This window comes from Arachis hypogaea, chromosome 8 (genome assembly GCF_003086295.3).
Source record: "Arachis hypogaea cultivar Tifrunner chromosome 8, arahy.Tifrunner.gnm2.J5K5, whole genome shotgun sequence".
Classification (NCBI taxonomy): Eukaryota; Viridiplantae; Streptophyta; class Magnoliopsida; order Fabales; family Fabaceae; genus Arachis; species Arachis hypogaea.
In genome coordinates, this window is record NC_092043.1 from 16,504,028 (window position 1) to 16,648,206 (window position 144,179).

General features: G+C 33.8%; 10 protein-coding genes and 1 long non-coding RNA gene across 20 annotated transcripts; 5 read left to right on the top strand and 6 right to left on the bottom strand.

The window, feature by feature from the left end:
- Positions 1–5,717: 5,717 nt before the first annotated feature.
- LOC112705072 (histidine-containing phosphotransfer protein 4-like) lies at positions 5,718–8,923 on the bottom strand. Of its 3 annotated transcripts, XM_072200785.1 has the most exons (7): positions 8,875–8,923; positions 8,564–8,629; positions 7,449–7,579; positions 7,276–7,344; positions 6,767–6,838; positions 6,516–6,588; positions 6,027–6,101 (listed from the first exon to the last, which is right to left on the bottom strand). In XM_072200785.1, the coding sequence occupies exons 2-7, from the start codon at positions 8,621–8,623 to the stop codon at positions 6,042–6,044; spliced, it is 465 nt and encodes a 154-aa protein (XP_072056886.1). In that variant the 5' UTR covers positions 8,624–8,629; positions 8,875–8,923; the 3' UTR covers positions 6,027–6,041. The 3 variants fall into 3 exon arrangements, with proteins under 3 accessions (XP_025611717.1, XP_072056886.1, XP_072056885.1); XM_025755932.3 differs by lacking the exons at positions 6,027–6,101; positions 8,875–8,923 and adding an exon at positions 5,718–5,942 and having other exon boundaries at positions 8,564–8,728; XM_072200784.1 differs by lacking the exon at positions 8,875–8,923 and having other exon boundaries at positions 8,564–8,730.
- A 6,780-nt stretch (positions 8,924–15,703) lies between these two features.
- On the bottom strand, positions 15,704–20,963 carry LOC112706331 (tryptophan--tRNA ligase, chloroplastic/mitochondrial). 2 transcript variants are annotated; one of them, XM_025757589.3, is made up of 15 exons: positions 20,798–20,963; positions 20,576–20,701; positions 20,362–20,449; positions 20,234–20,275; positions 19,764–19,853; positions 19,544–19,666; positions 18,996–19,067; positions 18,649–18,761; positions 18,496–18,517; positions 18,337–18,402; positions 17,735–17,791; positions 17,431–17,477; positions 17,205–17,286; positions 16,672–16,761; positions 15,704–16,163 (listed from the first exon to the last, which is right to left on the bottom strand). In XM_025757589.3, the coding sequence occupies exons 1-15, from the start codon at positions 20,884–20,886 to the stop codon at positions 16,026–16,028; spliced, it is 1,245 nt and encodes a 414-aa protein (XP_025613374.1). In that variant the 5' UTR covers positions 20,887–20,963; the 3' UTR covers positions 15,704–16,025. The 2 variants fall into 2 exon arrangements, with proteins under 2 accessions (XP_025613374.1, XP_025613375.1); XM_025757590.3 differs by having other exon boundaries at positions 20,858–20,953.
- A 19,337-nt stretch (positions 20,964–40,300) lies between these two features.
- Positions 40,301–42,070, top strand: LOC112705073 (uncharacterized). Its single transcript, XM_025755933.1, has one exon. The coding sequence runs from the start codon at positions 40,301–40,303 to the stop codon at positions 42,068–42,070; it is 1,770 nt and encodes a 589-aa protein (XP_025611718.1).
- A 26,026-nt stretch (positions 42,071–68,096) lies between these two features.
- Positions 68,097–71,448, top strand: LOC112706334 (uncharacterized). The gene is made up of 9 exons (XM_025757592.3): positions 68,097–68,505; positions 68,600–68,677; positions 68,989–69,101; positions 69,194–69,259; positions 69,430–69,531; positions 69,656–69,992; positions 70,399–70,604; positions 70,710–70,873; positions 71,081–71,448. Exons 1-9 carry the CDS (start codon positions 68,343–68,345, stop codon positions 71,202–71,204), a joined length of 1,353 nt encoding a protein of 450 aa, XP_025613377.1. The 5' UTR covers positions 68,097–68,342; the 3' UTR covers positions 71,205–71,448.
- Positions 71,449–71,480: 32 nt separating this feature from the next.
- On the bottom strand, positions 71,481–76,190 carry LOC112706333 (NADP-dependent malic enzyme). The gene is made up of 20 exons (XM_025757591.3): positions 75,963–76,190; positions 75,515–75,660; positions 75,080–75,200; positions 74,931–75,005; positions 74,699–74,850; positions 74,490–74,595; positions 74,331–74,396; positions 74,153–74,248; positions 73,982–74,053; positions 73,818–73,901; positions 73,633–73,731; positions 73,336–73,383; positions 73,198–73,251; positions 72,988–73,086; positions 72,784–72,873; positions 72,624–72,701; positions 72,455–72,529; positions 72,245–72,335; positions 72,009–72,137; positions 71,481–71,910 (listed from the first exon to the last, which is right to left on the bottom strand). The coding sequence occupies exons 1-20, from the start codon at positions 76,005–76,007 to the stop codon at positions 71,822–71,824; spliced, it is 1,815 nt and encodes a 604-aa protein (XP_025613376.1). The 5' UTR covers positions 76,008–76,190; the 3' UTR covers positions 71,481–71,821.
- A 21,821-nt stretch (positions 76,191–98,011) lies between these two features.
- LOC112706335 (protein NPGR2-like) lies at positions 98,012–99,124 on the top strand. The gene is made up of 2 exons (XM_029288360.2): positions 98,012–98,884; positions 98,976–99,124. The coding sequence occupies exons 1-2, from the start codon at positions 98,018–98,020 to the stop codon at positions 99,054–99,056; spliced, it is 948 nt and encodes a 315-aa protein (XP_029144193.2). The 5' UTR covers positions 98,012–98,017; the 3' UTR covers positions 99,057–99,124.
- Positions 99,125–106,071: 6,947 nt separating this feature from the next.
- Positions 106,072–113,282, bottom strand: LOC112706336 (protein FAR1-RELATED SEQUENCE 5). 6 transcript variants are annotated; one of them, XM_072200788.1, is made up of 7 exons: positions 112,394–112,922; positions 107,822–110,206; positions 107,686–107,734; positions 107,540–107,579; positions 106,856–106,916; positions 106,731–106,772; positions 106,072–106,474 (listed from the first exon to the last, which is right to left on the bottom strand). In XM_072200788.1, exon 2 carries the CDS (start codon positions 109,723–109,725, stop codon positions 107,842–107,844), a length of 1,884 nt encoding a protein of 627 aa, XP_072056889.1. In that variant the 5' UTR covers positions 109,726–110,206; positions 112,394–112,922; the 3' UTR covers positions 106,072–106,474; positions 106,731–106,772; positions 106,856–106,916; positions 107,540–107,579; positions 107,686–107,734; positions 107,822–107,841. The 6 variants fall into 6 exon arrangements, 5 of the variants coding, with proteins under 5 accessions (XP_072056889.1, XP_029144194.1, XP_025613379.2 ...); XM_029288361.2 differs by having other exon boundaries at positions 107,534–107,579; XR_011864600.1 differs by lacking the exon at positions 107,822–110,206 and having other exon boundaries at positions 107,534–107,579; positions 112,394–112,957.
- Positions 113,283–113,364: 82 nt separating this feature from the next.
- LOC112706337 (protein SAWADEE HOMEODOMAIN HOMOLOG 1) lies at positions 113,365–116,477 on the top strand. Of its 2 annotated transcripts, XM_025757596.2 has the most exons (9): positions 113,365–113,795; positions 113,995–114,080; positions 114,165–114,210; positions 114,297–114,390; positions 114,969–115,032; positions 115,392–115,443; positions 115,561–115,704; positions 115,797–115,916; positions 116,003–116,477. In XM_025757596.2, the coding sequence occupies exons 1-9, from the start codon at positions 113,739–113,741 to the stop codon at positions 116,045–116,047; spliced, it is 708 nt and encodes a 235-aa protein (XP_025613381.1). In that variant the 5' UTR covers positions 113,365–113,738; the 3' UTR covers positions 116,048–116,477. The 2 variants fall into 2 exon arrangements, with proteins under 2 accessions (XP_025613381.1, XP_072056890.1); XM_072200789.1 differs by having other exon boundaries at positions 113,404–113,795; positions 115,797–116,160.
- Positions 116,478–118,973: 2,496 nt separating this feature from the next.
- LOC112706339 (uncharacterized) lies at positions 118,974–120,922 on the bottom strand. Its single transcript, XM_025757599.3, has one exon. It carries the CDS (start codon positions 120,179–120,181, stop codon positions 119,138–119,140), a length of 1,044 nt encoding a protein of 347 aa, XP_025613384.1. The 5' UTR covers positions 120,182–120,922; the 3' UTR covers positions 118,974–119,137.
- Positions 120,923–128,711: 7,789 nt separating this feature from the next.
- LOC112706340 (17.7 kDa class II heat shock protein) lies at positions 128,712–129,592 on the top strand. The gene has a single exon (XM_025757600.3). The coding sequence runs from the start codon at positions 128,788–128,790 to the stop codon at positions 129,277–129,279; it is 492 nt and encodes a 163-aa protein (XP_025613385.1). The 5' UTR covers positions 128,712–128,787; the 3' UTR covers positions 129,280–129,592.
- A 10,564-nt stretch (positions 129,593–140,156) lies between these two features.
- LOC140174807 (uncharacterized) lies at positions 140,157–144,109 on the bottom strand. Its single transcript, XR_011864602.1, has 4 exons — positions 143,299–144,109; positions 143,146–143,227; positions 142,920–143,033; positions 140,157–140,430 (listed from the first exon to the last, which is right to left on the bottom strand). It is a non-coding gene; the product is annotated as an uncharacterized lncRNA (long non-coding RNA).
- Positions 144,110–144,179: the final 70 nt, after the last annotated feature.

A 144,179-nucleotide genomic window follows, 5' to 3' on the forward strand; every position in this document is an offset into this window, starting at 1 on the left:
CCCACGTACCAGATCAATTAAGGAAGAAGTTAGATGACAAAGGCGAGAAGTGTATCTTTATTGGCTATAGCACAGACTCAAAAGCATACAAGTTGTACAATCCAGAAACAAAGAAAGTAATCATCAGCAGAGACGTGATGTTCGACGAGAAAGACATGTGGAACTGGGACACAAAGACAGAAAAACATCCGATTGTAATTTCAAATACATGTGATGATGAAGAAGAAAGACAACCAGATGCAACCGAACAACCTGAATCATCTAGAAGACCTCAAAGAGAGCGGAGACTACCTGCTAGATTAGCAGATTATGAAGTTGGCAATGACAACGATCTGTCTGATGAAGAAATCATAAATTTTGCTCTATTTTCAGATTGTGAGCCGTTGAACTTTGAAGAAGCCTTTAAAGACAACAATTGGAAGAAAGCAATGGATGAGGAGATTCATGCCATTGAAAAGAATGACACATGGGAGCTGACAGATTTACCAGCAGATAAGAAGCCGATTGGAGTAAAGTGGGTTTACAAGACTAAGTACAAACCTAGTGGTGAAGTTGATCGTTTCAAAGCAAGATTAGTTGCAAAAGGATATAAACAAAAACTAGTGATAGAGTATTGTCCAACTGAAGAACAAATTGCTGATATATTTACAAAGCCATTGAAGACTGAATTATTTTACAAATTGAAGAAGATACTTGGAATGATTAATTCTACAAGTTTGATTTAAGGGAGGCAATGTTGATTAAAAATTTTAAATCAACTTGCATAGATTAAAATTTTCATGAAGCATGGTTAAAGAATTGAAGAAGCAAAGTTTGAATTGAAAACAATAATCATTAATTTACTAGAAGATGTTGGAAATTTAGAGAATAACCAAGAACATTCAAGAGAGTAGTATAACTACAACATTCTACAACAATGAAGAAGTTCAAAATCAAATTGAATTGGAATTGAAAGGAAGTTGCACTCATCACCTCCATACTAGAAGAATCATGAAGTGCATTGAAAGGTTTAAGATTGATGACTAAGCTTAATGAAGAATTTTCAAGATGTGCTAGAAATTACTTATTTGAATAGTCAAAGGAAGAAGCAAAGTTGGATAAGTATGTGTATTAAGAAGTTAGTAGAATCATGAACTTTTAGTATGAAACTTTGCCTATATAAAGGCATATATGCCTTATGTATTTTGTGTGTTCAATAATGAAATGTGTATGTTTTGAAATGTGAAAATTCTCTCCCTTGTTTTATGAGTGTTAGTGAGTTTGAGAGATGAAAAATATGATAGTGTCATTTATATGAGAGAGTGATCCTATGGCCAATTAGTTGTGGGTATTATACTTTCATAAACTGTCAGTAAATTTGCCGATAAAATTAACGTTAATGTGTAACACTAAATCCGACAATATTAAACATTTTTCTTGTAGTGTCGACTATTTTCTTATCGTGATATCAATAAGTGTGATGATTATTATTATTGAGCCAACGAGCGACTAAGAATTTTCTCACTCCACAATCCACATATATAACCTAAGATCGTAATATAAGTACGATAGACAGATAAGAATTTTCACTTCATATATAACGTAAGACTATAATATAAGTACGATATATATTCTATAGATAATGCTTCTTTCCACTGGTATTGTAGAAGAGATGAAGCTATATTATTATTAAATTGTGCATGGTAATGAATTTATTGTTATTTTTTGATTCGACCATGATATTTTTTGGCCTGTTACATAAAGAACTAATTTGTCATGAAACGAAATTTTATTTAAGAATTTATTGTTGACTAATAAGATATTGTAAGATAGAATTTAAATTTTTGACACTTACTTAAACGGATGAACGAGCTAACCACTTGATCAACTCAAGTAATTTATTATTGCATTTTTATCAAAATCTAAAGATTATTGAGTAGGATTGAGGTTGTAACTAAGGAATGGAATGCTGGGGTAGGGGTTTAGAAATTAGAATGCAATGATGATAGTTACATGCTAAGTGGTGGGGTTGGGGGGTGGCAGTGTGTGATAACCACAGGCACAATAGAAAGAACATTATTATTATTCTTATGACAAGCATAGTTTGACAAAAATTAAATAAATAAATAGATAAAGAACATATATAAAAATAAAAAGGGACCAAAAGCAAAGGAGAGTGCTATGTTAGTGGTGCAAATTTAATGGTTATTATGTGAAACTTTTGCTCTTTGTGGTGGTTGGAATATAAAGGGCAATGTAACTTGATTTAATTTGTTACACAAAGGTGCAAAGATATACTATTATAATTATGATGGAATTGAGCTTCAAATTCCAAAACATATATATTAAAATGCAACTTGGCACAAATTATTTTTTTTTTTTTTACCGAATATATAGACACTCGACTTCGCGATTTCTTAGATGAATATGGAGAGATTATGTTATTTGAGTTATATAACTAGAAGAAACTGATAAGTAGCAAAAAACCCTAGTTTTGTTAACTCTGCTTTAAAATGATTGCTAATTTGAATAGAATAATAAACTAAAGGACCAATGTATCTAAACCCTAAAATTAAGATCCTATATATTAGGATTTATAGCTTTCAAGTCAAACAATTAAAGACCACGAATTTATTTGTGTCATTGCTCCAAAATACAGTGAGTAGCATTGATATGTTAATGTCAAAGAGAAGCCACAAACTAGAAAAGCTGCAACAAAGAAAAGATCAAATTAGGTCCCCTCCCAATACTTGTGTTATGTGTGGAATATAATTTTAATTAATTCATTTTTTTATTTCTAAAATATGAAAATGTCTCCTTTATTCGAACCCTACATAGACAACCAAAAATAGAAAATGAAAATGGCAAATTGCTACTACTTTTGTTTGAAAATATTTTTTATTAGATAAAGGGCTATGACTGCTGTTCTATTGGAATGAATTTTGATCATGTCCTCGTAACTTGGTATCAGTTTGTTATAACTCACAGAACTAGCCAAACAAAAGATAAGTTGGTGTGCTAATCGATATACTAGTTAGAATTTCGATTTAACTCTTAAAATTTTGGGGGTTCAAATTCTGTCTTGTGCATTTAATAATCTATTCGCCAGCGACAAACCCTTAAATAAAGTTCAAATTTACGACAGATTAGTTTTTGACTTGTCGAATTAGAAGATACCGTAAAAAACAAAAAAAAATTTAAATCTGATAATTTTACAATTTAAATCTTATTATAATTTTATATTTTACATACTTAATTTACCGTTCCAATTTCACATAAAATCTCAATTTCTTTTTACCTTGCTTCTTATAGTAACCCTCACTGTCAACAGAAACTATTTGAATTCGTCAAATAATAAGTAAGTTTACACAAAAAATCAATTACCAAATCAGTTATTATACATATGTATATTTAATTATATTAGATGTATACTAAAATCAGCACTAATATAAAATATATATTAAAAATAAATTAAATAATACATAAATATACACAAATATATAATAATTTATTTTAATAATTGATTTTAATATACCCATAATATTTTTGGTGTATATTAATTCATACTTATTCATATATTTTTCTAACAAAATAATCAATTATGTCACAATAGAATAATCAAATCAATCATAATAGAATAATAAAACATGTTTATAATATTATAATAAAAATTTGTATAAAATGCCAAATATATATTTTTATACGTAATAATTGATTATTAGTAATTATTTTTTATATACATTTTTGGTTTTTGGTTTTTGGTGAGATTCAACTTTAGGTCATTAATTTTGGAAATTCTCTATTATGGTTACTCACGTAGGCCCATTGTTTGATTCACATAGTTAGACCCAACAAACCAATCCATGAAACTTGACCCAAAAAATAAGACAACGCACACACCAACTCGAATCCTATTGTGACGAAAACAAAATTTGAATCCTATTTGTGGCTAACCAAGTCATCCAGATTTTGTGTTTTGGATCTTTACAATACCAAAAAAAAAAAAGAAAGCATAAAAAAAACATTTAAAAAGATACGATAAATATATAAAAAATCCGTTACTAAAATATTTATTATTTATTTGTATATATTTATATGTATTATTTTAAATATTTTTAATATATTTTATATTCTAATATATATTTTATATAAATTATTAATTTTTATATATGCTTAACATAACTTTTTTTTTGTGGAGTAATTTTTTTGTGCTTCAGGAGAAACTTCGTTCGTTATTTTCAATAAATTTTTATAAACTAAAAAAGAACAAATATAAAGAGAAAATAATAAATAATAAAAAGAATAAATACCGTAAAAGAAATAGTTAACGTTTTAGGGTGTGTTTAGTTTAATGTTTGAGTTATAAGATCGCACCTTTTGAAAAGTCTCAATTTTTTTTCTTTCTAAACGCAAATGTGATTTTATATTTCAATTCTCGTTTACTTGAAGCAACAAAAGATAGTTAAAGTTGGAAAAATGATTGAAGAAATATATATATTTTTTTAACTTTATCCTTCATTGTTATATGATGTATATATTGTTGTATGTCTTTTTTTATGTGATGTATATTGTTGCCTTTTTTAATAAAATTTTTAGTGTTTATTATTCATATAAAATTTTTAATATTTTTACTAATACAATTTTTTATGGAACTTTTCTTTGTTATTTTTTGTTTGGTTCGTATAATTTTTCAGGGTTCTTGAATTAAGTATATTTTGTTTATCATTTTTAATTTTTTATAATATGAATTGTGGGATTTCATTAGAAAAGTCAAATTAAATAAAAAATAATATTAAAAATACTAAAAAAATTATGAATGAGTATTAAATTTTAACATATAAATTTAAGTTTTTTAAAAAAATTATAACCAAAAGAGTGTTAAAAAAATATGATTTTAAATAATATAAATTTATATCTTTTTTAATAATTTTTATCTAAACCTAATTTTGAATAATAAAATCCAAACAACATTCACTTTATTATAATCTATTTTCATATAAAAATTACTAAATATAAATCACGTTAGCATTAATTTATGGAAAAGTTTAGGGGGCCAGCAATTTTATTGCATTTTGGCCAGCATGTAACCAGCAGAGAAAGGTGAGCCATTGGATGAAATCTCACATCAATCTCACACTATCAAATCATCATTGATGGCTAGTTAATGGCTATCAATCACAAATGTTGCTGGCCCCCTAACATTGCTCCTAATTTATTTTTCATCAAAATAAAATTTAAAAAATTAATTTGATACACATTTTTTAATAAATGTATAATAAATATATCGGATACTTAATTTTGTATTTTTTTAAATAATGCTTTTTAATTGATAACTTTAATTTATGTCTTTAGAACACATATTAATTAAATCTTTTAATTTATTAAAAAATATATCAGCATTTGATTTCATTAAGTGTACGTATATATATGAAAATGGATCTCTTCATTTTTTTTACCGAAAAAAATAAAGTGTGATATCTTATTTTTAATTCATATATGAGACCAAAAATTAATAAAAAAGGAAACAATAAATAATAAAATCAAACACTAAACACTCTCCACTGTGCTGTTGGCGGTGGTTGAATGAAATTTAAGTTAAATTATGAATTATGAATTATCTCTAACCATTTATTTGTTGTGCATAATTATGTCATCACTTACTTGTCAATGACTCATTAGATTCTGCGTAATTTCATGTACAAAATTATTTGTAAAATTAAACTACACCATAAAAAGCATTTATATGACAATGGTTACTTCCAATTAATTAGGCGCTTTAGGTACATAAAATCAGATAATATTGTAATAATAACGACCTTAACTCATGCCTCTCTTACATTTGAAAACTTTTATTCTCTCTCTCTAGACACACACACTATTGGTGGATAAAAAAAGCTTCAATAAAGGGTAAGGGTTTGGGCACCCACATTATTTCATTTGATTTAAGCAGCTTCCTTCAATAACTGAAATAAAGAAAATAGTAATTAATATTAAATATTAACAGATCATGAAGAATATATAAGACATCTAACTTATTAAAAGCGTTACTTATCGTTGGTTGCTCACCTCATCAAATCGTATGGTGAAATTAAATAATAAGCATATATATGATCATAAGATGGCTGCAAATTAAAATTAATATAGTGAAAAAACTTTTCATTAGCCAATATAAATTTAATTTTAATGTACTAATAGTATAAATTATTTTACATAGTTGTTCAATTATATATGTTTCTTTTTGAGTTATCACAATTTATGTAGTTAATACAGAAAATAATTATTTTTGTTGATTTGGTATTACATACTTAAAAATACGTGTAAAATTGTTTTATAACGACAATGTATCAAAATTAAATTTAAGTTAATATTAATCATTTTTAACCTTTTTTTATTTATTATTTTTAAAAAAAAATTAGAATTAAGACTTTAAAATTTAACATTTAAAATTAAAAAATAGTTAATATTAACCAAAAAAATTTTGATTTATTAGTTGAGCTCATAATATAATATAATATATAGTATCTAAAAAGTGATACCTGAAAATAAGTCTCAAGCTTCTTCTTCAAATTTATATACTCTTGCTTGATTTGTTGGAAAGTCCTGAAGCATCTGAAAAAGACAAAATGTGTATAATCGCATTACAAATAACACATATATCAATAATACAATATTGTTAATAGAAATTATACATATTTTTTAATTATTTTTCAAACATTTTGTTATACCAATATGGAATAACAATAATCTTTACTCTTTAGTGTATATAAAAAGTATTTTTTCTATTTACCCGTCATAGTTTTGTGCCTCACAATATTCACCAAATCCGTTGCATTCATTCTTCACCTTCTTTGCTCCGATGCTGTACGTATGCATGTCAAAGGAATTGAAAACTTATTATTATTATTATTGACTTTTGGTTTGCGGACATTTAAATCCTTAAAGATTTAAAAATACATTTAAATTCTTGATTTTTTCAAAATCTCGACATATTGATTCTTGAGTCTAATTTGTCTCATTTTAAAATTTCTCTCACATGTGTATCTGTATCAACTAGGTCAATACAATGGAAGTCACATTTAATTTTCAATTAGGTCAATACAATGGGAGTCACATTTGATTTTTTATTAGGTCTGACAGACCCAAGTTAACATGAAGGATCGATATATCCAAATTTTAAAAATATCAAAAATTTAAATATATTTTTAAATTTCTAAAAACTTAAATGTCCGGATATCAAAAGCTCGATGACTTTTTTATTATTTATTATTATTATTATTATTAGGTTTGAGTAGGTACCTTGAGCAACTTCCCTTGAATTGATGCATGTAATCGTCCAATTTTGTGAAGTCAGTTGGGTTACTCAAACTGAGTAGGAATATATATATATATATAGATATATCAAAATTGTTACATTTATCATATAATATAATAAAGATACATTATTAAATTCTACATTATTGGTGGCTTACAGTGCTTGATCAATGTTGTAGATCAATCTTGCAGAGTCAGTGTAGAAAAGGGTCACAACTTCTTCCACAAAATTGGGATTATCATTGTCTTGCAACTCTTCCAGCTGAATGAATTGCTCATCCAAATATCCCTATATATTAAAATCAATATCAAATCATGATGATTATTAGTTAACTTTGTAGTAAGTTTTTATTTATTTAGGTGAAAATTTAGGTACAGTTAATTTTATGTGAAATTGATAGTTGAGAGCGTAGCGATTAAATAATTTGATTGATTTGACTAAATTTTCATCTAACAATTTTCAATTATCAATTTTATGTGAAGTTAACTGGACGTAAGTTTTCACGATTTATTTAATGTATGTTTCTTTTAGTAGAAGCTATTACAATTCATCTACATTTCGACCAAGCGCATTTTAAGGGACATAAACTTGAATTATATATATTAACATAAAATAATTTTGTAGTACTATGATTTAGTCATATACATATTTTTATATGAATTATATGATACAATAAGTGGTTATAACTTGTATGTATCATACATTTTTACTAATGTGATAATATTACCCTATTGGATGTTTATGTCTAAATAAAAAAGATATTTAGAAAAAGTCCATGCTTTAATATCCAATGCAAATTAATTTAATACGAGAGATACATTAGTGTAATATGTTAATTTTTTATTTTTTTTCATTCAGATAAAAAATTATTAAATTTCAGTTAATTGAAATTGTTACTAACAATTTTTTTTAATTAAAAGCGTTACTGATGATTTTTCTTTTTTCAGTAACTATTTCATATTAACGAAATTTATCAACAAATCCTAATATTTTAATAAACCTCAAATGATAACTCAATATTAAAAAAAAAAAATCAAGTCTTAATAATCCAAGCCATTTAACTTTATTTTGTGGTAAAATTTTCCGCTGAAAAGTTTCTGGAAACTAATTAAAGGACATATATAGCTTTACGAAAAAAGATCGCAGCCGCTAACTTTATTGATGTAGACAATTTTTTATAAAAAGAAATAAAAATAGAAAAGAAAAAAATATAAAAAATAGAAATAACAAACATAATTAACACAAAAAAAAAAGAAGATGCAAATTAAATACCTGATCAAGAAGTGAGCTTCGTATGAAGGCAGCTTCTCTTTGCAACCGAACCTTGTCCATCTCAGCCTTTGATAAAACAAAAAATTTAATAAATAAATAAATAAGATGATTAATTGATATGAGTATTAGTTTTTCACTTGTTCTAGATCGATGGCTAACTACGTTGTGCATCAATCAATATTTATAGCATTGCATTGAGGGATATAGTATCAATACACTACACCCTTTTTTAAAAATAAAAAAAATTGTTCGTTTTCTTGGTATAGTGATATCAAAAAACAAAATAACAATTAAAATAAATAACAGAATACCACTAAGTAACTATCATTCACTCATTCATTCTTTTTTCTTCTTCTATCGAAAGCAACCCTAGCTTTATATATATTAGTCTATTAATATTTAATAGACATTAATGTGTTTATTAATTTATTTGTATTTATTATATATATATATATATATATAAATATTAAAATATCTTATGTTTAGTAAATTTTTTTATGAATGATATATATTTTAAAAAAATTGGTTTAATTACTCTGTTGCTCCCTATAGTTTCGCAAAATTTTCAATTAGGTCCTTATACTTTTTTTCCTTTTAGTTGAGTCCTTACACCAAATTTTTTTTAATTGGGTCCCTACACTTTTTTTTCCTTTTATTTAGGTCCTTATACCAATTCTTTTTTTTTAGTTGGGTCCCTATAAAATTAAGCCAATTACTACTAATAAAAAGGACTTAGTTGAAAAAAATTAGTGTAGGGACTCAATTAAAAAAAAAGTATATGAACCTAATTGAAAATTTTACGAAACTATAGAGACCAACAGAGTAATTGAACCAAAAAAATTAGACACTAACTTTTAATATTTTCATTATATATAATATAAAAGATAGATATATATGAATTTAATTTTAATATATTAATAGTATAAGTATATAACTACTCGCCAATAATTATTATTATTTACGTTGACATATATAAAAAATAATTATTTAATTAATATAACGATACATAACTAAATTTATATAAAAAAAAATTTTAATATTATTTATACATCAAAATTAATATGCTCTTATAAATTGATTGCTCTAAAGTAGAAGATGCACCAAAAAGGCAAATTGCTGAACGAACATATTATTATCATTATCATTAGGAGTTTCTATAACAGTAGCGCTTTTCATCATATCATAAAATTTCTGCATTTCAGAAAAAAAAAATAATTGAATATATATTTTTCAAGGCATATATTTCTTTTTCGGATAGTTCAAGAATCAAAAGCAAAAGCAATCTACCAGGGATAGAGCCAACTGGTGCATTTCATTCTGGGACAGCTATAACTTGTTTGATATGATATCATGAGTGCAAATGTTAAAAAGTTTTATGTAGATAGATATGCATTTTTTAAATTAATTAATTAATTAATTGGTTGTGGCTTAATATTATTAGGAGATGGAACAAAAAGAACTTCAAATAGATTATGAGAACACAATAATGCTAAACACACATTTTATTATTGTTTCAATGAAAATATGCTGGACTCAATTTTATTTACTATTTCAAAAGTAGTAATAATATAGAATTTACAAAATAAATATAAAATTTACGAAAATACATAAATCGGGATACTAAGTCATCAATTTATGCGTTGTGCATATCTCGAGTATTGAGTTCATATTTTATTTTTTCATGTATTTCGGATACTAAGACTTTATACACAGACTAGATTCTCATTATCCGAGATGTGTTCAATTTTTTGTTGTGTATTTATGTAATTATGCTATATTTTATGTATTTTCGTAAATTTTATATTTATTTAATTTAAATAAAAAATCTAAAAATATATAATAAAATAATTTTATAAAACTCTTTTATAACAATAGTCCATTAAATTTAAACAAATATATAAAAGAAATAAAAAAATAAAATTTTAAATGTGTGATTAATATTTATTTTAAAGTGATTAATATTAACCAATTTTAAAGTGATTAATATTTTCTTTTATATTTATTTTATATTTGAATCTAAATTAATCAATCTTTTATTTTTCATTAAAAATGTTTGTCTCTTAATATTTTTCATATATATATATTTGATTAATAAAAGATAATTAAAGAATATATTGAACTGGCATGCAGTGATGATTATTTCATATAATTATATATGAAAATTGAAATACAAGAAAGTGGATAAGGGATACGAGCCTGAGGATGAGTAAAAGAATATCTTCATTGTGTTTTTTCTTTTTTTTTTTTTCCTTTTTGCGTTGTTAAAAGAATATCTTCAATTATGCTTACATAAAATTTCATCGCAGTTCACACTAGTCACTAGGTGTGAAAAAGAATAATATATATTCAACTATTCTTATCATCGAAACATGAATTTGTCATTTTAAGACAAGTCGTCACTACATCCATTTTGTAAGCCTCCATTATTGCTATGTTTTATTTTCGTTTGGAATTGCTAAACTACATAGAAACCCAAGCTGAATAAAAATTCAAGATCAAATAAATAAATCTAGAATAAATATAAAGAACTTATTTTTTTAATTAGTTAATATTAATCAATATTTTTTACTATAAAATTATTTTTTTAAAATTTTTGGGAGTTTTAAAAAATCTTTAAAATTTAAATTTAAATATTTATAATAACTTAAAAAATAATATTTAAATTCAGATAAACTAATAATTTAACAAATTAATTGATATTAATTAAAAAATAGTTAAATTTTTAGTTGAATTCATAAATATAATCCCCATTATATATTCATAGGATGACATAAAAACAATAATGTAATTAGGGATGAAAATAAGTATCTATAAGGACAGATATTTTTTTTCATCCCATCCCAATTTATGAAAATGTTTTTTTTTTCTATCTCGCTTTTGTCATGAATCTCTGTTTAATTGTCTCAGAAAAAAAAATGAGTATAATCTAAATACCATTTAATATAATCATTAACATAATAAACATTAAATATCTAATATACACATTAGAAAAAATAAAAAATAAAAATAACTTTCAGCATATAAGGACATTTTCAATATTTAATTTTAGTTTAATTTTGTTTTAGTCCCACAAAATATCATATAAGTATTTGTGGGGCCATATATCATAAAAATTAATTTAAAACTCAATGTGAAATTTGTCACTTCAATGTTTAGTCTCAATTCAATTTAAATTTTATATTATTTTTAATTATTTTATTTAGTATATTATACAAGTGATAGTATTTAATTGGTCATTTTTTTAAATGATACAGTCTTTATTGATGCCAATCTCATTTTAAATGTTTTATTCAATACAAATTTTAATTTTAAATAAATTCAATTACTATAAATGTCAAAAATAATATTCAAAAAATATTTCATTAAAATTACTCTAAATATCATAATTCATTTTTGTCAAATGAGAATATTTAAGTAAATTTATTTTTGTACAAATTTAACGAGTCTCTATGAGATAAGTACCTCTATCCCTGTTTATTCACATAATAAATCCCTATTTTCATTAAAATTTTGTGAGTTCCCATTTACTTTTATGTTGAGATAATCTCTGCAAGTACGTGTTTTTGTAATTTTTTTGTCATTCCTGTATGAAACTTGAAGTCCTTTATCATATGAAAAATGTCAAGTAAAAAGTATATAATACAAAAAATTTTGAAAAAAATATTACAAAAGATCATTAAAAAAATTTAATTATTAAAAAAGATTTTTAGTATTAAAATTATTTAAAAGTGTTAAATTTTATAATAATTAGAGAAAAGACCAAATTCTTTTATAAAAAAATAAATATATTTTTAAATTATTTTTTTATTTATTTCTTTTTTATAAACATATCTTATCTCTAATTATTTATCATAATCAAATTTTTATTGATACACCTTTATCTTATTGACGCACTTTAATTTATAACTCATAAGTCATAATAGAGATTTGTTCTGCTGTGAATCAAATAAAAAGCTGGAAGACTAATAAATGTGCCCTAATTTTGTTATGCTTTGACAATTTATATGAATACTGTAGCGGTGAGTTTTATTTGAATACTGTAACTTTGACTAATAAATGAAAGAATTTTATATGAATATTATAGCCTTGAAGTTTGAGAAGAACTAGTTTGTGAAACCAAAAAAGGAGTTATACTCCCCATATCTTACGTTATTATTAGTAACCTTATTAGCTCTTTCAAAAAAAATTTTAAAATTAATACTTTTAAATAAGATATATTTATTTACAAGAAAATATATATTTACAAAAAATAATAATCTAAAAATATATTTATCTCTTTATAAAAATAATTTGATAATTCTCTCTAACTATTATAAAAATTAATACTTTTAAATAATTTTAATATTAATTTTTTTTAATAATTAAATCTTTTTAACGATCCTTTAATAATAATTTTTCTAAAAATTTATAAACATGACTTCACATATAATTCATCTGGCTATTTTACTTTTTGTTCACAATATATATATGTCAAACACGATGCCATTAATTCTTCATTAGTTTCTATGCAAGAAATAGGACTTAATACTTATATTTGTTCGTGAAATTATATTATTTACATTTTAATTTAATTTTTAAAATTTTTATTTATTCAATTTAATTTTTTAATATAATATTTGTGCTTTATATTAGTCTCTATTTTTGTTTTTATCATAAAATTGTTAATAACATACTGAAAAAGATTTAGGACTATCTATTATACTTTTTAATAGCTATTTAAAGTGACAATTAAAATTTTAATCCTGATTTCACTTAAGAATTTTAAAATATTTTCAAAAAAAAAAATTGAAGTAAAAAATTTTAATGACCACGTGAAATAATAGTTAAGAAGTTCAGCCTGTCAGTTATTAGTCTTTCTTAGTATGTCATTAATGATTTTGTGACGAAAACATAATTAAAAATTAATAAATTACTGATGTCAAATTAAAAACTAAATTGAGTACTTTGAAAATCAAATTGAGATGGAAGTGTAATTTTAAAGACCAATTTGAATATTAAATTCAAAAAATAGTGTCAAAATTTAAAAACTTTTTCGATATTAATTGAACCACCAAACCATGGATAAAGAAAGATGAATCTCTAACAACGATAATGATGAAAAGGACTTTGATAGGTAAACAATAGTTTTTGTGAATAATATAAATAATGAGTTTTAAAATTGGCCCAATAAAGTAAAAACATATTATATTCTCAAATTATTTACTTAAATTTTAATATTAGAATAACAATTTTCACACTTAATAAATTGAATATCTAATATATCCATTATTTACATTATTTAGTATTTTCACTGTCTACCTATACTTTTTCTTCTGATAAATGTTAAGTATGGATTCTTGCTTAGGTTTTACTAATGGTTTGATTATACAAATGTTCAATAAAGTTCCTTAGATTAGAGGGAGAATAATCAATCACATGCATGTTGTTGAATAGCCATAAGACATGAAACCAACGTGTGAGAATCTCAACAATAAATGGTGGACCCTGACATGTCTTTTCCAATTAAAGACATTAGGACATTAAACTGTTTAAAGAAGTAACTTACAAATTAAAATAGACACATGTTTATTCTATGAAGGTCCATCACAAAAAAGAAAATCACACAAGTTTTATATTTGCAATGCAATTTGATGTTTGTGTGTTCTTTGGTTTAAGCAGATGCTCCATCACATTCACATCTATTTGTGTGGAACCAATTCTTAATGTGTGTGTGTCAAAGCACTATGTGGATGAGAATATACATTTTAACGAAAAAATTTCAAGTGTACTAGAATATCAGTGTTTCAGTTATTTTAATCATTGATTTTAATTAATATATATTATATATATTTTTTATAATTTAAATTAACGGTCAAAATAATTAAAATATCAGTATTTTTGATATACTTGAAACTCTTTCCATTTTATATGCTTTGCATTTGGGATTGGATTGGAAGGCATAAATATCAAATAATATTCTCTGCCTTATAAGAGTAAGTATTCCAAATTGATAAGAATACTACCAACATGGCGTCATCAAATGTTACTTCCAGCATCTTCCATTGTTCTACTCTGGTGATTGGTGATGGGTATCATGTCGTCATTCTTTAATGACATCATTTAACAACAGGTTTTGTTAACTAAAGCACTTAAAACTTCATAACAATATGCTCTTCTGCTTAATTAATTGTCACATCTCTATAGTTAGTATCATATTTTATGCATATACTTTAACAAATGAAAATATAAATTTAATTTTGAATATACTAACAATATAAAGTAATTTTATATGTATATCAAATTATGAATTATCATCTCATAAAAAAATATTTTTTGTTTGTTTGTGAATATTTATCAAAAAAAATAAACATAATTGAACAACTATGTAAAATAATTTATATTATTAGCATATTAAAATTAAACTCATAAAAATATATATAATATTAGTGTAATATACTCAAGTTTTTAAAACTCATTTTTAATCTTGAGTAAAATCATAATTAGATTTTCGAAAATTTTGATTTTGAACTAATTAATTCTTGAAGGAAAAAAAAAATACCAATTAAGTCCTCTACGATAACGAATAGTGGATATGTATGTCCTTCCAGATAGTGCAATAGTGCCAAATAAAACAGAATTATTCATGTATTTCGTTATCTACAATTGTGCGTATTCCGTTACTGCCACATGAGCATCGAAACAATATAGTTTTAAACCGTAAAACATTTATTATCTTTTGAATTTTCATATAACATATCAATTGCTCTCTATTTATCACGAATCATGTTTCGCCAGTACATATAAACATCACATATTCACCGTTTACTGTCATAAAAGACCAAATTAATACATCTTTTCTTTAGGGACTAACTAGTCCAAGATAAAAAATTTCAGAGACATAATTGTCACTTTACTCAAAAACTTTAAGCAGTTATAGTAAACCCTTTTAAATATATAATTGATCCTATCCCGGGAGAAGATTTGGTTGCTATGATCATTGTAAGCCAAAATTGAATTGCAAAACAAGAGATTTGGAAGAGAATGGGAGAAAAATTCATGAATCAAAATGTGGCAGAATATTGAAAAACTAAATGGGGTGTGTGTCACCATCATCAGACTACAGTGGAGACGGAATTAAGGTGACTAAGCCAAAAGTCTCCATCCAATACAATAGCAAAACCATTTATTAATTTCTGAAATGATTACACAATACAAATAAATAATGGAAGGGATTGGAAGAAAATGAAATAGTAATGCAATGAATGTAACAACAGAAGTCACTGAGAATGCAAAGAATACGAGGATCTTTAAGGCTTTGCATCCAGTCATCTTTTTTCCAATTCTAGTAGTCAGGTATATATTCTCATAACATTACTCCAAAATTTTGAAGCCAATCGTGGATCATCAAAAAGTAAGCTATTTAAGTTGCTGTCATGCCAGTCTCTCTGTTATTTTTTTTTATGTTTTTGCTGAGCATCAATTATCACCTTCTCCCCAAAAATCCCATTGCTTGGTAAACATTATTGACAGTGGCATCTGCTATTTCTGATGCATTTCTAGCACCTTCTGCTAAAACATCATCTAAGTAACCCGAATCGGACATGATTTCGTCATAGCGAACCTGCAAAAGATGGGAAACCAAATGCCAACGAGTAAAAATTCTGGTTAACATGAACATATATCACTAGAAGACGAAGATCTAGGATTACCCCTCATAGGAACACCTCAATAAACAACTCCTACTTTAAAAATAAAGTTATTCATTTAAAACCTTTATATGATGTTATCCAGACAACTTATTCTCGTGGAGTCACATTGAAATCCAACTTGGAGATTAGAAGTCAACTAATAAAAGTGAGGAAACCAGTGGCTTCCAGTGGTAAACCAGTACAGACTTAACAATCATTGTGGAAGCCATAATAGAATATTAGAAAAGGCAACTTTTAATGGATTTGGATCTTCTAAATTTTGAATTTCATTTTAAAGGGGAAAGTGTGATCTCTCACCGTTTATTTCATAGGTGGGACCAAGAGAAAATATGAGAGCGAAACGAGGAGAGATCACACTTTACTCTCTAAATTAAAAATTCAAAATTTAGAGGATCAAAATTCACTTTTAATAGGTTAAACCTGAATTGGACGCAAATGATCAATCAAGGCATCTGTTAAGAGAGTTTTGAAGGCGCCCCAGTTCATGTTTTGGCACTCCTGAACAACTTCCTGCATATAATCGCAACAAGTTTTGAAAGTCACTAATTACTACACCGTTAGAAAACATTTGTAATAAATACAACACTTTACACGGAAAAAGTAAAATATAACTTCAATTTCTCATCTCATAATCTGGTTTATAGCTTAACTGCATAATACAAGGAATTCTGTTACAAACTAATTCCGAGGAATTCTTTATATATATATATATAGGAACAAAAACAACAGAATATGCACTTCATCTGAGCTTTCTTTTCTAATTGAGCCAAACTCTTCTGCTAATAGAAGATCACAAGCACAAACTTGATTGCATTACCAGACCAAGTTATAGCCATGTGGAAAGATTACGGAGTCTTAATTAAAATAGGCAGATACCAGAACCACTAAGAAGATATTAACAACTGAAATCATTAAAAATGCAATAAAAATATAGTGCATTTCTAACTTCTGACCTCTTTTGTCTTTCCCGAAATGAGCTGGTATATGGAAAGAAGATTGTTACATTCTGGCCTCTCAGGATTATCAAACTCCAATCTAAAAGATTTGCACATGTTTCACAAGGTGTAGCAGATCAGATTATAGAAGATGTACAACCAAGGATGAAAAAAGAAAGCATTGACAGACAACATCAAGGGGGAAGATTATCATATCATGAAACAGGATATTAACAATACTAACCCTGGAAATGCATCAGTTTTGCAACGTTTGATCTTGTTTGCTATAAGCTACATAAGAAAATAAGCAAACTCAGGAAACAAAGATCTTGAACGATACAGCCTATTAGAACATGCTTATATAGATATAACATCTGATCATATTTAATTTGCAATATACAAGTCATGCTCATCAATTCCACACATGAAATTCCCTCATATATTAATGCAAGCAGGTGAGAAAGAATCGTACATATAGCAGTATGAAGATAAGCATAGAAAAAAACAACAGAACAAGTGAAATTTGTCTTAGGAATATGGCAACTTACATCTTTAGGATCAAGCAAATTGATTCTCGATTGATCAGAAGGTGCGGACTTTGACATCTATAAAATTGAACCCACCGGAAAAATCAGAACAAGCTTGTAAATCCAAATCAATAAATAATTTCGTTTGCTACTTGTTAGAACTAGATAAAAATAAAAATAAAAACCCTAAACTCAAGAAACGTGTTTATCAAGAGAAGCTTCTTTACTATCCAAAACAACACTCAATCTCTAACAATCTCCTTAATTCTCTCCTCTCCCTATTTTTATTTAGCTAAATCTTCACATCTAACTAAAGAGTACTTTAAAATGGATCCAAGTAAGTTTTCTTGTTGACTAAAGTTTGAGAGTGAATGAATAACAAAAAGTAAGGCCTGGTAAAAAAAACAGGAGTCAATCAAACAAAGTTATCAAATTTGCATACTCATCTAGATAACAAATAAACATTGTTCCACAGTTCAATTGATATTGAAAGTAGGCTACCAACCTCCTTTAACTAATATCATCTAAGATTATGCTTTCTTTCAAAGCTGACTAAAACAAGTATAACTGAATACCAGCATGATGTACATACAAAGACAAGAGAAAAGGTCGAAATAGAAAACCTTAGAAAGGCCATCCGTTAGGGACATAATTCGGGCTCCAGCTGGAGGTATAAGGGGCTCCGGAACCTACATCCAGGAAAGTGCAGCTAATAAGAAAATTGCATTTTTAAATGTTGATTCATTGTCCCTTTTGATTCGGGGGGGTAAAGAACAACTTACTTTAAATATTGCACCACCTCGACTGTCAAATACATAAAAAATAAAAGGGTTAAATCAAATGTGAATTTGTTATTTTTTAATAAAAAAGAGTTAAATAATTCAGCAACCTTTGTATAGATGGTTCTTATATCCAATTTTAAAATAGTTCCCTACCCTCCTAATTTTTTCCACTTTCTTCCTCCATATAAGTAATTAACCCGTTCTGCTAAGTCACGAGTCAACTCCAAGTGCTGCTTTTGATCTTCACCAACAGGGACAAAATCAGACTGCAGAAGCATGCTGCAATTATAAGAATCATTCATATTCAATGTAAAATTAATCTAACACCACATATTCAAATAAAATTTTGCAATGATAATAGTGATTGCAGAAATTAACATTAACATGTTTACCAAGTATTATAAGTTTTAACTTCATGACTACAATGAACTAGATAATAAATTGGGCTGGGGAAAGAGTGACATCATAGAATTTCCAAATGGCAGTGTGTCAAAAACCACCTGATATAGAAGTATATCAGAAGCCATCAGAACAGGATAAGTCAAAAGGGCAACTCCAACTTCTTCATCACCCTACAAATCCAATTCCAAAAGAATCACTGTTAATTGCGTCAATGAAAACATACCAGCCTGCAATAGGAGAACCAATAAGAAAACCATGATCTGCTTTAGTAGATACATTTGCAAAAGACAAGGTATATGATACTTCCATTGTTTAGAGATCATTGACCAAAAGATCAAATAGTTGGCGGCAACAAAAACTGTAGCAATGTCAAGACTAAAAAAGGCTGTAGTTTGCACAGTAGAGATATGACAAATTTGTTATTCATGACTGTAAGCTGCCATCTCCTAATTGGAAAACAAAATGGTATATGACAATTTTTTTATTTTTTATTTCTTTCCCTAATAGTCACTAAAATTACATGCTTGGGTGACAACAAAAGTAATCGAATTAAACTATCTTACTTTTAGAAGATTAGATACATAGAACAGGAAAAATTGAGAAGTATTCAAAATGGAACCTAGGAATTCATACAGCTAAAACGCACCGCCTTGCGAGACTTCTCTTTGAACTGTATCATTTTGTTCAGCCAACCAATTGGTGTTGCAGAACTTAGCAACCACATTAATTCTACATGTGCCCGAACATGAGACTGTACAAAAACAGAAGCCTGTATTCACGAATAAATGCCATTCATTCACAACTGGACAGAAATTTCCAGCAAAATATTGATTACCAAAAAGCAGCAAATAAGAGTTGCAATTTACCTTAGAAGGATCCACTCCACATGCCAGATAAATAGCTGCAGTTGACCTTGAAGCCTTAGATAATTGTTGTGCTTCATAAGGTAATGTAATCTGTAGGATTAGATCTGAAACAATGAGAAATGGGGAAGATAACACTCCAAATCCTAAAAAACAGAACACCGGAGTGTTATTGATGGCACTTGATTACAAATGTTATTATCTCCGTAGGAAGTTGCCTTAAACTAATTGATCTATTTATGAAGCCAATGCTAAACTCACTAAGCCTCAGAAGCAACACAGATAACAGTGGGAAAAAAAAAAAATAGAAAATTCACTAATTACACTGTCCATTCTTTTTCGATAAAAATAATTATTATACACCAACAATGTAGCACTATAAGGCCAGGGTTTAGCTCTAATAATAACAAAAAAGGCACAATAACAGCTCCATTAGGAAGCTTAGCAAGTTAACTTAGCAGCAGATTACATACCGCGTGGAGGTCTACAATGAAGAAAAGTGTATCATATGTATTCTGCAAAAAACAAATAAACAGAATGTCATAAAAACCAATGCAAATCTATGAATAACTACACAACAACCGAATGGAACATATATAACCTGAAGTGCAACCCAATTCTTGATGGCTCCAAAATAGTTTCCAAGGTGAATTGACCCAGTTGGCTGCACTCCCGAGACTACCCGTTTCCTGTTAGAGAGAAACAAGAAAACCACATTTTGACATAACCCAATTAAAGAGGAAAAAAAAGATATTTGAACTCAATTGAGCATTAAAATAATGAAACTAAAAAGAACAAAAAAAAGTGATTTTTACTTGAGAGGGGTTGGAGGAGTGATCGTGTCTGAAGAAGTAGAAGGTGTGGCGGTGGCAGAGGAAGTGCAAGAGCGGATAGAAGGGAGTGAGAAGCGAGAATGAAGGAGGGTTGAAGCAGCACACGACCTGTTTGTTGAAATGAAAATGAGAATAAACTGAGACACAGAAATATATAAATTTAAAAAAAGGAAGAAAAGAGAGTGTGTGTGTGTTTGTTTGTACAGTGAAGGAGCAAGGAAGCGTGGAGAATAAGAAGAAGAAGATGATGATAGATTGAGGAACTGAGAAACAACGGTGCCAGTGCCACCCATGTTTGATTTTTCGCTCACAACGCCTATCTCCTACTGTAATAGTAGAGTGCTACCCACCACACTCGCGCTTTTGAATTTTGATCCCATTAATATTTTTCAATCTTTTATGGTTTAGAATTAACTATTAAGAACTAATTATTTAGTTAATAAACTACTAAAAATACACTCGAATAATTTTGGCGCTGATAAAAATACATTTAAATTTTGTTATGGACAAAAATATTTTTAAATACTTTTAAAATATAACAAAAATATTTAACATTAAATATGTATTTCTCAAAAAATATTTTAGAGATTAAATTTTAATTTAATTTTTTTAAGCATGATTAAAAAATAAAATATTATTATTTTTAAAATTTGGTGATTTTTTTACTAAATATATATATTTTTTAAAAGTATTATTGGTTGTTGACAAAAAAATGTATACTTAGCGAAAAATTACTAAATTTTAAGAATAAAAAATATCTTTTTTTAAAATTATGCTTGTAAAAAATTGCATCAAAATTCAATTTTTAAAATATTTTTTAAAAATAAATATTTAATGTTAGATATTTTTATCGCATTTTAAAATTATTTGAGAATATTTTTGTTGATAGAAAAATTTTTGTATATTTTTGTCAACACTAATATTATTCGAGTACATTTTTTGTGGTTTGTCTTATTTAAGATTATGATTTATGATAAGGATTTAAAATTTAAATTAAATTAAATCATTTTAAAAAAATTAATTGACAATGATTAGAAAAAGTTGACTTGCTAGTATTCTTTTTATGAAAAATAATTTAAGTTTTATATGTTTAATTTTAATATTGTAAAATATTTTATATTGTAATTTTTATTTTTTTATTTTTTTGTGATGATGATTAAAGATGATAAAAAATTTGTGTAGAAGTAAATACTAAATACAAATGAAAATTATCCGCAATAGAAAAATAAATAGGAATTTATGAAATTTTTAAAAATCAACTTGTCTACGCAAATAAATGGAATGGAAAAGGGTAGATATATCTGTTTTATAGGAATTCGTTAAATTTTTGCAAAAACTAATTTATTAGAATACCATTACTTATTCTGTGTGGCACCACACAGTCACTTCGCCGTCACACCCCATTAATATATTGAGTCATATACTTCAATCCAGTCTCAACTTGAAGATGTATGACCAATGGAATTGTTATCTTTGTGAAAATTATATTGCACAGTTAAAACTTTTTCTTAAAGCTTAATAATGCATGGCAATAGCGTGTGTGATTCTTCACTTTTGTTGAATCAACAAAAATTATTCTGTTTGTTCATAAAGATTTCTTCTTATGATAATGTTATATATTTATGGTCCATACGAGAGACAAGATACTTAATTTAGGTTAAACATTGTACAATCATTTTTTTCACTCTAAGGCATTACATGAGCGCACTATGGCAATAGTTAATAGCACCATGAGAGGCGGAGCTTAGTTCAGATAAGGGGAGTCATAGTCTCCCAAATTTTTTATAAAAAAATTAGTAATATTTTTTTAAAAGATAAAAAATAGTTTAATTGATTAAATATTTTATTATGATTTAAAGTACTCAATAAGTTTAATAAGTAACACTGCCTCTATCTTGAAATTTAAATATAAAAAATTAGATATTTTTTATTTATTTAATTTAATATTATTTTATATTTTATTGTTTATTTAATTTAATTTTTTATATGATAAAAAATAATAGAATATTCAATAAGTATTAATATTATTGTATTTGTATAAATTAATAAAAAAAATTCAATAAATATTATAAATTTTAATATTTGTTCTTCTAACTTCTTCTTTATATATTTTACGAGAGATATATTCAAATTTTTATATAAAATAATAATAAAAAAATCAAAGAATTGATGCATTTTTTAAGATGAATGATAATATTTAAGAAGGAGAATATATAACTTTTACAATATCAAAACTTGTAGATAGTTCTTCTACTTTAATGAATCATGAAGAAAGTAAGATACAACCTTCAAAAGTTAAAAAAGTTATATCTTACGAGTTTGACCTTAATTTTTTGGAACGAGACCCTGAAAAATGGCTTTAAATTTAGCAATATCACCCAAACCAGAGAGATGAGGTTAAACGAACTTATCTTAAATGGGGTCCATATTAAAAACATCTTGACAATTATTCTCTATTTGGCCCCCCAAAATTTTGTTTCAAGTTCCGCCACTAAGCACCATGATAAGAACTTGCTTGATAAATACACAATGATGTGTTAAACATTGTTGCATTCCTTTTTAGCTTCAAAAACAAAACCGAAAGGGACAAATTCAGCTTGAAAAAAGATTGACATCAAAATAATAATACCGCAATGTAAAATTTTGACAAATATACTTACATTCTCATCAAGTTGCAATTGCCACAAAAGCTGCCTAATGCGCATTTTAATGGTTGAAACCAAAAAGAAAGCAAATCCTCCAGCACAGTAGTTATCTATCCCTTGATGCCCCTGGAAAATCTATTTGAGATGGTATCCATAAGAAATGATATGAGATAGAGGAACTTCAAAGGTCAATACCTCTAGATCCATCAAGTTTATGTTACCTTCATGAGAGTTTAGCTGCAACTCTTCTTCTTGTAGCATTTGCCGGGAAAAGGACAGTGTTGAATTTGAAATAGTAACAGAGAGAAAGGAAGCTTTTCTCTTGCCATATTCTCCAACCTGAAGTAAATTGCAAAGAGGAATAGAGTAACTATACCAACCCGAAGCTAAAATAGAAATCACCTCTTTTGATTGAATGAAGGTAATGTGAATATGGTTTGAATATATATAAAGATTATGTGCTGAAAGGGACAACTTAATCATACTCAATCAAGCCTCTTCATATATTTTTACTATATAATTAATAATTAGCATTTAAAATGACAAGGAACAAGGTAGCCTATTGGTAAATAGAGCATGCAGATACAAAAAAAGACATAAATTTGAACCACATTTTCATCAATTTTAAAATTTTCTCTCGATTAGTTTAGTTGAACCAGTTTTTGTCGGTTTTGAACGATTTTCACCGACTTTGACCGATTCTATTCCTTAAGCAGTTCAAATACTGGACTGGACTGGACTGGTTGAGAGCCCGGTTCACCAGATTTTTGGTTGAACTGGCCAGTCCAGTCCGGTTCTTACAACTATGGTCTGATGGCTTCATCGCAACTTGACCTTCTAATGACATTAGCTATATTGAGTTTACCTTGGGAAAACTGTTTATTGATAGCGTGTTCAAAAGAAATTATACAAGGCATTAGATGAGTGTACAATAATATGAATAACTCTCCATCTATTCAACTTAAGAGTTACAAATCCAGCAAGCAGTTGAAGGCATATATCCCAACTTACTCTTCTAGTTCTTGCTGATCATAAGTCTCCATATGGTATGTTGCGTTACCAATCATTTCAGATAGCACGTTGGAGATTGTATCTCTGTATACAAACAAGACAAGGAAGAAATAGTTACTGTTAGAAAACATTATACAGCAATAATTTGATCCTTTTATTTTGAAAGCTTATACACCTCATGCTTATTCTTTTTGCCTTGAATCTTCTAGCACTATAGGTAACTCTTTGATAAAAAAAAAATTAGAAACAAGTACATTTTCAATCTGGGAAACGATTTTAATAGCCCTATTTAATTTGATATCGATGATTATTAGTGACTAAGAGAATGGGGGTTGAATTTTAGTCCCTATTTTGCTTATTAACACTTGCTGCCTTTTGAACTAGCTTCAGGAGATATTTCTTGTTTTTGTCTCGTGCCTAGTCAAGAGACTTTTTCTTTTTGTCTCGTAACCAGCCAAGAGATATTTTTCAATTTTGTCTCCTTCCAATAGAATCAGAAATAGAGTTGAAGAGAGAGAGAGAATCACACCAAGAAATATCCTGGTTCAGCTGCTAAGTACAATGCAGCCTACATCCAGTCTCCATCACAACAATGATGGAATTTCACTATAATCATCTTGATTACAAACACCAATTCTCCCTAGGAACTACCCTTCCTATCCGGGACAAGTCCAGAATCTAACCCCAATCCTGAACTTGACTTGGTCACCTACCAAGCTTTCAACTGCTAAGTGCTAACCCAACTTGCAAGGGGATTCCTACAGAATCATGAAACACAACACAGATGTACAAAAGACCTCTAAGGACATCTATGGCTTTTTCTTTTAATTTTGTATACTCTGCCCTTTTCCGCTCTATGACTTTTTTCATACAAACCTCACTATTTGCCTTTTTTTATGAGACTCAAGACAGACAAAACTAATCAGAAAAATACAACATGAAACACATTGAAGGAGAAGAACTTCTGTTAGCTTGGGTAGATATGAGAACTATTGTGCTTTTACTCTTTTTTCCTTGCCTCAAGCCCTGGCTGTTCTCCCTTATTTATAGAAGGGGAAGCCTCCAAGGTTGAAACTGTTGAACTGAGCTAATCTTATTCTTCTTCAAACCAAACCCGGTTCGGCCAGAGAGAGAAGAAAGGAAAATGAATGCTATAACCAACATGCAATTACCTCTGTATCATCCCTTCTCACCAAGCTCCATCAATCCGGGCCTTCCATCTTGACTTGCTCCCCAAGAAGGATTCCTAGCCCTTGATGAGTCCTTGATGCTTGACAGCTCCATCTGCTCTATCTTCTGCCTCTTCCTCCACGTAGCTACAGTAGCTACCTCCTGTGGTGGCTGATCAAAAGTAGAGAAGAGCCATGCTTCCAAGGGATCTTCTTCCTCTAACCGAGTTGGATATCTTTCATTTTTGGGTATGGAGAGTTTGAGATTACTTCACCACATCTTACCTTTAGTGGCAAAGATCTCAACCACACCATACTGTAGATTTTCTTTTTCTTAATGCCATCATCACAATGGCTTCTAGCATGCACATAGCTCTCTACTTCTGCCTCTGATGGCTTGCTTCTTCATCCTTCTTCCTGACAAAGAAGTGACCGAAACTTGAGAGAAAAGAGAGAAAAAATTGAAAAACTTTCAATGGAACTGAGAAAGAGAATTAAAATGAATTATGTTTCTCACTTCCCTTTGCTTAGTAACGTGTGATAGCAATGATGGCTATTAAATCAATCCCCACTTTCTCTTTCATGTTTCCAATGCTATTAATGCAAGTTAATTGAATTTGAAATCCATCAAAGAGTGAAAGTGGTATCCGTTGAAAGCATGCAACCTTTGCTTTCTCTCTTTTTTTCAATTTCGGACCGAGCTAGTTGGTTTCTTACCAAAAAATGATTTGGGCTTGCACAATTAAATATGGCCCAACTAAAACAAAAACAATTCAGCCATATATTCTTAAATATATTTTCACAAGGCTGAATATTTTTCAACATATTGGGCTTGCCATATTTTTTCTTTTCGGCCCAAAACAAAATCTGCACAACAAAATTATTAATTAACTAATGTGAATTGAAGATCAAATTAATAATTTTGTAAGTAATTATTTTAATAATGTTTGATTATCATCAAATTAATTTGGAGTTTTCCAAACTCATCAATCTCCCCCTTAATGACAAACATTATTAAAAATTGAAATGAAAAGAGTTAGAGTTTAGAGTACTCCCTTTGAATGTTTAGAATCCTCCCCCTTTTCATCTGTTACATTGCTCCCCCTTAATATGTGCCATTTTATCAAAGGAAGCATTACATGTAACATTTTTATCAACCTGAAAGCCACAATGTATTCAACATATGGAATATTAAATTATGTTGAACAACTTGATTTATGAGCAGAAGTGAAGTGATAAGCAAAACTGATTTGTTATCATATAAATAATTTTCTGCTCAATATAAACAACAATAAAGCATGCTTGAGTACTTTCAGAGTACATTTCAACATATGGCCAAGACTCAGCATACTTTCAAATTAACATGTACAAACAAATCCTGATGATGATATGGTTTCCTGCTAAACTATTCAATCAAGCAACAATTCAACAAATCACAGTAAATATTGGCAAAATATCATAGCAGAGTCAGATATATCAGAGCAAAATGCACACAACCAAAATGTCACTGCCACATTCAGAGCATGACCTAAACCAGAGCATATATAATAAAATATGACAAATAAATTGGAACATATGTACATGGGTGATCATAAATCAAATTGATTTCAGCCACTATTTTTCAATTTTTCTCAACTTTTTCTCCTCCTTTTGTCATCAATGGAGAACCTGCAAAACAAGTAAAAAATAACATACCAACAGCAAAATATTTATTTTTTTAATAAATACAATGGTCCAGAGTATCCAAATATCAGTTACAAGAAAAAAACTAATATAAACCAAGTTCAAAGAGCAGGAAATAGTATATCAATCATCAGAAAGATTAAACTCAGAGCCGAGGGATTCAGCATCCTCATCTGCAGCAGCCATTTCCTTTTCAAAACTCTTAAGTATCAGATTCACTCTTTTTTTGCATTTGGTCCACTTTTTCATTCTCATACACCTGCTTGCGAGCAACTTTGTAGGATTGTACCATCAAATTGACATATTTGAGAATTCATTGAGAACTTCTTTGATGGATTCGGCAATCTTTGCTTGCTCATTAGGATGACTCTCAAGATCACTTTCTGATGGTTTATAGGGCATGAAGCATTTTCCTTTGGTACTCTTTGCGGATCCAGTGACCCCTCCTCCTTTGATGATGGAGACCTTGTTTTCTACATGCTCATTAGTTAAATCAACATGAAAATATTCAAAGATGCATGTAACAAAAATTCCATAAGGAAGATTAGCCTTTTTGTCACTGCGAACACACTCCCACATGTGTCGCACCATTAGATATGCAAAAGAGATAGGAGAAGAAGTAAGGATTGCAAAAAGTACTAAAGTATCATAAACAGTTACTCTTTGATAGGAACTACTCTGAGACATCAAAATATGATTAATGATTATGTGAAGTAGCGCTCTTTCAGGACCAAGAGCCTTGTGCGTCAAAATCGTGCCATCCAGTGCAGAGAAATTTTCACAGGTCTGATTCAGAGCAATCTGATATGAGATCCCAACCTGTGAATCCCACTTTCCGGTCATGTAGCCTGTTGCTCCTTCATCAACATATCCCAATGTAGCACTAATTGTGTCTCTGTTCAGGGACAAGTGAACCCGTTTGACATATGAATGGATTGCACCATCAAGATACCTCATATTCGCATAGAACTCACGAACCAAGGATGGGTACACAGGCTTTTGAATGTTGAACAGAGGAGTCCATTTCAGATTATCAAAGAGAGTGATAAAGTTAATGCCTTTTGTAGCTAGAGACTCCAAGTTCACTATGTGAGAGGCACACAAGTGACGCTTCTTCAGAATTTCATCATGAAACTCATAGGAAGCACATGAGTTGAATATGCCCGGATCAAAATGTGAGTGGCCCTTGTTGTATTTATTTTTGAAATCAAGTGATTCCAAATTTGGTGGTTCCCTGGTGTTACGAAGAACGTAATCTTTGGCACGTTGAAAACTGCGGCCAGAAGCATGTGGAGTTGATTTCCTTGGAGGTAAATGAAGTAGGGAAGATTGAGACTCCTCTTTTTCTTCGATCACTGGTTCCTTTTCCTTTCCAGATTTCTTTTGAGATGACTGCCTAGGATGAATAACATTTTTCCTCATGGTTTTGGTTGAGTGGGAGGAAGGGGATAAAGGTGAAGTAGAATGTATGTGAATGTGAGTATGTGTTTAAGGAGTAGAAGAAAATGGAGAATTTTTGGAGAGTGGAGTTCGGCTACTTCTCTTGGGAGTCACCTTTTTTTCATGTTATGAAAATGAAGAAGGGAGAGGGAAGGTGAAAGAGTGGCCGAAGAGATTGAAGAGAGATGAGAGGTTACAAGAGCATTTAATGCTGAGTGGAGAGAGAGGGTTAAGTGAGTAATGGACCATTAAGTGGTGCGGTTATCAACAAGGAAATATTTTTTAAAATTAAAATTGAGAGGTTAGCTCCTAGAATCAAAGGAAAAGGTGGAAGAAAATATTATGATTTGACAACAACTCCTTCCTACAAGATATGATATGACAACTTCCCAAAAGAATTATTATTAAAAATATAAGGAACTCAAAATGGGCCAGGGTCAAGGATAGGGCCAAAGAAGATTTGGTGGGGCCCATGACCATTAATATCAGAATCATTCTTCCCCTGTATATGGCCAGTTTATCACGTCCTCAATTTTGTCTCCTGTTTTCCTATGAGACAAAACCAACAGATTCATCAAAAATCACAATTTATCAACAGAATTCAAATCCAACATAAACAGCTGTTCCTTAATGAACAGAATCTATCCTCACACAAAGGTTTAGTGAAAATATCAACAAGTTGTTCTTCGAATTTCACAAATTGAATATCAATAGTACATTTTTGCACATGTTCTCTAATAAAATGATATCTAATTTCAATGTACTTAGTTCTAGAGTACAACACAGGATTTTTAGAGATGTTTATTGCACTCATATTATCATAAAACAAAGAAATACTATTAATTTTCAATTTATAATCCTCCAACTGAGTTTTTAACCAAATTAATTGTGAACAACAAGCAGAGGCAGATATATATTTAGCTTCGGCTGTGGATAGAGCTATTATGGCTTGTTTCTTGCTTGATCACATATTTAGTGAGCTTCCAAGGAAGCAACACATTTCGGATGTGCTTCTTCTATCCACTCGATCTCCCGCATAATCTGCATCACAAAAACATCATCAGATTTGGGATACCATAAGCCATAATCACATGTTCCCTTAATATATCTAATCACTCTTTTGACGGCTGAAAGGTGTGATTCTTTTGGGTGAGATTGAAATCTTGAACATACACCCACACTTTAGACAATGTCCGGTCTAGAGGAGGTAAGATACATGAGTGAACCTATCATTCCTCTATACCGTGTTTCATCCATATCTTTGCCATCATCATCTTTTTCAAGCTTAGTGTTTGGATGCATTGGTGTTCCCATAGGTTTGGAATTTTCTAGGCCCAATTTCTTAATTAATTCTTTAGCATATTTTTCTTGGTGAATAAAAGTGCCACTAGGAGTTTGTTTAATTTGGAGACCAAGAAAGAATGTTAGTTCTCCCATTAAACTCATGTCAAACTCACTAGTCATGAGTTTTCCAAACTCTTCACATAAGGATTCATTGGCTGATCCAAACACTATATCATCCACATAAACTTGAACAAGAAGAATATCATCATTAGATACTTTAATAAATAAAGTAGTATTGGTGGTACCCCTTTGAAAGTGATTTTCCAATAAGAACGCACTAAGCCTTTCATACCAAGCTCTTGGAGCTTGCCTAAGGCCATAAAGAGCCTTTGAAAGTTTGAAAACTCGATTTGGAAATTCTTTATTTTCAAAATCGGGGGGTTGTGCCACAAACACTTCTCTATCTATAAAGCTATTAAGGAAAGCACATTTAACATCCATTTGGAATATTCTAAAACCCTTATGGGCAGCATAGGCAAGAAGCAACCTAATTGCTTCCATTCTTGCTACCGGAGCAAAAGACTCATCAAAATCAATATCCTCTTCTTGATCGTAACCTTGGACCACTAATCTAGCCTTGTTACGAACAACCTTACCATCCTCACCTAATTTATTTTTGAAAACCCACTTAGTACCCGTTACCTTCTTACCATTCGGATGAGGTACTAGTGTCCAAACCTCATTCTTGTCAAATTGAGCTAGCTCTTCTTGCATGACTTTGACCCAAGAGGGGTATTCAAGAGCTTGCTTCACATTATTAGGCTCCATTTGAGACAAGAAAGCAAAATTGCTTTGTTCGGATTGCTTCTTGGTTGAGGATCTTGTTGTAACACCTTGGGAGGGATCACCAATGATAAACTCATGAGGATAACCCTTTATGGACTTCCATTCTCTTGGTTTTCGGAGTAAGGTTGAGCTTTGATGAGCTTCAGCTGACTGGTCTATTCCGAAATCTCTGACTGGTTCAGGAGACAAAACTGAAATGTCTCCTCCATCCTAATGAGACAAAACTGAACGGACAGGTTCTTTACTTGGGACAGCATTGGGACTTTCTTGACTTGGTTGATGGTTCATTTTTGCTTCACTACCTGTATCATCATCTAAAAGGGCACTGGAAATTGAATTAGTATCGCAAAAAGACACATGTATGGATTCCTCTATGATTCTATGTTCTTTGAGGTAAATTCTAAATGATTTGCTAGTGGTAGAGTATCCAACAAACATTCTTCATAGGATTTTGGATCAAATTTACCAAGATTCTCTTTATTGATAAGTACAAAGCATTTGCATCCAAAAATGTGGAAATACTTAAGATTTGGTGGGGTTCCTTTCCATAGCTCATAAGGAGTTTTCTTTAAACCCTTTCTAATGATGGTCCTATTCAAAATATAACATGTTGTATTTACAGGTTCAGCCCACAAAATTTTAGAACATCATTTCACAAAGCATAGCCCTAGTCATCTCTTGAAGGCTTCTATTCCTTCTTTTAACTACCCCATTTTGTTGAGGAGTTCTAGGGCAAGAAAAGTTATGTCCAATTCCAAAATCATCACAAAATTTTTTAAAATCTTGATTTTCAAATTCTTTTCCATTATCACTTCTCAAGTGGGCAATTTTCAAATCTTTTTCATTTTGAATTCTTTTACAAAGGGTTGAAAAAGCATGGAAAGCATCATTCTTATGAGCAAGGAAGAGTATCCAACCGAATCTAAAGTAATCATCTACCACAACCAAACCATAGTGATTACCTCCTAAACTTTGATTTCTTGTGGAACCAAAAAGATCAATGTGTAACATTTCTAATGGCCTCTTGGTAGAAATTCCATCTTTTGGTTTAAAAGAGGATTTTACTTGTTTGCCTAATTGACAAGCATCACAAGTAATATCCTTATCAAATTTAATATTTGGAATTCCTCTTACCAAGTTTTTCTTAACAAGCTTAGAAATTTGGTACATGCTTGCATGACCCAATTTCTTATGCCATAGCCATTTTTTAGATTCAAGTGATGTAAAACATGTCACCTTTTGATCTTTTAAATCCTCAAGAGTCAATTCATACACATTGTTATACTTTTTAGCTTCAAACAAAATATCCCCAGATTTTTCACAAATAACTAAACAATCCAATTTCCTAAAAATAACTTCATATCCAAGATCACATAATTGGCTAATGCTTAGTAAATTGTGTTTCAGTCGCCCATCAACAAGTAGAACATCATTTATGAAAGAAGAAAAGCTTTTACCAACTTTACCTATTGCCATTATCTTTCCTTTGCCATTGTCACCAAAAGTGACAAACCCTCCATCATATTCATCAAGCTTAATGAAGAAGGTTGCCTTTCCGGTTATATGCCTAGAGCATCCACTATCTATGTACCACATATTATCCTTCCACTTGGATGCTAGGCACACCTACAAAATAAGCTCAAGTGACCTTAGGTATCCAAATCTTTTTGGATCCTTGAACGTTAAACCATCTCCTTTGTCCCAAGCCATTGTAATCACAAACAACTTTACAAACTTTGTTTCCAATCACTCTTTCAATAAAAAACATTGAATGAAAAAATGACCATTCTGATTGCACAATCTACAAAACCTTGGAGTTGCTGTTTTTGCTAAAGCTTGTTGGTTTTTAAAACCTTACATCATTAGAAGATGATGCCATGTTTGCAAAAGAAGTTTTCTTAATAAAATTTTCAGATTTATGAAATTCCAACCCAGCTTTATCATAAAGAGGTTTTTGACTAGCCAATAGTTGATTTAAATTTTCTGAACTTTGAGCAAAGGTGGCTACGTCCTCTTTGAGCAACTTCTCATTTTCTTCAAAATAATTTAGATATGCAACCACAGAATGTTGTTTTTCACAACCTTTTATTTCATCTTTCAACCGCTTATTTTCCTCAACAAGATCAACAGTGGTTTCAGCTTCTCTCAGTTTTTCTTTTAGAAAACCATTTTCAGCTTTAAGAATGGTGATTTGTGATTCAAGATCTTGGTTTTCACTTAGGAAGCATCTAATCTTTTTAGAAAGATGATCTATCATGAGATGAAGATCTTCAGTGTCAGGGTTATGAAATACTACCTGTTCAACGTGATCTGGCATGAGACATGGTTGGGACTTGGTTTTTTATTCTTCATCTTCTTCTGAGTCGTTTTCCAAGTCTTCCCAAGAAGCCATCAGTCCTTTTTTCTTTCCCTTCTTTGGCTTCTCCTCCTTCTTCAATTTAAGACAATCAGATTTGAAATGCACAGTCTCTTTGCAGCTGTAGCATATCACCTTCCTGAAGTCTTTCTTTTGTTTCCTTGAGCTGCTTCCCTTGATTCTTTCCTTCAGTTTCACCATTTTCCTAAATTTTTTTGGCAAACAAAACAAATTCATTTTCATAAGAATTATCACTGGATTCATCATCCAGGGGGTTAGAAACAGATGTAAGAGCTATTCCTTTTCTTTTTTAATCTTTTTTCAAATATGTGTTTTCAAAAGCAAGTAAATTTCCTCTGAAGTCATCAAATGTCATGGAATCAAGACCACTACTCTCAGATATAATTAATGTCGTAGTTTTCCACTCTTTTGTAAGACTTCTCAAAACTCTCCTCACAAGCACAGATTCAGGATACATGATCCTCATAGCATCCAAGCCAACAATGATGATGTTGAATCTTTCAAACATTTCATCTATTGATTCTCCTTCCTTCATTGAGAATATTTCATATTCTCTGTTCAGCATGTCTATCCTGGTCTTCTTTACTATAGTTGTTCCCTCATGAGTGATTTGAAGTTTGTCCCAGATTTTCTTTGCCATTGTGCATCGTGATACTCATCGGAATTTCTCGAAGCTGATTGCATAGTTGAGCAAATTGATAGCCTTGGCATTGAGCTCCACCTTTTTTCTGTCTTTTTCAGTCCAACTGGCTTCGGGCTTGAGAGAGACTATTCCTTCAGCACTTGTAGTGATTGGAAATTGAGGACCTTCTAGGATTATCTTCCAGAGTCTGTAGTCTACTGTTTGCACAAAAATCTTCATTCTTTCCTTCCAATAAGTGTAGTTCTTTCCATTAAAGAGAGGAGATTTATTGCTTGACTGTCCTTCTGTTAGATTGTAAGACACCAGGTTTGAGCCACTGTTCTCTGCCATCTGGATCTTTTCTCCAAGCTGCAAAGCTTGATCTCTTTGAGACCAAGCTCTGATACCAATTGATTGTTATCAGTGGCTAAGAGAAGGGGGGTTGAATCTTAGCCCCTTTTTTGCTTAGTAACACTTGCTGCCTTTTGAACTAGCTTCAGGAGATATTTCTTGTTTTTGTCTTGTGTCTAGTCAAGAGACTTTTTCTTTTTGTCTCGTAACCAGCCAAGAGATATTTTTCAATTTTGTCTCCTTCGAACAGAATCAGAAATGGAGTAGAAGAGAGAGAGAGAATCACACCAAGAAATATCCTGGTTCAGCTGCCAAGTGCAATGCAGCCTACATCCAGTCTCCATCACAACAATGATGGAATTTCACTATAATAATCTTGATTACAAATACCAATTCTTCCTAGGAACTACCCTTCCTATCCAGGACAAGTCCAGAATCTAACCCCAATCCTGAACTTGACTTGGTCACCTACCAAGCTTTCAACTGTTAAGTGCTAACCCAACTTGCAAGGGGATTCCCACAGAATCATAAAACACAACACAGATGTACAAAGGACCTCTAAGGACATCTATGGCTTTTTCTTTTAATTTTGTATACTTTGCCTTTTTTCCGTTATATGACTTTTTTCATATTCATTGTTTGCCTTTTTCCATGAGACTCAAGACAAACAAAACTAATAAGAAAAATACAACATGAAACGTATTGAAGGAGAAGAACTTATGTTAGTTTGGGTAGATATGAGAACTCTGTGCTTTCACTCTTTTCTCCTTGCCTCAAACCCTGGCTGTTCTCCCTTATTTATAGAAGGGGAAGCCTCCAAGGTTAAAACTGTTGAACCGAGCTAATCTTCTTCTTCTTCTTCAAACCAAAACTGGTTCAGCCAGAGAGAGAGGAGAGAAAACCGAATGCTATAACCAACATGCAATTACCTCTGTGTCATCCCTTCTCACCAAGCTCTATCAATCCGAGCCTTCCATCTTGACTTGCTCCTCAAGAAGGATTTCTAGCCCTTGATGAGTCCTTGATGCTTGACAGCTCCATCTGCTCTATCTTCTGCCTCTTCCTCCACGTAGCTACAGTAGCTACCTCTTGTGGTGGTTGATCAAAAGTAGAGACGAGCCATGCTTCCAAGTGATCTTCTTCCTCTGACCGAGTTGGATATCTTTCATTTTTGGGTACGGAGAGCTTGAGATTACTTCACTCTTACCTTTAGTGGCAAAGATCTCAGCCACACCATACTGTAGATTTTCTTTTTCTTAATGCCATCATCATAATGGCTTCTAGCATGCACATAGCTCCTCTACTTCTGCCTCTGATGGCTTGCTTCTTCATTCTTCTTCCTGACAAAGAAGTGACCGAAACTTGAGAGAAAATAGAGAGAAAATTGAAAAACTTTCAATGGAACTAAGAAAGAGAATTAAAATGAATTATGTTTCCCATTTCCCTTTGCTTGGTAACGTGTGATAACAATGATGGCTATCAAATCAATTTCACTTTCTCTTTCATGTTTCCAATATTATTAATGCAAGTTAATTGAATTTGAAATTCATCAAAAAGTGAAAGTGGTATCCGTTAAAAGCATGCAACCTTTGCTTTCTCTCTTTTTTTCAATTTCGGACCGAGCTAGTTGGTTTCTCATTAAAAAATGATTTGGGGTTGCACAATTAAATTTGGCCCAACTAACACAAAAACAATTCAGCCACATATTCTTAAATACATTTGCACAAGGCTGAATATTTTTCAACATATTGGGCTTGCCATATTTTTTTCCTTTCGGCCCAAAACAAAATATGCACAACAAAATTATTAATTAACCAATGTGAATTAAAGATCAACTTAATAATTTTGTAAATAATTATTTTTATAACGTTTGATCATGATCAAATTAATTTGGAGTTTCCAAACTCATCATATATGTACAATGAATTTGGTTAAGCATAAACATAAAGATTAGGCAAAGAAAAAAACACCATTTTTTTTAACTCTTTTCTTTCCACAAATCAAGCTATCATTTTTTTCCCTTTGTGCAAAACAGCATGTTGTTGTTTTTAAAACAAAGGAAATGACAAACATTAGAGATTAGAAAATTACCTACTCAGAATCTGTATCGGAAAATTTTGGGCCAGATTAGTTGATGCTTGTTCTTGCAGTGTTCTCCCAGCAAAGGACACTCTTCAATTCTGAGTAGGAAGAGAGAGGGAGGCAGCTTCTCGCAGTACTCAATGCGCAATTGTTGAAGGGAGGTGAGGCGGAGAAGCTCGTTGCACTCCAATATCTCCAGATTTGGAAAATGATAGAGGTTCAGAGTGGTAAGGGAGGGAAAGTGAGGCAGCGAACCCACCTCTGGGTATGACTTTATGTTCAATGGTAAGATGAGTGAGGCCATGATAGATCCCTCATTTGTTGCTCGCCAATTCCCATATATAAGGAGAGACTGTAAACTATTCATGTCACGTGGTAATGACTTCCATCTTTGAGCAGAAGCTGACATCAAGATGAGTCAAGTTGGGTGGTGCCTCTGACAGTGAGACTGATTTCAGGTTCCTACACCCTTCTATCTCAAGATTCTTGAGATTGGGAAAGGCATCCAATGACAACGAGGTCAGTGAATCACAGCTGTCTTGTATTTGTAGCTCTACCAAATCATACTTGTGCTGCTGTAGATGTGTATTTCTTGGAGGCAACGTAGATGGTTAATGCTGATCATTGCCTTTAATGCAGACTCCATCACAGATTCACTTCCCTCAAAGAAGAAACTATTCTGAAGAATACCTGATTAAGCATCTCTTCCTTCAACATTCCACAATTTGTTCCACATCAACAATATTCTCCAACTTCTTAATCTCAAGGCGTCCCCCTAACTCCTGCTTGCCGACAACAAAGGAACTTAAAATGTGCAACTCTTTCAATTTCTTCCAAAGCAGTTTCTCTAATATCGAGATTATGCAAACCACTAGGCAGCGTAGTTAGATTAGAACAATGATACAACTTCAAGGTTTGCAAATTAGACAAGTTGCACAAAGACTCTGACAATGTCTTAATATTCATCCAAGACAGATCCAAGTAGCGCAGATGGAATAATTCTTTAATTGAATCAGGCACCACGTTTACAGAAGGATAAAGCTCTCAAGTATTTAAACTTTGATAATATGCCCCATGTTGCAGTTGGAACATGAGGAATCGCTAAACAATGGTAATGAAGGAACCATTGTGTGATTGATCTCAACAAGTGATCAGAAATTCAGATATGAAGGTGAGTAGAAAATGCAACGCTTGCAGGCTTTGTAACCGCACTGTGTGTTGGTATATCAAAGCTTACAGTGAAGATGAAGAAGCAGTTCTCAATAATTTGTTGGCAATAAGTCAAAGACTAAATATTGGTGTAATTTGATTGTTACTTCCATTTCCAAAACTTTGAAACAGGCCATGTGATTGCAAGACGCGGATGTGATGTGATGAGGAGCTGCTCCTTCCAATAATTCAGCTTCAGCCTAGACGGCATTGACTTCAACTCATTCCAGCTGGCTCACGCTTAGTTTAGTCCTTCATTCTACTTTATTTGATGCATGCAGCATAAATGCATCTTCTGTTATGTTATGGGGCCAGGTTCAATACTACTACCATACTGGTCTCTCTCAGAAGTAGTTATGCTATATAACAAATCAGTTACTAATCACTACTCAGTATTATATTAATGGATTTAGTATCGGGTAGCAGAGTTTTTCTCTCTTTTTTTTTATTTTTTTATCAGTAAAAGAAAATCTCAACAAATAGTAGTGAACGGCAATGAAGTCTAGAAAAAGTTAATAATGGATGCTATGAAATGAATTTGTAGTGAACGGCAAGGTAGTTGAGATTGAAATTGAAGAATAAATTAAACATGTAAAATGTAATATTGGCTCATAAGTTATAATTGTGTTTTTAATTCATGAAAGATGCAACCGAATTGCAAGTTGAGGAAGGTTTCAACTTTGTACGAGCAAGGCAATAGTACTGTTTTTTTTTCTGCAACTTTTATCAGTGATTGAGAGTTTGAGACACTCGTGATTATTTTTTTTACTTGTTATTTCTTTCTACACAAAAAAGGGATCTCTGAGAGATAAACTACACTTTAAATTGTTCAATAAGAATGTAAAATTTTAAAGCTATATAGTCCTCCCTAATGTAAAATTTTGAAAAAGTTAAGTTTTCAAGAGTTGTACGAACAAAATTTAGAGAAATACATTATATCTTGAAACTATATGGAATTTTAAAACCAAGAGCACTTTCCAAAGAAATTAAAGTGGTATATGCATGCAACATTGTTAAGTAACTAACAGTTAGTCTTCTTCTAAAGGTGTCACTGATTCTTTCCTCTTAACTTTTCGTTCTTTCTTGCAAGTCGTGTTGTCTCCAGTGTCAGCGATGGACACTATATAAAACTAGGAATATTTTGGTACCACATCTTTAAGATTTTTCCTGCTTGTCTGCACATCTGAAAACATTTAAGTTTTTTTTTTTGTTAATTTTGGAAACATTAAACTACTAGTTATACAGCATCCACCTTAATATCATTTCTCCTAGCCTCTCTATTCTCTCTCCTTCTCTTCCTTCTTTTCTTCTGTCATGAAAATTCTTCTCTGATTTCCCTTTTCCCAAATTCTGCACAGGTCATTGGATGAGGATCGTGGAATTGTACTCTTGTGACGTTCCACCATAATTTTTCTTCTCTTCCTTATTATATTGGTCCTGTTCTTTTTATACTGTTACATTGAGGCTTTGAGTATAGTGTGATATACTTGCTACTGTTATTCCATTCAATAAAATTCATATTACACCCTTCCATACACATTACTTTCTTCCTTCTACATATCAAGTTATCATTTAAAATTTTCTGATCCAGCAGGTAAAATGGAACTCCAGATAAAAGGATATATAAAATAATTACCAACCTAAAGCTAACATCAGAAAGCACCTCTTCTGGTTCCAACGTATAAATCCGATTTGCCAACCCAAATGAACCTTGCCACTGCATGAGAATATTCACAAGTACAGTGAAATCTCAACCATCTCTATATTCATTAAGTCTAAATATAATATCTTCATTTTTAAAGTTTCACTAAAAATGTTTTTTTTTTGTGAAATTACATCTTTTGATACTTAAGTAACCAAATTTATCTAAAATAGTCTTTATCCGAGCTTGTGTGAGTTTGCTAAATTTACCCTGAGTTTACTCACATCCAAGTTACTAGTCTAAGACTCGCGCGGCTTAAATGTTGATTCATTATAAAAATTTATTAGTACTTATTCATTGAAATTAATAGTTGTTATTTTTAATTTTAATTTTAATATATATATATATATTGTTACGGTCTGGCCCAAGCAACGTACGGGTTGGCCAGACCCATCGAGAACCTGACCGGAGCGGTCGAGTTCTCAGCACTCGCCACGATGCCTGGACATGCGTCTTCGTTATTCCCCCAATACAGTTATGAGGAAGCTTTGAGGAAAATGGGCCCGTCCCCACAGGGCCCACCTCTGACACGGTATAAATGGGGAAGGACCTGCCCTTCCCCCAAGGTACGTCACATATTCTACCTAACCCATTTCTCGCCTGCACACTGACTGACTAGAGCGTCGGAGTGTCTTTGCAGGTGACGCCCCCCTCTCCGTCTTTCCACAACGAGAGTTCGGCTACTCGGAAGATCCGGACCCGGCACACCCGCTCGAGACGAGGCAATCCTGTCACTTCACACCTCTACCCGAACCGTCCGGTAACCGTAGTTCCGAACATTGGCGCTGTCTGTGGGGATCGCTGTTATGGAAGTTGTGCCGGGCCTTGGAGACCAAGGCTGAGCATCCGGCGCAGAGGCGGCAGCCTCTGTCGCTTCACCGGGAGGACGACGAAGGTCCCCTCGACAACGCATCGAACCACGCACAAGGACGCGAGAGACGCGACCTTTTGGAGGAACTGGTGGTGACAGCGCCCGAATAATGCAGGAGCTATGCCACAGAGTCCAGAATCTGGAGCGACAACTAGCCGATCAGGAGCACGATCGACGGACCACCGATCCTACTTACTCCTCGTCCCCAGAGAGCCGGGAGAGAGATTCCCACCGGAGTCACCCCTGGCACGCCTCCGCTTCCAGAACGGAAGCGGAAAGCACCCGAGAAGACTCTCCCATCCCGAGAAGACGAAACGGCACAATCATCTACTCCCGAGGCAAGGAAATGCGCCACACGGGACGAGATCGCGAAGGCGGAGAAGGAAGGCTTGTGAGGACGCGGTAACCCGTGATAATGGGCGCCACCCCGTTCCATCGGTCCATCCTTGAGGTCCGGTTGCCGAAGCACTTCGACAAACCAACGGACATGAGGTACGATGGAACCCAAGACCCTCTGGAACACCTCACGGCTTTCGAGGCTAGAATGAATCTGGAGGGAGTAGGGGACGAGGTGAGGTGCCGGGCCTTCCCGGTCGCCCTAGCCGGACCTGCGATCCGATGGTTCAACGGCCTCCCGCAAGGGTCCATCTATGAGTTTTCGGACATCAGTCGTGCTTTCTTAGCTCAATTCACAACACGAATAGCGAAGGCAAAATACCCGATCAACCTGCTCGGGATAACCCAAAGGCCCGGGGAGCCGACCAGGAAATACCTGGACCGCTTCAACGACGAATACTTAGAAATTGACGGCCTAACCGACTCGGTGGCCAACCTCTGTCTGACAAACGGCCTCCTGAACGAGGACTTTCGAAAACACCTCACCACGAAACCAGTTTGGACGATGCACGAAATCCAAACGGTGGCTAAGGAATACATAAATGACGAGGAAGTCAGCCAGGTCGTGGCTGCCAATAAACGGCACTACGGCTACAATCAACCGAGGCAACAGGGTAACGGAGAGAGGCAGAAAGAACAAGCCAAAGAGGGAGGGCCGAGCAAGGCACCCAGACCGTTTTCCCGAGTCGAGAAGTTCACAAACTACACTCCACTCACTCTCCCTATCATGGAAGTTTACCAGCAAATAGCCGAGAAAGGGATCTTGTCGAAGCCCCGACCACTCAAGGACCGTACGGGGGGAAACAAGAGCCTCTACTGTGACTACCACAAGGGCTATGGACACCAAACACAGGACTGCTTTGACTTGAGGGATGCATTAGAGCAAGCCATAAGGGACGGTAAACTCTCAGAATTCTCCCATCTTATAAGGGAGCCGAGGAGGCGACATCGAGACCAGGACGATGAAGGAAAGACCCGGTCGACAAAGCGACGACAAGAGCCAGAAGACAAAGACCATGGTCTCACCGTGATAAACGTAGTAACCGCCAAAAACGCGGCACCAAGGTCGAGATCGGCACACAAGAAAGACACCAAGATCCTGGTGGTCTCCTCCGCGTCGATGCGAAGCTCCAAGAAGCCCCCATCTATCTCCTTCGGCCTGGAAGATCAGTGGTTCGACGAGGCCCCTGAAAATCCACCCATGGTCATCACGGCCAGGGTGGGAACAGGCCTCGTAAAACGGATCCTTGTTGACACGGGGGCAGACTCGAACATTATGTTCCGCAACGTGTTCGACGCACTGGGATTAAAGGACGCCGACCTATCGACTCATCAGCACGGGGTCATCGGACTAGGCGACTACTTCATCAAGCCAGATGGAATAATATCCCTGCCGATTTCCGTGGGACACGTTCAAGGCCGAAGATCGGCAATGGCTGAATTCGTGGTTCTCCGAGATTCTACGGCCTACAACATCATTTTGGGGAGGAAGACGATTAACGATATTGAGGCAATAATCAACACAAAGCTACTAGTCATGAAGTTTGTTGCCAACGACGGATCTATAGGGTCCATAAGGGGAGACCTAGAAACGGCGGTCGCTTGCGACAATGCTAGCCTTTCCCTAAGGAAGAAATCCAAAGAGGCGTCAGGGTGTTCCTGGCTGACTTGGACGCCAGGGTTGACGACAAGCCCAGACCGGAACCGGAGGGGGACTTGGAGAAGTTTAGGGTCGGTGACACGGAGGACAAGTTCACGTTTGTCAATAGAAATCTTCCACAAGAACTGAAGGAACCCTTGGTAGAAATGATCAGGGCCAATGGGGACTTGTTCGCCTGGACACCGGCCGACATGCCGGGCATAGACCCCAAAGTCATGTCACATCACCTGGCCGTCAAAGCGGAAGCTCGCCCGGTGGCTCAGAGGAGGAGAAAGATGTCGCGCGAAAGGGCGGAGGAGGTGGCCAGGCAGACGGCCAGCCTCCTTGAAGCGGGCTTCATACGGGAGATAGACTACTCAACCTGGCTCTCGAACGTAGTGTTAGTAAAGAAGCACAACGGTAAATGGAGAATGTGCGTAGACTACTCCGACCTCAACAAGGCATGCCCCAAGGACTGTTTCCCCCTCCCCAACATAGATGCCCTCGTCGACGCGGTGGCGGGCTACTGATATCTGAGCTTTATGGATGCCTACTCCGGCTACAATCAGATACCGATGCACCGACCCGACGAGGCTAAAACAGCATTTATAACGCCAGGAGGAACCTTCTACTACAGGGTAATGCCGTTCGGCCTAAAAAACGCGAGAGCGACATACCAAAGACTGATGAACAAAATATTTGGTGACCTCATGGGCAAGACGGTGGAGGTGTATGTGGATGACATCCTCGCAAAGACTGCGCGGCCCGATGACCTTCTGAATGACCTGAGAAGTGTATTCGCGTCTCTCCGACAACACGGCATGAGGCTTAATCCCCTCAAATGTGCCTTCGCCATGGAAGCTGGAAAGTTCCTAGGATTCATGATAACCCAAAGAAGGGTAGAAGCTAACCCGGAGAAATGCCAAGCGGTACTCCAGATAAAGAGCCCGGGTTGTAACAAAGACGTCCAAAGACTGGCAGGGCGACTGACCTCGCTATCCCGTTTTCTCGGAGCTTCGGCAACAAAGGCACTACCTTTCTTTAACCTCATGAAGAAAGGGATAACATTCGAATGGACACCCGCGTGCGAAGAAGCCTTTAGACACTTCAGGGAAATCCTAGCGGCACCCCCCGTACTCGGAAAGCCAAAGGCCGGAGAGCCGCTATACCTATACCTCGCCATAACAGGAGAAGCCCTGGCCGCGGTTCTAGTACGAGAGGAAGGAAGGGCTCAACAGCCGGTCTATTTCGTGAGCAGAGCCCTACAAGGGGCAGAACTAAGGTACAGCAAACTGGAAAAGCTAGCTCTGGCACTCTTGACCACTTTGAGGAGGTTAAAACAATACTTCCAAGGCCACCAGATCATCGTAAGGACGGACCAAGGAATCCGGCAAGTACTCCAGAAACCCGATTTGGCGAGAAGAATGATGACATGGTCCATCGAACTCTCCCAATACGACATACGGTACGAGCCTCGACAAGCGATCAAGGCGCAAGCGATGGCGGATTTCCTGGTGGAAGTGATGGGAGAACCAACCGAAGAAACGGGCACACGCTGGAGGCTCCATGTGGACGGGGCCTCCAATCAGACGTCCGGGGGCGCCGGGATCATCCTAGAGAGCCCGGCCGGGGTCGTGTACGAGCAGTCGATCAAGTTTGAATTCCCCGTTTCGAACAACCAAGCGGAGTACGAAGCCCTTATAGGAGGCTTAACCCTAGCGACGGAGGTCGGGGCGACAAGGTTGGAAGTATGCAGCGATTTGCAAGTCGTCACCTCCCAAGTAGACGGGAGCTACCAAGCCAGGGACTCGCTACTACAAAAGTACTTGGAGAAAGTCAAGGATTTGAGCCGAAAGTTTGAGGAAGTCACGATCCATCACGTTCTGAGAGAAAGGAACACACGGGCAGATCTCCTATCAAAGTTGGCTAGCACAAAACCGGGAGAAGGCAACCGATCTCTAATCCAAGGAATGATGAAGGAGCCGGCAGTCACCTTGCACCTCTCGAAGCTAAGCCCCTCATGGTTGGACCCCATCACCGACTTCTTAGAAAACGACAGACTTCCCGACAACGATAAAGATGCTAAGAAACTGAGAAGGGAAGCAGCCAGGTATGCGATCATCCAGGGTCAATTGTTCAGGAAAGGATTTAACCAGCCCCTGCTGAAATGCCTGCACCCCGACCAAACGGACTACGTCCTCAAGGAAGTCCATGAAGGGTGCTGCAGCCATCACATAGGAGACAAAGCCCTGGCAAGAAAATTAATCCGAGCTGGATACTATTGGCCGTCAATGATGGCTGACTCCAAAGAATTCGTTAGGAAGTGTGTCAGATGCCAACAAAATGCCAATTTCCACAAGGCACCGGCTTCCGAGCTAAGCTTGTTAACGTCTTCCCGGCCATTTTCACAATGGGGAGTCGATCTCTTGGGCCCCTTTCCGGTTGGTCCCGGACAAGTCAAGTACCTCATAGTCGCCATTGACTACTACACCAAATGGATAGAAGTCGAGCCGCTGGCCAGTATATCCTCGTCCAACTGCAGGAAGTTCATATGGAGGCAAGTGATAACGCGGTTCGGTATCCCGGAGGTCGTTATCTCGGACAACGGAACACAGTTCACCGACATGAAATTCACAGAGTTCCTCACCGGCCTGGGCATAAGACAGAGGTTCTCCTCAGTGGAACACCCCCAGACAAATGGACAGGTTGAGTCCGCAAACAAGATCATACTGCTAGGGCTTAAGAAGCGGCTGGATAATAAAAAAGGCACTTGGGCCGACGAGCTCGCCTCGGTCCTCTGGTCCTACCGTACAACCGAGCAGTCTTCCACTAGGGAGACTCCCTTTCGACTAACGTACGGGCTAGATGCGGTAATACCTGTGGAAATTGGGGAACCAAGCCCACGACTACTTTTGAAAGGAGTAGAGGAAGCTGTGGAGAAGGATCTAATAGACGAAACCAGGGAGACGGCCCACTTGACGGAAACAGCACTAAAACAAAGAATGGCCCTACGCTACAATGGCAAAGCACTCAAAAGGAAGTTTGAAGCAAATGACCTCGTCCTAAGGCGCAACAACATCGGCTTACCGACCCCTGACAAACCCCAATTTGACGGTTTATCTTGTATTGATTTTAGGGGATTTTATAACCTTTTACCCACATTTATTCAATGAAATAGCATGGTTTTGTATATTCTCCTTTAATTGTGCTTAAGAGTGAAAACATGCTTTTTAGGTCTTAAAATAGCTAAATCTAATTCACCTTGATTCCATTAGATGCCTTGATATGTTTGTTAAGTGATTTAAGGTTTAGGAGGCAAAGAGTGGATCAAGGGAATGAAGAAAGAAGCATGAAAAGTTGGAGAACTCATGAAGAAATGAAAGAACCGGAAAGCTGTCAAGCCGACCTCTTCGCACTTAAACGACCATAACTTGAGCTACAGAGGTCCAAATGATGCGGTTCCAGTTGGGTTGGAAAGCTAACATCCGGGGCTTCGAAATGATATAAATTTTACCATATGTTGCTTCGCGTTCAGGGGCGCGCACACGCACTTTGCGCGCGCACGCCGATTCTGTCCGTGGCCACTTTAATGAAATCGTCCCCAGCGGTTTTAGGAGCCTTGTGGGCCCAATCCAACTCATTTTTGATGCTATTTAAGTCAAGGATTGAAGGGGGATGAAAAATCTAGTTACCATTAGTTTAGTTTAGCTTATTTTTGAAGGGAAAATTAGTTTTAGAGAGAGAAGCTCACACTTCTCTCTAGGATTAGGATTAGGATTAGTTCTTAGATCTAGATTTTATTCATCTTCTTCTACTTCTATCTTCTCAATTCTTTGTTGCTACATTCATCTTCTTCTACTCTTTTGTTGTAATTCCCTTTATGTTGTTCTTATATTTTGTTGTAGATCTAGTATTGTTCCTTCTACATTCTTCCAATTCAATAAGAGGTAATTCATACTAAATGTGTCTTCTTTGCTTTTCTATTGTTGATCTCTTGTTTTTGTAGTTGTAGATTCCTTTAATTCTTGCATTTAATAATGATTACTTCTATTGCACTCCAAGTGTTTGATGAAATGCTTGGTTGGATTTTAGAGTAGAATTTTATACTCTTGGCTTGGAAAGGTAACTTAGGAACTCTTGAGTTACTAATGTCCAAGTAATTGATGATTGGGAGCCATTTACTCTAGTTCTCACTAATTGAATTAGTGGAGAGTTAGGACTTATGGACTAGGATTGATATAGCTCATTTGACTTTCCTTTGCTATTAGTTAGAGGATGATTTAATGAGATTAATCCTTGCCAATTCTCATATTGTGGTTAGTGATTAGGATAGAGATCCTTGACCACCAACCCTTGCCAAGATCTTTTTAGGCCTTAGTTTACTTTCTTGTCATTTATCTTTCATGCTTCTTATCAAAACCCCAAAATAACTCACAACCAATAACAAGACACTTCATTACAATTCCTAGGGAGAACGACCCGAGGTTCAATACTTCGGTTTATAAATTTAGGGGTTTGTACTAGTGACAAACAACTTTTTGCATGAAAGGATTATTGTTTGGTTTAGAAACTATACTTTACAACGAGATTTCATTAGTGAAATTCTAAACCGTCAAAAATCCAATCATCAACCCCAAGAGAAGGCAAATTGGCAGCAAACTGGGAAGGGCCCTACAGAATTAAGGAGGTGATCGGAAAGGGCACATACAAATTGGAAAAGCTCAATGACAAGGAGATCCCGAGGACATGGAATGCCGATAACTTAAGAAGGTTTTACTCCTAAATCGTTTGCTTTGTAACAACACTTCAATACCTTTGCTACAATGATAAGATTTACTTAATTACTAATTGTTACGTTTGCCATATTTTTCTATCTTGTGTTTACTTTCCTTTTTTTTTATCAACCGCCGTGCTAACGAGGATACACGGTCCCGGGACTGATCACCCCGGGACCCCCTAGGCCAAGGACCTAACAAACGGCTATTACAAAAAAATAACACGACCTCAAAGAAGTGCCGACGTAACGGTAAAGGCGAGTAAACCAGCAAACATTGAAACGAGACCAACATAGTAAGCAAGCGTACGTACATACAAAACAACAAACCCGCTAACGGTTTTAATACAAACACAGTTCTACGAAAATTCAAAAGTTACAAAAATCACTTCTTCGGCATGTCGACGACCTTCCCATCCTTGATGGTTTTGAAGACTCCAATTGCCAACACATCGAAATCAGGAGCAATAATCTTCACTTGAGCTTTGAGAGCCTCTTCGGTCATGAAAATCGCATTCTTGCCTTGCTCCTTAACCTCCTTATGTTTTTTCTTGAATGCATCGGCCTCATCCCGAGCGGTCTTAGTGGCCGCAACTGCGTCGTCACGCTCTTTCTCTAATGTGGCCGCCCAATTTTGTGCGGCGCTCAACTGGCTCTTCAAGGTCATCTCTTGCTCCGTCAGACGGAACACAGACGCATCGGCAGTTTTTAACTTCTCTTCGGCCGACGCAGTCTTCTTCTCGGCGGCCTCGAGCTTATTCCCCGCCTCCGCCAGCTGTCCTTGGAGTGTTTCAACTTGAGTTTTAAGCTTGTTGTTGGCCGCGGCCGTGGTCTCGAGCTTCCGACGAAGCGAGGCCATACCCGAAAGCTCGAACTCAGCCTTCCGGGCTATGGCCGCGCTGCAAAGAAGGGTACGATACATCCATCGTGCTTGCCCAGAGAGGTCGGTACCATGGAAATGTTCCTCCGTGCCAGGAAGCAACTGAGCATCTATGAACGACCCGGCATCAAAGTTCCTTTTCATGATGGTAAAGACCCCTTCGGGACTAGACTGCGACCTTTGTCTCTTGGGGTGGGGATGACAGACAACTCCTCGTCCTCTTCCCGACGAGCCGAAGATGAGTGCCCATGAACGGCCACTTCCTTGAGAATAGGGGACGCAGATGTTGGAGTGGCAACCTTCGTGGGCGTGGCAACGTCGGGAGGCGTGGGTTCCGCCTGGGCCGCCTCGCCCTCAGGAACCGTCACCGACTGTCCCCCAGCCTCTTCGCCATCATCCTCCTGGAGGAAGGTATGGAACAAATTCTCCATGCCGGTCACTTCGGCAGACAATCCCACTACAAACAAGAAATGAACAAATTAGCAAATTGGCAATCAACAAGGGAAAGCAAAAATAAACAATCATGCAAACGACTACACGACAAGGGCAACTCACGAATATAATCTCGAGCAGCCTCTCGGTTACCCATTAGGAGATGAGGATTCACATTATTTCTCCCAAGAACTGCCCACAATATGTCGGCTATCCTCCGATCCACAGCCGACATACCTTTGTAAGTAACCTTGATAAAAGGATTAGACCCCGCCCCGAAGCTCCAGTACGTCGGGATGATGCGCTCTTTTTCCAATGACAACCAAAAAGGGTGATGACCCTTAACCGGTCGAACTTTGAAATACTTGTCCTTGAACCCATGATAAGAGTCCTCGAACAAGCCGAAAATCCTCCGGCCTTGGGCAGACCGGAAGGACATGAACCCTTTTTTATGTTTCCCTTCCTTCGAAGGGTTCGTAAGATTAAAAAAGTAGAGGAAGACGTCGACGGAGATCGGTAGCTCCAAGTATTCGCACACCATCTCGAAGCAGCGGATGGAAGCCCAACTGTTCGGATGCAGCTGGGATGGCGCCACCGAGATCCAGTTAAGAAGGCCCATCTGGAAGGGAGAAAAAGGGATGCGCACCCCCACTTGGGTGAACATGGCCTTATAAAACCAGATCCAGTCGGTAACCCGGGGGGCGTTGAAGTTAATCTCATGCAGCCGCTCATGAGGAGCAGGGACATAAACGTCGTAATTAGCCTCCTCATCGGTACCCCCACACAGGTACTCGGCTTGACGGAATTCCGTGAGCTCCTCCTCACCCATCTGGTTGGGGGAGTCCCTGAGGTCGGAAACAACCCAGGCATATGGGTCGTAACCCGCGGCGGAAGTTGAAGCCCGGCCAACGACACGAGGCATACCTACAGTGGGGGCACCGCTCGGTTAGTCCATGAGGTCGGAAGCCCGAAAAAACCCGAAAACCCACACATCACCTACCCCACAACCCAAACTAAGTATAGCTAAAGGGGAGACCAAATAATACCAAGTCCATAATGGTAACCCCCCGTGGCACACCATATCCGATAGAAAGAAAATACATCTATTCACAGAGATAAAACAACAAAAGATACCTACAATGAACATGCAGAAAACCATTGAGGCAGAAGGAAAATGGTGATTACCTGGATTGTTAGGAAAATTCGGAAAGGAACGAAACACACTAGAACGCTGGAAAGAACTTCTGGACGATGGGGAATGCAGGAAGAAGGAAGAATAAAAACGATCAGGAGAAACAAGAATGGGAGAGAAAAATGCGAAACTGTTTAAAACTGCCTTAGGGAGAGCGCGAAAGGCCTGGGGGCAGAATAGTCTTTACACACGAGGTTTTTTCAACCCATTATGAGCATTCAATGCCCCGCGCGAGAAACAAGGCGACGAATGAACGCCTCGAATTACAAACGGGCACGCATGCGAGTGGCGCGTCTCCCACGCGAACGACCGACCTAGCGACTATGAAGAAAGAGACAACCCGCCACCAACGGCCCATGCGACTGATTGCCGGCGCGTGGGGGCACTGTTACGGTCTGGCCCAAGCCACGTACGGGTCGGCCCGACCCATCGAGAACCCGATCCGAGCGGTCGAGTTCTCAGCACTCGCCACGATGCCTGGACACGCGTCCTCGCTATTCCCCCAATACAGTTATGAGGAAGTTTCGAGGAAAATGGGCCCGTCCCCACAGGGCCCACCTCTGACACGGTATAAATGGGGAAGGACCTGCCCTTCCCCCAAGGTACGTCACATATTCTACCTAACCCATTTCTCGCCTGCATACTGACTGACTAGAGCGTCGGAGTGTCTTTGCAGGTGACGCCCCTCTCCGTCTTTCCACAACGAGAGTTCGGCTACTCGAAAGATTCGGACCCGGCACACCCGCTCGAGACGAGGCAATCCTGTCACTTCACACCTCTACCCGAACCGTCCGGTAACCGTAGTTCCGAACATATATATATATATTATACATTATATAAGATTATTGCATTATATGTTTTTCAGAGGCAGAATAATCTTATAATTTTTCCAATCCATATTAGCATATATCACTTAAATGTGAAAGTTATTATATTTGTATATTTAAATAAATGTTAGGTTTTGTTACTGATATACATACCAAAAAATTAAAATTTTAATAAAAATAATTTATATTGTAATTACACAAACAACATAACGAATACAAGCTAAGTGACATTTAGTTATACTATTAGACTCCTAGTGTATGGTCTACACTACACACAAGTCATGTACTTAATCTATTTTATTATTTTTTTGTATATTTTATTTACAAAAAGATTAATATATATTTATTAAAAGAATTAATTTATATTGTATACAAAAAGATTAAATGATTAATTTAGTTAGTATACAGAAAAATTAATGTAGGTAATATTCTTTAATATTTTAGTTTATATTAACTTATATCTTTTTAATATATTTTTTTCAAATGGTAACCTTTAAAACAATCACATTTTAATTAAATTAAAAAAATTAACTATTTTAGATTTATGAAATTAATTATTCAAAATATTTCATTAGTATGTTTTTCATTTTTCGGACATGTTGTTTCATAGATCTATTTAATTTTATTTTAATCTCTATGCAAAGGAGTTCATATCTATTAATATATAACAATTTTTCACACGTTGCATGAATTGAGTGATTAAAAATATTAATGTTTAAACCAATTACAAAACATAAATATATAAAATTTAGAGTTGTTAAAATTTATTTGCATATTCTTAATTTTTTTATTTAAATGAAATTTTTTTAGCATATTTTAACAAATTTTAAAAAATAAATAAGTAGGAAAGAAAAAAAACAGATTAATGGTATGCACCATTAATTCAACATCAATTTCTGGTATCCATAAAGAAGGAAAGAAAATTAATGGTCCAAAATGAGACATTGCTGTTAATTCCTCCTCAAAATTCACATAAACAGATACACAAACTTCTTATGAGTAAATAAATGATCACAAAATAATCACGTATAGTTATAAAATTATTGCACACATATACTGTTAAAGAAAGTCAAAGCAACAGCTAAACCTTTTTTTAAAGAAAAGAAAACCAAAGCACAACCAAACCTTTATGAGGAGGATTGTGTATTTTTCCTAATATAATGTTAATAAATCAATAAAAATATTTGCTAACTCTGAGTTGTGAGGAAGATTGCGATTATACTGTTTAGATTTACTTCTACTATAACACCAACTATGAGGAAAAGCCTTCCATCAATGCTTAAGCTGTCTAGGTTTCACTAAAGGTACAATCCCACAATTTGATCCATAATGACATCAACACTTGCAGCAATATAGGCAGTGACAACGGAAATAGATGCTTCTATTGTTGTACAAATTAATTACAAAATTTAGAAAATAATATACCTTTTGCTCCTGTTTCTTCTTTTAATCGTGCAACAGAGTCTTCTATCTTATAATTGATGACAACATCAACTCCAAGATTCTTACAGGCATATAGTCTTTCTTTCTTGCCTGAAATTCAACACTTGATTTAGACAAATCTGTTCAAGCTAACTATATTATTTCTTCTAATATGGTCAATATTGTCCTCTTGAAATGCAAAGCAATTAGAATTTGTAAACAGACTACTGCCCAAAAGAAAAGGTATTATTATGTTCACTTAACAATTTTGCATTATAGTGATAAAGGTAGCTTCACAAAAGAAAACTCATGCATTTATAAATATGAAAAAAAGAAAGCTATTAGATCACAATTTCTGATTGAGCAATAACGTATTTTCTTTCGTTATCCTTTTTCAATTTTAATTTCAGAATTATACACATGTTTAAGTTAGAACTGAGTATAGGACTTAATTACATTGGAACAATATCATTAATCAGAACAACATAAAATGCTTTACTTACAATATACTCGTTTAAAAATGTTTATTAAAGCAAATCAATCGAAGACCTTAAAAAATACCAATATTGTTGCCTATTGCAATGCTTTACTTACAATGATAACTATGCAGAAATGGAATAAATTAAGATACTTCTATTTAAACTCACACATGCGTTTAGCTATTAACTTGTTAGTTACAAAGCTTCTATTTTATTCGAACACTACAAAATGGACAACTAAGATCGCATTTTGCCATCATCTATGTATATATCTTAAGAGAAATTAAACCAATTTTTCTATCATCATCAGTCACTACTATTTAAAATGATGGATAATTTTAAAAAATGAAACATAGAAGAATTGAAAATCGATAAAAAGAGTTTGTATGTATTCTATCAATTAATCCTCTAAAATCAGCATTAATTCATGTAATGATTAAAATGTTATACCATGTCAAATCATAATACAATGTTTCTGTAGCTAATAATGTCTTTGAAACTACCATAATAAAAGCAATTCACTATTAATTACTATTTTTGTATATTTTTTTTTTAATGCAAGAAATTATGTAAGAAAAATTATGTCTACAATCATATAAGAACTTATGACATTTCTAACAAATATATTCTAGAACAAAAATGTTAAATTGATGATGCAAATGTTTCTCCTATACTGAAGAAAATTCTTAGCTTTTATAGTAGTATTATACCGTGTGATGTTTAAAACCAAAATCATGAGTAAACTCAGGTAATATATCTATATGAATTTTTGGAAGGCATATCTCAAGCCCAACCTGACGGAATCAGTAGTAGTATTACACGAGTTAACTCGTTTTGATAATTAAAATTGAAAACTCAAAAGAGTATCAGAGTCAAACTCAGAGTTTTAAAACCATGATTTTATCCATCCGCTAAAATTATTAATGGTCAATGTTTAATGGCATTGTAACAAAAAGTACATTAGAGATTTCGAAATCAGTTAAAGAACCAAATTTAAGTTGCTATATGGCACTTAGTTTAGCATAAAAATCAAATAGTGGAAAAGGCAGAAACACCATTTGGCATGAAGTGCATATAACTAATTCCCTCTCAAATCAAGCTTTCATAACTTTTTCTTTTTTCCAAATAAAACAGAAAAATAAAATTCTAAAGTAGAATGGAGTAATCATACCAATCTGCAGCTAAAATTAGAAACCATCTAATAAAAATATATCTCGTTTGAGAATTATCAAGTGATATTGATTTTTTTGTTCAATTATTTTTAATTTTTTAACATAGTAGAGTAATTCTATCAATACAGCAAAAAAGAAAAACACTTCTATAGTGCTAGATTTTTGGTAATTTTGTAATGTTACTGTTAAATTAAAAAGATCTTTTTTTTAAGCTAGAGAGAGTATTTGACTAGCTCTATTGAATATTGACATTTTTTTAATCAATTGTGGAACTTCCGAAGACTAACTATTCAGTATTCTCCATTTATTTGTCCTATTTTGGTCTTTCTTTCTTGCTTTGTCATTTTTAGTACATATCAAGCAAAAGTAACAAAAATGATCCCAAGCTTTATGAAAATTGAAAAGTATTTACACCAACAAATGAAGAAAGCGCAGTGTTGAAATTGAAACTCTTCTTGTAGTGTTTGCCAAGCAAAGGACAGTGTTGAATTTGAAATAGTAACAGAGAGAAAGGAAGCTTTTCTCCTGCCATATTCTCCAACCTGAAGTAAATTGCAGAGAGGAACAGAGTAACTATACCTACCTAAAGCTAAAACAGAAATAACTTCTTTTGATTGAATGAAGGTAATGTAAATATGGTTAAAATTTGCATAGAGATTATGTGCTGCAAGGGACAACTTAATAATACTCAATCAAGCCTCTTCATATATGCATTGTATTTACCATTACAGCTAACTATCCACAACCTTTTAGCTTTCAAGTTTCCTGTATTCCTCAATGTATCTCATGCACTACTCAAAGACTTTCTCCAGACACACTAATACACAAATTAATAACATTTCAAGACTAAGAGTTTGTCGTCAGAAAAACCAAACATCTTTTTATTTTCTACACTTTTTTGTGAAATGCATAGTACTGCAGTAATGTCGGATCATTGTTTTGATTTTAGGATCAGCAGTGAAATGATATTTAACAAACATAAATGAGACCAGCAGGTGAAATTGCAAAGTGGAAGCTAAATGCAGTTCGATAAAAAATGAAGTGATCACGCATAATTTAATTGCCATAATATTAAAAGTTATCAAGGAAAGACTTTCAATATAGACATTTTAGAACAGAGTACCAGTAGCCATCCGCTTTAAGTCCCAAAAAAAATCAAATATTCTAAGACAAGATTTCTTCTTGAATATTTTACTCCTGCATATTATAATGATATATTTTTCTTGATCTTATGTAGCTTAGTATATGTAAAACCTGTTTGATAACGTGTCCAAAAGAAATTATACAAGGCACTAGATGAGTGTATAATAATATAACTCTTCATCTATTTAAAAGAGTTACAAATCTACCAAGCAGTTGCAAGCATAAATCCCAACTTACCCTTCTAGTTCTTGCTGATGATAAGGATAGATATGGTGCAATATGTTACCAAATGCTGGGCACTGATATATCACTGTATACAAACAAGACAAGGAAGAAATAGTTACTGTTAGAAAAGATTATACAACAATAATTTGATCCTTTTATTTTGAAAGCTTATACACCTCATGCTGATTCCTTTTACCTTGAATCTTCTAGCACGATAGGTAACTCTTTGATAAAAGAAAAGGATTAGAAACAAGTACATCTTCAACCTCGGAAACCATTTTAATAGCCCTAATTAATTTGATATGTACGATGAATTTGGTTAAGCATTAACATTTAACATAAAGATTAGGCAAAGAAAAAAACACCATTTTTTTTACTGTATTCTTTCTTGGCACAGGATTTGACGGTTACAGAATGTTTGGACTATTAAATGGTACAATAACAAAACATATTTTTTTTAAATTTTTTAATTGTGAAAACTCAAGTCAAATTGAACTTTAGTTGACAGCTACTAAATAAAAATTTAGTCAAATTAGTCAAACTTAACTTTTGTTCAACACCAGATCAACCCCTTCTTTCTGTTTATCCCCGTATTTTCAAGTCTCCGTTTTTTTAGAAATTGCTTCGTTACTGATTGTTTGAAATCCCATAGATTCCACACTTACCATAAATGCCGGATACACCAAAAAATTATCGGTTCGTGTTTTCAAAAAACCCGCATGCCACTCATCCAAATTCTTAACAGCAAATACATTTCTTTCCTTGTCATGCTCTGCCTCCCGTAGCCCCTATGGCATCATTACCACCACATCTCATCCCAATTCCAACGGTTCTTTCTGAATTTCTAGTTCTTCACTTCTATGGTGTTCCAAGACAACTCTCTCTTTCTCGTTCACCTCAATATCCTTTTCTTTTATTTTTTCTTGTTTTCCATCAGGAGACTCCTTGACATCTTCATTGTGCGTAGTGGTTTTTTTTCGGACATCAATCCTCCTCTTGTACTTAGCTTCACCCACAAAGATCTATTTGCTCCTTAATCGCATTTCATTCATCTCCTTGATGGCCTTTAATGCCCCTCCTTTTGTAGTATACCTGATGAAAGCAAACAGATGGATCGTCATTTATCCTTCCTGTCCACTTGAACATATGAAACAATTCATTCTTCGAAACATTGCCAGGTAAATTATCCACAAAAATTGTGAATGATTCACTCTCTAATCGGAGATACGCTCCCTGATTCCAAATCCGTGGATCTTTCCCAACATGGGGATGTCTAACTTTATCCCGCCTTACATTAGACATAGATATCCATATTGGTAAGGTAAATTATCCACAAAAAACCATAAACACATTTTGGTTAACCAGTTTAATAAAAAAAAATTTAAAAATCATATCCATATCTTTTAAAATTGGTTAACCAACACCAAATTAAAAAAAATCGGTTTTTAACCGGTTAACCAAAACCAAAACCAAATTAAAATCAAAACCTAATTTCAAAACCAAATTACATACTCTTTCTCTCTCTCCTCTTTCTCTCTCCCCCTTTCCCCCTTCCTCTCTCTTTCTCTCTCCCTCCATTCTTTCTCTTCCCGCTCTTTCTCTCCCTTTTCTCTCTCCTTCTATCTCTCTTTTTCTCTTCTCTCCCTCCTCTCTCTCTCTCATTTTCCTCTTTCTCCTCCTCCTCTTTGTCCTCTCCTTTTCTCTCTCTCCCTCCTCTCTCTTTCTCTCTCTCTCTCTCCCTCTCCTCCTTCCTCTCTCTTTCTCTCTCCCTCCCTTCTTTCTCTTCTCTCTCTCTCTCCTCTCTCTCTCTTTTCTCTCTCTCTTTTCTCTCTCTCCTCTTTCTCTCCCTTCTCTCTCTCCTTCTATCTCTCTTTTTTCCTTATCTCCCTCCTCTCTCTTTCTCTCATTTTTCTCTTTCTCCTCCTACTCTTTGTCCTCTTCTTTTTTCTCTCCCCCTCTCTCTTTCTCTCTCTCTCTCTCTATTCTGTCCCTTTTTTCCCCTATTTCTCTCCCCCTTCCTTCCCCCATCTCTCTCTTGTCTCTCTCACTCATTTTTCTCTTTATTTTCTATCCCATTCTTTCTCTCCTTTCCCTCTCTCTCCACTTCTCTCTCTCCCTCTTTCTCCCCCCCTCTCTCTCTCTCTTCTATCATCTCTTCCTCCTCTCTTTCTCTCTCTCCTTTTTCCTTCTTTCTCTCCTCCTCTCTCTCCCCTATCTCTCTATTTCCCTTTCTTCCTCTCTTTCTCTCTCTCTCCCCTCTCCCTCTCTCCTTTATCTCATCATCTCTCTCCCTTCCCCTTCTCTCTTTCTCTCTCTCTCTCCCTCTCTCTCTTTCTCCACCTCATCTTCCTTGTCTCTCTATCCTTCTCTCTCACTCTCTCCCCTTCCCTCTTTCTCTCTCTCCTTCTCTCTCTTTCTCTCCTTCTCTCCGCTCTCTTACTTTCTCTCTCTCTCTCTCTCTCTCTCTCTCTCTCTCTCTCCTTTTCCTCTTCCTCCCATTCCTTTCTCTCTCTTCCTCTCTCTTCTCCCCTTCTTCTCTCTAATCATCTCTCCCCTTTTTCTATCTATCCTTCTTCTCTCTCTCCCCTCCTATCTCTCTCCCATCTCCTCTCCTTTTCTCTCCCATATCTCTCTCATTTCTTCTTTCTTTTCCCTTCTCTTTCTTTCTCTCTCTTCCCTCTCCTTTCTCTCACTCACTCTCTCTCTCTCTCTCCTTTCCCTCCCTTCTCTTTCTCTCTCTTCTTTTTTTCTTTTCTCTCTTTCTCTCTCTCTCTCGCTCCTCTCTCTTTCCTTTTCTTCTTTCTCTCTCTCTCTCCCATTTTTCTCTCTCCTCATCTTCCTCTCTTCCTCTCTTCCTTTTCTTCCCTTCTCCTCTTTCTTTTCTTACTCTCTCTTTTCTCTTTCTCTCTCAACCTTCTCTCAATCTCTATCCCTCTTCTATCTCTTTTCTCATATTCTCTATAAAGCGAGAGAGAAGATAGAGAGGAGGAGAAAGAAAATAAAGAAGAGAGATAAAAAGAGAGAAGAAGGATAGGAGAGAGAGAAAAGAGAGGAGGGGAGAGAGAGAGAGAGAGAAAGAGGGAAGGAGAGAGAGAGAAAGAGAAAAGGGGAGAGAGAGAGCATTGGGAGAGAGAGGGAGAGAGAAAGAAAGGGGAGGGAGAGAAAGAGGAGAAGGGGGAGAGAGAGAGATAGAGATGAGGGGGAGAGAGAGAAAAGAAAGAGAGGATGAGAGAGAAAAAAGGGGGAGAGAGAGAGAGATAGAGAGAGAGAGAGAAAAGGAAGAGAAGAGGAGAGAGAGATGAGGGAGGGGAGAGGGGAGAGGGAGAGGAAGAGAAAGAGAGGGGAGGGAGAGAAAGAGGGGAAGGGGAGAAAGAGAGAGAAGGAAGATAAAAGAGGAGGGGGAGAGATGGAGAGGAGATAAGAAAAAGTTACTCGTATCATTTAGAAAAAAAATTATTTATATTAGAAAAAATTATTTATAAAAAATACTAAAAAGAGATAAGAAAGAAAAATGAACGAAAGTAATGGAAGGAATTTCATTAGTTACAAATGTTACTCGTATTATTTAGAAAGAAAAAAATTAGATTAAAAAAATTCAATTAAAAAAAGGTTTAAAATTTTGGATTTTTGTATGTAAAAATATTAATTTTTGTGTAAAAATCTATTTTTGTTGTAAAATAAATAAATAAGAAAGATAAATAGATATAAAATAAAGAAATATAAATAGATAGCTTTAGTATTAATATTATATTCACCAATATAATTACTCAATATAATAGAGATAATTCATATATTATAATATATGTAGCAACGTAAAAGAGAGGGAAAGAAATATTAACAATGAATAGAAAAGGAAGAATATCATTGCTATGTATAAAGAGAGAGAGAAAGTGATTTTATTGCTTGTGTATATGGTTCAGATATGTGCCCCTATTTATACATGTATGAGGGGTTTATTTTCAACATTCATTTATGTTCATTCTCTCTTGAGAATGTGAGCTCTACGTAGGAATGGGCATCCACGTCCCATTCTTATCACAACACTCTCCCTTGGATGCCCATTTAGCAATATGCCTCATTAAAATCTTACTAAAGAAAAATCCAGTGGAAAAAAAAATTTTAGTGAATGAAAAAGAGTACAATATCCTTTGTGACGGGGACTGCCTCATTAAAAACCTTGTCAAGAAAAATTCAATGGGAAAAAAACCTGACCAAGAAAAAAAGAGTACAGTCTCCCCCTCTTGTCGACATCATTTAATATCTCGAAATCGGCACATCCTAATCTCATGTACCATTATTTCAAAGGAGGATTTTGGGAGTGATTTTGTGAATAAATCTGCCAGATTGTCACTTAAACGGATTTGTTGGACATCAATTGTCCCTTGATTTTGAAGATCATGAGTGAAGAAGAATTTGGGAGAAATATGCTTTGTTCTATCACCTTTGATGTATCCGCCTTTAAGTTGAGCAATGCATGCTGTATTATCTTCAAACAGGATAGTTGGAGCTATCTTCTGATCAACCAGTCCACATGATGACAGAATATATTGGATCACACTCCTCAGCCAAAAATACTCGCGACTAGCTTCATGTATCGCTAGTATTTCAGCATGATTAGAGGATGTTGCTACAATTGTCTGTTTCGTGGACCTCCATGATATAGCTGTACCACCATATGTGAATAGGTATCCTGTTTGAAATCTCCCTTTGTGTGGATCAGACAAGTATCCAGCATCTGCATAGCCAACTAATTGTGACTTGGATCCATCGGGATAAAATAATCCCATATCAACTGTCCCATGAAGATATTGAAAGATTTGTTTGATTCCATTCCAATATCTTCTGGTTGGAGAGGAACTATATCTTGCTAGTAAATTCACAGCAAATGATATATCGGATCTTGTATTATTAGCAAGATACATTAGTGCTCCAATGGCATTAAGATATGGTACTTCAGGACCAAGGATATCTTCATTTTCTTTTTTAGGACGAAATTGATCCTTTTCCACATCCAAAGATCTTACGATCATTGGGGTACTCAAAGGATGTGACTTATCCATATAAAATCTTTTCAAGATCTTCTCTGTGTATGTTGTTTGTGAATAAAGATCCCATTTTTTATATGCTCGATCTGCAGGCCGAGACAAAATTTAGTCTTTCCAAGATCTTTCATCTCAAACTCTTCTTTTAGAGTTTTTATAATTGTTGGACAAAGCAATTATAAATTATCAACGTACAAAGCAATTATAATGAATCCAGATGCAGATTTCTTTATGAAAACACATGGACATATATCATCATTCTTGAATCCATTTTTGGCCAGATACTCAGTAAGACGATTATATCACATTCGTCCAAATTGCTTTAGACCGTATAAAGATCTTTGCAATTTAATTAAGTATAACCCTTGCGAATATTCACTGGATGGTTTATATATCTTTAGTCCTTCAGGGACTTTCATATAGATATCACGATCTAATGAGCCGTACAAATAGGCTATTACCACATCCATTAAATGCATATGCAGTTTATAATATGCAGATAAACTGACCAAATAACGCAATGTTATCGCATCCACTACAGGGGAATACGTTTCTTCATAATCTATACCGAGCCTTTGTGAAAAACCTTATGCCACAAGTCGGGCTTTATACCGCACAACTTTATTTTTCTCATTTCGTTTTCTCATAAATACCCATCGGTATCCAACAGGTTTTACAATTTCATGTGTACGGACTACAGGTCCAAAGACTTCACGTTTTGCAAGTGAGTCTAATTCAGCCTTCATGGCTTCTTTCTATTTTGGCCAATCATTCCTTTGTCGACATTCTTCGACTGATCTTGGCTCAAGATCCTTACTTTCATGCATGATATTTAATGCCACATTATATGCAAATATTTCATTGACAATTGTCTTATTTTGGTCCCATTTCTCTCCTGTAAAGACATAATTTATCAAGATCTCGTCATTTTCACAATTTTCAGGTACCTGAACGTCTTCTGGCGTTAAAACTATATCAGAATTTTGGACAACTGCAGGTGTCTTTACTATGTCTTTTCCAACAGGAATCGTATTTACCTCTTTTCTCTTTCGATGATTTTTATCTTTGGAACCGACAGTCCTGCCACGCTTCTGGCGTGTATTTGCTTCAGTGGCTATTTGTCCTTCTGGGACATCAATTCGAATTGGGGCATTTTCCGCCCTTCCACGCTTCTAACGTGAATTTGCTTCAGTGACTACTTGTCCTAGTAGGACATCAATTCGAATTGGGGCATTTTTCGCTGGTATATAAGATTTGGTTATCCTCTTTGTATCAAAAAATGCATCAGGCAATTCATTTGCTATTCTTTGCAAATGTATAATCTTTTGAACTTCTAGTTCACATTGCCCTGATCGAGGATCTAAATGCATCAAGTGCATTCCAATTAAGTTCCTTTTTAGGAAGCTTATTCTCTCCCTCTAATGTTGGAAATTTTGATTCATCAAAATGACAATCCACAAACCGGGCTTTAAATACATCTCCAGTTTGTATCTCAAGATACCTCACTATAGAGGGAGAATCATATCTAACATATATCCCCAATTTTTTGGAGTCCCATTTTGGTGCGATAAGGTGGTACAATGGGAACATATATCGCACACCCAAATATTCTTAAATGGAAAACATTTGGCTGCTGGCCAAAAGCTAATTACATAGGAGAGAACTTATGGTAACTCGTTGGCCTCAAACGAATAAGTGCTGCGGCATGTAAAATAGCATGCCCCCAAACCGAGGTTGGGAGATTTGTTCTCATAAGCAAGGGTCTAGCAATCAATTGGAGGTGTTTAATAAGTGATTCTGCTAACCCATTTTGTGTGTGAACATAAGCTACTAGATGTTCAACACTTATTCCATTAGCCATACAATAAGCATCAAAGGCTTGGGAAGTAAATTCACCAACATTATCAAGACGAATTACTTTGATTGGATTTTCTGGAAATTGTGATTTTAATCGAATAATTTGAGCCAGTAATCTCGCAAACGCCAGGTTGCGAGAAGATAATAAGCACACATGTGACCATCTCGAAGATGCGTCTATTAGGACCATAAAATATCTAAAAGATCCACATGGTGGATGAATAGGTCCACATATATCACCTTGAATCCTTTCTAGGAATTCAGGGGACTCAAATCCAATCTTTACTGGTGATGGCCTTAAAATTAACTTTCCTTGAGAACATGCAGCACAACAAAATTCACTAGATTTAAGAATCTTCTAGTTCTTTAGTGAATGTCCATGGGAGTTTTCAATAATTCTCCTCATCATGGTTGTTCCTGAATGACCCAATCAGTTGTGCCAAGTTATGAATTCATTTGGGCTAATAAACTTTTGGTTTACAATGGCATGTGATTCAATTGCACCTTTGTATAATATAACCCAGATGAAAGTGAGGGTAACTTTTCTAATATAACATTTTTATTTAAATCATAAGTTGTGATACATAAATACTCATGATTTTCCTCATTCATTGTTTTAATATGATATCCATTTCGGCGAATATCTTTGGAACTCAACAAGTTCCTCAGAGACTTGGTAGATAATAGTGCATTATTTATTACAAATTTTGTTCCTCCAGGAAACAAAATTATAGCTCTTCTAGAGCCTTCTATCACATTGCCTGAGCCAATAATAGTATTAACATACTCTTTTTTTGGTACAAGATGGGTAAAATATATATCACTTTTAAGAATAGTGGGCGAACTTGCACTATCCGCAAGGCAAATATCTTTAGAATATGTCCTTGCCATTTTTCTTCAAAAACAAATGATAATAATAATAAAATGAGTAAAAATACATGCACAGTAAAATTATTCATATGAATACTTAACAAACACACGTATTAAACTATTTCATCATTGATCAAATAGCCAATATTTCCTTCAGAATTTTTAAACAAATTAGATACATCATAATGAGTGGTGGAATTTTCATCATTTGAAACAAAATTTGTTTCCTTTCCTTTGTCATCCTTTTTCAAGAATGCTTGATAAAGATCAACTAGGTGCCTTGGGGTACGACAGGTACGTGACCAATGGCCCTTTCCACCACAACGTAAACATTTATCATCTATTGATTTACTTTGCCCAATTTCTTTCTTTATCCCACTTCTGGTGAGATCCTTTCTTTTGAACATAATTCATTTTTCTTCTATAATTTTTCTTGTTATCAAAATCTTGCAATTTTCCTCTTCTTGGGTTATAATTTGCCGCATTTGCTTCAGGAAATGGAGCGGCGCCAACTGGGCGCGCTTCATGATTTCTTAGCAACTCATTGTTCCGTTCAGCAACAAGAAAGCAAGAAATTAGCTCAGAATATTTTTTAAATCCTTTTTCTCGATTGCTACTACAGGAGCACATTCGAGGCATGGAAGGTCGAGAAAGTTTTCTCTAACATATTGGGCTTAAGGATGTATTTGATGATTGTACCTTTCTTCAAGATCTTTCCACATATCTGCAGGATCTTTTAATGTGGGATATTCATTTTTCAATCATACGTCAAGATGACGACGAAGGAAAATTATGGCTTTGGCTATATCCTTTTGGGATGTATTATTTTCAGCCTCAATGGTATCTTCAAGATCCATTGGATCAAGATGAATTTTAGCATCTAGTATCCATGGTAAATAATTGTTTCCAAATATATCAAAAGCATTATATTCAATATGAAAGAGTTTCAACGTAATAAAAATTTGTTACCTGAAGTCTTTCTAAAATTTCGTTAGAGTTTCGTACTGATAACGTGTTGTAAAATAAATAAATAAGGAAGATAAATAGATATAAAATAAAGAACTATAAATAGATAACTTTAGTATTAATATTATATTCACCAATATAATTATTCAATATAATAGAGATAATTCATATATTAAAATATATGTAGCAACGTAAAAGAGAGAAAAAGAAATATTAACAATGAATAGAAAAGGAAGAGCATCATTGTTATGTATAAAGAGAGAGAAAAAGTGATTTTATTGCTTGTGTATATGGTTTAGATATGTGCCCCTATTTATACATGTATGAGGGGTTTATTTTTAACATTCATTTATGTTCATTCTCTCTTGAGAATGTGAGCTCTACATAGGAATGGACATCCACGTCCCATTCTTATCAAAACAATTTTTTCATGTAAAAATCAAATTTATGGTATAAAAAATAATTTTTTTAGTATAAAAACTGATTTTTTATGTAAAAATTGGTTTTTAGTGTAAAACCGGTTATTTTTTAAAAACCAATTTTTGCTTTAATAACCGGTTAAAAATCGGTTTTGAATTTTACAAACCAGTTAATAACCGATTTCATCATGTAAAATGAATTTGGTTAATTAATCAATACTATATTTTTGGTTAACCAAAAAACTAGTTTGGTTTTTAGATTAACCAAACCATGAACACCCCTAAATTATAGAGTACAAGGAGTACTTACTCTAGTATTTTTATTGAAACACCATTCTACCACTCTTTTTCTCTGATTGTATCGCGGACGGACGTTGTGCAGCACAAATGTAATGACTCTCGGTGGCTGGGATAACTTGGCTAGAGAGAGAAAAATAAGGATTTTTGCATAGTTTTGACTTTGCAATTATATTTCTAAACTTAAATTGATTTATCTTATCTGATTTGCATATTAAAAAATTTTTTAACACTCAACCACAAAGTTAAAGGTCAGATTTTTATATTTAAAAATTTTAAAATAAAAATAAAAAATAAACTAACCCTTAAATTTGCAGGTTTAAAAAAATTAAAAACCACAAACCTAAACATAAAAAAATATACCAAATTTTTAAATAATAAAAAACACCACTGAAACTACAATACTAAAATTAAAAAGAGCACTTATTATGGAGACTTGTGTTATTTTATATATTGGAAATTATTTTATTTTATTTTTTTTTTAAATGTGTATGCTAGAGTAGAAATACTACACAATCAATCTTTCTTTTTAACTAAGTTGAACCAAGTCAAATTTAGGTACACACATTTTCGTTTTTATTTTTATTCTCGTTTTTTTTCTTTTTTTTTTTCGTTTTATTTTTTCTTTTTTTAGCTTCTTTTTCCTTCATCTTTATCATCACCATCATTATCATCCCCTTCTTCTTAATTTGATATCACACAATTAGTTTAACGATAACAAAAGTAACACATAAATTTATGTTAATGACACAATCTGTTAAAAACAACACATAAACTTTTTATAAATGACATAAGAAATTTTTAAAAAATTTCGGTGTCAAAATTAAGAAACTTTATATATCATGGTTAAAAAGTTTGATATTATTTTTTTCATAAATTTTACACAATTCAAAATTCTCCTTCTTCATTTTCTTCCTCCTCCTCTTCTTCTTATTCTTTCACATTATTATAATTCTTCTTATTTCACTCTTAACAAAAACGTGTGCTATAGTTAAAAAAATTTCAGTGTGAAAATTAAGAAATTTTTTGTGTCACGATTAAAAATTTTTGATGCTATTTTTTAATAAATTCTGAGAAACTATTTTTCCTCCTCCTTTTCTTTTTCTTATTCTTCTTCTTGTTTTAAATTTTCATAATTTTTCTTATTTCACTCTCTTAACAAAAATTTGTATTACGATAGAAATTTCGGTTTTAAAACTAATAAAATCTCTGTGTTACAAATAAAAAATTTTGGTACTATTTCTGTGATAAATTTTACACAATTCAAAACTCTCCTCATCTTTTTTTTTTCTTCTTCATCACCATTTTCTCTTTATTTTTCTTTTTCTTCTTTATATTTTTCTTCTTGTTTTACATTCTCATCATTCTTTTTATTTTATCTTCTTAACAAGAATAAAAAAAAGTCAAACAAAAAAATAATGAAAAATTGCAATAACCACTAGCAAGAGGAGAATGAAGAGAAATAAAAAAAAAGCAACAACAACAATAAAAGAACGATAATAAGAAGAAAATGCGCAAAGAAGAATCAAGAATGCGAAGAAGAAGAACTATGTGATTCACGTTTGTATGAATGGTTTTTGTTGTGCCAACTTAATTGGACTTGGTTGATAAAAATGTTTGAATATATAAAGAGACCAATTTAGATTATGTTAAATTGTGTTATATTGTGTTGATTTTTATTCAATTATACGAGATTAAATTATGATTTGTGTTAATATTTTTTATTATTTTTTTAAAATATCTATAAATACTCCCACGTATTCGCCTTTTTCGCAAATACAATTACGTGAAGACTTGTGACATAAATAAGACGAGGACACTGGCATTTTTTTAAATAGAAATGGGGTGCGATCCGCCTACGGTATCTGTTGTCATCCCTAAATAATCCATATGATAAATATAAAAGAGAATTAATTTTATTAATGTAGTATTACATAATTTGATATATAGGTAAAACTGCTTTAATGATGTATGAGCTAACTATTAGATCAATCCAATTTGATTTTGCATGAAATTAAGTTGAGTTGATCTAGTGGTTAGCTTACTAATCCACTTAAACAAGTGTCGAGATTTAAATTCCACTTTATGCATGCAAGAATCCATTGACTAGATACAAATTCTTAACCAAAATTTTGATCTGCAATGAATTGATCCTTAGTTTGCCAAATTAAAAATAGAGTAAAGTATATTTTTTGTCCTTGAAATTTGGCAAAAATTTCAAAAATATTCCTAAATTTTATTTTGTTTCAATTTTGTTTCAAAAGTTTTCGATTTGTATCAAATATATCCTCGATGGCTAAATTTTTAAAAAATTAAAGACCAATCTAACAATATTGCATAAAAATTATGCTTAATTTGCTTGTGTTTAGGGTTGTTCTTATAAAATTGTTGTTGAATTGGTCTTAATTTTTTTGAAAAATTAGTCGTCAGAAGTATATTTGATATAAATTGAAAACTTTTGAAACAAAATTAAAACAAAATAAAATTTAGAGATATTTTAAAAAATTTTGTTAAATTTTAGAAACAAAAAATATATTTTATTTTTAAAATATTATAAAAAACCTAAAAATTAAATTCTATTTAAATTTATCTTTAATACACTAGCCATCTAAAATTATTTTACAAATATATTTAATTATGTATCTTTATATTAATAAAAATAACTATATTTTATAATAAATTCGTAAATAGTTTAAAAAAAAAAACAAACATGATCAAACAACCGTGTCAAATAACTACTAGGATACCAAAATAAAACTCTTCTTATTTTATTATTTTTTAAAAAAGTAAACGATTTTAAGAAGTAGAAAGTTTACACTTTTTCAAGTATACATCAAACTCTGCACGGCGTAGCAATTACTAGTGAGCTCCGATTCCAAAGCACACAGAAATTTAGGCTCAATTACTCTTCCACAAAATCATAAATCCTAGCACAATAGCGTTGATTAAATGGGATGTGATTTAGACTCCAAAAAGTTAAGTGGATTAAGAGTGGTGATGCTGTATGTAATTAGAAATACAATATTTTTATTCAAATGGTGATGATATTAAAAAAAAAAGTAGTGTCTATTATGAAAGAAAATAATATGTTTTTGTAATAGTTTGAATTTTAATATTATGTTGTCAATTTAAATATTATGAGAGAGTTTATAGAAAGATTATTTGTCAGTTACAGTTTAAAGATTAAAATATGAGATATAAGATGATTGTTGAGTTGTCTACAGAAGTAGATGATGAAAAAAAACTCGCATTTGAAAAAATGTGTGATTACAAGTAATTCGTTAAAAAATAGTTTTTCGAGATTCTTTTCTATTTTAAATTAAAGAGGATCTGTCATAGAAAATTGTAAATTTTGGGATAGATTAGAGTAGATTTAGAATTTTTCAATAAAAACGAAAGCTATACTAATGAGATTAATTAGTGGATGAGTCATCAGTTACATGATACTTTAAGACTTATAAACTAGAAAACGATAGATAGGATAGAATTGTGTGAAAATTTGATAGGAAATGAATTTTTTCTATTAATTCTTTTGTGCAGGTGTTGTAGTTGGAGACGCTTTAAAAGGATGTCACAAGTTATAGCTTCACCAAAATTATATGGAAATGATTGATTTCGCCAAAAATTGAGTTATTTATTTGGTTTATTTTAATAGAAAGAGTGAATATTTAAAAAAGATTGTTTAAGTTGAGAATTATTTATCAAGGTGATAACATATGTATATTATATAAAAAAAATGTTAAATATATTCATAATTTATTTGTTGGTTGTGATTTTACTTTAACAAATTTGGTGTGCATAGTTATCTAATTTTGAAAAATTGTGGCCTATTTTAACCTTTTGAGTTTGCTAAAAAAAATATTTTAAAAATTGAACATGTGTCTTTAATAGAAAAAAAGAACATAACAAATAATTTATATATTCTTTTCAATTATTTAAAATATTGACTAAAAAATAATGAGCAGATCTTTGACAACAAAAAACTATATGTAACAGAAATTTTTCATACTTTATCGATCAATTAAAAAGCTTGGAACAATGTGAATTCTTTTGTTATTCATAGCAATACCAGAGATAATATTAAAGATAATTTATAATTTATTTTATATTTGTATTAGTTTTTTGTGATTTTGTTCTTTTTCCTTCTATTTTATTGTGTTTAAAAAAACAACCGTGTAAAATGAATACTCTGGCACAAAAATAAAACTCTTCTTATTTTATTATTTTTTTAAAAAAGTAAACGATTTTAAGAAGAAGAAGAAAGATGGTGTTAGAAGATTCACAAGTTTACACTTTTCTAAGTGTACAATAAACTCTGCACGGCGTAGCAGTTACCCCGTACCAGTGAGCTCCAATTCCAAACTATACCCAGAAATTTATGCTCGATTACCCTCCCATAAAATCCTAAACCCTAGCACAATAGCCATGGATCTGGAGGATCAGGACCTTTTGTTGGAAGATGATGAGGTGGAACAAGACTACACCTACTTTCTTCGTCAATATTTGGAAGAGGAAGACCGCCTCGAAGATGACGATGGTGATGGTGTTGTTCACTTAGCTGAACCATCTTTGCACACATATCTCGGTGGTACGGGTTTTTTTTTTTTTTTTATATACGTTAGTTTTCTATGAAGAGAAATGCATTTCTGTTTAACCTAAATAATAATACTTGCATGCCACAGAAATTGAAGACACTCGCCACAGAACTGCTTTCTTGGATGGTGATTCTGTTGTCAACCTTCCCCTGTTTCGCCTTCAAGGTATATCATTATTATCTGTGTTTATGCTGCTTCTGCTCTTCATTGTTGTACACAATCAAGGGAATAGTGGGAATTATTGTGGAATTAGAGTTTTGTACTTTCAGGGTTATCGTCATGTTTGCATAATGTTGCATTGTCACTCTGTTATGGGATATTTTAAAGTTTCCACAGGTTTTGGATTCTGTTGGCTTGTTCATCTTTTCCTTTGATCCTATGAAAGTTTTATTGATTATGTTCTTGAAATAACTTTGTGCCCTTATGCAAGTTTTAACTTTATGTGAATAACTTTGACTGATTCTGGCAATGTTCAGGAGTTGTACTCTTTCCCGGGGCTACTCTTCCCCTAAGAGTTATTGAACCTCATATGGTGGCTGCTGTTGAGAGAGCTTTAAGTCAGGTCGATGTTCCTTACACCATCGGCGTGGTACGTTAACACCATAGGGTGGCTTCTCATGTTTGATTTGTGTTCGTGATTGTGTTTTAGTCTTTTTCAATGCATGTGTGTTTTCCTTTTAGATTCGAATTCACAGGGATACTGCAAATTGGAGGATGAAATCAGCTAGCATTGGGACAACTGCAGAGGTATTATTACCTGTCAACTGATGTGCTATTTATAATATTTTCTAACAAATAATACATGCTATATATGTGTTTTTGCCACATATAACCCTTCAGATATAAATTACAGTTCTTGCTAGAGTTGGATATCACTGTCAACATGTATTACTTGCTTAACTCTTTCTTATCTACAGATTCGACAATATGGACGTCTACAGGATGGTTCGTTGAATGTGGTGACTCGCGGACAACAACGATTTCGCCTAAGAAGGTGTTGGAATGATGCAGATGGAGTGGTTAGAAAGATATTAATACTTTTACTGCTTTTCCTCTTTAATTTTTGTCTATTTTGGCATCAACCATATAACTAGAGGCTGATGACTACCCTTTTGTTCGTTTGGTTGTGATGGTTCTTCTTAGCCTTATGGAGAGATTGAAATTATTGAGGAAGGTCTACCATTGAAAACACCAAGGGATGTGTTTGGGGAATTAGGATCATCATCGGCCAGGAGCAGTGGTGATAAAGTCACAGGGAAGTCATATCAGGAAATTAGATCAAATCTAAATGAAGCTGAAGCAAAGGATTCAAGAATCGCTAGCTGTTCAACTTCCGGAAATCAGTCAGGCATAGGAGAAGAGCTTAATGACTCTTTTGAAAATAGATATGCCTACCCATCAAATAAAATATCAACGGCATTCTGGCCTCACTGGGTATATCGTATGTTTGACTCCCATTCGCTTGCACAAAGGGCTGCAGGTATTTTGCTATGTTTCATGCGAGTGTATTTCATTGTTTTTTCTTCCTTTTTTTTTTATCAATATCACTATTGTTCTGAATTACATCTTGATTTTCTTTTCTGGCTGGTTCGGTATTTTTGAATTCAAATAGGGACTTCAGTGGAAAATTCATGAAGATGTCATCTTGTGTGTCTATAATTTACCCAAATAGTTTTGCATAACCCATGTGTTAGTAATATATTGATATATGGTTTTATCCATATATTGGTTTATTCTTTGTTGACATAAATTAGATGCTATATCTCGTTATTTGTTGTTGGTTTTTTCATGAAAACCTTGGTACTGAATATTGAATTCAAACCTAAGTGTGTAAGTGATGTGTCAGTCTCAGAGTAACAACTAATGGTTGTTTTGATCATCTGTAGATATGTGGAGGAAGATAATTGGGGTGCCTAGCATGGATAATCTCGTTAAGAAGCCTGATATTTTATCATTTTATATTGCTAGTAAAATACCTGTGTCTGAATCTACAAGGCAGGAGCTTTTGGACATCAATGGCATTGCATATAGATTGCGCAAGGAAATTGAATTACTAGAGAGTATTGATATTATCCGATGTAAAAGCTGCCAGGTATAATTGTTACCTCACTATAGCTCTACAATATTGCACATCATATTGTCCCGTTTAAATATAGATTGCGAGAATTTCCCTTATTTAACATCTTAAAATCTGCAGACTATAATTGCAAAACGAAGTGATATGTTGGTGATGTCAAGTGAGGGCCCTCTTGGTGCTTATGTGAACCCAGGTGGTTATGTACATGAAATAATGACTCTTCACAAGGCAAATGGCTTAGACCTCGTCGGGCCACCGGCTACAGAATATAGTTGGTTTCCTGGGTGAGTTTTGTCCACTTTCATGTTGGTAACTTCAATTTTCAAGTTCCATGTTATTGATCAATTAACAAGAGGCTAATAATGTACACACGCCCATGGTCTACGGATAAGATAATTGCTAGCAGTCATGCATGTTTGCCGCGCAAAAATGAGGGGGAAAATAGAGAAGAAAAAAGAGCTGCTAACATGTTAATGTGCTACTCTTTGCAGGTATGCATGGACGATCACTCGTTGTGCCTCATGCAGAACTCAAATGGGGTGGCTTTTTACAGCCACCACCAAGAAACTGAAACCTAGGTCGTTTTGGGGGATACGAAGTTGTCAAGTTGCATAAGAAATGGGCCAAAACCTTCAATCTTGTTTATGCAATATGGCCATACAGTTTATAAGTTTGATATATGTATATGACAGCACTTATGGTGAGTGTGTGTATCTTATGCCATGTTTATCTAGAATTCTAGTTTTAGTTATATAGTTTGGAATTAACAGCACGGTTAGGGTAAAATTATAAGTATCAACTTCTTGCAACTCTTGTTTGCAATTTGTTTTCATTATTAATATATTGTATTCCAAACAAACAGCATATGCTGATGCCAAAAAGATAAAAAAAGAACAAAAAAAGAAGCCTCATTCAGCATAAATTGTAATACAGATAATACAGATGGTAATCCTTAACAAAGGGCAACAATTTGAAAGAATTAGCAAACTTCTCTGACAACTGGTTGAAGAATTTAAGTTCCTATGGCGATGCCTTATACAACAATCTATCTTAGCAATAAAATGAATCTGTTCCTAACAAGTATCTCATGACTGGAAATCCGCAGAAAGCACACTACTAATATGTTCTGCTTGGTATAGTTCATGAAGCCGCCACAAGCTTTGGTCTAAATCATAGTTTGTAGCCTTTGAAACTAAACTAAACAAAACATGATATAATATGGTTCAAAAATCTCAACGGTAGTTTCTGTAGCCTGGGCTGTACATGCAACTTTCTGCATATTTGACAAGATCCTTAGGTCGAGGTAGATGAGAAGCAAGACCTGTTTTACCAAACACAGCACAAAAGATAAAAGTATTGAACAGGAAGAGAAAATAGAGCAGAGTTGTCTGAAACTCAAAAACATTTCATGAAACTAACCAAGTTCATATGCCTTGGCTGCCACGTTAGCAGCAATATGTGCTGATATCTGTCTGATATTTGAGAATGGAGGGTAAATCAGTCCTTTATCATAGTTCTCCTGTGACACTCGTGCTGCCAAAGCTTCAGCTGTTGCATAAGAAGAAACCGTTAGCGACTTCTTGGTTCTACCTTCTTGGAATTTAGATTGAATTGATTTTAGTGTATTTAATCTCTCTTAGTTTGAGTGAACTCACAGGCTGCCAAGAGCATCTCATCGCGTACGCGGATTGCACCGGAGATGATCAAACCCAAGCCAAAACCAGGGAATATGTAAGCATTGTTGGCCTGAACAGAATTGCAGGAAGCGCAAAAAAAAAAAATGAAAAAATAAATATATAAAGGTCAGCCACTGAGATGTTTATATTGAATAACAAAATGTGTAGGTAGCAAAGGTCAAATGAAACCTGTCCAGGAACAAAGACTTTTCCTTCATATTCAACAGGATCAAATGGGCTACCACTAGCAAAGATTGCTTGTCCCTGCAAATTAAATTAAGATAAACAACATTAACATATAATGATGTGTGTAATCTATTCTGAATTTCTGAGGCTAATTATATAAGCAGTTAGTTACCTTGCTCCATGTATAAGCTTCTTCAGCAGTGCACTCAGATTGAGATGTTGGATTGGAGAGAGCAAGAATGAGCGGTTTCTACAAAAATCATACACTATTAGAGATATAAGCATGTACATATCAGGAAGAAAAAGTAGTATTAGAGAAAGAGAGGAAGAACCTTATTCAATGATGCCATGGCTTCAATCACTTCTTTGGTAAATGTCTTCCCTACTCCAGATGATCCAATCAATACTGTTGGCTTGATTGCCTGATGGAATCAAATGTATGTAAGAAAATTATTTATTCTCTTAACAAATAAAGTATACACTAATTTTTCCCCCTTCCTTGTTTAGGAATTAGGAAATATAATAAGGTGAGTCACCTTGATAGCATCAACAAGCTCCTTTACAGGTTCATGCTCATGTGCCCAAGGCTTTTTGAAGTGCTGAAGCGATCCGAGGCGAGAGCTAACAATAAGACCCTGGAAAAAGAACATGTTATTTTTGAGAGCTTTGACGAAAAGAAGATCTTGCGATCCAAGAAAAGTCATGCTTTCTTGTTTTCCAAGAAACTCAAGCTTCATGGTCTATACCTTGGAGTCGACAAGCCAAATTTTCTGGCGGGTTTCTTCCACTGGAGCTTTTGTCTGTCCAATAAGATAGTGTATATAAATTTCATAAAATATAATGCCATGAAATGAAGAATACAACTCTATCAGATTTTTTTTTACCTGTTTTGATATCTCAAGTGCTATCAACTCTGCAATACCAGTTCCAGCCTTCATCAACCAAAATTAAAGTAAGAAAGGATCATTGATATCATTTCATTTTATTTCATAGACATTGTATATTCATGCATTCTCATAAAGTTATATATTTCTAAGGTGAAATGAATAGAGCCTCAAGGGAAGGTATAAAAGTTTTTACACTTATAATAATACATACTAAATCTTTTTTTCCCTTCTGAAACAGTAACATGACTTTGTGAAAGATAGAAATAATGAAACAAATTTCCCCAAGACACTAACCTCTCCAGCACCCAAAAATAAGAAGGTATGGTCAGCTAAGGTTCCCCTAACTAATTTTAAGGAAGCAAGCAATCCTGCTAACACCACAGATGCTGTACCCTGAAAATAAACCAAAGAAGATTAGTCATTAAGTAATCTCAAATTAGAATAAGCAATTCAAAAGCTTTCAAGCATGCTATTGCTACCTGAATATCATCATTGAAAACAAGATGAGATGAACTGTATTTTGCAAGCAGATCGAATGCATTATGATTTGCGAAGTCTTCAAACTGAAGAAGAACGAGGAAAATCAGGAAAACATTTGAAAAGAATCCAGATATTGGAGTGTTGAATCTGATATGTTACTTACCTGAATAAGAACTTTCTCCCCATAGTTCTGCTTAACAGCGCGCATGAACTCATCTAGAAGCTCAGCATATTCCTATATCACAATGAACAAAAATTTATGTCAACACTAGAAATTTCACACTCAACAAAGAAAAAAGAAAAAGGATGAATCTGCATTCATTCAAGATCAAACCTTCCCAGTTGCACGCTTTTGTCTGAGACCAATGTAAAACTCATCATTCAACAACTTCTCATTGTTTGTGCCAACATCAATGGTTATAGGCAAGCACTGAAACCATAGAATCCAGATTACAATCCATCAATTGGTTAATTATGAGCAAAGAGCTAGAAGATCATTCAGTAGTCCTTACTGATGAAGGGCGAACCCCTCCCAATGCAGTATAGAGTGAAAGCTTCCCAACAGGAATCCCCATTCCCTAACATAAACCAAAAGAATTATGTCAACAAACTCATCTGCAAGTGTAATGCTGATTAGATTAAGGTAGAAACCACAATCAGTATCTATTTACCTGGCAGCCAAGATCTCCGAGTCCTAATATACGCTCACCATCAGTGACAACAATAACTTGAATGTTCTTCTCTGGCCAGTTTTTCAGTACTTCAAGGACCTTGCCTCTGCAGAGTTTCAATTCAAACACTTTTAGTATCTTCTTTTCTTTTTCACCTCAAAGGCTAAATTGTGAAAACAAGAACAGTGAATAGAAATAAGAAAGCATACTTCTCTTTCAAACTGATGTATAGACCCTGTGGACGACGGAAAATGCTTCCATATTTCTGGCAGGCTTCTCCCACAGTGGGAGTGTAAACAACAGGAAGCAGTTCCTCAACGTTATCAATCAGAATCTTGTAAAACAGCCTCTCATTCCTCTCCTGAAAAATGGAGTTAGTGAAAGTGTTTCATGTAAAATGATTACAATAAACATGGAGCTTGTTAGGAATTCAGAAAGTACCTGAAGATCCATCATGGCCATGTATCTATGCAGAGGAACTTCATACTGGCGAAGGTTATGCATCAACCTCTTCTCCTGAAGATCCATAATAACAATTGATGTAACTAAATGTGACAGGATTCAATCTAAGATTCTTGGTAATTAATCACCTGAAGTTCTTGATTGAATACTGCTGGTGGCAAAAGGCCTCGCAGGTAATGAGCATCTCTTTCTCTCTCAGTGAAGGCGAGGCCTTTGTTGTAGCGCGGATCGCGCAGCAGAGTGCAGCCACTGTTAAACACAATTGAAAATTAGCACACAATACTCAAATTAAGAGCCTTAGAGAAAAGGTGAATCTTTATGTGAAGATGATATTGCGAACTATTAGATGGTTCAGTCAATAATATTCAGTTAAACATTTCAAATCATCTAACAGTTGAAGAAGACTTCATGGAATAGGTTCATGTGAATAAAGATATGATCCATTTTTGATCTTATATACATAACAAGATGAGGTAGAGATAGAGTAATGCAGCATAAATCCAAAGAATGAAGAGAGACAAGACAAGTTATTAAGTTATGATGTTTTGTCTTATGTATTTCACCTTGAGACAGAGAAGGACCAAGGGGTGATGATAAGCTGATCCTCCGTGGCTCTGTCTTCACCATACAAGTCTCTAACACCACCACCACCGTTCATGAATGTGCTTGACATCACTGCTAACAACTTTCTCACTCCCAACACCACCCTCTACACAAGATTATGAACAAGTAACAGTAAGAAAAAGAAACACAAGAGACCAGAATGTTACGTTTGTTGTTGTTCCTTAAAACGAGGTATGTGGTGTTCTTATATAGATAGATATTACGGTGTTCCTCTTTGCTTGGTTTGGTAGTGTATGAGGTGGAAAAAGAAGAATAAAAAAATGGAGTTAGATTTCAACGTGATTGGTAGAATAGAGGAGCAGCACGTGTCGTCAAATAATATTCGTAACAGTTTCATTCTCATTGCATTAATTTTAAGAAAAGGGGAATAGAAATAGAAATGATTACCGTGGTAGTTGGTTCCAGAACACTGTATCTATTGAGGGAGATCATGGTGACGGTGTTATTGGTAAAAGAAAAAGAAAAAGAAAAAGAAAAGAAGGGAAGGAGGGAAGGTATGTAGATTCTCCGCGTATTATGAAAGTCAATAACTCAATATTCAACGGCCAACTGCCTCCCATGGCCTCCTTTCTTTCTCGATTCATTTGGGGATTCAATGGGACGGGACCCATCATCAATTCGTCATTTGACATTTGCCCAATTTGACGAGGGTAAAAATTATTGGTAAATACTCAACTGACTTCGCTCAAAATTGATAATTCAAAATCGTTAAATAATTTAAACGATTTGGCTAAATTTTTATTTAACAGTTTTTAATTATTAAATTTTTAAAAAATAGATTGCACCTAAATTTTTATTAAAATTTTTATTTATCTTTATATAAAATTAATAATTAAAAATTATTAAATAATAATTTAATTAAATTTATTAAATTATTTAATAATTTTTAATATTAATTTTATATAAATATAATTCTACATAAATTTTTCATTTTTATAATAAATTTTAATATAAAATTTTTTTATTATTTAATTTTATTTTAAAAATAAATAAAAATAATAATAATCACCGTAACATGCACCTCTAAGTCTTTACTTGCTCTCTTTTTGATATTTTTCTTTGCAAGCCATTTTTTTTATGGAATACAATAAACACAAAAAGATATAAGGTGAATTAAATTCATATATAATTATTTTTATATAAAATTAATATTTAAGAACTGTTAGTTAATTTTATAAGTTTGATTAAATTATTATTTAACGATTTTTAACTATTTTCATACGAAAACATATCTGAATTTTACTAAAATATAATTGATGATTGTGATAATGATACATGCTATAGGTGGAATTTCAGTCTTTTTGTCTAATGTTTTTGCTAATCATATATTGAGTATTTTTTATTTTATTTTTTCATTTTTGATTATTTAATTATTATTCTAAGGATTTAGCTAAAATATATTATTAAGGCATATATTAAAATTATTATCAATAGAAAGTTTTAAATTTTTCTTTTAATAAACACATTGAAAATTTGATTTTATATCTTTTTTTATAAAAAAATGTCAATTGTAACTTGAATAATATGTGTCTTAACTGTTTACGTAACTTGTTTATTTATTAGTCTACAAAAATATCAAATAGCAAAATATAAGGTCAAACCATGGTTATGTTAATCATCACAAATGTAATAGAACTGGCTTTATCCCGATTAGTAAGAATTTTAAATAACGTATTAAATTTACTAAAAAATAAATCAAATAAAACAACTCAAACAAAGACACATAAAAAAAAAAAAGCACACAAGACACATAAAAAAAAATAGAATCTACTAGTATCTTAGTTCTTTTAAGATTTTGTTGAATTTGAGGTACATCTGAAGTTTGATTCTCCACAAATTAAGTTATTTTTTATACATTATGCATCCTTGAATTTATTTTATTTATTTCTTTTTTCTCTGAGAACGTAGGCATTACGCCATTGAGCTTTGGTGATTACGGAAACATTCATTCATAATGAAACTACCAATTCAATGTCGGTGGAAACTCATTTTAAGGATTTTACATCTTCATTCGGAAGATAAAATGATTGATATTCACATGCTAATTATTATAAGAGGAAGTATAAAAAGTCAATAAAATATCTGTACAATATATAATATGTATAATAGAGATTTAGAGATGTTCGATTCAATAAAATATCAGATGTTTATTATTCTTAATATTCGAATTATTATTTTAGATAATATAAATGTATTATGTTTAAAAAATTAATAATATTTTATTTTAAATATTTATTTTTTAATTTATATTAAATCAAATAAATAACTCATTATATAAATATTTCATTAACTTTATAGCATGATTTTTATTATAATTAATTGTAATCGCCCACAATTCTAGTAAAAATCAACTTAAACTTATATGTGTTTTACATTGAGAATGATAGTATAATTTATTTGTAACCTATACTTGTGGTTGTGGTTGTATTTCTTTTTAACATCTTCTCTTCACGTAGCTCGGATCTATGTATTTCGATTTCAATTTCAATAAATTAATATTGTGATGTATATGTTAATATATATTGTGTTTTATAATGTCTATTTGTCATTTATGACAAAAGAGACATGAATTTGTACAGTTACACTCCTAGATCAAGACTTTTTTAAATATTGTTTAGATATAAATATGAATTTAATTTTGATATAATGTCAATATAAAATAATTTTACACATATATCTAATGACATAATATTATATTAATACAAATATTTATTTTTTTATATTAATTGTGTAAATAATTATTAAAAAAATAAATATAACTATACAATGTAAATATATAAAATATTTTCTATTATTAAGACATCATAATTAAATTCTATAACTATTTGTTTTTCAAATTGGGTTGTTTATGGTTTTTTATAATTGGTGTAATTTAAGAGTAATTTCCTCGTAATAGTACCCTCAAAAAAAGAGAAACAATCTTATAATTATTCTATCATTTCAAGTTTTCCCTAATATACAGTTATGCATTAGTTGTATTGCACCTCTTTTAATTTTCCAAATTAATTCTTAAAATTTTTGAAAACAAATACTTTAATTTTTTAGATTTTAAAATACATAAAATAGTCTTTAATATTTATTTTTATTAGATAATATAATTTTATTCTATTAGTCATTAATAATAACTGTCGACATAAAATGTTAACTTATTACATATATAATCATTAAATGTTTATGTATATAAATTAGATAAATTATTTTTTAAGATAAAATATAATAGTTCTCGAAAATTTAAAAAATTTTAAAACAGCCCTTAAAAAAATTTAAAAATTTTAAAATAGTCTCTTTAAATATTTTTAATCTTTTTTCAAAAGTCAACGTCTTGTAATATTTTTATTAATCAGTATTGTTATGTTGGGTAACCGGAGATTAATGGGTTGAACTCGTTGGGTTGGCCCAATCATCTGAAGGAGGAAGTCTCCAACCAGGTTCGCGTCAGGAGTCTCCGTCCGACTTATGTGTATGAAGGAATGGGGGTGGTACCTGTAAAGACACTCCGATACTTAAGTCAGCAAGGAATTAAGCAGGTTTAGAGAGTATTGGGACTTAGAAATACCTGAAAGGTGTCAGTATATTTATAGTGGTGAACTAATAACCACCGTTGGAGTAGTTCCACCTTTTAAGGAGGATAACCGTCCCTTTATCTTAGGAAAGTTGAGATATGATTCCTGGAAGTGGGTTGAGAGATTTTAGGAGCAGTTACTTATTTGAATAAGGGTTATCTGCCAGCTAACCTTTAATCCTGACTTCCTTGAAGTGGAATCTGTGTTGAATCCGACCTCTTCAGCAGAGGTCGGTTACACAGAGAGGCCAATCTATGGATTAGGCCTTTTTATCTTATTTGAACATGGGTCAGAGTATGAACAAATATCATAAAATATTATTAAATATATATATATATATAATAAATAAAAAATACAAATAAAAAATAATTTTATTCATTAACACTAAAATATCATAAAAAATAATATTATTTAATCATTAATATATAATACCAACATCAAGGTACGGTAAAAACAATAATAATGACAACAACTAAATATAAGAGGTCGATGTATCATAAATATTATTATTTATATACCTAAACTTCTAAGATATTAGTGTCAAATAAAGTTAGAAAATTATTTATATATGAAAAAATTATTTTTTCTTGATACAATTGTTAATTGTAATACCACAAATAGTTTTAACTACAAGCCTATTTTATGTAACTTCACAACAAGTGAATCCAACACTTAAAAAAAGAAAATACTTGAATTTGTCAAGACATTTTTTCTTCAAGTGTTATAAAGTATTAGGAGTTTTCACATTACATTGAGCTTCTGTAAATCATCCATATTGACTTTATAATTGACCAAAACTTACAAATTTGACTTCATAGATGACTTAATTTACATTATATATATATATATATATATATATATATATATATATATATATATATAAGTTTTAAAGTGTTACCTTCATAAGCATTTGTACAAATATTCCTAATTGTTTATATGAAAAATTTGATGCTAAATAAAAATTCTCCACTAATTTATTTTCTTCTTCATCGTTAAAGAATGATTATAAAATATAGTACTTACAAATTAAATTAATTATAATTTAGAATTTAAAATTGCATATTTTTTTGTATATATAAATAAACAAATTTAAAATAAATAAAATTAGAAATTAAATTTTATTAATTTAAAAATAATTATATATAAATAATTCGAATGGACTATTTTGGATTTTTTTTAATTTTTTAGTGATTGTTTTGAGATTTTTTTTTAAATTTAGGGGGATTGTTTGTACTTTATTTTCGGAACTGATTTGTCTAAATCGCATACATAGACACTAAAGGCTATGTATACGAGTTAACGTTCTACGTTAACAATCACCAATAGTAACTAATAGAGGAAGACTGTATTGTCTAACAGAAATAAATGTTAAAGACTATTTTGTGTGTTTTGAAAGATGAAAGACTAAAGTATCCGATTTTAAAATTTTTAAAGACTAATTTGAGTAATTACTCATTTTTTGGTGTTCTCTCCTGTTAGAAGTGAACGTCATTAACTTTTTGAAGGGAAAAAACGCTACAAATTTGTTTACTATTAAGATATAGAAACATAAAGAATATTATATATAAGGTGAATTCTAGTATTACTATGCTACGTAGGCTATGGTGATTATATAAATATTGGGTTAATGTCTTAATGGTTAAACTACTTTTCTCAAAATTTTTATCAATCAAATTAGCCTTTTAAAGATTACAAATTAATCATTTTTGTCCTTCTGCCATTCAATTAACAGTTTTCGTCAACGATTGATGATATAAAACATTAACTGATAGCATACATGACAACTAGCATATCTAATTGAACACTGAATAAATATATTTATGAAAATCTATCAATTTAGTCTATTTTTCTAATTATATAAACTCTAATCCTAATATAACCTAACAACACTAAATTGATAAATTTTCATAAATATATTTGTTGAGCATCTAATTAGATAGACTAGGTGTTATGTATGATATGAGTTAATATTTCATATCATTAATCATTTAAGAAAATTATTATTTGAGTGACTGAAGGATGAAAATGATTAATTTATAATCTTTAAAGGATTTGATTGATAAAAATCTTTTAAGGACAAATTTAAAGAATGAGTCATTTTCTAAGGACTAATTTGACTATTAACCCTATATTGTTAAAATTAAACTTACATTTTTTTCATATTCTAATAATACTTTTTTTAAATAACACTTTTAAAACCGTTATTTAACAATAAAAAAGTGTTACTTTAATTTTAACAACACTTTTTATATATATTAAAAACAAAAAAAAAGTTAAACAACCGAGTAATTTTTTAATCAAGTACAATTGAATCATTGTTTACGCATTTTTCTTCCTCTCCATATGTGCATATTTGTTGTTTCTTTTTCTTCTTCTCATTCTTCTTTTTTTTTCTGCTTTGTTATCGTCATCATAGTCACCACTACCACTACCTCTTTTTACTCCTCCTTCTTTTTTCATTTGGTTTTTCTCTTCTTTCTTTTTTCTCATCCTCCTTCATCATCATCACCGTCATCATCTTCTTCTTTTTAATTAAATATCACACAAGTAGTTTAACAATAATAAAAATATATAATTTAGTTATAAATAACATACAAAAAAATTATGAATGGTTTCACCAAAAATTTTAGTAAATAATATAAGAAATCTTCAAAGGGCCACAAGTCTAAAACTGATTCATTCAACTAACAAAATATATTTAAATGTGTCTTACATTCAAAAGACACATCAAATTATTGCAAATAACACATGAATGACTAAATATCTTATATATTAGTTTAATATTAGACTCAATTCAGTGATAACAAAAACACATCATTTAATTAGAAATAATACATAAATTTTTTATAATTGACATAATAAATCTTTAAAGAATTACAAGTCCAAAACCTAAGCAAACTCAACCAACAAAATATCTTTAAATGTGTATTAGAACAAAAAAAATATCAATTTATTACAAATGACTCAGGAACGGCTAGACCTTTTATATATGAGTTTAATGTCACTCAACCAATTCAATGATAAGAAAGTACATCGTTTATTTGAAAATGACATGGTTAAAAAATTTCAGTGTCATGATTAAGAAATTTCAATGTCAAAACTAAGAAACTTATGGTATCTCAATTAAAATAATTTGGTGCTATTTTTCTGATAAATTTGTACAATTCAAAATTTTTCCTCCTCTTTCTCCTTCTCCTCATTCTCCTCCTCGTTGTCTTCTTCTTAACAAGAACCTATGCATGGCTACAAAATTTTGGTATCAAAATTAAAAATTTTTCTGTGTCACAATTAAAAAGTTTTAGTTCTATTTTTATGATAAATTATGCATAATTTAAAACTCTTCTATCTCCTTTTCTTCTTTTTTTTTTCATTATCATCTTCAAATCTTGAAAATTTCACACCACCATCTTCATATCTCCTTAGGTACCAATTGTTGGGTGGCACCCTCTCCCTCAACTTCCATGGCGACTTCTTTCGCATTGCTTCTTGACTTCCAACTTCTCCCTCTCTCCTTCTGATATATGTTTACTTTCTATAGTCGACTTGTTAGAACTCCCTTTTCTTGTCAGTTATTTCAGTTTCAGCTTTTCTTTCCTAAAACTTCTATTCCCTCTACTAGCACCAATGGAAAATGTTCTTTCCATTTGGAGGGAAAGGAGAGCATTTCTAATATTAACATTGATTCTTCTTTTTTTCATTGAATTTTAAATTTTTGTTGTACCATTATAGCACCCTGTTCTAGTAGCACTTCAATCCTTCTGTCCTTATTTTGAGCCTCTTCTTGTTCAGCCCTAGTTTTATGGTTACCTTCCTAAACCGATAATCCAGCAAAGCCTTTAATCAAATTGATGACTGGTGCTTATTGTTTTTCTCCTTTCATTTCCCTTCTCTATCTGTGATTTTTGAATTTTGATTTTCTTTCAATTCTTTTATTTTTCTCTCAAATTATTAGCCTTTAACCACAGTTTCCACCGTTCCTCCACTGTTTCACCTTTGACCAAATCATCAAGAAACATATTACAACCTTTAATTTCATGCCCTATATATCTGTAGTAGTTACAGAAGTTTCCTATCTTTTCATATCGAACTTGCAATTCTATTACCTTTTATTACTCTCAACAATCTTGAAAATTCTCCTTAGAGGTTTATTGATGTCTAGGTTGATATTTATCTTTATAATTTTTTCTTCTTTTTCACGAACATCATAAAAATCTACCTCCAAAATCTCTCTCATTGTATCTTCCACCTTTTTACCCCTCTTTTGTCTTGTAATACTTCGATAGACTCTACAATTGAATTCAAATTGGCACATGAGAAAAAACATCAGAGATTACGAATTTTGCATGTCACTTTTTTAGGTTCAAAATGTAGTTTTTCAAGGTCCATAGAGCCCATTTCTCAATTCTTATCAATTTTTTTAAATTGAAACGAATTACCTCCCAAATCTTTAATTTTGAATCCATACGGTTGTCTCCAAATGGCATATATGGCTTCTTCCAACGTTTTTGTACTAAAACTTCTGTCCTCCAAAAGCTTTCTTACTAAGCTACGTGAACAGATGTCCAATCCTTCCTTCACATCAGAGTCATAAAAATTTATCATCTATTCTTCTTCTTCTTCTTCTATTCACTCCTATCACAAGCATGGATATCGTGGATCCGATCTAGACACTTAGAATGTTGAATTTTGAAAAAAAAAATTACTATACTAAATCCTAGCAAAACACTAAAAAAATGACTATAGATACAGATGGCAATTGGGTGGGTAGGGACGGATTTTGCCCTACTCAATTCTGTTCCTCTACAATAACCCGCATAGAATCTATCCTCATTTTTACTCGCAGATAGTAAAAAGTTGAACCATAATTCATCCTTGCAAGTTTTCGCTTTGTCTCTATCCATCTCTATAATTATTAAAATTTAATAAATAAATTAAATTTTAAAATTTATATAATTATCATCATATAAATAACATAAATTAAAGTAAAATTTAAATATAATATAATATTATTAATTATTTTACATATATTATATATATTATATATATATATATATATATATATATATATATATATATATATATATATTTGGGGATAGATATTACTTAAATTCAATTCGTTCTACTTTGTCCAAAATTTTATTCTACTAAAAATTTATTCCGAATAAATAAAAATAAAATAAATATCAACAAATTCAAATAGTGTTGTCATGAGTGACTATGAATGATCAGACGACACTTAACATTGATGAAGTGGTAGTCATTGTTACACACAAGTATGTATGTGTTCAAGCCGATTAGTATTTCTTATTCAAAGTAAACTTTGTAATGTCCACATTCCAGAACTATCTGACTTTGAACCACATTTTGGTTTCAAATTCCTTTTTAAAATAAGATTATGTTACTTGAGGCCCCACTTATTTTGCTTTCATACAATATTATAATGTATGACCAAAATAAAGTAGTATGAATAATAATCGAAACAAGTGTACGCGTGGACCCTAGTGTATATGATTGAAATTCTCTTTCTTTTTTTTAAAGAATATATAATTATAGAGTTATGTTATTTGTACATTAAAATTAATTATCAAAATCAATTATCAGTATAAAATATATGTTAAAATATAAATATACAATAAAAATAAATTAAATCACACATATATTTATATACAAATTTATTAGTGACTGATTTTAGTAGCTAATTTTAGTATATAAATAATATTTTTAAAAATTATATATACGGCCTATATATACCTGTGAGTGCTTTAATTTATTCTTTTGGTAGATGACAGTAAATTGTGTGCATTAAAAGTGCTTTTCCAATTAAGAATGTAAACAAGTATAATTAAAGGATAGGATGTTTAGACACCAAAAAAGAAAAAACGATACAATTTTTGTTCAATTATACGTTTTAATGTAATAGCCTTTGTTTTGAAATTTAAGTATAATAAAATTAAAAACAACAATGAATTTATTCTTAAAAATTCCTTTTGTCATTATTGTCCGCGTGCAAAAATTCAATTAAACAATTTATAACAGCAAGTTACGTTGTTGGATACACGTAATTAAGCAAAAATCATTAGAAATTTTTTTTTTATGATTGAACATACAAAGAAAAAGACCTAAGAAAAAAAAGTAGTACTCCTCTCTAATAATAATGTCTAAATTATTAGGAAGTAGTAACTACTCTAAATATATCTGCTTATTTAAAACAGCAGTCTTAGCCATTAAATCAGCCGTTCTGTTTGCTGTTCGCTGGATGAGCATTAAAATAGCTGTCCAATTGTGTTGGAACATCTCTTTGATTTTGTCAAGCAGATCAGAGTCATTCCTAATCATGCTGGTTGTGCCTCGCGAAACAAGAAGAAACGCATCAAGATTATCAGTTTCACATATGACCTCATTGCACTCGCAATCCCAAGCCATAACAAGCCCTCTCCAAATAGCATGAAGCTCACAACAGAGAACACTAAAAAGAGGTATACTGGCAGAACAACCTTTTATCCAAATTCCCATGCTGTCTCTAATAATACATCCAAAGCCAGCTAATTGCTCATTTTCAAAAACGCTTGTATCGCAGTTCACTTTACAGACATTCATTGGAGGTGGTTCACATTATATTTCAAAGAAGAAGGAATAATATGTTTTTGGTTGATAACAACATTAGAGAAATCTTGAGCAGTATGTTTAACTAAGTGAATAATTTTCTCCTTACTCCATGGATCATCTTGGTGGAATATGTCATTGTTTCTATCCCTCCAAATCCACCAAAAGGCTGCTGCAAAGAGAAACTCATTTTTGTTGAGGTTAGAATGAATCCAAGAAACAAAATCCAAACTAGAGTCCTCAGCGGTCATTCCCAAATTTAAGCTAATCCAAATCTGACGAGCTTTTTGGCAAGTCCTAAAGTAGTGGTTAATATCCTCTAGAGCAAGATAACATCTCTGACAAAAATCAGAAGTAGAAAGACCTCTTTGAAACCGGTAACTAGCTGTAGGAACTCCGTTGTTGAGGTAAAGCCAGAGCAGACACTTTATCTTCTCCGGTATTCTCAAGCGCCAAAGCCAAAGCCAATTTTCATTATCATTCCAGCCAAATTTCTTCTTCAATAGCCATTCATACTCGCTTTTAGTCGAGTAGGTGAGAGTATTTGAGTTTGTCCAAAACCAACCTGTTTTATCTCCTACCTGCTTGATAGGATCAAAGAGCATCAAATCAAGTTTAACTTCTTCCGGAATCATTGTGCAAAGAATATCCCACCGCCAATGCCCATGGTGCCAGACATCTTCTAATTTCAAGTGAGAATCAGAAATGTGCAGAAAAGGAACCAAAGGAGCTAGCGTTCCACATGGTCGCTAAGCATAATACCAAAAGGATTGAGACATCCTGCCTGTACACCAATCAAAACTATCACGAAGCTTTTCTATTGTCTTATAAATCGCTCGCCAAGTACTTGAAACATTATTAGAAAAATTGGGTGAAAAGCAAGAACTCCCAGATAAATATTTTGCCAACATAATTCTTACCCAAAGCTTATCTTTATTATGCAATAATTGCCAAACAAGCTTTCCGAGTAAAGCAAAATTTACACATTGGGTATCTCTAATTCCCAAGCCTCCATATTTTCTTGGAGTGACAACTTTGCTCCGATTGACCAAATTTAAGCAACGCTCCCCCATCTTTCCCTTCCACAAGAATTGTCTAAGCACAGAATCAATCTTTTGACAAATCGAAGTAGGAAAAAGAGTCACTTGCATCTGATAAATAGGAAGAAAAGAAGCAACAGATTTAATTAAGTAAAGCCTGCCTGCTCTGTTAAGGAGCCGACCTTTCCAACTAGCCAGCCTATTCTTGATCTTCTCTAAAGAGTCCAAAAAAATAGATCTAGCAGCTCGAGGATGATTAAGGTTCACCCCCAAGTATTTGCCTAGGTCACTAGTAAAAGAAATATGAGAAACACCAGACAACATTTCCTTCCTTCTATTAGAGATATTTCTAGAACAAATAGCTTTAGATTTTTCAATGTTAACCTTCATACCTGAAACTTTACAGAACAACTCCAAGGTGTGCACAACATTCTGAACTTGACTTTTCTTCGCTTTACAAAAAAGGAGGAAGTCGTCTGCAAACATCAAGTTAGAAACTCTAGGTCCTCCTCTAGAAATAGCCACACCATCCCAAATACCCTCGTCAACTTATTTGGAAATGAAGCACGCCAATCTCTCCATGTACAAAATAAATAAATACGAAGAAATTGGATCTCCTTGCTTGAGCCCTCTGCGAGGTTGGAAGCTGTCCAATCTATTCCCATTCCAAAGGATGGAAAGATTTGAAGACTGAATACAATTCATTACAAGTCGAATAATTAGAGAAAGAAAGCCAAAAGATTCAAGAGTGTACTCAAGAAAATTCCAATCAACTCTATCATAAGCCTTTTCTAAATCAATCTTAAAAGCCATAGCTCCTTTTCTAGACTTTATCCGCTTAAGAAAGTGAAGAACTTCTTGGGTGACAATAATATTATTAGGTGCTCCTCTACCATGAATAAACCCTCCCTGAGTTGGGCTAACAATCTCATCCAAAAATGATCGTAATCTATTAACTAGCACTTTAGTCACTAGCTTATAAATTACATTACAAAGGCTTATTGGCCAAAAATCCTTCAATCTAGTTGGAGGGTCGCACTTAGGGATAAGAACAATCAAAGTTTCCAACAAAGAATGGCTTAACGTCTCCCCTAAGAATGCTTTTTGAACAGTACGCCATACCTCATGACCCACCACTTCCCAATATTCCTTGAAGAAAAAAACTTGAAAACCATCCGGCCTAGGAGCTTTGAACGAGCTCATATTATCCAGAGCTTCTTTAACCTCTAATATTGTTACTGGTTTAGACAAATTATCACAAGCATCCTGGCTAAGAGATGGCATAGAAATTTCTCCCATGCAATTAACCTCAACAGGCTCAGTAGAACAAAAAATATTTTTGAAGAAATGAACAACCTCCCTTTGCAAAACTTCTGGATAATCAAACCAAGATCCATCACTGACTAGCAACCCATGAACCTTGTTAGATTTTCTTCTAAGGATGGTTTGCATGTGGAAAAAGCTAGTATTTCTATCACTATACTGAACCCATTGATCTCTTGACTTCTGGTACCAAAGCAATTCTTCCTGGGCCAAAACTATATTATACTCAGCTCTCAATTCTTCCTCTTTGTGCTTCAGATTCGGATCATCATCAGCTTCCATTTTCTGTTGAATATGATTCAAATAACCCTGCAATTCCCTCTTTTTAATAAAAATGTTGCCAAAAATCGTAGAGTTGAATTCCAACAAAGCTTCTTGGACCCCCAGCAACTTCCTATGGATGCCAAAGTCTGTACTATCCCAAAATTTCTGAAAAATAGCCTTGTAATCAGGATGTGTTGCCTATGCTGCTTGGAATCTAAAAGGCTAGTTTTCTTTCTTGATAGGAACTCCTTGACATCGGATAAGTAGGAGACAATGATCAAAGTAGGAACGGCTGAGAACTTCAACAAAAGCTTCTGGAAAAAGAAGGCGTCATTCTGTAGTATAGCAAGCACTATCCAATCTATTTGCAATTTCTTTGTTTCCTTGAATTTTACGGAACCAAGTAAACCGTCTTCTAGAGGTTGTCAGATCAAAAAGACCACAAGAATCTAGAGTACTTGCAAAGATACTACTGTGATTTGAATAGAAATTACCCCCCTTCACCTCATGAACACTCAAAATATCATTAAAATCCCCAACCACCACCCATGGGTCCTGAATGCACAAACCAATATTAAGCAGATGACTCCATAATTCTACTCTATTAGTGGCTTGAGGGCTGCCATAAACCGCACTGCAGATCCATCTTCGCCTACCACCATCAATTTCCAAAGTTATACATTGATTCATAGCCCAAAATTCTTTCATATTTTCAAACCCAATATGAGTTTCCACCAAAATAAAAAAAGTTGGTTGAAATTTTTGTACCAACTCCTTACAGTACACCCGAGACATCTTATTTGACGCCTCCCTAACATTCCAACTAATAATATTTAAATGGTCACAATCCATAAAAAATAAATTAAATAATTGGAATGTTTAATCATTCTACCTCACGTTGATGGACCCCTGTCTCCAAGTGTCTCATTGTGGACTTGCACCGCAGAACCATCATTCTTCTATTGAGGTTGGGTCTCCAAGTTTGTTGTTGCACTAACTTTATCAAGCTCTTTTTGTACTCAAGAATCCATTAACAATGCTTCAGTAGGTGAGTTTTGAAGCGAAATAGGACGCTGTCTTTTGTGCCCTACTTTAAAAAAGGGAGTACTCTGATCCTTAAAAGCCACCTGAGTTGTTCACAAAGAGCCAAGCGTAGATGGAGGATCTTTCTTTTTCTTAGGCCCCACCTTTGCATTTGATAAAGATCCAGCATGCATGTTATTAGACCCAAAAGAAAATTTCTTACTCACCAAATTGGAGCATATTGCTACATTGGCTTTTTTTGGCACCACATTGTGGCCTTTACCCAATTTTTTTTTGCCTTTTCTACTAACTGTAACCCATTCACCCTCTTTTGCATGAGTATCCATTTCTATACGTGAGTCTTGCAAATTATCATGCACAAGATCTGCTGCACCATGCTTCTCCATAATTGGAATTGATTTGGCATTAATTCCAAATTCAAAAGTAAAATTTTGATTTTTTACTGGGATTTGACTACCTTCCACCGTTTTCTCATTGTTATCTACAGGAAAAAGTGACGGCAAATTTTTCTCCTTCACCATGCTTTCCTTCCCAATGCCATTGTTGTTCTCTTTCGCACATTCTCTTGTTACATGCCCAAAGCAGCTACATTTTTCACAAATTAAATTCAAGTGCTCATATTCTATGTCATACATATGACCATCAACTTGAATTTTTTTATAACTAGAAGTCCCAAGTTAATTTGCACACATGCTCTTGCATACTTTCCCCTCTCTGCAGACTTGGTGGCTAAGTCAATGCGGATCAGTTTGCCAACAGCTGACGCAATCATTTCCATGGCTCTCTCTTGATAATAGTTAATGTTTAAACTTGTGATTCTTATCCAAACCATGGTAGACCCAAAAGTGTTTTCACAAGGTCTGAATGAAGAACTCCAAGGTTTAACCGCAACATAGCTTCCAGTAATCATCCACGGTCCTCCAAGGAGAACTTTCTCTATATCCTCCAAGAGATCAAATTTGACTAAGAAATAGCCAAAACTGACATCTAGTACCTCATATCCTCCTTTGGTTCTCCAAACGCCTTTAAGCCTGTGCGTGATCGCTGTAGAGCTAAAATTTTTTCCAAGAACTTTGATCACGATGGCATCTTTGTAGGGCTCTGCCAATATCTCTTTTGCTTCCTCAGTGAGTTGGTATCTCCGAATCACCTTGCTTACCAACTACTGTAGCCATCTTATCCCCATCAAGAGAATCAGTAACCTTCAAAACTCTCCTTACTGAGGCACCAACAACTTTATCTCTAAACGATATCCCCTCCTTTTTACCTGATGCATGCCCCCCTCTGCTCTCCCTTTATTGCTTCCGCCGACATGGCCGGCTTTCTCGCTATGTGCCACCCTCAAAGACTCTCCCCTGCTCTCCCCACTCTCCATTTCACGTACTCTCATGTACTCTCTTGCACTAGGGTTTTAAGTCACTTATTAATTGTGTAATTAGTGGAATTAAAATCATTAGAGATTTGATTTAACTATTGTGTACTCCCTCTATTTATATTAAATATTTTTAATTGTAATAAATATTAAAACTATCATTAAATATTATTAAAAATATTATGGACAAAAATAATATACTGAGAATTTGGATAAAAATTTCTCAGATGTTACTAGCTCGACATAAGAATAACACATATTAAAAATAAATAAAATCATAATTCAGGAATATGAAAAATCGCAATATCGAAACGTATACCCAAGATTGGAAAAGGTCTAACGGTCTCATAGTGACAATATATAGAGAAAAAAGAAAACCTCGAGGTAAGACACATTCTATCACTGCAATCATCCTTAGTATACTACTGGTTTAAATTTTGGAGTGCCTCATAGGTTGCCTTTCGGCCTGGTGTCCAAATAGCTTACGTCAGAATCCCGAAAACTCATAAGCTCGTAACTAACTAAAGGTACGAATATTTAGTGTCATCTGTGGGGATCCTGAGATGCTTAGCACCATGGTTGAACACAAAATACAATCAACCATCAACCATCAACCAAACCACGCCTCATAAAAAAAACGTTTCATGAAGATGGACACGAAATTGATCCTAATACCATGGATGAACATCAAATTCTTCCAAGTTTTGGGTAGCATCAGGGCCACAATGCCAAAGTTAAGCATTTTGTGCATTTTGTTGGCTTGGGTCTGGCAGATTACGTTTATGTGATGCAAGAGATGCGTCATAAGATGCATGAGTTAAAGCGAGAACTTGAAGAATGCTTGCAATCTCAGCGATCCCGATGTCGGCGAACGATAAGAGGGTGGCGTAACAGCCGAGAAAGGAGAACCCTAGAGAAATCTCGAGATTGTCAACATGAGGACGGTTGCCGACGTTCTTATTCGCCACAGAGGGATAGAAAAGAGTCCCCCTGGTGTGAGGAAGTACATTAGGATCATGAGAGACAAGGAAGGACTAATTCTCAATCTGCCCCGTCTAAAAGAAAACGAACTCCGCAAAGGAGTTCGAGCCCTAGGAGGCGCAGGGATTCTCAAACACACATTATTATGGGTAAAAATCCATTCTCCTTGCATGTCCTTCAGGTCAGACTGCCCAAATATTTTCATAAGCCAATAGACCTCAATTACAAAGGCAAATCAGACCTCAAGAACACATTGATACCTTTGAGGCACGAATGAACTTATAAGGTGTAAGAGATGTGATAAGGTGCAAGGCATTCCCAGTTACCCTGTCTCGACCAAAGATGGTTTGGTTTAATACTTTACCTTCTGGTTCAATCTCTTCGTTTCATGATATCAAGATAAAGTTCCTTACTCATTTCCCCACAAGGCAAACTCTAGCCAAGCACCCCATCTCATTACTAGGTATGGAGTAAAGAACCAGTGAAAGCATCCAAGGTTATTTGGATCGCTTTATTAAAGCATTCTTGGAGGTTAACACACGAACTCCTAAGGTCGTGTGTCTTTGTCTTGTTGCTGGATTATTTGAGGGATATTTTAGAAGGTATCTCACTTTTAAAGATGTCAAATTCACGGAAAAAATTCATCAGATTGCTCTGAAATACATGAGGGATGCAATGTTTCTAGAATAGTTTCGACGAAATGAAAGAATCCAGCCCCCTCGCCTAATAAGGCTAGGAGCTCGAGTCAAACTACTCCGAAATCATCAGTTCTTCGTGTAGGAAAGTTCCCCTCGTATACCCCTCTAATTGCATCTTTGGCAGAAGTTTATCAATAAGTATCACATAGGGGAATACTTCCCAAGGCAAGACAAATATGACCAAGGGCTTCCTTGAACAAATCACAATAATAAGATTATCACAAGTCCTACAGTCACAGGTCGGAGGACTATATAGATTTGAAGGATACTTTGGAACATGCTATTCAGGATAGAAAGCTTCTCGAGACTGTTCAACACGTTAGGCCGTATCGACGACATAATGATGATGAAGATCAGGAAGCCAGAAACCCTAGAAATTCTAAACCCAGTGAGAACCAAGACACCATTACTCAAGTAACAATAAATGTGGTGGTAGGAAAGAATAGATTGGCGAAATAAAAAAATGTGGTAAAAAAGGACATCAAGATGGCGAGCTCCGAAGTGCTGAGGGTGAAAAGTTTTCCAGATATTTAATTTACTATAAAAGACTTCCAGTATGCCACAACTGACGATGATGAGCCTTTAGTGACTCCTGCCAAGTTAGGAAATAGAATAGTCAAAGGATCTTGATTGATAAGGGGGCATATTCAAATTTGCTTTTTAGAAGTGCCTTTAATGCGTTAGGTTTGACGGATCAGCACCTGAAGCCGCATCTTCCCAGTGTGGTGGGTTTGGAAGATCAATTTATCAAGCCTAATAGTGTAGTAGACATCCTCTTTACTCTGGGGGAAGGAGCTGGCGTTCGGGTAGTGTAAGTCGAGTTTGTTGTTTTAAAGAATTTTATAGCTTACAATGTGATCCTTGGAAGAAAGACGTTGAATGATCTTTGTGCATTCATTTCAATAAAATTTTCTGTTATAAAGTACCTAACATCTAAAGGTCGTGTAGCTACAATTTGTAGAGATTGGATAGCCACTGTCAGATGTAGTAAGGCAAGCTTGATTTTTAAGGATAAGGCAAAAAACTCTACAGGAGTATTTTTGGTGGACCTGGACTCCCGAATTCAGGAAAAGCATAGGCCAGGACCTAATGGAAATATGGAAAAATTCCAGATTGGAGGAAATGTGGAGAAGTACACCATGATAAACAAGGACCTACCTTATCCCTTGAACTCAGAACTTTAGCATTTTTTAAGAGGTAATGCAGATTTATTTGTTTGAGAACCATCCGATATGCCATGTATTGATCCCGCATTCATGTCCCATCAACTTGCGATTGATCCCACGTTCAAGCTGGTCTTACAGAGACGTCGGATGTCACAAGACCGTGTTGACGATGTCAAAAAGCAAGTTTGGGGGTTACTGGATACTGGGTTTATCAGGAAACTTACTTATTCGACATGGTTATCTAATACTGTGATTGTAAAGAAGACTAATAAAAAATGACGAATGTGTGTAGATTAGACTAATTTAAATAAAGTCTGCCTAAAGGATAATTTTTCTTGACCAAACATAGATAATTTGATCGATTTTGCATCGGGTTATCGGATTTTAAGTTTTATGGATGCATATAGTGATTACAATCAAATACCAATGCATCAACTAGATGAGAATAAAATTGCTTTTATTATGCCAGAAAGAATTTATTGTTATACTATAATGCCTTTTAGTTTAAAAAAAGTAGGAATTACTTATCAAAGGTTGATAGCCAAGGTAATCAAGCATCAAGTCGGAAAGAACATGGAGGTCTAGATTGATAACATGTTGATAAAGACCAAGACAGATGCCAATTTAATCATTGACCTTTACGATATTTTCACGAGTCTCAAACTACATGGGATGAGATTGAATCTTGCTAAGTGTGCATTTGGTGTCTGAGAAGAAAAATTTCTGGGTCTTATGGTTATCCAAAGAGATATTGAAGCCAACCCTGAGAAGTGTCAAGCTATTCTAGACATGGCAAGTCCTCATAACCTTAAAAAAGTTTAAAGACTTACAGGTCGTTTGGCAGCTTTATCCAGGCTTCTGGGTACTTCTGCTGAAAAGGCAAAGCCTTTTTTCAATTTAGTGAAGAAAGGAGTGTCTTTTACATAGACAGAGGAATGTGAAAATGCTTTTAAACATTTTAAAAATTTATTATCATCTCCTCCTGTCCTAGCAAAGTTAGAATAAGGGAAGCCATTATACTTGTATTTGTCAGTAACTAATAAGTCTATGGCTTCGGCTTTAGTATTAGAAGGTGAGAGTAATGTTCTTCAAGGACAAGAATTAAGATACACAAAACTAGAAAAACCAGCTTTTGTATTATTAACGTTGGTGCATCAATCAAGACAATATTTTCAAAGTCACTTAATAATTGTTCGAACCGACTAACCGACTAAAAAAATATTGCAAAAACCAAATTTGGCAGGTCAGATAGTAAGTTGTTCAATTGAATTATCACGATTTGATATTCAATATGAGCCACGCTCTGCCATTAAAGACTCAAATAATGGTTGATTTGTTAGTTGAAATGACTTATTCGGCTATTGATTTATCGAAATGGAAGCTCTATGAAGATGGGGCTTCAAACATGAAAAATAGAGGTGTCGGTCTTATCATCACCAAAGAAAAAGATATGGTTATTGAAACTTTCATTAAATTTGACTTTTCCATTTCAAACAATCAAGCTGAATATGAAGTTTTAATTGCAAGATTTACATTAGCTCGGGAAGTGGGCGTAACAGAACTCACAACATTCATTGATTTTCATATTGTAATTTTTCAAGTTAATGACAAATATCAAGCTTGAGATTCTCTATTACAGTTATACCTGAAGAAGGTACAAGATGAGATTTTGCATTTTAATTCCTCTTGCATTAAGCATGTGCCTAGGAAACAAAACGCATGGGTTGATATATTATCATATCAAAACTAGCAAGTGCCAATCCCAGAAGTGGTAATCGAAGCTTGATATAGGAGGTACTCTTAGAACCTTCTATTAGCATCTTTAGTGTCATGATTTCACACTCTAGTAATCAAGATACTTAGTTAGACTTAATTTGCATGTATCTAGAGCATGAAATTTTACCCCGTAATCCTAGAGAAGCTAAAAAGTTACAGATAAAAATAACTAATTACATAATGATTAATGGTCAGTTGTATAAAAAGGGCATTTCGCAACCCCTACTAAAATGCTTGACACCCCAGCTAGCTATTGTTCTTGAGAAATGACCGGGTTTTGCCCATTCCTCGAAAGAAGTTTTTATGGGATCTCTATCTACCAAAATCTTTACTTTTGGTTCTGGCGAATGAATAATCATTGAGTCCTCCTCCTTCCGGACAACACATAAAGAGACTTGCCAATAAAAAAAATAAAAGATTAGTAAACTTTTGAGAGATTTTTATATTGAGTTTCTTTCTATTCTATCTCCCATGGGTTCTTTCTTGCAGTTGGTTGTCATTACAGTCTATGTTTACTTATCTTGAAAACTTTACCTGTCATTGAGTGGGCTGGAGAAGGCAATAGTGAAATATGCTAGGGCGAAGGGAGATAATGCTCTTAAGGTAGCTCGGATTTTATTGAAGCTTCACAATCTGTTGTTCAATTAGGTCTTTGAATGGCTTTACCCATGGTCATGGAAATTAGAGGGTAACAATGTACGTGTTGCAGGAGATTCATGAAAGATGTTGTGGCCATCGTATAGGAGAAAATCGTTGACTCAGAAAATCGTCAGAGTCGGATATTACTGGCCAACAGTCATAAAGGATGCAATGGAGTATGTGAAGAAGTTTCAAAAGTGTCATCTGCATGGAACTCTTCATCAAGCCCCACCTCATGAACTCGTCTCCGTCATATGCTAATTAGCCCAATTACAAAAGTAACCACTAAGAAAATAAAAGAAGATTTTGCAAACATGACTAAATCATTTGTTTAGAAAATGTATCAAGAATTGGGCAAGACAATGGTTAATGATTATGGAAAGCCAAACATCTTATTTTTACGAGTTATATTGAAGACTCTCGTAAATTGAATTAAATAGACATCACTTTTAGTATTTATTTTAAGACTTATTTTACGTTTATTTTATTTTATTTATTTTAGGCATAACTATGATTTCATCCTTTTTTATTTTAGTAAATTTATGAGTTAAAAATTTAGGCCAAGGATTCCTTGCTCCCACTTTTGTGTAGGTTTATCATTAACCACCATAAAAATAATTACAAAATATACCCCTTTTTTTTTGAAAAGTTTACTAATTAGATTTTGATCCCTTTAATTTTTGTTATTTACACTTTTTACCTTTATTTTTTAGTTTCAGATTCAGTTCTAGATTCAAAGATAGCTCTGCTAGGGTAACGCGTTTTCTCATCTTCTTCTCTCTGGTTCGCTACCCTCGCCGCCACAACACGCGTCAGACGCCGCCGCTCCCTGCCCCCGCCTCGCCCCGCTTCCGCCTCACCCTGCTTCCGCCGCCGTGCTACGCCTCCCACGCTCAATAAGACAAGAGGTTTCTGCGGCCCTAAATCGCTCATCTGGTTCATCAGGTATACATCTTGATTTCATATTCCGAATCTTAAATGTGTTGTATATTAGGTATGTTTTCAACAATTTGTTAATATAAGAGATTTATTTTACTGTTTATAGACGAATCAATACCCGGTGGAACATGCTGAGAAATTTGGCATGTCGCCTTCCAAAGGTGTTCTTTTCTTTGGCCCTCCGGGCTGCGGCAAAATCCTGTTTACAAAAGCAATTGCAAATGAATTCCAGGCCAACTTCATAAGTGTCAGGGACCTGCATTGCTTCTGCAGTTGGCCTGGCATTCCAAGATCCACACGGTCCAAAATTCATAAATGGACCGAGTCATTTGTTGTCCTGGGAAAAAAAGAAGTCTCAGCTAAAAAGGGTTGAAGAATCTTAGAAATGGTGTTGCTTTGTTAATTAATGGTTGGAGATCATAGAAATGATCTGAAAAAACCAACAAAAAATTTCAAACAGTCCAAAATTGAAGCATGGACTAAGTTTTTTGTTGAAAGGGAAAAAGAAAGATCATAGCCAGTCAAATGGATGGGAGAGCATACATTGCTTTTTTAGTAAAATGGGTTGGATGGTCATACAAATTAGAAATTGTGCTCACAGTGGTTTACCTTAACTGGAATTTCTCCTTTTACTCTAAATCTAAATACATTGGCTTTAACTAGATATCATTATTGTTTGCAGGTACACTACTTAAATCTACTTAGAGTTTTTTTATAAGTTTATTATTATTATTATTATCTAATCAAGCTTTCTCATCATTTGCCTCCTGTAATGGGTGACAGATATCTGAGGTTGTCAATACTCAATTCCATGAAAGATCTGATAGATATCTGTCGGGAGCACAAAATTGGGGCAATTGGTAAATTTTAAATTGCTTTTGTTACTATATTACCCTATTGGGACCAAATGGACGGACAAAATTGGGGCAATTGGTAAATTTTAAATTGCTTTTGTTACTATATTACCCTATTGGGACCAAATGGACGGATCGTTTGTGCCTAGAAACAACATTGAAGAGGTTATACTTCTTTTAATGATTTTGCTAAGAAAAGTCACTCTAAATAGAATTGAGTGGGATCCTTCAATTTTGGACCACCTTTCATTTGCTCTATCTGTTTCTGGAGATTTGATGATTTTAGCCAATCAATTGGAAGAATTGCTTCCTGGAACTATCCATCGAAAGGAGAGGTTCTATGCTTTAGCTCTTTGTTATTACGGAGCAGGGAAGAACGTGGAAGCGCTGGATCTTCTTAGAAAACTGCTGAGTAATAGAGAGGACCCAAGACATGTTCCAAGTTTGTTAATGGCTTCTAAGATTTGTTGCGAGAACTTCAATATTACAAAAGACCCTGGGGTAAGCTTTGCTCGGATGGCACTTGAGAACTTGGATGGAAGATGTAATCAGTTAGAAAATATGGCCAATTTCTTACTTGGTGTTTCACTTTCTGCATACTCGAAATTGGCCATTTCTGATGCTGAGAGGGTTAAGAGACAATCTGAGGCACTTCATACCCTTGAAACTGCCTGCAAATTGAGCAGAATGGAAGACCCTGTTGTATTATACCATCTGAGTTTAGAATACGCTGAGCAACGGAAGTTGGATGCTGCACTTCATTATGCTAAGTGCATTGTAAAACTTGAAGTTGGCTCTAATGTTAAAGGTTGGTTACTGTTATCTAGGGTATTATCCGCACAAAAGCGCTTCTTAGATGCCGAATCTATTATCAATGCTGCTTTGGATCAGACTGGGAAATGGGATCAAGGTGATTTGTTACGAACAAAGGCGAAACTTCAGATCGCTCAGGGCCAGTTAAAGAGTGCCATTGAGACATACACTCAGCTTCTTGCTGTTCTTCAAGTTCATAGTAAAAGTTTTGGTTCTCGGAATAAGCTATTTAAGGTTTGTTTTCTTAATTTTTCCAGTCCCAAAATACTTTTTCATAGTCATATTGCTTTAAGGTCCTTACCCTTTTCCATACCATTGGTGACAGGACAAAAGAGATCAGATTAGGAATTTGGAAGTTGAAGTATGGCATGATCTTGCTTATGTATACATCAGCCTTTCACAGTGACGTGACGCAGAGGCCTGCCTTTCAAAATCTCGGGCCATCAAACTATACTCTTCTACTAGATGTCATGCAATAGGGTAATATAGTAACAAAAGCTTATTTGGGACAAGGATTCTGAACTTAGGAAGGATAATATTTATGCAGATGATGCCACTTTCATTGTCTTGTAATGGTCGAATTGCTTATTAATATACAGATCAAACCTGTTCTCACTTCTCATTTCACTTTTATATATATTGCACTCACCTTTTCTGTTTTTTAATAAAAAAATAGAAACACATTTTCTTCTCTGTATATATCATCGTTATTTACAGAAATAAAATATATAGGTTATGAATAATTTATATTAACCGATCAAGTAAAGGAAATTAGTAATATAGAATTGTAATATATAGAAAGATAAATTAGTGTAAAAACTAATGAAACATAGCTTAGTAATTTGTCTTTCAAAAAAAAACATTAAAAATATCTAAAAAGAGAATTCCTCATTTCTAAATGTCTTCATGCTCTGCTTCCACCTTGGTCCTATATTGCCAAGCATTTTCTTGTATTACGAGACACAAATCGTTGTACTCCTCTAAAACCAGATCCATGGCAAGTCTCATTCGTGTGGAGTCGTTAATCTGCTTAGAGCACCAATAATATAATTCTAATTAGAAGTGTGTTGAAAAAATTATGTTAAAAATACTTTCTTATAAATATGACCTGAATGTTGAAGTCATCTTGTAAAGTACATTCTCTCATCCAACCGGTCACCCAAACTCCGTTATCATTCCTATGATAAAAAGCATTCAACAAACAGTTATTATATACATATAAGATATAATGTATTGAACGAGTTATGATATTTTTAAAAAAAATTTAATATTAGACTTACGATCTATTTTTTTGAGTGGGTAGGCCAAAAGGTGTCATAGGCCAAAAAGTGGAGCAATCTACAACTTTAGACTTATCATCCTCAAAAATATGATCATCTAACATCGCTTCTAAATAAGTTGCCTGTACAAGAGTGAATTCATAACAAAAAAAGAAGAATGAATTGTAAATGATTTAAATTGACTAGGTGTACTAGTTACAACAAATAGTTATTTAAATTGTTAAGTTGTTAACTGATTCTAAATCATTGAGTACTGATTTAGAACAAATAATTACCACTTTAATTGCGTTCCTTTTGCGTTGTTGATATTTTTCGACAGAAGGCAGTGAATCCAATATGTTTAGGCGACGACTCGTAAAGTCAACAATAACCAAATACCAATGTAGTTCCTCACAGATAGGGATAAACACATGCGATAAACCTTAAACCATTATAAACACTAAAAATAGATAATAGTACATTAATGGAAAACAAATTGGTCACTCGTACCCTAATGACGTGGCTAATTTTCAGTGACATATATGCTCCAAGAAAATCAAAGATAACCTCTGCCGGTGTATATTTGTCGCTTAAAGCATATAGCTGCATACAAATAAATATTGTTAAATGAAAATATGCTTTCAATTTAACAACTATTTTTGAACTGCTAATTTAATTATACACTTTACCATGTGAGTACATAGCACAGGTTAGTCTAGAAAAAAGAACTTCTATTAAATTAGTATATCCAATCAAACTATTAGACCAAAATATTAACTAAGAATTTCTTTATATTATAGGGATAACTTTACTGCAAAATGTGTAGGCATGAACCAGCAAATTGGATCCTCACTCCTACGTCGAAATATACGTGTCATCATAAGTGCCACCAGGTTTATAACCTACAATATGTTACAATTATATGTAAAACATGTTTATTGGTAAATAGGGGATTAAAAATATAATTACAAGAAAAAAAATAATATGCATTTACTCGTGATTCGACACATCTCTCTGGGACAAGACATCTAAAGGTATTTCTGTAACCCTTTTCATCTGAGATTACCAACTCTTCAGAACTGCCAAATTCATAAAGTGGTTAGCTGGGAGAAGCATAGAATTTTTACACCATTACATTATACACATAATCATTAACCACACGTACGGATCTAACGTATCCGAAAAAATATAGGCTGCAACAGCTACTTAAGATTCGGTTAACATCATCGAAGCAGTAGGCTCAAATGCAACAAGTGTCCACCACTGAAGATGAAAAAAATAGTTTTAAGGTTACACTAAAAAATAAAGAAAAAAGAATAAATAAACGAAAGAAGAAAAAAATTAAAGTTACCTTTGGCAGTACAGCTCCTACTCTAACATGTGATTGTCCATTAGGTGGAGTTGTAGCTTCACGAGTAATATCCAAGTGGAATAACTTCTTGGGTTGAATTGGCATGATACCAGTAAGATCACTAGTTTTTGTACTTTTCGAAAAATGCACAACTACAGTAGGATCCAACATGGAACTACTATTTGTGGAAGTTTTCTGTTGTCCTATGATCAAATCAATTTTTTAGTGTAGAACATGAATGACCGATTCTAAATTTTCTATCCTTTTTGTTATATCGTTAAACATACTCTTGAACTGCATATTTTTTGGTGGAGCCATCTTCTACTACTCACTCAGATAGTAGTATTTTGTCTTGTACGGTATCATATAACCCCTTAGGATGAATATATAGCAAATTCGGTTATAAAAGATAAGATAAGATAAACATAATACAAATTTTAATATATTTTATTTTTATTTTTTTTAAGTTATCTAATTAGAATAAGAAGATAAGTAGTTAAGAATAATAAGATTGCATAAAAAAATCTAATATTATCTTTTTCAAAAAGATAATATTAGAATTATAAAACAAGAATTTACTATTAATTTAATACAAGATAAAGGCAGGTTGTAATGTATGCCGTGGAAACTATTTTAAGTTTGGGTATATATTTTTTTTAATTTAAAGTATAATGACAATTTTTTGTTATCAAATTTAATTTTAAATTTTAAAAGAGAACTAGTTGTGTGAAACATAATCTTAGACCTATATATAAATGCTCAAGCATTGAACACTATTAACTATCTCTACTAAAATTAAAATTACAATCTAATAGAGCAATGGAAGAAAAAGTAGTAGACGATCACATTGGATCTTCTTCGATGGAAATTATTGAAAATTCTCTGTTGAAATAAATACTACATGCCATAGAGGTAATATATCCAACTCATGATAATATTGCAATGTTATTTAATTATACCAATGCTAATTTTCTATTTTATAATGTAGTCTTTATCCAAGAGAGTTGATGAGATGGAGAAGGCAATGTGGATGGCGAAGAAGTCACTTGATAGATTAACTGCTCTTCAATGTAAAACTGATGAGAAGCATGAGAAATTCGACAATACGGACCTATATGAGATGAAGAATAAACCCTGTGATGATGTAACGAAGAAAAACTCTAGCCCGTTGCAAGTAAAATCCGAATATTCTGTGTTCACGGATTTATCCGACGAGAATAAGGACGTTGAGATTTTGCACAATCTGCCATCATCGTTCTACAAAGGCATGCAAACATGCCTGGATGAAGAAGAAAAATCGAAGCCAAAGTCAAGATTCGGTATTCATAGAAATAGCAAAACTAATAAAACTGTGCAAGAATTTCCGAGTACGTTTCTAAGGCAAAAGGATAAATTGGCAAGATTTAATAATCCACCATCTATCCAAAATATGGCATTTGCACGACCAGCTAAAATGCCAAAACTTGAGCACAAAGGTCAACTATCAAGCAAGATGGCGGAAACAAGAGTACGCAAAGGGCCTTTAACTTTCACCATAGACAAAGAACGGTTAACGACCACTGCGAAACAAAAAAAATGGCTTTCAAGAACACTTCTATCCCAAAGGTATTTGATTTAGTTTAAAAAAAAATATTGGCATAGTATTCAAATACGTATATTGTGGAACCTTTACGTTTTGTGCAGAATCTTAACTGTTCATTCAAACCACCACAAGATATGAGGTTGAGTGAGGATTTGGTCAACATGGCTATGTACATCTTTGCTGTTGATAATGATATAGCGTGAGCATTTTTTTTAATCTTTTATTTTTAATTTTAGTTCTCTCCGTGGCTAACGTGTTTGCTTTGTGTTAGAGAGGATTTGGTTCATATTCACGATACAACTGCAACTAGAGAAGATCTGTTCTGTCTCGTACCTGGAAAGCAAGTGTCTGAACTGGTAATAAAGTTGATGGCATTGAAGATAACATCAAATATTAGCATGACCAAATTAAAAAATGTTTGGTCCCTTCCACCATCATTTGCGGTAAGTCAAAATCTTGATTTTCTGGATATTAACTAAGTAAAATAAATAACCATTGTGTTCAAACATTCCCAGGATGACGTTACGTTACATATGGAAGATCATGACCTACTAGAAAAATATGCACATTATATGCCACCAACCCGTGACCTTCAATTTGTAAGTTCTCATTAATTATTGGAATATTTTTATTATAATAAAAAGTACTCAAACTTGTACTTATACATATTACATCGTATTTGTTATACAGATATATGTCCCAATCAAGGATAATGATCACTGGTATCTAATGGTAATGAGCATCCCTGACAAAATACTTTATCATTTAGACTCTCACTGTAAGGTTGAAGATGATGAACCACGCAAGCATCATATTAGAAATATAGTAAGTTCTCCTACTATAGAAACAAAGTTAATAATAACATTACCTCGAATAATAAAGCACACTATTCTTATTACAGGGAGTGGCTCTTTCTGAAATAATATTTTCAGAGAAGTATGCAAAATGTGGTATACAAGAAATAGTGAGTTTTGAGGGTTGGGAAGTCCATAAAGCAATAGGTATTCCTAGGTGCTCAAATAGGTAATTATTCAAATTGTTGGTTATTTAATTTAATATTATATATATACGGTTTTCAACTTCCTTATGTTGTATTGCATGATACGTTTTCACACAGCAATGATTCAGCTGTATGGGTTATGCAGTGGATGGATGTGCAACAGAAATTCACTCCTGTGGTCCCTCCAAAGGTAACTTTTAACATAGACAATTTTCCTCTTTAATTACACTAATACATGTGTTAACGTTTGGTAAAATAAATTATAGCTGCATGAGGAAAGGAGTAGAATGTATTTAGCATTGGATTTCGTCACCGGAGATTGGAATAAGATACGGTCAGATGTTAACGAAAGGTTTCAATTATGGTGGCTGATGATACACCCATAATATCTTTATTTAAATTGAAAAGAATTATTTATGTCTTTTTGTTAGACTTACTAAAATAGACGAATTTATTTATTAGATATATTTCATTACTCTTGTTGTGTATTACTTTTTCCTTCTCATGTTAAGAACTTATAAAAAGAATTGGAATGCTTTAGCTATTTTTTATCTTTTTTTATATTTATCTCCCAGCGTTAATTTTATTGAAAGCACCTTTAGACATGCACCAAATTCATTGGGCTGATGCCCTTGTTATAGGATTTGAGAACAATAAAAACTATTAGATAAATTTCTCTTATCAAAGTTGTTAACAATTTAATGAGTTGCATCGCAACACTGGTACTTGATTGTGTATTAAGAGAATGATGCGACTGCTTTCAAGTGCGCGGTTGTACTTATAATGCAAGAAGAACTAAATCTTTTTATAAGGAAATAAATATATTTTTAATTATTTTTTTATTTAACTTTTATAATTTTTATCTTGATAAATTTTATTTTTCTTAAAATTTTATTAATTTTTATTAATTATTTATTTTTATAATTTTTACCCAATCAAAAAAAAGACAAAAGATCGGAAAAGTAAAAAAATAAATAAATAAATAATAAAAATCACTATAATTTTATTTTGTTAATATAAAAATTATAAAAAATAATTAAAGATATATTTGTCTTTTATAAAAAATTTAGTTCTTCTTAATAATTTTAATATTAAAGGTGTTTTTTAATAATTAAATCTTTCTAACAATCCTTTACAATAATTTTTCTTAACTTTTTAATGTGAAATATAAAAATATTTGATTATTTTAGTGTTTTATATGATTGTGATAGTAGCACAAAACATCATTTCAGTTTTATTAAAAAAAATTAATTATAAAAAAGCAAAACATCACTCATAATTTGTAACAAAAAATATTATATTATAAATGAAAGTAGCAATGTTTAACATATAGTTTGGTTTATTATAAAGAATTTCACACCTAATAATACAATATAAAAAAGAAAAAATTCGGTATATTTTATCAAGTCCGAAAAATAAAAAAAGTGGTATAATTCATAAATAAATGTTATGAAACAACATTTTTCAAATTTATTTATGATTAGACTATTTTTGACAAAGGTTATTTATCATTTTAAAATTTCTTTTTAGAATTTGTTTTTGGTGGTTAACTCTATTTTGTTTAGGGTAAAGAATAAAAAATTGTTTTCAAAGTTATTTGATGTCATAAAAAAATGGTCAAATAGACTAGAGGTGTCACATTTTTTATGAACTGATTTCATGCCATAAATATGTTTGGAAATTAGGGTGATGTTACTTATAATATTTGATGGATTGAGTTGATATTACAAATTTTTCGAGAATTAAACTGACATTACATATATTTTTGAGAAACTAAATACTTTAAATTATAACTTATTAATCTATGGAATAAACATAATTTCATTTTTTGACATAGATTTACAAAGGGAGCTTAAATCTTAATTAACAATGTACCTAAAAAAATAATTAAACTTTTAAAAAATGCAAACCTATACTAGCCAATGACACCAGTGTTTGGTTCATTTTTTTTTTAATTTATTTATCAAAGACAGAAGTTTACTCATTGAGAAGAAAATTAATAATCAAAGGTTTTTGGTTGACAGCCAGCTGAGCTGGTAGTTGGTGATTTGTGTTTTTATCTTTCATGAATGCCTTACAATATCCATGTTTAATATTTTAGGGTTCTGGGTCTTTAATGCTGCTTAAATGTATATTTCATATAATATTATATTATATGAACTATTATTTTAAAGTTATATCAGTGTTGTTCACTTGTTTGATCCTAATTATACAATACCTTATAAAAACTTTTTGAAATGTTAAAATTGCATTAAGTTAATACCAAAACAAAAGATTACATGAAATCAATTAAAATACCCAAAAAAAAATATTACATCACTCTCCGAAATTACCCATTTAAGTCCCCCAATTACCCATTCTAAGTTGGCTACCTTAAGAATCAGCAGTTGAAAAAAGGTAAATGTTCAAAAGGGTCAATTCAACAGTGATAAAATTTTGAGTATGGCTTCAATGACGTAGCACCTGTTGAAAGATGAACACGGGGAAGTCGGAAGTAGCAGTATACATGACTTTGTATAGTTCTTCTATTTCGTTTTCTTCTCTTTCTCAGTGACCCTTGGCTTTTGGTAGAACAATATCTGGCTTAGGATGGTGAAATTTGTATCAACACCAATTGCGGAACCCATTACAACTTCAAAAGAATTAAGAAAATAGTCACAAATACATAATTAAGATACGAATGCAGTACTGCTAAAGAGTTAAATTAAAAGACCACCAAAAACATAAATATTGAAATGAATTTGTTCTAATGTAACACGGTAAAAACTTCATATGTTCGTTTGATAAAATAACATGAACAGTATAAAAATCGCTTTGATGGAAGTAACAATAATAATGACAGAAAAATTGATTAGTGGGGGTGGAAAAAATAAAGGAAGCAAGGATACCGCTTTTTGGTGCATTTTCTTGGAGGCTCGTGAATACTCTAACTGCAACACATATAAACATAAACATTAATTTGCAAACAAAAACAAACTATAAAGAAAATTTCCAAAATGACATACTGGCTTACCCATTGAACCTGCAGAATTCATCAAAGAAGTTAAGAAGCTGAGCTCCCCTGTACTCCTGTTCTGCTCAGAGCAAAGAAAATAACAAATGAGAATAAGAATGTAGAAACAAGTCTCAACTTAGATAATTGACAAGCATTATAGATTAAACAATACTATGACAAGCGCAGAAGTGTAAAGTGAAAATTATGTCATCAGAGATGAAAACATCCTAGCTTAGAAATAGTAAAAGCATATAGTTTTCTTCAAGCATATGGTTCACCTTGGATCAACAGAAACAACAGTTACTTTTAAGTCATCATTTACTAGAAAACACATAATCCAGCAGCAACCCACCCAACGCCTGTTACTTTTAAGTAATCTGCTTACAAGATGATAAAGTTTTGATCCAAGAAAACATCATTTCAGCTACTCAATTTAAAATTCAAAGAAAACCAGTAACAGCAAAAAGTACCCCATGTACCTTAGCCAGAAGGCAAAGAATCGGTTAACATTGTTGCACATATATATACACACACTAGAAAGCAAATCAAAATCAAGTTCCATTTATTTTGACAGATCATCGGGGATATGATCTCTACATATATCAACCAAGATACCTTTTTTCTTTTTTCATTTCTATGATGGAATAAAAAAGCAAATGCTTCACATTTCTATGATGCCATAAGAAGAGTACGAACCTCAACCTTTAGTTATAAACACGAACAACATCAACCATCGCAAAAGCTGCATTCGAATAAGATTAAGTATAACAGAAATAAATTAAAAATTACACCAATCCCAAATCAACTAAAAATTAGAGGATACCAGAAAATTAAAGCATTAACCATACCTTATTACAACACCTCATTGCTACTGTAGGAAGCACTCTCATCATATACCTATAATATCAGCAATATAATATCATTAGTACTAGCTAATAAGCAGCAAATAAAACTTTGTCATACCTCATTGGTAAAGATACTTACCAATGAGTCATCTTCAATGTTCATGTGGTCATCCGAGTCATTATCAAATGTGTCATTTCCAAGGCCTTCTGACTGTGAGATGCCACGACGAACACGACAAGTTGTTCGATTGTGGCCCTCCATGCCACACTGTCCACATCGATGTTTTCTTTTATTGGACTGTGAAGCCCCCCTTTTGTCCTACATTTTCTTGGGTCCCTTGGCATGCTATGTCCGAGATCATTGGTTGCGAGACCAGCTCCAGAAGCATCCACTTGCACACCATCTCTTACACTATCTGCATCATTGACCCCCCCTTTTTGTGCAGCATCTTCCTCCTTAAATTGTTTCAACAAATTCATAGCCATTTCCTGTGTAAAGATAAATCTCTCGTTATCTCGGCAAGCAAAGTTGGCTAGTTGTCTAAACCAATCCATCAAACAACCGTACTGACTTAGCATCAAAGAATCCCAATGAAGCCCGACCGCATTTTGCAAACCCACTTTGGCAGTCTTGGTCCACCGAGGCAAGACTAATGACCTTGGCAACTCCTCTATATCTTCATGCACCAAGATGCAAACTATGTGTTCACAAGGTATGCCAAGTGATTCCATTCTCATACATGAACAATTGAATTCCATCTCAATGTCACAACAGAATACACGCCACATCTCATTTGGTGTTTGGTCCAAACCGACAGAGTAAATCACATAAGAGCCAGTTTGCCTCATATTTATTACCTTCATTGATGCAGCCCGTACAAGGATTGGTTGGAACATATGAAATATTGATAGGGTGTAAACATTGGCAGCACTCCTCTCTAACTGTTGAAAACAGGTTTGCATACTGGGTCTCCCATTCACAGAGGCGAGGTCAGCCTGGACCTCTTTCCACCTTATATGGTCGACACAACGATTAAAGTGTTGAATGAACTCAACCAGATTGTACCTTGAGTTGACATACTTTGCAATGATCGAGTTTAATCCCTCGCACCGAGAAGTAGTCCGAAAACCAGCAAAAAACTTCCCTCTTATATGTGCAGTTGCCCATGAATGTCTCTTTTTATACATATCTAGGACCCAATTCTTGTTTTCGACACCAAATCCCTCAACCATTTCAAACCACTTTTGACGAAATACATCAATTTCATAGTCACCTAGCATACACTTTCTAAACATGGATGTAAACTGGGGCTTGCCAATGTTACTTGTTGCGTTGCGAATCAGATGCCATGCACATAATCTATGATGTGCATTAGGAAACTCTTTCTCAATGGCGAACTTCATTGATAGATCACCATCCGTGATCACCGAAACAGGTGCTTTCCCATTCATTGCCACCTTCAGTTGTTGTAGCAACCACCTGTATGTGTCTTTTTCCTCATCGCAAATTAGAGCAGCAGCAAAGATAATTGTTTGATTGTGATGATTGACACCAGAAAATACCACCAGTGGACACATATATTTATTCCTCTTATAGGTAGCATCAAATGCCAGCACATCGCCAAATAATGAGTAGTCGGCCCTGCTGAGACCATCGCACCAGAATAAATTGCGCAAAGTACCATCGGCATCCATGTGATGATTAAAATAGAGAGAAGGGTCATTTGTTGCTTGATCTTCTAGATACTTCAAAGCTGCATATGCATCACCGGGTAATTGGCGCCTCTGCTTTGCTATTTTATTGTACATGTCCCTTTGCGTGAAAGAGAAATACTCGTAGCCACCTGCCTGATTTGCTAATGCCCGATATATCTGCCCAACACTAATCCCACCCTTTTTCATGTTAACCATGTGGCCAATATCAGCCTCGGACATGAATCTATGCCCAGGGAGCAATCCAGTCAACCTAGGATCCAGAAGCGGATGATTGTGTTCATCAGAAAAATAAGAAATAAACCAACGACCGCTAGGTGTAGGGTGCATCTACACGAATCTCCATTATTGCACTGCAGCCACACCTTGTCTCAGGTGTAGGTTTTCTCTTAAGGTTTCCAGTGCCGTAATTATTTGGCGGTCTAAATCCTTGACGATGACATACAAATTTCTTCAACTTAAGTGCGCCCACACGACTCTTTCTAGTCCTGTTCTTCCGAGCACTAAAGCCTCTTGTCCTTGCATATCTATTGTAGAACTCAAATGCAATGTCGACATCAGAAAAGTGAAAATGACATACATCTTCATCCCTGATGTTCCAAAATTCAATCATCCCAATGTCTTCGAGTGAGTCAATGTTATACCCTTCATCGAAGCCGTGATAATCGAACACTGGTTCCACATTTGTGTCGTCCTCATCCATATAATCCACGTCAACTTCCTCATGTGTTTCTTCCTCCTGCTCATACTGATCATATGATGTATGCTCGCTATTAACCCCTTCATGAGAAAATTCTTGACCCATAACTTCCTAAACACCAATACACAATTCACAATCTTTTAAAATTGAAATCAAACCAATAGTGTCAATATTAGGAATCATGGAATTGGACACGAGTTTCATTTATTGTATTAAGGGGAAATGAAGAAGCGTGAATCTAAAATCTAATGGTGAAACTATAAGAGTAAAAACAGAAAGACAAGAACAGTTGGCAATGCCAGCTATGCATGCGGTGGGTGCAAAGAACAAAAAAATATTAAAGAGTATATATCCTCTATCTATCAATCTATCTATATTTCTAATCCCATGTCACAAAATCCCCGCCGCTCGCGGCCACTGAAGAACACATTGTTTCCCCTTTAAGAACCCCGCAAAGTTCGCTTGGCTGCCACCTCAATCCATAGAAACAGATTGCTCGCAAGATTAGATATGCATATGCCCTTCGATGAAATTACCCTATTTTAAACACACTTCTTTCTTTGAGTTGATTGATTGTACCCCCCTTTCCCTAGCCCTTCACTGCATTCACTTTGGACAACTAGTTTTTAAAATTCCAATTTTCAAACCAAATATTTTAACCAAAAATCCACTTTTAAAACCAGTTTTTAGAAATTCAATTTTCAACTAGAATTTGGTTCTTTATAAATCTAATGACAATAACTAATCTATATAACATTTAATCATTTTCAAAACATCAAAAGAATACCAACAAAAAATCTCTCTAAAACAACAACCACAAAGTATCAAAAGATGGCAAGTTGCCAACAAAATCATCAAACAACCACAACCTTTGAGGAACAAGACAGCAGCAGTGTTTAAATAAAAAATTCATATAAATTATAATTTAGATTTGATCAATCTGAAATTTTATAGGATAAGTTATAAATTCATATAAACTAATTATGGAATAATGATCTTCATTCTAATTGTGGACAACAGGTCAACATGAGGCAACGAAGCTTATGGAAATAGATATTCTTTCAAACATTTATTTCGACAGCTACAGCTGAAACTATACTACTGAAATTTTACATTAAAAACATTGGTTTCATCTAAACTTCTAGGGTGCATTCAACATTTCAGGCATCATTATCTAATATCTAAACATAACCTTGGACATTATTCATAAGTTGCTCTAGTTATGCAATACTTATCTTTAGCATGGAAGTTACAATCCACATCCATTTAAAAATTACTATGATATGAACTAACAGATTCAATTAGCCCTCTGTTTCTATTATCATTAACATGAAAAAATAAGTTATAGTGAGCATAAATTCAGCATCCTTCACTATAAATGTGCATTGCTTCAATCTAATAGTCTAGATAAAACAAAAGCAAAACATGGTATAAACTAGCAAGGACAATATTCGATCTCAAGGCCTAAAGATGTGACACAGAGGAAGAAGGAATATGTTATCTCATTCATACCCTGTTTCTATAATGTCATTGTCCAACATCCATATATTTCATTAATGGAATCCGTTTGTCCACAAAACAAAAACAAAAAACAAAATTGGTAGATCATTGAATTCTCACAAGACATGAAATGATTTAGTGTTTTACAGATGATGGCATTTGGCATTATTTCAATTCATTGGAAAAACTGAAATAGAAATGCTTAATATTCTTAGTAACTAAAATGCATTGATCGAGAAAATGTAGCTGATATACTTTAATGCTTAGAGGCATAGTCACAATCAATTTCTTAGCCAATGTTCATCTCAATTCATCTTAATTTGGTTCATCAATAATTTGAACCGCCAAAAAGAAACTATATATAAAACATTCGCCACAACATAATCAAGCTGGAAACTCAGTACACTCACAATTCAATGTATCTAGATATATTTAGTATGGATGTACCAAGAGTACTATATATGCTTGTTTGTTCATCTAGAAGGCTACTGTAACTATGCTTATGTTGTGCTTCATAGCAAATGTTTACATGGCCAATCTCAACTATCAATTGCAGATTTCAGAAAGAAAGAAACTAATTTCTTCCATAGACAGTGACAATATTAGTAAACCAGAAGGGGGCAGTATTTCTTATGAACATGGCACCAATGGCAAAAGCCATTCTTCTGAGAACCAAAATGGTAACATTCTAGGCATTTATGGAGGCTTTGATGAATCTAACCTAAGGATTCAAAATTCATCATCTTGACTATTCTAAAAGAATCAAACCGAACTGAGAAGAAGGCAGACAAAGTATACCTTGCTGGGTTTGTCGTCCTCAATAAGAAGTGGGGTTGAGGAAAGTTGTCCTATTTCAGTGTCATCAAGGAGCGGCGGCGGACGCAGGGAGCGGCGGCGGACGATGCATGTTGTGGCGGCGAGGGTAGGCGAACCAGAGAGAAGAAGATGAGAAAATGGCGTTACCCTAGCAGACCTCTCTTGGCGGCAGAGGACGCAGGGAGCGGCGGCAGACGACGCGTGTTGTGGCGGCGAGGGTAGGCGAACCAGAGAGAAGAAGATGAGAAAATGGCGTTACCCTAGCAGACCTCTCTTGGCGGAGGACGCAGGGAGCGGCGGCGGACGACGCGTGTTGTGGCAGCGAGGGTAGGCGAACCAGAGAGAAGAAGATGAGAAAATGGCGTTACCCCAGCAGACCTCTCTTGGCGGCGAACGCAGGGAGCGGCGGCGTCTGACGCGTGTTGTGGCGGCGAGGGTAGCGAACCAGAGAGAAGAAGATGAGAAAACGCGTTACCCTAGCAGAGCTATCTTTGAATCTAGAACTGAATCTGAAACTAAAAAATAAAGGTAAAAAGTGTAAATAACAAAAATTAAAGGGATCAAAATCTAATTAGTAAACTTTTCAAAAAAAAAGGGGTACATTTTGTAATTATTTTTATGGTGGTTAATGATAAACCTACACAAAAGTGGGAGGAAGGAATCCTTGGCCAAAAATTTAAACTTAAAAAATATAAAAATCTTCTAAAATGTAATAGCTACTTTTTCTTTAGTTTTTTACGAATGAAATTTTTTTTGAATTTTTGTAAAAAATTTAGATGTAAACAAGAAAAAAGTGATACATCAAAAAAGTAAATTAAAATACAAAATCTCTTACTTTAATTTTTCCATCTTATTCTAAATTTTGTTCCTTATCATTACCACTACTCAATCAAAACTTTTGTATCTTCACCAAAACAATTATGAAGAAAATATGAGGAGAACGCAGGGAAATTGGGCCAAATAAAAGAAGTTGTGGCCCATAGAAAAAAGCCCATGTGGGAGTTCAGACTTCGTAACCTGCTGTGGCTGAGGGGAGATTGTAGTTCTTCAGAGTTCGGGCGTTGAGTTGCAGCGGGAAGAGAGGCTCGAAGGTGCTCAGATGGGTTGGGAGAGGGGGTTTTTGGGGCGGGTGTATAGGTCGGGTTTCTGGATGGGTTAGGATTTTGTTTCTATTTGTTGGGTTTAACCGCCCATAAAGACACCGACTAATTAAACTACACTTAGGGTTTTAGTTTATAGCTGCATTGAAGAAGGAAACGAAATTTGAGAGAGATTAGTTAGGGTTTTTAGTATTTTGCTGATCCAAAAGGGACTCGTTTTTCGGTTCATGGACCGCTTGCGTCCCCGCAACCGACCCCTCTTTTCTGGATTTACAAATTCCGAGGTATTATCATCCTTTGCATTCAATTTTTGAGTTTGTTTTTATCTTTTGAACTCGTTTGAGATGGAATAGATAGGAGTTTAAGGGAATTTACTGATAAGTGGAGTTATTATTAGGAATCAGAAACAGCATTGATTGTGGAAACAAGGTTTTCTATTCTGTAGATTAGAGTATTGGGTTTGAATGTGTGATTTGCAAACAGATTGAGAAATTGGAGAGATTGGTAAGGGAGGCAAGAGAAAAATCGTTGGATAAGGAGTTTTGCCATAAGCTTGCTATAGCCTTCAAGTGAGTTTCACTTGTTTCAGTTATTGTTTAGTTTTATCTTAAGTTAAAGAATTTGTGTTTCAAAATGTCGTGTGTTTTGTGCAGCCGCTCTGCTGGCCGTGCCGGGAAACCTGCAGTTAGATGGACTGAGGTTCACACATTTTCTTAGCTGATGAATTTTTGTTTCTGATATCGGTTCTTTCTTTATTAATCCTTTTTTTTTCGGGGAGATTTCAGATACAAAGTTGGTTTGAGGATAGGCTCCAAGACTTACCAGATGACCCTAATAATGAATTGATGATTCCCAAAGACCCTGAATGTAATAAGGAAGGTGAGCTCTCTTGAATGCCTAAGGTTCTTAGTGTAGCTTGTAGCTTGTGCTTGTAGCCGATGTAGTTTCTGTTAAGATTTTTTTTTTGACTATTTTATTGCTTTAAAATGTCTCATAAAAACTGAAATTTGGTTAGTTGCAGTGGAAATGGATTGTGACTTAAAGCAAGCTTTACCTAAAATGTTAGTGATTTGAACACTGGATTTCTTTGCTTTAGGGAAGACTTTGTCTGATAATTATGTCCGGCCTGAAGTTTATGACTATTCCAGAAACCAAAAGAAAATGTCTCACGTGAAACGTGTTAATAAAACTTTTATGTTAAGGCTGCTTTATGATCCTAGGATGATCTTCAGTAGAAGGAAACAATGAGACTGAAAGCGACAAAGTAATTGGCAGCAATGAAGGAAATATGAAAACTTGACATGGCCCATTATGGGCTAATATGGATTCTTTTTCTTTTTCTGTCGTTACCTGTTATACTTAGCTTGTGGTTACAAAAATTTGGTGTCAGCCTGTGAATTATGATATAAAGCATGAATTTGCATTGTTAGATTGTGCCTGAAAGGATTGCTTTGCAGGAGAAATTGTTAGAGACTTATCAGAATTGGAATTCGAAGCAAAGTCATCCAAAGATGGAGCGTGGTGAGAACATATGTGGTATTGCAGTTAATCTGACGTTAACAACTGTGGTTGGACCAATTCATTAATCATGCAGTGTCCAGTAACTAATTTCTTGCCTATCCACTTGTGGGTAGTTTATTTTTAAATGTTCAGTTGAACTTCTCAAGCTGAAAATTGAAATTGAAAAGAAAAGAATGATATTTATATGGATAATGATTGGTGTTCAATACATTTTGTTACTGGTATCATTAAGTTTGTACAATTTGCAATCTTCTGTGTGTATTGACAAACATGCACGTATATTTGAGACAATTAGTGTTTCATTCTATTATGCAATGTCCACAAGTTTAATTTGCCCATATCAAATATAATTTTTACAGGTACGATGTTGAGACGTTTCTAGCTCACAGATTTAACAGTAATGGGGAAGCTGTAAGACATGATTGTCGTAATTATGTTCAATGCATACTTCTGCAAAATCTAATATTTGATTGATCAGTTTACACACGTTATCTTGCCATCTGATACAACTCTGCCCTTTGTTAAAAGGAAGTGCTTGTCAGATTTATTGGGTTCGGGGGTGATGAAGATGAATGGGTCACTATGAAAAATTCAGTTAGGAAACGATCTATTCCCTTGGAAAACACAGAATGTTGCAACCTGAATGTTGGAGACCATGTGCTGTGCTTCCAGGTAATTTAATCTGAATTTTAGATTACCAAAAAGTGTTCCTACAACAAAACATAACTTGCATTATAACTTTGAAAGTTTCAATTGGAATTCAGGAGAGGAAAGATCAAGCAATTTACTATGATGCTCACATTCTAGAGATCCAAAGGAGAATACATGATATAAGAGGATGCAGGTGTCAGATTTTGGTTCGGTATGATCATGACAACAGTGAGGTGGGAACTTTTTTTTTTCCTGCATATGTTTGTCACCATTTTGTGTGTGATAGAAGTAGAATGCAATTTACATTTTGAATTTTCAGGAATCTGTTCGGTTAAGAAGACTTTGCAGAAGACCAAGATCTTAGGTGTATCAAATACCAATTCATTTTTGACAACTAATATCTTATTAAGGGTCAGTTTGGATTGGCTTTTGAAAAAAGTACTTATTTTTTTCATATTTTTTAAAAAGATATTTTTTAATTGACAAAAACGATTTTACATTTGAATAGGCTTTTTTAAAAAATATTTGAAATATTAAAAATGTCTTTTGCTTTTGTTTTTTGTTTTAACTCAAAAAAGCCAATCCAAACCAATACTAAGTTGGTTGGAAACTGTTTACATTCTGTCACTGTTGAGTTGAGCTTGTAGATCTGAGTGGAAGTGAACGAGCTGGACTGTTTCTTCTTGAACTCATCCCAATTAAACTAATATAAGAACATTCAATATATGTAAAAATATTGTAAGCATTCTTTGGTTTGTCTTAAATGTCATCTATAAGGATACAATTTTATTTTATTTTTTTAAATTGCACAAGATAAGAATTCTAAGTTTATAATAATATTACATGTAAAAATAATCTTTTTAATTTAGTGTCTAGATAGCATTTAACAAAAATGTTGGGAATTAATCAAATTACAGGTTTCTCCAAATTCTAACAAAATTGGTATTCTTAAATGGTGTCTAATACGGTGATTGTTCTGTATCCAATATCCTACCAAAGTACCAATCATATGACTGCTAAGTTATTAAGTTAATTACGTTTTTTCTAACTTGATTGTTGTTGAGTGCTTGATTAATCAAGCATTCATATTCTAGCATTCATGTTGAAAATACAGAGAAATAATCAGTTGAGCTTTGTCAATGTTCATCTGGTTACTTAATAACCCACCCATCTTGATCTAGATTCAATTTTGTTATGGGGATGAAAAATTCGTTAGAAAATTATTTTCCAACTGAAAATTCTTAAGAGCGATGCTATTAGTATAATTAGCATTCTCAATAATTGATACAAAGCGATGCAGTGTAATGTAGCCCACAGAAATAGAAGTTGATTATTTTGCAAGAATATTAATGTTTAAACTAATCCATCTTAAATTATTAGTACAAAGTAGTACTATTGTACTAATTTACCAAAAGTGTCATGCTGTTAGTACCAATTGTAACTGCCATTTGAAAAATATTTGTTTTGACCATCATTTTTTACTGAGTGGTAAATAGTTACCTTATCCAAAGTCTGACGCCGCAATATGTGGTGGGTTCATAAAGGTGCAAGAATTTGGCCTCGGAAAAATTGTAGCTTTTGCAAGAGACGTTGCAGTTGCAGATAGAAGATGATGCCCACCGTTTTGGCAGATCGATGGTCCATAGAAAATGCAATTTAATTATTTATTTATTTGGTGCGGTTCAGTGCAGGGGCAGAAACAAAACAGCTACCCATGATGTTTGGTTAAATTCAAAAATGGTATTTTCCTCATCAATGTTGGGCACCTGGTTTCAACACTCAACAAAGGACAATATATTCAGAACTTGCATGCACCTCATTGGCATATACTCTCCATTCTCGTTCCCTTGCCACCGCCAATTAATGTGGGATTCCTCTCTCCCACTATATACACCCATTCTAACCAATTATCACCCCCTTTTTTTTACCATTCTATGGATGCTAATCCTTCCGTCAACAAAATCTTAAAACATTTCTTTTATTTAAGTGGCTTCATATAAATAAGAAAGTGGTTATATTAGAAAATTTTATGACCTATAATAATAAATCGTACGAGTCTCTGTCTTGAGTGTATTTTTGTAAGTATCAAACCTTTTTTCACCTTTATATTCTATTGATCAGTGATGAGTTTGAAAAACCAATTTGATTGGTCTAATAGTTAATTCACTAGTCTCTTCAGTAAGTATTGAAAATTTAAATTTTGTTTTGTATATTGATTAATAATAAATTCTTAAATAGAGTTTAGATTCACAACGATTAGTCTTGACATGTTAGATTTGAAGATACCATGAAATAAAAAAATAATGAATTTGAGGAAGCTACAAATGAAATAAGCTAGCAAAACATGGGACGAATACACATTAAATTTGAAAAAAAAAGTGTTGGTTTCTTAAGTGGATTTGGGCCAGTCGTGGGTTAATAAACGAATTTTGTCCTTTAAACGCGACCCTGCATTGACGTCTCTGTTGTCAATAGGGGTAGCAATGAGTAGGGTAGGATAGGGTTTGGAGCCAATCCTAACCCTACTTGCGGGTTGAGAATTTTATATAAACTCAATCCTATCTTACTCACGGGTTGAGAATATCTCAACCTTAACCCTACCCGTTCTCAATCCGCAGGTACCTGATCCTACTCGCGGGTTAAAAAAAATACATTATTATATAACTTGATAATAATTTAAAATAGAACTGAATTTTATGTAAAAAAAAATATTAAATTATCAATTAATAATCTTCTTTTAGTGGCTAAAAATTTTTTTATTTAGTGAGAGATCTTTAGTTCAACATTCACTTAAAACATATTTTTATATAAGTATATAACATATACATATATAAGGTGTGGGTTGGTCGGGTAGAGTTGAAACTTAACCCGCACCCTTCCCAACCCGCACGAAAATTCTACCCGCACCCTACCCTACCCGCTCCGGATCGGGTTAGCAACCCTACCCGACCGAGTGAGGTACCCGCGGGTATGTGCCCGCGGGTAGGGTACATATTGCCACCCCTAGTTGTCAATGGTCTCCTCAACTCTTACCGTCTTTTGAAGGACGCAAGGGCCATAGCCAATTTAGCCTCAAGTCCCAATATTTCAGTAAACTAAAGTAATTAGCATAGCAACACACTTGCCAAGTCCAAGGACAAATCACAATTGACCAAAAGAGAAACCAAAAGGTAGAATAACAATATATATCTATGACATGAAAAACAAGTACTTTTCAACGGTTTTTAATTTTAAATTTTTTTTTAGACAAATTAATCCTTTTATAAAATTTTGATGAGAAATTAAACAAATTTGTAGGTAAAGTTTGTAGGATTAGAGGAAATGGAAAACACAAGAGTTGAATATATACAATAATCTCTCATCATATCTTGGTGATGACTAACTAACTCATACAGACTATTACAATTTTATTTTCTTTTTCTAAAAAGGAAAAAAAAAAGCAAAGGAAATGAAATCAAGTAAATTTTTCTTGAGACTTAGTAGACAAGCGTTTCAAGAACTCGTAGGTAGTGATCATGGTTGTAGCAGACATGGACATTGAAGCCCACCTTGGAGCCAAGCCTCTGTAACAAGCTAAAAGACCACCTTCCTTAACCAAGTTCCTTATGGTTTGACCAAAAGTCAACGGCCTCCTTCTTCCATTGTCGTCCGCATCCAAAACCTGCAACCTGGTCTTGATGGTGTCAAGCGGCATTGTGACAATCGCCGACACCCCACTTGCGACAACCGCACTCAAACCTTGCACTCCAAGCATGGCCCTTGAATCAGGCCTAAAATTATTGCTGCTATTGTCACACATGTAACAACCAAATGCACTCCATATAACTCTATGCACCATTGAATATGAAGTCCACCAAACTGCATTCGAAGGCGCGTATGTTAATATCGAAATACCGAATCCTCTGTAGAACCCTCTGGCTCCATCGGCACACAGAATCTTCCTGAAAGCATCAATGCCGTTCCTGTAATTCTCTGAGTTGAGGTTTCTCAGCATGCTGTTGTTGCTACCGCCATTGCTGCTGCATCCTTGAACCATCAGTCTCTGGCTCACAACATCGATTGGGGTCCACACGAGTTGCGCCGCCATTGCAGAGGTAACACCTGCGGCGGCGTTAGACATGGCGGCGGCTGTGGTGTCGGAGAAACCCAATTCGATGAGGCCGGTTCCGACATTGCTCTTTGTGACTTCGAGTGCCGCCATGTAGAGTGCGCGAGCTGGGATAGTTCCCATCAGAGAAGTTCCGAAACCTTTGTAGAAGCCTCTGAAACCTTCGTAGCGCATAATGGCGCAGGACATGTTCAGGCACGAGTATTTTGCAGAAGAAACTTGCTGCCGAGTTTTCAGGACAACCATGGGGTAAAGTGCGGCGGACACGCCGGAGAATAAGGCGGCGCCGAGGAAGAAGAACTTGGACTTGTCGAGCATGTGCCAGTCTATCTCTGCCGGAAGATGAATCTCCGACGGCGAAGAATCGTCCTCTGCGGTTCTCAAACTCATCTTCGCCACTTTGAACAACGAACCAACTCACCAAGCACCAACCGCTTCGGCAGAACAACACCCTCCTCCTCTGGAGCTGTTTTTTTTTTTTTTTTTCAAAAAGAATAGATTTTTAGGGTTTCTAATTCTAGTAGAGGACACAAGAAGAAATGGGGAAAAACAGCAGAGTGCTGAGATTAAAGAAAGGGCAGAATTTGGGGCGGCGGATCAGAGAAAAAAGGTCAAATAATGAGGGATTTTGTTACTGGTATGTATAGGAAACTATGGGCGTTAGTAGCAGACACGGCATGGCAGCGGTTTTGGTTGAAGTGGTGGTGGTGGTGGCTGAAACAGTAAAACCTAGTAAGGGGAATTTTCAGAGGTGTGGCGGGGTCGTACAGAAGAGAGTGTGAAGGATGGGACATCGAAGAAAAAGAAAAAGGAGGAGGAGAAGAAGTGTGAGGGTTTTGCGGATCATGGAAGAAACGGACACGTGTCGGTTGCCATATCGGTGAGCCCTTTTTGGGAATTATGGTTTTATCTGTGTAGTGTGTTTGTGTGTACTGTTTTGGGAAATGGGGTTCGGGAATCAAAGCATGGCAAATAAGAGGAACGTGGTCACTCACACTTACTTAACACACATGACTCATCACTACTCCCATTACTCAATTTTATTACGTTTAGCTGTGTAATTAACGTGACCCAATTTTCACGTGAATTTAATTGATTTAATTAAATTTTTATTTAACAATTCTTAATATTAATTTTACGTAAATTTCACTGTATTTAAATTTTTATTACCAACCTTTTATTACTTTACTATTATCATCATGATCTATAACACTTAAATCACCTGGCCTGGTGGGCCCATCATCCAAAACAAACAGCAACAACTTGGAGGCTGAGGCACATCGTTCTTTGTTTGATGTAATTCTATCAAAATTGTATTAGTTGAGTTGCTTAATTTCCTGGATTTGAACTCACTGTTACTGTGGTGGTGTGCTAAATTGTGTGTCTTGTTTATTAATGGATAAAATCTTTTGATGCGGTAAAAAATAGAAGCGAAAATCTCTTCCGTCTTATCCATATATCATACGAGAAGGAAAACATCTTCCAACACAACCGTCGACTTAAATCACTAAACAACAAAAGGCGAAGGTTACAAAACTATGCCTTGTCCGTATTATTCTGCACCTTGTAAGTTAAGCAGCATATTCAATATTCAAGTAATAATATCTCTATTATTATTTATATATTTTTTGTGATATAAAAAACATATCTTTTTTTTATTTTCATTAACAATTTCCAATACTAAAAATAAAAAATATTAAATATACATATTTTTTAAATATATTTATGTAGATGCAGTATGTGATGACAAAGCCAATGCGGTGGCTAAAATAGCTAAAAACGTGGCATTATCTCCTTTTGACATTTGGATATATTTTATCGTGCTGTTTGTTATTACGATAGTCTTAAAAAATGGTAAATATATTAATCTAACTGAATAAAGTTACTATTTTTGATTAATATTACAAAGAAAAAAAACAAATTTTTTTATAAAATATGGCTAATATGGTGGCTAGAATGGTTAAAAACGTATTTATCTCATTTTAATATCTGGATACATTTTTTTGCGTCGATCATCATTGTGATATCTTAAAAAATGATAAAAATATTAATCTAATTGGATAAAGTTGTTACTTTTAATTAATATTTCCAAAGAAAAAATAAAAATAAACAAATTTTTTTTAATGAAACATGACCAGTGTGGTGGCTATAATGGTTAGAGATGTAGCATTTATCTCCTTTTAACACTTAGATACATTTTGTTATGTTGGCCGTCATTGTGATAGCCTTAGAAAATGGTAAATACATTAATCTAAGTGGGTAAACTTGCTACATTTGATTAACATTATCAGAGGAGAAGAAAAATAAATAAATTTTTTTATGAAATATGACTAGTGTGGTGACTAGAATGGTTAGAGACATGATATTTATCTCTTTTTGACACCTAATAGATTTTGTTATACTGACCGTCATTGTGATAGTTTTAAAAGATGGTAAATGCATTAATCTAATTGGGTAAAGTTGATACCTTTGATTAACATTATTAGAGAAGAAGAAAAATAAACAAGTCTTTTTTATGAAACATGACCAGTGTGGTGACAAGAATGGTTAGAGACGTGGCATTTATCTTCTTTTGACACCTGGATGTATTTTGTTATGCTGGCTATCATTGTGATAGTCCTAGAAAGTGGTAAATACATTAATCTAAGTGGGTAAAGTTGAGACCTTTGATTAACATTATCAAAGAAGAAGAAAAATAAACAAATCTTTTTTATGAAACATGACCAGTATGGTGGCAAGAATGGTTAGAGACGTGGCATTTATCTTCTTTTGACACTTGGATGCATTTTGTTGTGCTGACGGTCATTTATTAGTCTTAGAAAGTGGTAAATGCATTAATCTAACTAGGTAAAATTGCTACATTTGATTAACATTATTAGAGAAGAAGAAAAATAAACAAGTTTTTTAATGAAACATGACCAGTGTGGTGACTAAAATGGTTAGAGACGTGACATTTATCTCTTTTTGACACCTAATAGATTTTGTTGTGTTGACCATAATTGTGATAGTCATAGAAAGTGATAAATGCATTAATCTAATTGGGTAAAGTTGATACCTTTGATTAACATTATCAGAGAAGAAAGAAAATAAATAAGTCTTTGTTATGAAGCATGGCCAGTGTAGTGGCTTGAATAGTTAGAGATGTGGCATTTATCTCCTTTTGACAATTGGATGCATTTTGTTATGCTGACTGTCATTGTGATAGTTTTAAAAAGTGGTAAATGTATTAATCTAACTGGGTAAACTTGCTACCTTTGATTAACATTATCAGAGGAGAAGAAAAATAAACAAATTTTTTTATGAAACATAGTTAGTGTGGTGACTAAAATGGTTAGAGACATGACATTTATCTCTTTTTGACACTTGTTATATTTTGTTGTGCTGGCTGTTATTGTGATAGTCTTAAAAAGTGGTAAATGCATTAATCTAATTGGGTAAAGTTGATACCTTTGATTAATATTATCAGAGAAAAAAGAAAATAAACAAGTCTTTTTTATGAAACATGGCCAATGTGGTGGCTAGAATGGTTGAAGACGTCGCATTTATATCCTTTTGACACCTGGATGTATTTTGTTGTGCTGACCGTCATTGTGATAGTCTTAAAAAATGATAAATACATCAATCTAATTAGGTAAAATTGCTACATTTGATTAACATTATTAGAGAAAAAAATAAACAAGTTTTTTTTATGAAACATGGCCAATGTGGTGATTAGAATTGTTAGAGATGATATATTTTTCTCTTTTTGACACCTGATAGATTTTGTTGTGCTGACCGTTATTGTGATAGTCTTAGAAAGTGGTAAATGAATTAATCTAACTGGATAAAGTTGCTACCTTTAATTAACATTATCAGAAAAGAAGGAAAATAAACAAGTCTATTTTATAAAACATGACTAATGTAGTTGCCAGAATGGTTAGAGACATAGCATTTATCTCCTTTTGACACCTGGATGTATTTAGTTGTGCTGACCTTCATTGTGATAATCTTAAAAAGTGATAAATACATCAATCTAACTAGGTAAAATTGCTACATTTGATTAACATTATCAGAGAAGAAGAAAAATAAATAAATTTTTTTATGAAACATGGCCAGTGTGGTGACTAAAATTGTTAGAGATGTGACATTTTTCTCTTTTTGCTACCTAATAGATTTTGTTGTGACATAGTCCGAGTATTAGGGATGAAATCACTCATCCCAAAAATTTAAATTGATTTTGGAGTTCACCAAAAATCGAACTCTTAACCTTTCGGATCTAGAATTTCTAATACCATGTCATGATACCACTCATTCCAAAAACTTCAGCTGATGGGAAAAGGTAACACTAATGGTTATATCTCTAATACTCCCTAAACCTCCATTGTACACATTGTACAAATATTCCATTGGCTCCCTATAATAAACTGGAGAAAGGATTTGTGTATTATTGAGTGTATTCAAGTCGCCTAGAATGATACAACATAGAACGGTATTTATAAGTGCTAAGAGAATCGAAATAATAAAGACGTAATATCTTATAATAAATATTCAGATATGCTAAATAATGCTTATTGATTCTAATTGATCCTAATTATATTCTAACATCCTCCCTCAAACTCAAGTGACAACTTGAGTTTGAAACATATTCAAAACAATGAAATAAAGAGAGAAAAAAACTGCATAAACTGGAAAAACGGGTGAAGACGAAACTGCCAGAAAAAAACGCAGATGGAACTGCCACTTGTCTGAAGGAAATGCAGACGGCACTGCCGCTATTCGAACGAAGTGCAGACGGAACTGCCAGAAAGAAACGCGGACGGAATTGCCACAAGGAAACACAGACGAAACACAAACGGAATTGTCACGAGAAAATGCAGACAGTACTGCCATGAGAGAACACAAACAGAACTGCCATGAGAGAACACAGATGGAACTACCACGAGAGAACGCAGACGGAACTGCCACGAGAGAACGCAGACAGAATTGCCGAAAGAGAGCGAAAACTATATGATTTCTTCATGATAATAGGTAAGTAGTGGATGACAATGGTGTTTGATCATTCGATTCGAAAAAAATACAAGACAGAGAAAATAAGCTAGTCGGTGAAGTGAAAAAAGCATCAAAGGAGTGACAAAAGGGAAAGAAGAATGATATAGAAAAAAATACAAAAATTACAGTGATTTTACCGCAAGAAAAACAATTTATCCTCTTCAAAGAGGATATCATGGCTCTGATACCATGTTAGAAATAAGAGATTAAACTGGAGAAAGGATTTGTGTATTATTGAGTGTATCCAAGTCGCCTAGAATGATACAACATAGAATGGTATTTATAGGTGATAAGAGAATCGAAATAATAAAGACGTAATATCTTATAATAAATATTCAGATATGCTAAATAATGCTAATTGATTATAATTGATCCTAATTATATTCTAACAATGATGACCGTCATTATGATAGTCTTAGAAAATAGTAAATGCATTAATCTAACTGAATAAAGTTGCTACCTTTGATTAAGATTATCAGAGGAGAAGGAAAATAAACAATTTTTTTTATGAAACATGACTAATATGGTGGCTAGAATGGTTAGAGACATGACATTTATCTCTTTTTGATATCTGGATGCATTTTTTTGTGTTGATCGTCATTGTGATGTCTTAGAAAATGGTAAATACATTAATCTAACTGGATAAATTTATTACCTTTAGTTAACATTATTAGAGGAGAAGAAAAAATAAACAAATTTTTTTATGAAACATGGCAAGCGTGGTGGCTAGAATAGTTAGAGGCGTAGCATTTATCTTTTTTTGATATCTAGATGCATTTTATTGTGCTAATCGTCATTGTGATCATCTTAAAAAATGGTAAATGCATTAATTTAACCGCATAAAGTTGCTACCTTTTATTAACATTACTAGAAGAGAAGAAAAATAAATAATTTTTTTCATAAAACATGTCCAGTGTAGTGGCTAAAATGGTTAGGGATGTGATATTTATTTTTTTTTACACCTAGATGCATTTGTTGTGCTGACTATCATTGTGATATCTTAAAAAATAATAAATACATTAATCTAACTAAGTAAAATTGCTACTTTTACTTAATATTATCAGAGGAGAAGAAAAATAAATAATTTTTTTATGAAACATAAATTTGAAGTAAATTAAAATTTTGAAGAGAATATTGGGATGAACACTATGACAGTTGAAAGAAGGATTTCATAAAATTATTGTTATGGCAGTTTAGAGACACATTGGAGTATTCGGATCGTGCACGGTTGTCACTTTAGTGTTTTTATTTGTAATTTGGCAATGTTATGAAGTTTTGCGATCGACGCCGATTAAGGGTGGAGATTCAATTGTGAACCTGAAGATTGAGCCTTTAATATCGTGGTATTATTGAGAAGTTTAGGCTGTGGCAAATTGGTGGTTGAAGATTCTTTTAGAGAAAAATCTAAAACAGTTTCTGACAATTATCTCAAAAGACAACAAAATTCTTGACAAAAAAAATACCAACCTGGCCCTGAACTTTATTTTTATGGGACGGATTAGTCCATGTACCAAAAAAAGTTAATTTTTTTTTTTTGCATAAAAGCTAATCAATCCTAAAAAAATATTAGAGGCCGGATTTGATATTTTTTTTAGAGTCTCGTTGTCCTTTCGAGATAATTATCAAGAACCAAATAGAATATTCACTATTTTTTTATGATTAAGTCAGATTCTATTGTAACGAAAAATTGAGTCCGAAAATTTTAATAGTATTAAAAAATACAATGATTCGTTTTGAGGACAATGAATTTAATAGATGACATTTGAATTTTCTTTTATTAGAGTTGTGTTGTTTTCGGATAAAAATGACTTAGCAATTTTATTTCAATTAACTCCATTAATAAATATCTCTATATGTCAATTTTTTACGGTCAACCAACATGTAATTATCAAGAGCTACCAAAAATTTAGCCACTAAAAAAATACTCATTTATGTATTCACATTATATCTCATTTTTATTATGAACGAAATAAGTAATATTACATAACTGGATAAAGACCTCTCACATTATGAATTTTGGTAAATAAAATATTTAACTTATTTATTTAAATAAAAAATCCAAAACCAAGGCTGAATAAATAAATAAAGCTTTAATTCTTTCTTTTCTTTTTTATTTCCGGTATGTGGGCCAAATTCACTACTCACTCTTGGGGTACCATTCATTTTTTAAACTCCTCTTGGACGTGTACATTAGTACCTCAGTTTATGGCTTTAGTATTTCACTAGTTAAATGAAACGAACCATTCTTTGTCCAAATATTTGGGCTATTGCAATTCCTTCCTAAGAAAATGGGCTAGCCTTTATCATGGACTATATTAATTTTTTGACGTATAAACTATTATTTTAATTTTTAATATTTTATTTTAATTCTAAAATTTTTAAATAAATTTAATGTTATTCTACTTTTAAATTTAATATGAATAATTAATAAAGTGAATGACGTGAGTATTAATAACATTTTTAGTTAAGTTATATCTTTTTATTTTTGTTAATTACAGAAATGTAATTAAAAATTTCTTGTCATACTTTCTCTCTTTATTCTCTTTTTACTCTAAAATCTAAAAAAAAAAATTTTAATTGATCATCATTAGAAAATCGATTTTATTTACATATTCAAATCAACCTCAAATATTATTACATTTTTAATATATTAATTATTCGTGTCAAATTTAATATAAAATAATATTAAACTTGTTTAAAATTTTTTAAAATTAAAATAAAATATTAAAAATTAAAATAATATTTTATACGTCAAAAAACTAATATAGTCCATGATAAGGCTTAGCCCATTTTCTTATAATTAATTAAAAAAAAAAATTAAAAAATAGTAGAGCAAGAACGAAGGCAAAAAAGGTAGCATCTTTTAATAGAATGTGTTAAAGTGTGTGTAAGTTGTACGAGAGAAAAAAAATTGGGTGAGTGATATTTAATTTAGATAAAAGTTTAGGTATATTAACTTCGGGTAAAGTTAGTGTGTGTTTGGATTATCATTTGTAAATGAAAATTTGTATAGAATTGATTTTGTAAAAGTGATTTTGATCAAAAGTGAGTTAGTATTAATGTGGTTTATGTTTGATAATTTTTATTTAAAATGGATTATAGTAAACTAAATATTATTTGGATTACATTATTCAAAATCACTTTTAGATAAAAAATTATAGAAAATGACATGAATTTAAATAATTATTTTATGTTATCTTATAATTTTATTTTAAATATTTAAATAAATTTTAATATTTTTTTAGTATTCTCAGTATTCTTTAGTATTCTAATAGGATTAATAGAATCATAATACAAAATAAAAAAAAATATTCCATACAAAAAAAAAATAACAATAACAGTAAAAAACTCGTATAAAAAAAAATAGAAGTTTTATAAAAAATAATATGCATAAGAAAATATTAAAAAGATATATTATAAAAAAGAAAACAATAAATATATGAATAATAAAGGACATAATTAGTACATAAAACATAAAGTTCAATCCAATATGAAAAATTGAACGAAAAAATTAGAATTTTTAGCTTTTGTTAAACGTGAATTAGAGACAAAAATCACTTCTATATTTATAGAATAAAAATATTACCAAACATAAAGATAAAAGCGTTTAAATTGTTCAAACAAACTTCTCTTTCTTCTAACACAAATCCAAATACACTCTTAATAATTAATAAATATTAAATAATATTTATCTAAAAATTTTTAATTATTAATTTTACATCAAGTTAAATTTGAATTTTTACCTTTATTTTAACAGTATTTGAAAAAGAATTCGGCATACGCTGGAAGGTTCAAGAGTGTTCCTGGGCAGAGCATTCTAGACACCACTTGACACCTCTCCCTAGAACTCTCACGTACCTTGTTTTCTTCATCATTTATCTATAAATATCGTTTAATTTCATCCAAAACTAAACGAACGTGACAAAATAAGATTAGCTGAGGGTTGCATTGCAAGCAAAGCCATAATAATGGACTTGAGGAAGATGAGTTGGGACACCCCAATATTCTCAATCTTGGAAGACATGCTCGACTTTGCGGAAGAACAACCCGAAAGAGAGAGAGGCGGCAACAAGAACAACAACCCTTCGAGGGCATACGTGAGAGACGCGAAGGCCATGGCGGCGACGCCGGCGGACGTGGTGGAGTACCCGAACAGGTACGTGTTCGTGGTGGACATGCCGGGGATCAAGGCGTCCGAGATAAAGGTGCAGGTTGAGAACGAAAACGTTTTGGTGGTGAGCGGTGAGAGGAAGAAGCGGGAGCAACAAGATGAAGGGGTGAAGTACTTGAGCATGGAGAGAAGGGTTGGCAAGTTCTTGAGGAAATTCTCTATCCCTGACAACGCTAACAAGGATACCATTTCTGCTCTTTGTACTGACGGCGTGCTCACCGTAACCGTCGAGAAGCTTCCGCCGCCGGAACCCAAGAAGGCCAAGACCATTGAGGTCAAGTCTGTTTAATTCACTAATCAACAAATAAAGATTTTACGCATGTATGTGTCTGAAGTCAATTTTACGTAAAATTCATAATTAAGAATCATTAAATAATTTAAATGATTTAATTAAATTTTTATCTGTTAATTTTTAGTTATTAATTTTACGTAAATTTAACTGTAGCTGAGTTTTTACATTTATTATTACCTCCACAATGGTTTCTTCATGGTGACTGGTTAATATATGGTGTGATCTTAGCTTTCAGGATGATGTGTTTTTTAAAGAATGTAACGGTTTTGTTGTAAATTATTTATAATATAATTAAAGATTTTCATTTCAAGTAACGCATTGCAAGCAATTCTTGTTACTCTTATATTTAATTTGAAGTTTTGAACTGAAGAATCAAGCAGCTAAGGTCACACTTTGTAAGGAACCTAATTAATGTTGTCGCGTTAAGAAAAAAAAAATGTGAATGAACAAGGATGATATATGTTATAGCAAATGCTGCCACACAAGTAAATTGAGTTTACGGATTTTTACTTCCTATGAACACCATAATAAAAGTGGTTATTCACATGTTTTTAGGGGAAAGGATGATATTTATTATGTTAATGTGAATTATATTAACTTTATGTTTGGTAACTAATAAAAATAATTAAAATTTGTTATATTTAATATTTATTATTGTTGTTAGTATTAATGAATATTAAATAAGATATTTTTTTGTTTTTTCAGTATTATGATTTTGTTAAATAATTTAATTAAATAAAACATGACAAATTTTTTAGGAGAGTATGATATTTATTATGTTAAAAGAAATGTTATAAGACTATTAGAATTTATTATTTTTATTATTAATTATTTATTAATATTTAAAAATATAGGCTAAAATAAAATGTTAAATGACTAAATTAAAAAATAGTTAAAAATAATAGAAAAATAATACATTTTAATATTTTTTATGTTAAATGAATTATATTAAATAATTTAATTAAATTAAACATATTTTTTTTTATAATTTGTAACTATTATCTAGGAAAGATTAAGTAGCTACTACAATAATAATAACAACAACAAAGCAAGCAAGGGAGTGTCACATCTGCCAAGGTTTTGCATATTGTACTTGTATTCTTTTTTAATCTAACAGGTTAAGAAATGGTTTTTTGATAAAATGTTAGAATTGTAAGATTTTGATGGGAATTCTTAAAAAAGAGGTATACACTAGAAAATTTTGGACAAAGTTTATGTAAGCAAAAGAAATAGAAGTTTAAGCTTTAAGGATCTTCAACATTAAAATTTAACTCTTTTCACAAAACAAGTTTGGAGAATAATAGAAAATTCTGATTCGATATGGATAAGTATTTTAAAGATTGTCTATTTTTTTAAAGGAGATTTTTGGAAGGCTAAATGCTATAGTAATGCATCTTGAAAAAGTATAATAAAAAGAAAAGGACTTCATTTGAAAACATGGGAGATGGAGTGTGGGTGATCGGTTAACGATTAACATTTAGGATGATTATTGGGTGGTTGGTGAGGTAAAAATTCAAAGACAAAAAGGAATCGAGTTGAATTATGTTAGTGAGTTGTTGAAAGATGGAGAAACGTGGGATATGAGGTAAGATTGAGGGGGTATTTAATGATATAGTTAAAGTCTTAAATTCTTAAGACTCCTACAAATATTTTGAAAAAAGAAGATAGACTTGTCTGATCGTATAGAAAGGATGAATGTTGTAGTGTCAGAACTGGATACCACATAACTAAAATGGAAAGCCAGCGAGGCAGATCGAAAGAAGTTTCATCAAGTATGAATTTGGAAGATTTATGAAAAGAGATATAGAATGTCCAAACTATTCAAAGGATTAAAAGTTTTATTTGGAGAGTAGCATAGAATATATTATCAGTGAAAGAGTATTTAAAAGAAAAATGGTCAATTCTCTTATATGTCAAATTTGTTTCAAGAAACCTGAGACCATTGAACATACATTGTTATTATGTTCATAGACGAGAACAACTTGATTTGGTAATCAATGTCAATATTGTCCTTCTCAGTAACACATTACAAGTTTTGGAGAATAATTATTGCAAAAAAAAAATAGAGAATTAAGGAAGAAGGATGAGCTGACAGAGAGAAAAGGACACGGAAGATGGCTTTCTTAATATGGGAGATTTGAAAATCCAGGAATCATGCCATTTTCAATAGTAAGGATATTATTAAGGCCAGAACATTAAAAAAACAACATAGAAAAATAATTGATCAACCAATCCAGAAGCAAACAGAAAATAAAAAACTTAAAGGAGAGCTAGTTACCTGGAGACTCCCACTAAGAAATTGGCTAAAAATGAATGTTGATGCAGCTTTTCAGAAAGTCTCGGGCGAGGAAAAAATGGTACTAGCTACGAGAGACAACTTTGAAAGATTTATTATTGGATCTACAGATGGAATCAAATCTGTATCCAATATTACAGCAGAAGTGTTAGCAACAAGAAATGCCTTAATTTTAGCAAAAAAATTATAGCTAGATATAATACTAATTGAGTCTAATTGTTTATCTTTGGTATCGGCCAAAAAATCAAAGAGTAGCCTCTAAAAAATTAATCCGATTTTGCAAGATATTTTTGAGCTACAGAAAAGCTTCAATAATTGTGGATTCACCTGGATTCCAACAAAAAAAAACCGACTAGTACATATCATAGCAAAATTAACAAATACAAATCAATTGGGATAAAGGTGGTGCATTGATCTACCACCAAAAGTGGAGTTAACTAGGGGCATCTCATGGAAGCCATGGAGCTTGTTGTCGGCGTTGGGATTCAAGTTCAACACATTGAGAAAGATATGATTTGTTTGGGGTTTGGGAGGTTGGGGTTGGGGGTTTGAGTAAAATTTTCAAGCCTAGCCCAAAAAAAAAAAAGAATGGTTCTTTGCAAATATGAATTTTTTTTGGGACAATTTTGCGAATATGATGTTAATTGCATTAACAAGTGGAGTAAACACTATAAAAAAGTGCTAATTTGCGGCGTTTTTTTTTTTAAATTTGCAGCGGTTTTTAACTCCTGCAAAAAGTTACGTCGGTTTAAAAAATCACTATTATCTGAAATATATTGCGGCGGTTGTTGACTCTTGCAATTAGAGACATTTTTTCAGTTTTGTGACAGTTTAAAACTCTTACAATTTGGTAAGCCAGAATAAAAAAAATTACGGGAGTTTAAAACTCCCACAAATTAGTGACCCAATATTAAAAAAAAAAGAATAAATTCAAACATTTATAATATCAAACAAACTAATTAAATACATCTATTTAAAACAATCTTTTTCTATGTCATTCTCACAAAATGTGTCATAAAATTTACACAGATAAAATGATACACAGATAAAATGATTGATGAAAAATTGAAACCAATTTAATCAAATATAGTATAGGATTGCCAATTTGGTTGTGACTAGCAGTTCTTGCATAAAAAGAAATATACAAATGAGCATTAATATCCACGGCAAAAAAGTTAACAATTATTTAAAACAATGAACATGATGTCGTGTGAAGTTAACAGTTTAAATTATCATTGAACTATGAAGACTTTTAAATAAGAAATTTGGCTATATACTGCCTTTCTAAAATGTTGTCCTGTAAAGTTAATTTGTACCATCAATGAGCAAAAGATAGTGAAATTCACTTATAAACATGCAGATTATAGAATTGAATTATAAGTTGAGGTTGTGCCACAAAAATTTCACGACCAACTCAAACCTAAAATCGTAATTCTAGAAATTGCAAGATAAGAAATACAACATCTAACTTGCATTAGCTAGGAATTTCTATAATTTTAAGTTCTTTCATGATGCGTGAGCATCTTCTTTATCTTTTTCTAGTGAATTTGTATCTAATTTATTGAGTTTAATTAAGAATTAATTATATTTTAGCCACTATGGATGCTATTTTGAGTTTTGTGCAATTTTATTTATTTTAGATAGCATTCGGATGGATTTGATGAAGTTTCTGCAGAGAAAAAGAAGAAACCAAAGAGATGACCAGGGAAGACCGACGCGGACGCATGGCTCACGCGACCGCGCGGAATGGAAAAATCGCAATGACGCGATTACGTGCCTGACGCGAACGCGTGGACTGGAATCTGCACAAATGACGCGATCGCGTGGACGACGCGAACACGTCACATGCGCAATCTGCAATAATTCAGAAAACGCTGGTTACGATTTCTGGGCTGTTTTTGACCCGGTTTCCAGCCCAGAAAACACAGATTAGAAGCTGCAGAATGGACAAATCAAGTGGTCTCCACCCATCAACTGAAGATCTGTTAATTAATTCAAATTTAAATTCAAATCTTATCTTTTAGGAAAAGATATTATTTTTAATTTTAGATTTTAAACCTATTAGGATTAGTAATAAATAGAAACTCTGTACATTTAGACAAGGACACCAGATTGTGACCAGAACCCTTATTTTTCTTCTCTGAACCATGAGCAACTAATCCTTCATTGTTAAGGTTAGGGGCTCTGTCTATTTGTAATGGATTAATTCGTTTGATCTTTCTAATTTGTTCATGTTTTGATCTATATTTTAATAATTGTTTTCGCTCTTAATTTAATGAATATTGGGTGGAACGGAAGTATGACCCATGTTCTAATTGAGTTATTGTAAAACTTGGAAAAGCTCTTTACTTGAACAACAGCTTGGAAACATATTATCCTAAATTTTAATTATTTGGATTTAGTGGGATACGTGACATATAATCCCCTTATTTTTGGATAATTAGAATTTTTGTGGCATATAAACTGAAAATTGATTTTTACCCTCTAATTGGAAGTAACTGACCAAGGAATTGGCAGTTAATGAATTTTAGAGGAGACTAGGAAGGTCTAAGGAATTAGGGCCTAGTCACATATAGTTTGCCATGAAATTATATCTTGCATGATTAAATTAGTTAGTAATAAAAATTAATCCGGAAAAATAGATAATTCTGAAACCTTAACTATCTTCTCATTATATTATTCCCAACTTATTTATTTGTCTGTGTCTAATGCTCTTTGAATACCAAAACACTTTTTTCTGCTTGCCTGACTAATCCTATCAAACGCTATTGTTGCTTGATCCATCAATCCTCGTGGGATCGACCCTTACTCACGTAAGGTATTACTTGGTACGACCTGGTGCACTTGCCGGTTAGTAAGTGTTGGTTATAAAATCCGCACCAAGTTTTTGGCGCCGTTGCCGGGGATTGATAGTGATTAACAACTATTAGTTGTTTGATTGTTTAGATTAGGCATTTTAATTTTAATTTTACAAAAAAAAAATATTTTCCTTCTTTTCTTCTTTTTCGTCCAGTATCCCCCTTCCCCTTTTTTCGTTTTCTTTCTTTTTTTTTTCTTTTATAAAAAATAAAAAAAATTAAAAAAATTTAATAAATAGCACCAATATTTTTTTTAATTTCTGAAATTAAGTTTGGTGTTGACTATTTATTATTTTTCTTCTATTTATTTTATTCAATATTTTTATCTCTTTATACAGGTTATCTCATTGGAAATTCTCTGCACTCTGACGTAGAGATTCCCATTCTTTTTTGTTTTCTGGTTGTTTATGCGCAGGAACAGAGACGAAGAACATCTCTTAGACTTTGATCCTGAACCTGAAAGGACTTTCAGGCGGCGTTTACAACAAGCAAGACTTTACAAGGCTGCAGAATCCACTATGGATCCGAATAATAATGATAATCCCAATGCAGCAAACCCGAATGGGAATGAGCAACAAAGGAGAGTGCTTGGCTCGTACTCTTCTCCTACCGCATATCTTTATGGAAAAAGCATCGTAGTGCCTCCTATTGCTGCGAACAACTTCGAGTTGAAGCCTCAACTGGTCACCCTGGTGCAACAAAACTGTCAGTATCATGGTCTTCCCCACGAAGACCCAAATCAATTCATTTCAAGTTTTATGCAGATTTGTGATACTGTGAAAACAAACGGAGTGAACCCAGATGTGTACAAACTAATGCTCTTCCCGTTTGCTCTGAGGGATGGAGCAAAACTATGGCTAGATTCTCAACCTAAGGACAGTTTGGATACTTGGAATAAGGTGGTTACTGAGTTTCTCACAAAATTTTTCCTACCAAAGAAGCTGACTAAGCTTAGGATGGAGGTTCAGACCTTCAGACAGAAGGATGGTGAGACTCTGTATGAAGCTTGGGAGAGATACAAGCTACTGACTAGGCAATGCCCTCCAGACATGTTCTCTAAATGGACACAAATAGACATATTTTATGAAGGCTTGAGTGAAATGTCCAAAATGTGCTTAGATAATTCTGCAGGAGGTTCATTGCACAAGAAGAAGACATCAGAGGAGACTATTGAGCTTATTGAATTGGTTGCTAGCAACCAATATTTATACTCCTCTAACAGGAATCCTGTGAACTCTGAGGCTCCTCAAAAGAAGGGTGTCATGGAAGTGAAAACTCTTAATGCTATTCTTGTTCAGAACAAGCTTATGTCTCAGCAAATAAATCTTCTTACTCAACAGATGGGTGGCATGCAAGTCTCAGCTATCAACACCCAAAATCCACCACAGGAAGTCTCCTATGACATGGCAGGTAATTTTGTGCAAAATGATAATTATGATTATACTCAACCCTCTTTTGAACAGGTGAATTACATGGGGAGTGGTCCTAGAAATCCCAACAATGACCTATATTCTAAGACATACAACCCGGGATGGAGGAATCACCCAAATTTTGGATGGAGGGATCAACCTCAGAGACCTCAGAACTTCAACAATAATTCTCAGGGTGGTTTCCAACAGAACAATGATTTGGAAGTAATATTGACAGGTTTTAGACAGGAAACCAGAGCATCCATCAAGAACCTGGAGATTCAAATGGGTCAAATAGCCACCAGAGTTAATGAAATTGATCAGAGGACCACTAATAGCCTTCCTAGTAACACAATTCCAAATCCAACAGAGGAATGTAAGGCTATCACTGTGATAAGTGGACAAGTGGCAAGTGCAGAAGCACGAGTTATGCAGGAAACCAGAGCCTCCATTAAAAATTTAAAAGTGCTAGTGGGTCAACTGAGCAAGCAAATACTTGAGATGTCTGCAAGTACATTTCAAGGTGATACAGTGGTGAACCCAGGAGAAGTTTGCAAGGCTATTCAATTAAGAAGTGGTAAAGTAGCTGGTTCTGAGACCAAGGTCAATAAAGAGCCAGTTGAAAAGGATGCTCCAGAGGAGAAGAAGGAAGAAGTAGAGCACGCCCCTCCAAAACGTGCGGACAATCCATTTCCAGACTCTCTTGACACTTATCCTACACTGCCAAAGGCTCCTGAGTACAAGTCTAAGATGTCATATCCTCAGAGACTTCAAAAGGAGACCAAGGACAAGCAGTTTTCAAAGTTCTTGAAAATCTTCAGAAAGTTACAAATCAATATTCCTTTTGCTGAGGTTTTGGAGCAAATGCCTATCTATGCCAACTTCATGAAGGAGCTGTTGTCAAAGAAAAAGCGTTTAAAGGGAGATGAGACAGTAGTCCTGACTAAGGAATGTAGTGCTGTCATTCAGAATAACTTGCCAAGGAAATGCCAGATCCAGGAAGCTTCCAAATTCCATGCACCATTGGGAGCACAACCTTTGAGAAAGCCCTATGTGATCTGGGGGCAAGCATAAATCTAATTCCCCTATCTGTGATGAAGAAACTACAAATACAAGAGGCACAACTCACAAAGATAGCATTGCAGATGGCAGATAAATCTGTGAAGCCTGCATATGGATTAGTGGAGAATATCTTGGTCAAAGTGGGTAAGTTCTTCCTCCCAGCAGACTTTGTGATTCTTGATACAGGAGAAGATGAGAATGCCTCTATAATTCTAGGAAGACCATTTCTAGCCACTGGAAGAGCTCTGATTGATGTAGAAGTGAGTGAATTAGTGCTTAGAGTGCATAATGAGCAACTGGTCTTTCATGTCTTCAAAGATATACATCCAACAGGTGAAGAAGAGAGGTGCATGCAGGCTGAGCTTATTGATCCAAACCTTCAAAAACCGCCTGATGATACACAGTAGAATCTGCAACTCAAACCTCCCTTGGTAACAGTCAATAAAATTCTTCCTGACATCAAACCTAAGTTTGGTGTTGGAAATGCATCGTCTACCAAGGAAGAGGTTCCCAAAAAGAAGAAAGTACACAGAGGATGGAGAAACAAAAAGATCCCCACTGAAGGTTTCTCCCTAGGAATGAAGGTAGTATTGACCAACAATCCAGCATGGGTTTATACAGTAATCAGAATCCTCTCTCTGGAGCATATTGAGCTACGTTATGGAGACACAGGAAAGAAGTTCAAAGTAAGGGGTGAAGAGCTGAGCCCCTATGATCCTCCTCCTTAGAGGAGCTGACCGTCAAGCTAGTGACGATAAAGAAGCGCTTGTCGGGAGGCAACCCGATAATTTCGTATCCTTAGCTATTTTTATTTTTCATAGTAGTAATTTTCTTATTTTATTTTTATTGAGTTCTTACTAATTTTCTGATCATGCAGCTATGTTTTCCCAGGAACCGAACACCTCAAGCTATATAAAAAAAAATGTCACGCGATGCGACCGCATCAGCGACACGTCCGCGTCGCAAGGAGAGGGGAGAAAATAAAAAAAAACAGAGAGTCACGCTGGAGCGTGGCTGGAGGCGTGCCAGTGGCACAAATCGCCCCAGGCGACCGCATCACCGACGCATCCGCATCATGTGAGAATATTAGCCTCCCACGCGATCGCGTGACCCACGCGGCCGCGTGCCCTGGTTTTTGACGTAAAAAGGGTGCACAACCAAATATTGTGCTGGAGTGGTGCTGGCATGGTGCTAGACGCATAATCCCTATCACGCGAACGCATCGCCGACGCGTCCGCGTCATTCCCTTTTGAAGCCACTCACGCGATCGCATGTTCCACGCGATCGCGTCACCCCTAAATTGGCAAATATTTAAATTTGAACAGAGAATTGTGCAGGCGCGAGGCTGCACTCGTGCCCGAAGCATAACATGGGTCACGCGACTGCGTGAACTAACTAAAACGCAATTACGCGAACGCGTGTTCGCGTCGCTTGCGCCACACTAGTTCGCCGCCCAGTTTTCTTTCTCCTCTCTCCCAATCCTAATCCTCTCTTGTTCTTTTATCCTTTTATTTTTATTTTTCTTTCCTCATAATATTTATCTCTTTCTATTTTCAGTACTTCTTTGCTTGAGGACAAGCAAACCTTTAAGTTTGGTGTTGACGCTTCGCTTAAGGGTTTTTCTATTTATTCCTATGGCACCAAAGAGGGAGGCGAATCATCTTCACGGAGGAGCACAAACTGAAAAATAAAGCAACCGCTAGGATAACTAAGGTGGTTGAGTTCCTTTCATTTTTTTCCTCCCTTCTTTTTCTATGTTATGTTCCGGTTTTCTTCTATTTTGTTTTGTTTGTTGCATGATCCTTTATTAGTTAGAATCCTAGGACTAGTTTAGTTTCCTTTTTTTATGCTGAAAAGATGTTTCATGTACCACTCACTGAACTTGAATCTAAAAAGAAAAGAAAAAGAAATGATTTATTGCATGAGAAATTGAGTTTAATTCTAAGAATAGTCTTATTTACTTAAATGTGGTGTTATTTTCTGTGATTTTTGAATGCTTGATATGAACAGTGCATATTTGAATTTGAATCAAGGGATGTTGATGTATAAGGAACAGGAATTTAGAGAATTATTATGCCTTCTCTGAAATAAATAAAAATTTAATCCTTGAAGCAAAAGAAATATAGAAAAAAATAAAATAAAATAAAAACAAGGTCCAAGGCTCTGAGCATCAATGACTAGGGAGGTCGGACATGATTAAAAGCTCAAAGAGTTGTTTCCCTAGTCATATGCTTGTGGTGTGATTGTGTCAAGTAATCATTGAGACAAAACACTTAGAGTCGAGACCAAGTGCGTTTAACAGAGTATGCCAAAGGCTTTGAGCACCACTGTCTGGGAGTAATTAAAAGAAAAATTAGAACTCAAAAAGAGTTCCCCAGTTAAGTACTTGTGGTATTTCTGTGTCAAGTAAAGCTTGAGACAACATTTAAAGTCACGGCTAGGCTCAAAGGTGTAAAGCACCAAAGAAAAAATAAATTAAAGTAAATTTTGCTGTGTTCAAGGATTAAACTGAAATGTAAAGATCAGAAAATTCATAATATCATCCGAATTCTAATTCTGAATGACAATAACATTCTTGATTCAAAGGAGAGTGAGATGCCAAACCTATTCAGGATTACAGTTATAAACCTCACTATAAAAAGAGACATGAGCTTAATCGAACTCTCATTCTCATGCAAATTCACATCCTGAGCTTATATTAGTTTTGGTTGCTTGAGGACAAGCAACAGTTTAAGTTTGGTGTTGTGATGCGTGAGCATCTTCTCTATCTTTTTCTAGTGAATTTGTATTTAATTTGTTGAGTTTAATTAAGAATTAATTATATTTTAGCCACTATGGATGCTATTTTGAGTTTTGTGCAATTTTATTTATTTTAGGTAGCATTTGGATGGATTTGATGAAGTTTCTGCAGAGAAAAAGAAGAAACCAAAGAGATGACTAGCGAAGACCGACGCGGACGCATGGCTCACACGACCGCGCGGAATGGAGAAATCGCAATGACGCGATTCGTACCTGACGCAAACGCGTGGACTGGAATCTGCACAAATGACACGATCGCGTGGACGACGCGGACACGTCACATGCGCGATCTGCAATAATTCAGAAAACGCTGGTTACGATTTTTGGGCTGTTTTTGACCCAGTTTCTGTAACACCCTAACTACCAAAGCTCACGCTTCCGGCTGCGCAACTCTGATAGATCGGACATTACGACGACACTTATACTATTTAATACTAAAATATGAGCCTGTTTAAAACTTTAAACCGTAAAACCGCTCCCAAAAATACTTTTACTATTCAACGAACATCCACACATACCATACAACTTACAGAAACTCATAAAGAGTACGTCCATATATATACATACATATATATAAATAATATTACAAACATTAACCAATACAATCCCTATCCCTCTTACAAAATATCTCAAGATAAAGGCTAGGGTACAATAAACCATAACTAAAATAATACAGAGCATCACAACAATTAAATAAGCTCTTCGTAACTTCTGCGCCCATATCCTGAAAGGGAAAAAATGTAGGGGGGTGAGAACATCATCCTCGAAAGGGTTCTCAGTAGAGGGTTTTTGGGAATTACTGTAATAGGATACATGAAGATAAACCGCACCAGTGATTAATAACCGACTTATGCCTCTTTTCAAAAACAACAGTTTACAATAAAAGTAAAGTCGGAAATCTTTTCTGAAAGAGGAACTGTTCAATTATCAAAACATCAAAAGCCTTTCAAAAAGGTTTATCTATACTGAACCAAAATAGCCTTTCATAGTTTTCCAAACCAGAAACATAAACCAGAATCAACCATCGGTCCGTCTCAATTCAACCACGGCCCTAGGCCCAAACAATCCAAATCCAACAACCAATCACCACAAACCAACAGAGTCCCAGATGCAAACACAAATAGGAAGTCCAAGCACAAACAAACAGTTACAGCAAGTAGAACAATTAGCAGTTAATCACAAAGGCAAACCACGTACAATATGCACACCCAAACAATGTCACATAGATGCATATGATGCATGCCTGTCCCTAGTGGCTGATGATATCATCTGTCGGTTATATAGCCAATCTGACACGTCCTGGTAGCTAACCATGGACAGAAACACCCATCGCGGAGCAAGTAAGTTTGAGCTACAACCCTCTTGCTACTACCCGCTCAACCCAGAGCCAGTGGAATAACCACTACTGCGGCTACTACCCAGGCGGGTGTTTAACAGCTCAACCTGGAGCGAGTGGAATCACCACTACTACCGCTACTACCCAGGCGTCACAGTCTCTGACCTGGAGCAAGTGGGACGAACCACAACCCTTGCAACTACCCAGGTATCTCAAGCATATATTCATTCAGTCCCAGCCATGGATCAACATCCATCTCAGCCATCCGGCTTAAATTCATAATTCATTCAATTGCATACATGCAATTGTACTCAACCATGAATCACCATCCATCTTAGCCATCCGGCTCACGGTTCAATCCAGAACCAGCAAATTTATCAATAAACACAGCCCTTCGGCTTAAATTCATAATTCATAATCAGCCATATGGCTCTCAACTCATTCGGCAATCAGCCATTGTTCAATAGTATACACAGCCATTCCGGCTCATAACAAAATAGCACTTCCACCATCCAACATCATCAAATTCATAAATCGGCATTTAAGCCATAAATCACTTCTTTTCAAATCATTTCACTTTGAAATCAAGTTTCAACTCTTTTCAGCCTTGGCTTTAAAGATCTCATTTCTCAAATCATCTCAGGCTCATAAGCCAAATTTACTCAAAGTGAGTTCCCTTTTTTAAAACAAATCCACTCTCGGCATTCTCTTTCCAAAACTTCCAAAACCATGGCAAGTTAAGGATTTATTCAAAGTATTCAAAATCACTCATCCAACAATGGGATTTTATAATAAAAGTTTCTCGGCAGAGTCCCAAGTTTTTAGGGAAGGTCAACTTACATCAATTCCTTAGAATTCATTGAAACTCTTAAAATCATAGATTCTCGATTCAAGTAAATAAAACTGAATTTACTATAAAATCGACCATACAAAATCACAAGTTCCAACCCGGTCCAAAAATCAACTCATTTGAAACGGAACCGGTTCATTTGAATCAAACCACTTTCAGGTTTCTTTTTGGAAGCCATTTTTCTAGCTCTTCCAAAATGCCTCAAGCTTAATTACTCAATCAAAAGTCTGGTTTCCTTTAAAACCACTAAAAACTCCTTTTTATATTAAAATCAATATTAGAGCATCATTCTTCCCTTTAGTGATTCAAACGGTAAAAATAGTTCAATTCTAAATAAGCCGAATTCAACGCATAAGGTTCATTAAATAAATTAACTTGAAAACATAAATATCCCCTTAATAAATCAAATAATATAATTTCTCAAATCCAACCCTTTTTAAATAACTTTTCAAACAAGACTAGGATTTTGTAGAAATTTCGGCAACACCTCCCCTAAAACATGGACTTTTGCCACCCGGTTCGGGTCCCAACTAAACGTTTCTCATTTCTTTTCAACAACACAAAAACCAGAAATCAATTCAAAACAAGCTAAATCCAATAATCGCCTCAGTGGCGTATCTCAAGGATACCATTTCAAAATCAACTCAATATCAATCGATTTAACTCATTTCCAAAGCTTTAAAGAATCGGTTCAGCAATAAATCATTTGTCCAAGCCAAGTCAATTAAACTAAACAAGGCTGAATTCAAAAGTGCATTCAACTTTTCAAATCATCAAAACAATTAACTCGAACCAAATCAATCCTTAGCGGATTAAACTCAGATTTCAAATCTTTAAAGAATCAACTTCAAAATATTACATATCACAAAACCACACAACAACTCAGCCAAACCAACATCCATAATTATTCGAGTCAATCAAATAATACATAAGACAGATACAATCACCAAATACACAATATCTCACATCAGTATCCATATGTAATAATTCCAATACACAAAACATAGTTTTTGGAAAGCGCTCCTACCTCAAAATGCAAAACCATAGCCCAAATGCCTCATCAAGTCCTTTCCACCTCAAACCGAACTGACGGGAACCAAAACCTCAGCTCCCAGCCACTTTTGCAATAACCATAGCAACACTAATCGTAACATACAATAATCAGGATTCTACCCCATGTTATCAAAACTCGTATTCATTAACCGAACACAACGGAATACTAACGCGAGATCATTCGAAACATAATTTCTTACCGAAACAACATAATGAGGCAACTGCGATATCGAACCGGCCCGGCAATAGCTCCAGCGGCGGCCAGAAACTCCGGCGGATCAACTATAAAAACCACGCAGCATTAAAACCTTTTCGAAATCCAAAAAGGCAGAAACCTCAATTAAAACCCTTACCGGAAGAATGGAGCAGCAGCTCCGGCGGCGACCTCCTGCAGCAACCACACCGTTTTCCGGCAACCAGAGGCACAACGGGGTTTCTTGGCGGCAGAAACGGCGGTGGCTGGGCGCGGTTATGCCTCCTCTCCTCTGTATGACCCGGCGGCTTCCCTCTCGCCGGCACACAGCGGCGGCATTGCAGCAAGGAGCACAACGGCGGCGCGTAGACCAGGGACGATCCCCAGCAGTGGCACCGGCGAACCAGTCGGAACGGAGGCAGCAGCAGCTCAGACCACGTCTCTCCAGTCTCCGACGCGATCTCTCTCTCTCTCTTCCACCGATGGTGATGATGACGGCAAGGACAGAAGCGGCGGCGCGAACACCACAACAGCGGCGGCAAGCTAGTCAGCGGCGCGAGTGACGACGAAGGCCCTACGTTCGGCCTCTCTCTCTCTTCGGCGTCGCTCTCCCCCGGTAACCCTCCTGCGTGCGACGCGACGCGACACGGACTGGGTGCTACTCCTCAGCATCGTGCCTTCTCCCTCCTCTCGGTGATAGAGGCGCGCCACATGGCTCCATGGACGGACAGCGATGGCGGCGCGGATTGGGTAGCGGCAGCAACGTGGCCTCCTTCCCCCTTTCTTCTCCGATCTCCTCTACTCCCCCTCCGATTCCTCTTTCTTTCTTTGTGCCGTATGTTTTGTTAGGAAGGGGAAACAAGGGCGGCTGCTGTTAGAAGGGAGGGGCTGCAGCAGTTGTGAGGAAACCGGGTCATGGGTTATGGTTTCAGGGTTAGGGTCTCATCATTTTGAAAATTAGGGTTAGGGACATTTTAGTAATTTCACTTAAAAATAGGGATAATATAGAAATTAGAAATAAATTCTAATCCAATAAAATTA

Excerpts from the sequence above, each read along its gene's own strand:
- LOC112705072 (XM_072200785.1), bottom strand. The coding sequence starts at position 8,623 with ATGGACAAGGTTCGGTTGCAAAGAGAAGCTGCCTTCATACGAAGCTCA. Across the intron at positions 7,580-8,563 it reads GAAGCTCACTTCTTGATCAG|GGATATTTGGATGAGCAATT; the intron begins GTATTTAATTTG and ends TTTAATATATAG. Across the intron at positions 6,102-6,515 it reads AGCTTGAGACTTATTTTCAG|CCATCTTATGATCATATATA; the intron begins GTATCACTTTTT and ends TTTAATTTGCAG.
- LOC112706336 (XM_072200787.1), bottom strand. The coding sequence starts at position 109,725 with ATGCACCCTACACCTAGCGGTCGTTGGTTTATTTCTTATTTTTCTGAT.
- LOC112705073 (XM_025755933.1), top strand. The coding sequence starts at position 40,301 with ATGGGCGCCACCCCGTTCCATCGGTCCATCCTTGAGGTCCGGTTGCCG.
- LOC112706339 (XM_025757599.3), bottom strand. The coding sequence starts at position 120,181 with ATGAGTTTGAGAACCGCAGAGGACGATTCTTCGCCGTCGGAGATTCAT.
- LOC112706337 (XM_072200789.1), top strand. The coding sequence starts at position 113,739 with ATGGACCGCTTGCGTCCCCGCAACCGACCCCTCTTTTCTGGATTTACA. Across the intron at positions 114,081-114,164 it reads AAGCTTGCTATAGCCTTCAA|CCGCTCTGCTGGCCGTGCCG; the intron begins GTGAGTTTCACT and ends TGTTTTGTGCAG. Across the intron at positions 115,444-115,560 it reads TTAACAGTAATGGGGAAGCT|GAAGTGCTTGTCAGATTTAT; the intron begins GTAAGACATGAT and ends CTTTGTTAAAAG.
- LOC112706333 (XM_025757591.3), bottom strand. The coding sequence starts at position 76,007 with ATGATCTCCCTCAATAGATACAGTGTTCTGGAACCAACTACCACG. Across the intron at positions 73,732-73,817 it reads TTTTCAATGATGATATTCAG|GGTACAGCATCTGTGGTGTT; the intron begins GTAGCAATAGCA and ends GTTTATTTTCAG. Across the intron at positions 73,087-73,197 it reads TTTGGCTTGTCGACTCCAAG|GGTCTTATTGTTAGCTCTCG; the intron begins GTATAGACCATG and ends TTCTTTTTCCAG.
- LOC112706331 (XM_025757589.3), bottom strand. The coding sequence starts at position 20,886 with ATGGGTGGCACTGGCACCGTTGTTTCTCAGTTCCTCAATCTATCATCA. Across the intron at positions 17,287-17,430 it reads AAAACTGATGCATTTCCAGG|ATTGGAGTTTGATAATCCTG; the intron begins GTTAGTATTGTT and ends CAAATCTTTTAG. Across the intron at positions 16,164-16,671 it reads ATCATTTGCGTCCAATTCAG|GTTCGCTATGACGAAATCAT; the intron begins GTTTAACCTATT and ends CATCTTTTGCAG.
- LOC112706340 (XM_025757600.3), top strand. The coding sequence starts at position 128,788 with ATGGACTTGAGGAAGATGAGTTGGGACACCCCAATATTCTCAATCTTG.
- LOC112706335 (XM_029288360.2), top strand. The coding sequence starts at position 98,018 with ATGATTTTGCTAAGAAAAGTCACTCTAAATAGAATTGAGTGGGATCCT. Across the intron at positions 98,885-98,975 it reads CTCGGAATAAGCTATTTAAG|GACAAAAGAGATCAGATTAG; the intron begins GTTTGTTTTCTT and ends CATTGGTGACAG.
- LOC112706334 (XM_025757592.3), top strand. The coding sequence starts at position 68,343 with ATGGATCTGGAGGATCAGGACCTTTTGTTGGAAGATGATGAGGTGGAA. Across the intron at positions 68,506-68,599 it reads TTTGCACACATATCTCGGTG|AAATTGAAGACACTCGCCAC; the intron begins GTACGGGTTTTT and ends TGCATGCCACAG. Across the intron at positions 69,532-69,655 it reads GGAATGATGCAGATGGAGTG|CCTTATGGAGAGATTGAAAT; the intron begins GTTAGAAAGATA and ends GGTTCTTCTTAG.